We start from the raw sequence: 144,179 nt of genomic DNA, 5'->3' as shown, positions 1-144,179 counted from the left end.
TGATGAAGAGTGTGGGTTGGGTGATATTCCTCCACAAGTTTGACATAGTCTCCTCCGACATTGACAATATCCCCAAGAATGAATCGAAATTCTGGCGCTACATGATGTCGCTCTCCAAGGCCAAATAAATTTTTTTGTAGTTGTTTTTTGATACATTTGTAACATCATTAGTGGCCAATAGGAATAACACTTTGTGTTATGCATGGGTGACTGAGGAAAATGGAAACGACAACTTCTGTTCCTTTTTATGCATGTGTTTCTATGTTTCTGCTGTTGAATTTCTTTTGTTTTGCAAGCAAACTTTGAAATGTCAATGGTTATGTACTTGTCAAAATGAAGCTCTCTATCTCTTCATTTGTGGCTTCCCCATACAGTGGCACATTTTGAATGCACAGCAAGCGATGGTCATGTGATTTTGGAACTCTATGACAAATAAAAAATCTACAACCTTGGTGAGGATAGAGGACCTCACTTGAGTAGACGTTTCATAGCTTGGAACCTATGGATGTAGTACCTTGCCATTGTAATAGGATCAAGGCTACGAGGTCACGAGTGCTGATGCTATTGCTTGGTGTTGGTTCATTGTTTGTGGGTTTAGCAAGTTTGCCCAAACATGAAACCAAGGGTTCCCATGTTTTCTCTATAGCTGAGAATGTGACGAAAAAATTTGGGGGACCAAGCTGGCGTGTATATATATATATATGTATGTATGTATGTATGTATGTATGTACATACATATGCACGTTTGTATGTACATACATACGTATGCATGTATGTATGTATGTATGTATTGATGTATGTATGTATATGTAAAAGTATTATATATATATAGCATTGCAAAAAGGTAGTTCTTGAGCTTGTGCTTGTACTCTGCTGATGTGCGCATGCATATGAAGTCGCGGTAGCCAATTTGTGATTGGAGCAATCTCTCAATGGTGGTATCTTATGCAACATCTCCTATGAGAATGGTTCTACCTTGTAGCTTGCCTTTTCTCATGTGCACCCGTGTTGAAGACAAAATTTGGGCGACCAAGATTTTCATTGTTTTGAAAAAAAGACTCTCTATAGAGTGCATGAATCGACAATCCTTATTAATTAACTCCCATTGCACTATATCTTGGTAAGATGTGCTTTCAAGCAATGCATACTGCCTTGGATAATCGTAAAATATATTGGGAAAGGCAAGCTCTTCACAATGTTTGTCTATGAAAATAAAGCCTTCAGCAGGAGCTATAGCTATTATTTTGTCCTCGTAATCAACAACTTACTGTGCCATGTAGACCCCATGCACGAGTGTGCCAGTTGCAAGGTCATCCACTTTGTCATCGTTAGGAATGCTAGTGGGATTGGGTTGTTCGATGCCACCATGCACAGAGTGGATGTGTTGGGCCCACATTGGATTCAGGCGCACATTGTTTTCACAATAGAGTGGCATCTAAAGTAGTTCGCATAAGGCTTTCATGGTGAGCATTGGACACACGAGCCTGCTCAAGTAGTTGTGCGTGTAAGCTAGCTTGCGTTTGACCACAACCATGATAGTTACACTGTTGCTTAAAAAGTGTGGAAGAGGACGTTGTGCTCTACCCACGTCAGTGAAAATGTTCACTAATGCGCCCATCAAGCCAAATTGGCCAGCATAAGTAGTTTGCGTATCTATGCAAGGGGTATTCGAACTGCAATGAGACGTGCCTCGATCGTGTTGAGCATTTTTTTTGTGTGGTGGGCCACAGAGTCCAAGGACATGTTTTCCAAAGAAAATCTTGGAACCAAGCCTTTGCAGATCTATCCGTTTCACAAGAAACAAATGAGTTCTTTATGTACCAATGAGTTTGTGTTGATAAGCATATGACTCTTTATAAACTGTTGAACTAGCAAAGAAAGACCTTTAAGTTTAGATCTAAAGTACATTGATCCACAACAAATGCAAGGAAAAGATAGTGTTCGTTGATGCTTTTGATGTATCACAATGTCGTGTGGCTGACGTCTTTGTTGCGCGTGCACACGACAGATTTGCATCAGTGTTGTTGTTGCTTGCTAGGGCATTGCATAGGCAGACTAGTGTCCACTTTTGTTGCCAAGGCCTTCCTTGTTCGGTAGATCTTTTTTGAGATGGTTTCCATCCAATAGCTTTGTTCTAGGTGCAAATGCATGTACTGCATAGCAATCTCTTTATAAGTTATAGCAGGTGCATTAGATAACAATGTTGCAAGTGCTTCCTTGTGCTCGGCCGCCCACATTGTATACCATCACTTGAGTTGTTTTGGGAAAAGAGGCAAGATCTCAAAAGGGTCTTTGAGCTCATCAATCAGTATGGTATGCATGGCAAAAGGGGGTGTGGTGCCAATGGAAAAAAATTTGCACAACCCCTTAAGGCAAAGGATGATGAAACCAGATTGCAACACATCATTGAGTTGGGTCAAGCAATCATGGACCAAAGACCGTGAGTTTGAGGTTGTTTTCACAATGCTCATTATTAGGTCTACGATGGATGAATTAGGGGAGGAAACACGAGCATCTAAAAGTAGCTCAACCTAGGGTGATGCAAGTGTATTGGCACCAAATGAGCTAAATAAAATAATTTAAGCTTTAACAAGTGGGTGTGTATTGAACATCATCGCATAGAGACATTGTAATAGAATCAAACTTGCATTGAGAAAGCAGTACGCCAAGTGAAAGTACATTCATGCATTTGGCTCATAAGTGGCCAGATCTCTAGCACTAATAATTATAAAGCTACCATTAGGCCTAATGCCCAAAAGCAAGGAACTCACATGAAGGCCATCCTCATTGTACAAGTCCAAGAAAGGAGAGTTAAACCTAAGTGGGTTGTCAGCTTGAGATCTGTGAATCTGCACTACCACGTCTGAGCCATCGTCCAAAAAACCATAGCCTTTCAATAGAGGAACCTTAGTGGCATGATGAGGTGCCTTACAACTATAATAAAATGGTGCAAATGGATCATGATTGACTTGACTCCACCATAAACACTGCATACGTACTGCACAAGTTGAGCGTTCACATTTGTGAAACACAAAACTCCTGAAACCTACACCTCAAAAAAAAGGGTCATGTTAGGTTCATGAGTGGATGTAGGTCATGGAAAGGAATGAAGCCAATCACCTTTGTCCATAGCCAAGTTTGGACACTCGGCTCATGAACACTTCTTGTAGTTCATCATGCTACTCTCTATCAGGCAACTCCGTGAGTATAGTGAAGTCGTAGAAGCCCAAGGTGTTCTTCTTTGTCATGTACAAATAGTTCTTCATTGTGCACATGACAATGCCATCGTCATTATACTCTTGCACCAAGTGAGTGAGGATAGCCATGCATTCACTCACAAATGAGAGCTGTATGAAAGATCATGCTAGGTAGTTTCAAAGGTCACAAGAGAAGGAATGAGAGTCAATGGAAAGTGTTCTTACAATGGCATGATCTTCATTGCGTGGACCATCAACTATAATTATCTGATCTGATCCTCCGTCAGGGTTGACTTTGATAATGACAAAGTTCATAATGCCTACTACAATGGAGATAGTACAGCTCTATGGTTGAAGGGACAAACAAACTATGAAAGCCTCTCAGACCAAACGAATAGTTTCCTCGAAAGGCTCTCCTTTCAAGATGGAAGTAGTTGTGTCAACATGCGGCAAATATCGACAACTCCCACCTTCGCCTTGCCCCCTTTTACGTGGGACATCTCCTTCAATCCGATAGAAAGGGTCTGAAGCCAAATTGTCCTTATATTGATCCACAAAGATGTGAGGAAAGACTAGGGTGATGGTTTGACAATTGTTCATGTCCATGAAGTCGGCCAGAAGCCTCGTTGCATACGTTGCATTCTTTGCCTTGAAGGACTTTTCCCTCAAAGCAAATTTGTAAGGGATCACGTCGCTTATTAGGTCTATGTCAAGGAATGGCAATTTGTTTCCCCCTCCTGCAAGCCTATCTTGAGCTGAGACCAAGGCCTTGTGCTCTATAGCTTCAGGATCCATGTGAATTCCATGCTCTGTAGCTTCAGGACGATTTCCATGCGAGTTGACCTCATGCTTGCTGAATGAATTGTCATGCCCATCAATTGCACCTTGCCTGTGTAAAGAGGCCTTGCTTGCTATAAAGAAACAGTTTGGACTTTTTAATGTAGAACACTAGTGGAAGATTGAGTAAGCTTAACTTAACTGAAGCCCAAGAGCTCACTAATGGCTATCCCAAAACCCTCTAATGCTTTGCTTGTTTAATTGTGACAAAGCTTCATAATAAGTGTTGTTTCTTTCAAAGAGTGTATCCTTTCCAATTATTTCATTGAGGTAGCTAGCACGGTTTGGGATATGTTGAGTGCACATTGTTTAGCTCATTTGTTGTTTTAGTATGCTCATTGGACAAGTATCTTCTACGATATTAAGGAGTTCTTTGCAAGTAAATTAGATTTTGCAAAAGTATACATTGCTTGGTCTACCATAGCCAATTGCAAGTTTGTTTACAAGGTTTGCACTTGAAGATTACAATTATTAAAAAATGTCCATGTATTCAAAATTGAATGGGAGATTCATTGTGCATGCAAACGTGAAACAAAGCCTCCAAACAAAAGATTACGACCCTGTAAAAGTAAATAGACAAGCCAAAATCTTCTCACATTGCCTACTAATTCAATAGAAAACAAAAGCGTGCCAATTGGGATAAATCCATTAATAGCATGCATATTGTCAACAATATCATCATGGGCCACCTCGGACGACACAAACATAGGTATATCTTTACTTAAACTTCCCAAATTCTAAGCACGTCTGTAGGCTCTAATCATCAAAGGATAATACGTATTCTCTGCATACGCTATACGTGCAACAGTGGGTAGAAAGCCTGCTGTTGCAATAAAAAGCCAATGCAAAGCAATCGAAATGTCAACATATAGACTATCCACTATAGGAAACTGGGTTAATTCACCGAACTGAAGCAAAAGACCGGTCTAGGTACCGTCAGCATAAGCCTCTCATGTGGCAGCTTGGCATAGATCATGCTTAGCAGTCTTGTTAATAGCAGAGGTTTTTAGGAGAGCGGACTACTTTGGTGGACCACCAACAGAACTAAGCAATAGAGGGGAACTCATCACCAAATCACTTTTGCGCTCCAATGTTTCCAGACTGAAGTAGCCAGTCGATTACCCTACATGAGTACCTTAAATGCAATACTCAAGATTTTGAATCAGAGTACAACACGAACACAACCAATCACTAACCCGATACTTCATTTTTTTTTTCCTGAGGAAAAGATAACAAATTATTCCCTCTAATACTTCGTTTCTCATGCATCATAGAAGTGGCTCCTTCTGTAGTCTCCTCCGCTCACTTACCACTGGCTCATTTGAGCATCCAAGCGTCCCATGAAGAATTTCGATCAATAAAACACAATCTAGAATGAAACGGAATCATCGAAATAGAAATGAGAATAAAATGAAAGTGACACGAAAACGAAGGGTTCAAAAGGACAACATGATAGCATTACGCTGGAAACTATTGTCGATTTCCATTGAGATTGGAGACCCCTGACCTTCGCTAACACACTCAGGAGATAGGTCACGCTCAGCCATACTACAGATGTAGACGAAGAGCAGAGAAACTAAGGCATACTTTTCACTGAGTCCACCTCGGCTTGTAATAATGACCTCTCCATGAGCAACCTCCCTTGCATAATCCTTGCTAGTAGTAAGAGGTCTCTGAAACAAGATCTGACGATGAATTTCATTGCAGGCATCCACTAGACGAAATCCTTACCAGTAGTAAGAGCTCTCTCAAACAACGCCTTAATCTCCATCATGGACGTTTGATGAGCACACCCTCTGCACTTTCTGAGACTAAACTGATGCATAGCAGGATGGAAGTGCCTATGAACGGATTATTCAGTTGGCTGACGCACAACAGTGCTTTTCTTGTATTTGGATGCCTTCTAAATAATCGATAAAAAAATACCAATCTGGTGTCTGCAGCAGACAAGGGCAAATCTAGCTCTTGAGTGTTGTGTTTGAAATTATTTTAGGTTTGGTGTGGGAATTTCTAAATGGCTGAAAATTAAGTATTTGCTGGTTATTAACTGTTCATTGCCCTCTGGAGTTTCCAAAGGCCAGTTTCAATGTCCATTGCTGGGATCGATACCATTTTCCTCAAGAGGGTGAGCCCGTGATTCTGTTTTGGTCAGGACAGCAAATACTAGTTGCTGTAATAAATTTGCGGCCTAGAAAATTTTTCAGCCATGGCACATAGCATTGATGGAGAGGAGAAATCAGACTCTTTTGATTATACAGCATGGTGGGAGGAAGATGAGGAATAGCCCGTTCAATCAGAGTATGCTGCTGAGGGTTCTCAACATGAAGAGGAAGAAGTTGAGCCAAATGTTGATGCACAGTTGCAAGGAACCGATCACACTTTTGTGCAGTTGATACAAGACCCACGCTTTACAGAGTTTTTGAATGCCCCTTTGAAACCTCAGAAGAAGAAAAACGAAAATCTGCATGCCCTGACGAACAAAAGCTGGAGCGAAATCTACATGGCTTTGCATACCAAAAGTCATGCATGACACGTGGGAAGGAGGCGGCACACATTGAATAAAGCATAACATAACCAACCGACAAGTGGGAAAATGAGGAATGAAGAACTATATGGACCAATCACCTTGTAGCAAAACAAAATGTGTATTACAAAAATACACATTTTTCCTTTGGGCAGGCCAAACAAGGTGAATGATATTCAATCATTCATAAGGCCTGTCCAAGATCAAAAAAGTAAACAAAAAGGAATCCACAAAATGGTGTGAAAGAAGAGGAGATAAAGGGGAGAGAGAGACAGAGAGAAGGGGGGTGTGGGAGAAAAGGTGGAGATCTAATGTAAGAAGCCTCGAGGAGATAAAGAGGGGAAAAGAGAGAGAGAGAGAGAGAAGGGTGAGAAAGAGAGAGAAAGTCAACCACTTTAAAATCTTCATTCAAGTCCAATGAAGAAGAGCCAATAGGAAAAATGCACTTCCAAAAATTCGAGAGAGAGAGAAGGGTGGGAAGAGAGAGAAGTCAACCAATAGGAAAAATTCACTTCCAAAAATTCAAGAAATGACTAATTTCTGCTTTGCCAAAATCTCATCGTTGGTAGAGGCGAGTCGCAGACCAAAAATGATAACATTGTACAATAACCAAGGACCTAAAAGACTCTCACAGACGCACACACTTTGGGGCTTAGTGTTGCAGTGCAGTGGGCCCAGTGCAGTGGTCCTGCTAATTTTCGAAGAGGAGGAGGAGGAGCACTCAGCAGTGCCGTCGCTGTCGTTGAGCACTCGCCGCCGTCAGAAGCCCACTTTAGTCCCCTTCTTTCTCTCTCTCTCTCTTCTACCCCTCCCCCCATTCAAGACTTGATCAGAGTGGCTGCCGTCCTCTGCTGTGGAAAGGTCGGCTAATCCATGGCCGATCTCAAGGAACTAGATGCCCTCGATGTCCTCCACACCAGCTGCTTGCACGAAGCTTCTCGCCCAACTTTAGACACCTGCAACAGCGCCGAAAGTTCCATCCGCGGACACCGCCAGGAAAGCTCTTCTGTGGGAAAGATCTGTTCAAACTCTGAAGAATGCAGCATGTGTGGAGACGTTGGAATATACGAAGACCTTTTTAGGTGTAGCCGATGTCTCTACCGTTACCAGCACATGTAAGCGTTCTTATATTTGCAATTTTCTGTTGTTTTAAAGCACAGAATACAGGCAGCACAGAAATGAAGGCTTCTAAGAACGAACTCTGTACACTCTGTCTGCAAGTTTGAGAGAGAGAGACCCGTGGAAGAGAGTTTTTTTGATCCGCGGAGTACCGCGTTGTGGTTGCAGATATTGCAGTAGATCTTTTCCCCATTTAGGATCAGAGATGTGGGTATGCAATTGGTGCTTACATGAGGAAGACCAAATCCAGCCAGGCAAAGAGGTAAAGCGGATTGAATTGAAGGGGGAAGCGGAAGACTTTCGCGACAGTAGAAATAGAGCCCTTGAGTATCTGTTGCAAATAGCTCAATCCTTACGGGAAAATGGCGGACTTGAAGAGGAATTGCAAACTTCACCTCTACCTAAAGAATCTGATATGACCAGCAGCACCCACGTTCCTAAACGTCAACGCTGGAATCATGCCGCAGAGAAAAGTAAAGGAGTAGAGTGGGATAGATGTCGACATATTGCGAAGAACAAACTGCAGCTAAATCCGTCTAAGGGGATTGGTCGCCGCTATAAGCTTCTTGCAGATGTGTTATGCTAGTAGCGATGTAGAACAGTTGTCTCAATTGATAATTCTATGGAGGGAGAGAAAGGTGTTCATAGTTTCATGGAAAGGCGTGGTGATTTCACGTCACACGAACTCTCTAAGCAGACGTTTTGCACCTCTCGATTTCCAAATAACCCAGTCACATTCTCGGCCGTACGACCTCTAAAGAAGCAGTAGGAAATACTCCAATATCTGGGCTTGTGGAGTTAACGATTTTGAAGTTGAGTCTTCTACTGTTAGGCAATACCATTAGGATAGTCGTCTACAGGCAGGCGCTGCCTATAAGATATCCATCTTCGCTTCATGTTTTCGCCAAAGACTGTCGCGGCAGTGCACAAATTGTATTGGTCTTGGGCGGCCACGAGAAGTTGCTGAAATTAGGGGTGCGATGATCGATCGCGCGCCCTACCTTGAAGGATCTTCACACAAGCGCGAGGGATATCTTGTAACTTTAACCTCCAGCACTCGTCAATCTTGGAGAGCTTAGACAGCTATGCTGCACAGAGCATTGTTTGTGGACATCGAGACGTGGTTGTTTGGGTATCTGGTCCTCAAGTCAAATATGTTTTCCGTCTCCCTTACAAAATCTAACTAGGAAATCAAGGTGGAACAAGATGAATTTCAATCATAGATGGTGAGTAGAAAAGGGGGAGAATGGCAAGGAGAGAGAGAGAGAGAGAGAGAGGGGGGGGCAAATTGTAAGCTGAGCCACAGCGAGAGTGAGAGAGAGAGAGAGGGAGGAGAAGGAGAAGGAGAAGAAGAGAGAGAAAGTGGAGGATTTCAAGGGATGAAGAAGAAGAAGACGAGAGAGAGAGAGAAAAAGGTGGAGAATTTCATGGGTACTCACATGCTCTTCCAATCAATGAATGAGAAAAAAAAGAACATCAAAATGACTAATTACTTGATTTTTCTCTTTGGAGGCCAAAAGATTACTAAGGCCTACCCATAATGGGTAGGCAAAAAATCCAAAGATTTTCAGAGGACTCTAGTACGCTCCGCTCTAAGATCTTGTCCTGACTATTATATTTTCAGTATACTTTTGCAGATAGCTCGATCACCTCCGTGTCATCTCTTGAAAATGGAGCGGATGTCTGCACAGTGCACACTGCAGATGATCTGCTTGGGCATGGAACACGGTATAGTTTGGCTCAAAATGCGGTTAGAACTGTAGAAACGGTCCACAAACGTTTGGAGAAGATGAAGACGAACTTGGTTCGAATTATCATCATCGTGATTCGTCGCCTTATACATTATGAGAGCTTGTGCACACGAGAGAGCTAAAGCAATCACTTCGATTTCGAAAAGCTCCCGAATGGCACCTTGGATTTTGAGGTTGCCATTTTCAGCACCCATACACTAGTCATGTGAAGGATGGACCTTGGAGAAGGAGGGGTGGAATTATACATCCGGTACTCAAGGACTTCCCACCCTTGTTCAAGAGTCCTTCATAAATCGCGTAAACTTGTTACGCTCACCTCCAACTGTGTGTATGCATTGAGCCTAAACGTATTGTGACTGTGTGAATTATGCTTGCAAGATGTACGATGATCGGCCCAGCGTCTATACTAGGATGCGTCGTAGAGGTAGAAGGCACCCTCATTAGTAATAGTAAAGGGGTAATAACATGGTGGGAAAAGGTTTTCATGGGGAAAACAAATTTCCCACATTGAATGTCATAATGATTAGTAAAAACATGTCATTTTCAGCCCTTCAATGCTTCATAACTCTTTTTCCCATGAAACCATTGAGCTCAAGTGCTCCTTGGTTTTGTCTGAAAAAAGGGGTAGGGGACCACTTTCCCATTTCCCACAAAAGTACCACAATGTCATAAGGCCTTCAGTCTGGTTGGGCATTTGATTGATTGTATGAAGATGATAAAGCAAATACAACAAGCAAACTTTAGATCACTACAACTTAGAGATTAGTGGTCGTCTCCTTTGCTTCGATTCTCAACGAATTAAAGATTTACCTCGTAAAAAATTGATTTGTACAATCACAATGTAATGTTAGATTTTTTTTATAAGATTATGTTGTATGCATGAAGAGCCTTGCCTGTACTATGTTTGCATTTTGGGTTAGGTATGTTGGTGCTGCCCTAGTGGTTGCAGTCAATACCATTGACTTATCATCTTTGAAAAGATAGTTTACATTTTTTTTAAATCGATATCAACAAGTTGAATTTCATTCAATGGGCCTTGCCTAGATAGGTCTATGCAAGAAATGTAAGTATTAGTATTTAGTTTATATTTGGAATCGTATTGTAAATGAGAGGGTGGTCAGACCAGTATATGCAAATCGTACCATTGTTGCTATTATTGTTCCTATTGTTTGTGTCATGGGTTGATGCATGGATTGTTGTTGCTGTTGTTATGAGTTGGTGCATATTGTGTTTAGTCATGAATTTTGCAAGTATAATAGGGTTTGTGTTTTTCTATTGAAGTCTGTTGAAATCTCTGACAATGTATGTAGTGTTTATAGAAGGAATTATTGCAAGCAATTGTTTTAAGGCATCTAGTAGAAATGCGGTTTTGTTGTTGGTGGTTTATAGATATTAATTTATTGTGTGGATGTGGTTTTAAAAATAGTGAGCAAGCATTGAGCACCAAATATGAAGCAGTATTATTGTTGTTAAAGCTTGATTTTTTTCTTTGTAGCATGTGGCAATCCCTAGTCCTTCATCTTTGTGGGTGTCGTTGAATCTTGGAAGGCAATTGGATGTTTGTTGTTTTGGTTTGGCTTTTTGGAAACATATTATTGTTTCAGCAAGGAGGCCCTAAGGAGGCTATGGCATGAGATATGGCTTCATTGTGGAAAAGTAGAAATCGTGTGTTTAGTGATTGTATTGTCATTATGTGTGTGTATTCTTATGAGAAGTCAATTTGGTTAAATGACCAAGCTAAAGACGTAGAAAGGCATCTATATTTCATCTTGTATGTACTTCATGTACTTTGATGTGCTTGTTTTTGATTTTGTTGATGAGGAAAAGATTTGTAGGGTCACGAACTTTGGAGAGTGTTGTGTAGACAAGGCCATGTGTTTTGATATTGGAAGGATCAAAAGCTAGGGAGTCCATTGAGAAGCCTTGGTGTCGATGTATTGTTCGGGCTGCAACTGGGTGTTGTGTGGGACAGATTGTATTGAGATGGTTTTTGCCTACTTGAAATTCATGATCTATTTGTAGTAGTGGTGTCCATATGTGTGGAATATTGTGCTTGTATAGTGATATGTTGTCCTTAGAGAATGTATGTCTTCCTATTTTCTTGTCTTTGAATTCGATCCATATGATGTTCTATTCATGTGTTGCGATAGAGTCCATGAAGATTCCATCTTCTCTGTTTACTAGCCATTCGGGCTTGAGTCTTGGCTCTTTGTGTATGCCTCCTATGCATCTCATAGTATTTGTGATGTTTTACTACAAGTCTTATGTTTTTTGTCTTTGGCCTTTAGCAAACATGGTGCGTCAGTCAAAAGATTGATCATTGTGTTTATCCTTCAAAGTGTTTGTGTAAAAAATATGTGCTATCATTTTTTTTAAAATTAGTTCACTATGGTATAGTTTATTTAGAGTGTGTATATTGGTTTTAGAGTGCTTTCCAACTCGAATTTTGTTTAGGATGGCAAGAAGAGCATTGCTTCTTTGTCCCATTGGTTTTTAAAACTGTTATAGTGCACGTGGTCCCTCCAAACTAGTGGTAGCATAGCTAAATTACTTGGTTTCTCTGAGAATATCCAAGAACCTTTTATGGGGCTCGCTTGGCACAAGTCACTGCACAGGAGCACATCAACACCTCCAAATGGATGTATTTTGCCATATTAAGGACACCTCATCTAGTACAAGTAAGTCCAAGTTCTTGTACAATGTGGATAGGTTGGTGTCTGCACTACAAGGGTTGTGTAGTTTGATGTCATTAAGGGTAGATGTAAAGCTGAAGGTACAGTTGCCTCTCCAATGTTGTATGTTGCCTTTCTAGTGTATGCTAGCAAGCGTGCCCTTGGCAAGTTGATTTCCCTTGTTTCGTGGTGTGACTAGTGTCATAAATAACAGTGCTTGCACCATGAGTAGCAATGTAAATGTCTTTTCGGGATCTTGTATTTCCAAATAAGAATAGATGAATATTTTGAGATGGATTTTCCATTTTCTTTAGCAAGACATTGTCCATGATGAGTCATTGCTCATGGTTCAAACTTCAAAAGAGCGCTCGATATTGTTGCATTGGCATATGTCATGTGTAGTTGCTTTAGTCTGAGTGTGTCAGTTATTCTTGTGGGGCATGGGTATCTCTTGTGCAAGATTAAATTGTACATTGTTTCGTATATGGCGGTTATATGTTGATGATGTTGTCTCAGAAATTGATCTACGAGGAGGTATATTCAAAGGCAATATTATTTTTGTGAATTTGTCTTTATTGTGATTAATCTCGTTTCTGTTCTAATGGTACATTTATGCCATGTATGGGAGGCCATGCCTAATGAGTGCTCGTTGACCACAAAAGGCTAATAGAGAAGGCAAAGCTCTGTATAATGGTTCTCAAGGTCCTTTAATTTGCTATAGTTGTTATAGCATATGATTTTTTTGTCGTCTTCTTCGCTTGCATTTGTGATTTCACTTGTGAATTGCGCTAACCAAATGCCTTCTACATCTGGTCCTTGATTAGCATATTTTGTCACAATGTCATAGAAGAAAATTTTGACACTCTAGGGATCCAATTTCTCTATAATTACATCAATGGCCTCATAAGACTAACATTAATAGTGCATGCTCTTAAGGAATTACTTGCAACCTCTTTATAAGAGATGAATACTGTTCAATTGAACCCCATTCGGACTGAGCATATAACTCGCTTGCAGCGTTTGTAAGAAGAACAGATCCATGAAGAAGACAACTTAACACTATATGCAGAAGAAGATGTATACAAAGACACTCTAGTCCATGGAATATCTACTAGCCAACAAGTTATGGACTTCTTCGAGGATAGAACCATATTAGTAGCACCATCTAAAGGATTCTCTCCTCTAAGTATCTTCAAAGATCAATATTGTGAAGAGTTAGCATTTCCAACACTATTTTATGGGTAAGCATGAAACTATAGCATACCTGCACACACATCCTACCAATAGATAGCACAATGGGAGCTTATAAACAAGGACAGATGCTTCTGTATGTCTATTTAGAACCCCTTCTTTAAGACCACAAAAATTCTAGTCTCACAAGTCATGTCATCCATATGGGATGTATAAAGGGCCAACTGAAAGGGTGGTCAATCCAAGCAAAGGATACTCTCATGGACACAAACATTGAGAGACTTTTTGGAATATAGGGACTTCACATGTCTTTGCACTTTGTTGTCCAAACCACAAACATAAACTTAAAAGAAACCTCTTTGGAATGGTAAGGCAACTAGGTCCACCCTTTCTTCGTCACATTTTCAACTATTGAGAAATGGTGGAAACCATTGGTCATTTGCTTGCAATAATTTTTTTTATAAAAAGCTTGCATCAATCATCGCTACAAATCCCTCCAAACATACATAATTTGATTAGATCAGACCTAATTAGAATGGCACAATACTATGCTATTAAATTCCACACAATGAAGGAGCTACTAAAGAATGACAACACAATTTTAGGAAAAGTTATTGATTTCTTCTTTGTGCCAAAGTTCCAAAACATTATTGAAGATGCATCGGCCCATAGCTCTTTTGACAATTCTGTAATGGAATCTTTCATTAATAAATTCATAAAAACAAATAGCTCGACAGTTGGCAAACAAAGAACTACAATCATACAAGCACAAGAAAACTTATAGGAATAGAAAAAAAGTTTGTAGATTTGGTTTTCCAAGACCACCAATGCAAGAGACATTGTTTTAACTCCTCTACATCAACAATAGGAAGAACTCAAATTCAAAGAAAATTCAAAGTGCATTTCCTATGTTCTTTCTCCACACTTGGTCATGGATATAGACTTTGATACATTCTTGATGGAGCTACAAATGACAGAAGAAGAATCGTCAAAGAGGGCACCAAAGGACATTTACATGAACAACTTTAACCCAACATTAACGAACTATGGGAGCAAAGACTAACATCTAGTCCCCATCTAGTTCGAAACACTCATGGGGCTACTGCATAATGCATAATGCACCTCATACATATCAGTGGTGTTAAACTCTCATGGAGCTTTTGCATTACGACGGACTGCAAATCCTTAAAAACAAGGCAAACACTGTACAAAAATATGCACATACTTTCAAAACTCAAAATAGAAGAGACAAAACAAGCGTGCTAGGTGCAATCTCCCCCCATAACAATAGTGCTCTCCTTCCATCTCCTATGTAGTTGAATTATGACTGATTCAATAGCTTCCAAGAATAATTTCATGCAAGCTTCTTGTATATCTTTTTAATGCAAGCCCCACAAGCCACTTTCAAAATAGCTTGCTTTTACAAAAAATAAAGTTGTCTTTTTCCACTTTAGTTAATATACTTAGGCCAAGCCTCTAATGTTCAAAAATTTAAATATGTACATGAGTAATTGTAATATAAAAAATTAGGCTTAGCCTAGTTCATCCCCGCATCACTGAAGTTGGGCCTATGTGCAATAAATGTGGCAAATCATGCTTGCTAAATGCCCATTGCCCCATCAATTATTCTTCTTGTGAATTCACAAAATTAATATGAACGAAATATTTCAAGCATAGAATAACCTTGGAATTAATCACCACAATTAATCAACCTTTTATTATTTTAGCAGCACAAAATCAATATGGTGCACACATGCGACACATGCCATCAAATGGTGCACCTCATGCCACACATACATAAAATCGCACGAATGATGCACACATGCCACACATACCATCATTGTGTAAGTGGTGTACATAATGTCACACACTCATATAGCCATAGCCATATATCCATCCATGTAGGAGCATACAAGCATCACTACGATAAACGAGTATGCATTAACTGCTTAACAAAAATGTTGGACCTTGCTCAAGTAAATACAGAAGGATTAAATTAATGGGATAATTTCAATTCTCATAACATGCATATTGCACCTCATCTATAGCAAAAACTGACAAGGCCACCACTAAAGTTGGGCCTACGTGCAAAAAATGTGGCAAATCATGCTCGCTAAATGCCATCACCCTATCAATTATTCTTCTCATGAATTCACAAAAATTAATATTAACGAAATATTTCAAGAACAGATTGTACTCTATTTTTCTTTTAATTACCGTTACGACTGTTGCGTTGTCTGTCATAAACCATGGTAGAAGATGTTGTGTCCTTTCGACGTCGACAAAAACATTCACTATACTTCCATGCAAACCAAATTGCCCGTCGAATGACAACTCTCTTATTTGGGCAAAGCAGATCTGGATTGCAATAAGGTGTGCTTCAATGTTAACTAGTAGGATGTGTTGGTTAGTGTAAAGGATTGGTACTTTTTTCTTCCAAATAGAAGTGAAACACAAAGGGAGCAAAGGCTTCTTTTAGTGCAATTAAAACAGAGGGAGCAAAGAATTAAAATAGAGGGAGCAAAGGCTTCTTTCAGTGCAATTGTGCATATGTGGTCTGATGTGCTACTGCTCAAGAAAGGCTTTGATACATTCATTGGCATTTTCTAAATTTCGACTGAATGTTAAAGTGCTATAGCAAATGCAGGGAAAGTTTGGTGTATCCTCTATTCCCCTCATGCATAGTGCTTGTTGTGCAGAGTTGATTTCTCTTTTTCTCTTCTTGGTTGTTGTCTTTGTTGCTGAGAAGAATGAATGTTTGTTTCATCACTATTTGATATAACATTTGTGCCATGTAAGTTTGATTGAAATGTCTCATCGATAGGAGAAATGTCAGTTGCCACCACAATATTTTCCCTTTTCATCTTATAAACCTTCTTCACAATTCCCTACATAGTGTATTTGTTGTCAGCGTATCAAAGATTGTATGCGTATGCAATGTCCTTTGCAGACAAGTAAGGGTTCGCACACAGCAACTCCCGCAGGTGTTGCTTGTCAATAGTAGACTAGAGGATGTAAGCTTGTTTTTTAGTGGCGAGGAACAAAGGAGATAGAACAAGGGGAATGCATTAGATATTAAGTAGCAACACATTACAATATTGGATTTCAGTTATGCATATGTCAAAAAGCTTAACCAATCACTCTTCATCATGATGCAAGACTTTGAATGCAAGCTGTAAGATCACTGGAGAGTCATTGCAAAGAATCCAAGATTATTGCTTGATGCATTTTGGATGAAGATGGCAACATGCTACCGAGTTAAGCCTTTGGACTCTATGTTAGATGTAAGCCTTCCTAGCATATACCAAGGTGTTGTACTCAAGTTTGAGGACATGAAAATTGACTTGCAAAGAACATTAACAAAGTCTTGTAGTTGAAAGTTGGAATGAACCCATTGACATACTTAAGGATATATGTATTATGCAAATTCTTTTCAAGATATGATTTTTCTCTAAATCATAAGCATCCAAATTTTTAGCTTTTTCCATACCAAACTTTAAAATATATTAAAAGATAGTATATGCAATAGGCAGAAGGTGTGATCTCTAGCTTTATTAAGCACAAAAACGTAAATGATAAGTACAATGACAAATTGAGATCCTAGTCAAACCAAATAAAGGGCAATGAATGCCTTTGTGGGAGATCACTCAATGTCAAAAGCCACAACGAATCCCAATCTAAATCATGGAATATATACATGGGCCCTGTAGGGTTAGGGTTTGTCCCATAACCCTTATGGTGCAATTTACACACCTTTCTCAACAGCCCCTCTTAAATTGCATGCATAAGAAGAGGGTGCTTTACAAAACACAAACTTTGGATTTTCTTAATGTTGCATAACATGAACAGAAATAAAGAAAAATGCACAAGAGTGCAAAAAGATTATAGCGGAAAAAGTATGTACAAAGGTGTATAACTTAACCTTCAATTTGCCCTCTTAAGTTGCAATTGGCTAAGACTAAGGTAATGTTGAAAGTGTGCAAACTTATCAAGGGAAAGTGGCTTGGTCAAGATATTTGCGACCTATTCTTGTGTCATACAATATATCAAGTCGATTTCTTCACTAAGAACTTTTCATGGATGAAGTGATAATGCACTTCAATGTGTTTTATTCTGGCATAAAACAGTGGGTTCTTTGCAGTAGGGTCTCGAGAAAGTTTCTCAATCCCTGAAAGAAGTCTTATGAACCAAATTACTTCACATGTTGCATTGGTGGATCCTCTATATTTTGCTTTGGCGGAAGATAATGCCACTATTGGTTGCTTCTTCCTTTGCCTTAACAAAGCTGCGGACCCAAGACTAAAGCAGTATCCACTGGTGGATCTTATGTCATTTAATCTTCTTACCCAATCAGCATTTGTGTATCCATGGAAGTGTAAGTCGGATGACCTGGCATAATGTAGTCCATGATCCCATGTACCATGAATGTATCCGAGTTCTCTCCTTGCTTAGGATTCTACATGAACTGGCTGAGCACACCAACTGCATATGATATGTTTAGCCTGGTGATAGTCAAATAGATCAAGCTGCCAATGAGGTTTTTTATTCTATAGAGGATTTGAAGCTGGAGAAGTGTCAAGTAGTGACAACTTGATATTGTATTCCATAGGAGTAGGGAGTGGCTTGCACTCATGCAGGTGAAACTACTTAAGTACCTTTTGAGTGTACTTTCCCTGAGAAAGTTTAATCTTTGTGTCATTTCTATACCAACAAAATCATGGAGTTCTCCCATATCCTTCATGTCAAACTCCAAGGTGAGTCGACCCTTTGTTTATGAGATGAGATGTCCATGAAAGCCGGTGAAGATCAAGTCATCAACATAAAGCACTACAACTAGGATGTCTTACATAGTATTTCTGATGTAAAGAGATGGATCTAAATTTGATGGCTGAAAACTAAATGTCAAAAAATGACGATGAATCCTTGCATTCCATGCACGAGGAGCTTGTCTCAAACCATAAAATGTTTTTGTAACTTGTTGACCTTCTGTTCCATCCTACTAATAGCATATCCTTGAGGCTATATCATGTAGATTTCCTCATTTGGAAAACCATTGAGGAAGGCATTCTTCATCACAACCATCTGGTGGATGGGCCAATCAAAGTGAGCTGGAAGAGCTATGGTTGTTTTGATGGTAGCCATCTTTGCAACTAGTGCAAAGGTCTTCTCAAAATCTATATCATAATCTTGGGCATATCCCTTAGCTACCAACTTGGCCTTGTATCTATCAACCTCTCCATTTGAGTTGAGTTTGACTTTGTAAACCCATTTGCATCCATTGCGTATTGCCATTGCAAAGGTCTCACTAGTTGAAGAAACTTTCAAATCTGGTAGTTTCTAATTGCATACAACAAAATTGACTTGACAAGCACTTAGAGCTCAGGTAACCTGTTATTTTTCCTTTTTGGAGCATCTAGAAATTCCTTCTGAATTGCAAGTTATGGCTTGTCAAAGTTTTAATTAAGAAGAGGCCTTTAATGATGTGGCACAAGGATTCACGTGCTGCGTGCAAAACTGTGCTTAACAGGGAGCTATGTGTCTAGGTGGCTGGCATGTTGATGTGGCATATTGACACGTGTTAAGATAGGCATGTGTGCTATGTGGCACTCTACTAACCACTGCATGGCTAACCAAACCCCTTGAGAGTGACTACATCCTAACCATTCTATCTACCACATGTAAAAAGTTAAGCCTTTAGCCAAAACTTTGGCCAGATCTCCGCAGAAACAAATCAATCATCATTGCTACTCATCACGGGAAGAAGTTGCCTTTCATGCAGCATTGCTTGCTATTGCTGGAGTATTGTGTCATGAATACTCATGTCTTCTCCAGCCCTCATTGTGTAGGAGGTCGCACTTGCACTTTGAGGAGTCGAGGTTGGCCTGGTCATCACAACCTCTGATTGTTGCCTTGTCAAACCTCTACTAAGCCGCGTTGCTTCTAAGCTACTCTCACTGTGGCTTATTGGAGTTGCATTGTCTTCGTTGGAGTATGCGTGTAAAATCCGTGAGCGGCTCTGTGCTTGTAGTATGCATGCAATCTGTCAGTGGCTATGTGTCGATGCTTGGTCTACTGGCATCCCACATGTATTAAGTCATGTGTTGTTGATGCGCATTGCTCGTGTGCATGCTATTGTTAAGTAGGAGTCTATGGGAGCTTTGCTTCTTTGCTTGCATATAGATGTTGCTTGAAGTTGATGTAGTTAGTCATTTCTGCTACCTATAAGTCGTGTCTTTGCATTGCTAGCTTGTTGCATCAACCGGCTACTGATCACTACTATAGACCAACTACTTGTAGATCTATGTCGCAGGCGCTACTTTTGCTGTTGCTTTGTTGACGGTCTCTTAGAAGCAGAATAAGCTAGATAGATCTCGATAGGATAGGCAGTCTCGCAAAGGTCCTTAGTCTCCTTAGAGCTTCGAAAGCTCTCTTGTCACCTATGACTTAAACAGAAAGAATGAGATCTGTCAAGCAAAGTCGAAGGTTCTCTCTCAAATACTCAAAAGGAATGAAGAACTCTCAATCTAAAAACAGGCTTAGCTAAACCTATGCTCTGATACCATGTCAAGATACGGATCATGCTAAGCCTAGTCTACACAAGATCATTGGAACAAATAAGGAGGCTCAAAGAACACTAAACAAGACATGAGAGGCAGAAGTAGGCACACTCAATCTATTGCAATATGTATGTTGAACAATACAAGATATGCTTCTTATATAGAGAGAGCCTTTAGCATAGTCAAACCATGTGGGATCCTCTGATCCACATATCATCTACCAGTAGTTCTTGCTTCACATCTTCACATCATGTAGTCCACATCCTTGGGTGGCTACTTTAATTCTTTCTACACCATACCTTGGCCTCTAATTTATGTGCACATGGCACCATATCTAAACAAAAGAGCCACATGGGCACTGCTATTTGAGCAGTTTAGAGGTTCCAAACATAAATGGTACAAGATGACCCTGCATTGCAACTAGTAAATATAGAAATGCGTAAGAAAGAAAAGGTCAGACCATACTTAGGAAGAGTGAAAAGATTAATAGCAAAGTGTGTTCCACGCCTAGACAACAAGTACCTCATAGCATGGCTCATCTTTTAACTGAAAAAATCCATTTGCAAGGACATGAAAAAAGTTAGTAGCTATGTGCATTTTAGGGATGCTCAATGAATCTGCAATTGACATTGAGGACGGCATGACTGTTTCTGACAGCAATAGTGATGACTATAAATCAAGTCATTGCGATAAGAAATCTTCAAAGAAGGGAAGCACTTCCACCAAGGATCGCATCACCGAGTGTAGAATGGAAGCCATGGCCCTAAGAGTAAAGGACAAAATGATGCAGGCCATAGAGAAAAAGTTGCGTGTCTCTCAGCCACCACATTACCCCACAAAGAGAGAATGTCTAGTGCCCACACTATATGGCCAACCTGTATGCCCACACTATATGGCCAACCTATATGCCCACACTGTATGGCCAACCACACAGCCAATGAGTGCCCAATCCTAAGGAAGAGACAACCCATCAGAAGAGGCTCAACCCCCATGGTTATGGTGTGCCATTTGTAATGTTGTAGGCCATGATGTAAATACATGTTTCTCCAATATGAGGGTAGCACAACCCCAACCCCAACAATACCAATAGGTGCCAATCCCAGTATATAGGCAACTAGCACTAGCACCTAATGCACAAGTGCCATAGCTCAACCCCATCCCGGTGAGGACACAAGTGCCTCAACTATTGAGGAATCCCAATCCTCCACACTATCCTCAAGCTTCCAATCTTGCTCCAAGTAGTTCCGATACAACAACTCCAACTTGAAGAGTTGGAAGCTCACTATGAGTATGAAATAGAATACCCTATGTACTACATGGATGGTGCCAAAGGACTCATTTCGGTGTATGCTAATCAAGTAAGGCTAACCACATATCGAACACCCATTAAGTGTTTTGGTTGTGGGGAAAACCATTGCATAGAAGAATGCCCACAAAAGGGTAACCTGGTTACATTTCAACCTGTGTGCAGAGAATGTGGAGTTAGGCATGCATGCATAGAATGCCCACTCATAGCAAAGCCTCATCCAACCAATGAAGTAAAAGATGATGTACCCCTGGGGATAATTAGTATGTGTCCCCACTTTTTGTAGAGACCCAAAAGGTCCCCCCACTTTGTGTAGAGACTCAAATATCCCCCCAATTTGTACAGAGACCCAAAAGGTCCTTGCATGATTGCTAAGTCATTATATCAAATACTTGACCTTCCAATGTGGCTTTATCAACTTTTGTTTCCAGGTCCCAATCAAAGTCTACACTATAACCTTTAATTATGGCCTCTTCAGGATCATTGTCCCACTCGACACTTGCCATGAAGACTAGCACTTCCACCTCTTCTTATTTGTCATCCCAAATTGGTGCTTCTAGTAGGATCATTTGGGCATCCACATCTGGTAACATTGGATGTGTTGTCTTATAATTATCTATTGTGGCCAATGCTTGAATCCAATTGTTGATGTCACTTTGCATATCCCCTTCTATGGGTTTTAGTACATTTGTAGGTAAAGGGGATGCATGATTGGTGGCCGTAGTGGAAGAAGTGTCTTTAATATTTATGGGAATAGTGGGTTTGATTTCCCCTGTTCCCAGATTAATCTTGATAGTGGTTTCTCTATTTTGGATTGTGATTTGATTAGTGTCCCAACCATGGAGTATTGAAGCTTCCCAAAGCCATGGTCTTCCAGACAATATTTGGTATGTTGTGGCTTCCTTGGGAAGATCCAAGATAGTAAACTGGAGAGTGAACCTGACTCCAACAATTTTTGTTGACACATTTCAACAATGTCCAATGGCTACATTTAGTGTGGTCGACTAGGCGGATATTGAATGTACCCTTTTGCATTGGAGTTAGGCCCCATTCTTTATAAAGATCTCTTGCTAGAATGTTTGCACCGGCTCTGCCATCCACTATTGCAGGGTATTGACCAAAGGATTTATGCTCGAGCGGGATGGTTACATTTTTATGTCATCCCTAGCATCGAATTTTGCTGAAGTAAACCTTTCCTCTTCTTCAGGTGTGGGGAAGCATTGTGAAGATTCTATCTATCCTTAGAGACTCTCCCACATTGTAGGGCGATTCCTCAATAAGGTTCCAATTAGCATCATGATGAGGCAGCTTATCAAGTTGACTAGTGCAGTACCATCCAATTGAGGCTGGCAACACAGACTCAAAGGCCGCCTGTTGCTTGATTACCCTTTGGAAGGTGTTGGGATCAATCATTATGTCAAAACTGCATGATGAGAGTGCTCTAACCTCTACTACTGCTATCTTGTCTACCTCAAATTTCTCTTGCTCTTGGTGTGCCCATTGCTTCAAGGCTTGATAATAATGAGCTTTTTCAATTTCAACATTGGGGTAGGCTTCCTTCGCTTCTTGGGTGGCACTATTCGTAGATGCACTGGGCATGGTGGCCTCACCGAGTTGTGGGATTGGCAAGGCTTGTTTTGCTAGAGGGCTCTTTGCTTGGAAATGAGGTTTTGCCATGCTGCTTCTTTTTGTTGTCTTGTTATGACTAAGACTCATTGTGATACCACACTTTGTGTAGCCACACTATGATTAAAAGTGTAGGCTTTTAGTATTTCTCTCTCTATATTTAGTATTTTTCTCTCTAGATCGTGATTTTGCAAGCATGATTGGATCTTTTCTAGAGAGGATTTTGGTTATCGTCATTCTTTAAGATTCATCATACCATCTTTTAGGCTCAATATATTACAAGCGGAGCTTTGTCACTACTCTACACAAACAATGATCTCATCATTGTTGCTCTAGACTGCACTTTTTGCCCTTGTTGCCACATGGTTAACAAATTCCTTGGACCGATTTGATTACCCATCCTTGGGTTATAGTTGAGTCTGTAGACAATGTTGTGCTACAGTTGGTTTTACCCAATGATTATGGTAAACATGGTGTCAGTGATAGATGGATTGAGCTTATTCTCAATCTTTTCCTTGTAATTCATGAACACCGTAGATTGTTTGCTCAGTTTTTAAGAAGCCAATGTCAACCATTTCTTCAAACAAACAAACATACATAATGCCCTTAAAGAGATATGCCTCTTACATAGTCTCTCGACATGGGATTGCAACTGACATGGACAAAATAAAGCTCATCATGGAACTTCCCTCCCCACTAAATGCAAGGGGTATCCAAGTTTCCATGGGCCATGTCAGATACTATAGAAGGTTCATTCTTAGGCATGCCATGACTGGAAGACCCATATATAAGTTCCTAGTCAAGCTCATCTAGACAAGAGAATGTGAACAAGCATTCGGAACCCTCAAGTGGAGATTGATCACAACCCTTGCCCTAATGGCACCAAATTGGGACATAGAATTTCATGTACATATTGATGGTTCCAACTATGCAGTAGGGAGTGTGGTATCTCAACCTAGCAAACACAACAAAGACTACCCAATATACTTTACAAGTAGGTAGCTAAATGATACGAACATGAATTACACCACAATCTAAAGAGAAGCTTTGGCAATGGTCTATAGCATGAAAAAATTTCGAAACTACATTGGGTAAGTATAAATAAAAGTGCATAGAGTTACAAAATCAAAAGGCAATAATTTCCAAGTTGGAACTACAACTACTAAGTTAAGCCGATGTTAATGACGTGGAGGGGTTAGCACAAAATCTATTGCTACAGGGCATCACTACATTATACCAAGAGCTTGTTGTAGTCCTCCAGCAAGAGGATCACCTTGAAGGAAGAATATGCATTCAGTGGAAACACTTGCAAATCAAGATGCCACATGCAGTATTTGGTCTTGATTGGACCAAGTTACGATAGAGAAGTTCCTGATAAAGTGTAAAGATTGAAGATATAACCTTAAAGAAACTGATAGGAAGTCTTATGAGGTGGGCTTCTCTGACATAGCATGCACTCTTTTAATTGTTGCAGTGAGTATAGCATCATCCCTCAACAAGCCAACGTCTAACCACTTGGAGCACCCTCTAGATGCAAATGAAGCAGCTTCAACTAGAGCCCATGATGTCCTAATAGAGCCCATTGCGCTAGCACTCACCCCAGGCCGATACATAGGTGGTGGCAACACTCTACCAGTGCTTCCCATCAGTTAGATCACTGATGCGACATGTTTGTGCATTGATTTAACTGATCACTACAATTGTGATGCAGTCACTTTGATTGTGCCACACACATTTGTCCAGCAATACAAAGATGTCTTGTTACCCAATGCCTTCTAGAGGATTAAGGACGCAGTGCCTTGCAAGAAAGGCCTTGGTGGGAGGCAGCTGCCACTTCCCTCTGCATGTTGATGCAAGAACACTGGTGGTGAAAGGCGAGGAGTTTGAAGGTAATATTTTTTTGTTTCAAAGTCATCAATATTCGAGTTTGCACCTCTTGCGTCTTGGACAATCTAGATGAAACGGGGCATAATCTCGACCGCGGTTGCCACAATAAGGATTGTAATAAATGTGGATAGCAATGAAGGCATAATAGACCGGATCGTTGTGGCCGATGGTCCTCGTGATGACAAAGATCGTGCAGCTGTGAGACTCTTCTTTGATCATTGTTTCTATACCCCTGAAAGCTTACGAGGTTATTGACAATTATTATTTTTTGCTTGCAGCTTTCTTTCATGACGGAGCGGTGCAATGTCCTCAATCACCTAGCACAAGAGTACAATGAAGATTGCATTATGATGTACACTCTCAAGAATGTCTCATATATGACCGCCAAAAATGCTTTCATCTTCTATGACTTCAGCATCCTCGTAGATATACCAGATGGATACAAGAAGCCCAGCTCCAACAAGTGTTCATGACTCAATTATCCAAACTAGGCTATGGCCAGAGAGTCAGCACCCATTGCCCTCTGTATTTCTTCACATACTCATTCAGTGTCATAACAATGTTGTCACCTCTCACGCACGCCACAGGTGTGCTTCACTTCACGGGTCTAAACGTGCAATTCATGGAGTTTTAGTGCGGTGATTGCAGTGGCTCCCATGTTAGCCGAGATCCCAAGCACCCCTATTGTTACACGTGTGCATCCATCCAAATTATTTCAAACGTGTCGCTGCTTAAGGGCCATATCCATCTTCGAGATGGCTCAGATGTAATAGTAACAATTTGTGGAGCATAGGTGGACACTTTGCTTGACAATGAAATACATTTCTTGGATCTATACAACATGTTTGCCCACATGTTGTATGACTCTATTTTCATGTGCTCACCTTGTGTTAAGGCACCTTGGAAAGAATTGCTTTCAAAAAAGGTTGAAATGAAACCAAACATTATAGAACTTGAATGCATGGTCCAAATACTTGCAAAAACCTCTAATTCGCATGCACTAATCCATGACTGTCTTCTTTACGCAAGCACAATATTGCAATGCTCCTTCCAGGTCAGTTGGCATATCTCCAAGGTGTTTAGCATGGCAACACACTTTGTTATTTGTGGAGGGGCATGTTTGCACAAGCAAATTTTGGGACCTTGCTTTTTTGAATTTGATTGGAGCACAATGCGCATACAAGACCTTTTACCTCATTCGTCTCACTAGCATGAGTAGATGTTGGACCATGAAGTAGTTGTAGTTGGTGGTGGATCTTAGCCTTGAACCCCAATACACCACAACAAACACACAAAAATGAAGGTGTGTCCTGAATGCGTAAGTATCTTGTGATAGCACTACTTTGGGTTGCACAACCTTCATTTGTAAAGCAAGCGGCTTGCACATTGCTTGGAGACTTTTGTGTTTAATGTGCTTGTGGTGGGGGCTCACAATGCACTTGGCTTTTCAAGGGTAGTTTGTTGAGAACTAGCTCGAATTCTAAGCCATTTCTTTTTCTATAGACCTTCTTGCCAATGGCTTGCAATGAGTGCCTAGACTCGCGGGAGATGTGCAAGTAATAAACAACAATTTCTTTCGCAGCAGTTACGCATGGCATACTTCTCAGACAGCAACCCCAACAAAGTGCCCTCATGCTCTGCATCCTGTTGGACATATGTACGTTTGTTCTTTTGTCTGTGAAGAGGTGCCAACTCTGTGGGATTGACTTGTTCGTCCATAAGCAAAGTATGCACAACCCCAGGATGATTGCCTATGTTGAAGAGTGCATGCATTTCGAGCATGTTCCTTGATAGCAAATAGAATACCCTTCACCCAAATCAGTGAGTTGACACACAAAGGACAATATGGCCTCCACGGTGCAATCGTCAATGTCTTTGCTGATGTGGATAGGGCACAAAAGGTGATGGCCCACTTCTTGGAGGACAGTTCTATAGTCACGGTGGCTCTCAAACAAAAGCTAGAGTTTGTGCATGACTACATGAGTGGTCTAGTATGACCAACACTCCCTCTCAAAGCGCTTGAAGAATTGTTGGACACACCCCTATACAAAGAACGCAACATGAGACTAAACTATTTGTGGGCTGAGCACATCAGAGGAATTGATGGCAACATTGCCACGCAACCAACAAACCAACATTGTCCCCAAGATCATGAAGATGACACCCTAACTGATACTTTGGTCCATGGCATTTACATGATGCAGCAAGTGGTTGACTTCGAGGATAGGACAACCAACGTTGCCCCATCTAAAGGGTTTTCACCACTAAGCCTGTTCAAGGATAAATGCTGCGAAGAACTTGCCTTCCCAAACCTTTTCTTTGGGTGGCCCATAAGTTACAACGTGCCCCGTCCGCACCTCTTACTAAGAAATTTCATGCTGGGAGCTCACAAATAGAGACAGACGATTCGCAACGTCTATAGAGAATTTGTTCTTCAAGACAATGAAAGTGTTGGTGAGGCAAGTGTTGTCCTCATCTTCAGTTGCAACGTCTATAGAGAATTTGTTCTTCAAGACAATGAAAGTGTTGGTGAGGCAAGTGTTGTCCTCATCTTCAGTTGCAACGTCTATAGAGAATTTGTTCTTCAAGACAATGAAAGTGCTGGTGAGGCAAGTGTTTGCATCATGCGCAAAGGCCAGTTGCTGCTGCAAGGCCAAGGGATTCTTGCGAAGGATGTACTACAAAACATGAACATTGAGCACCTGCTACAATCCCATTCCGGCTTTCGAGACTTTGCATGTTTGTGAACTTCAGCTGACTACAGGCACAAGCTAAAGAAAAATCTTTTCACAACAGTTAAACTACAAGTAGGGTTGGCCACCTTTTTCTTGACTTTTCATCTACAGAGAAAAAATGGCAAATGTTGATCTAGTTCCTTCACAAAGTTCGACAAGAAAGCAAGGACATCGCAACAATATCACTGAACGATGACTTGCACAAACTTGTATGCTCAAACATAGTGACAATTGCAAGATACTACGTGCACAAGTTACAGTCGCTGAAGCGACTTCTCAAGCAAGATCCCACAATCCCGGGCAAGGTCCTTGACTTCTTCTTCATGACGAAATTCCAAAATAGAGAAAGCCAACACGAACATGGCTTGCTGTGGGTCGAGAGCGCTCATGCGTAGGGCGAATGCCATGATATAAAGAGGCCTTCGTTGAACAAACACATAAGCACCGACATTTCAAAGCTTGCATTAGCAAATAAAGACATTCAAAGGCATAAACATAAAAAAACATGCATCAAACGAGGCACCTCATGTCGGTTCCATTTCCCATGCCCTCCCATGAGAGCGACAAAAAATTTAAGAGAAAACACACGTAAGCATGCACAAAGCAAACTACAAAAGAGTCACCTCTTTCATGGAGCAAACTTGTATTGAGAGTCTTGACTTCAACGACTTCCTCAGTGCACTTTCACTAATAGAAGAAGAGTATGTGGCAACGTTACCCTACAACATCACATAACCGACATGCCTCCAAAGGACATCTACACAAACAACTTTAATGTCACTATGTATACAATGTGGGGTGCAAACCCTGACATTCGATTCGTGATAAATCCCTTGTAGTAGCTGCATCCTACTACACTTCATACATGACGAAGATTGATCCCGCCACAACAGAAGCACTAAGACTAGCTTTGGAGCTATGTTTGCAATCAAATGCACTAGCAAATGAGCGTATACAGAAAATTGGTAGCACCATCTTGAGCATGCAACACATCAGCTCCCAATAAGTAGTGTACTTATCGATGTCGTTGCCATTTACAAGCACCACATGCAAATTCTGCTATATTAACACAAGCCCCCATGAGGAGCGCACCATGTTGCTCAAAAGATGCTTTCAACTTGAAAAGCTGGATCTATAAAGCGTTAATATTTTCTCTCATGACATCATTTGCAAGTACAAGCATAGGCCAAACGAGCTAGCCAATTTATTTCTAGCTAAGTATGATAGTGCTTATACTACAACTATCCGCATTGCGAAGAAACGCAAATGCACAAAGATTGTGCATGCTTCGACAATTACAGTAAACACAAGGACCCCAAGAATCACTACAGATAGCTATGCTTGCTATTCCTACCATTCGAAGAGGAGGAGCCAAGCACGAACGACATTTTGCCCACCTAGCATGACTTGTACAAACACGAGGAAGACAAAATTCAAAACAATCGGGAAAATTTTACTAGAGAAAATTTGCCCCACAACCATGTGAGCAATAATGGGCCACTCTCATCAACCACAAACATGTTCGGCAACCCAACAAGGACTTTGACCTTAGCGTTGAGCTAGAGGCCCCCTGCAAAACAAATTGACTACACAATCCAAACAACTTCACATGCGTCTTCATGCCTAAATCTTAGTATCACCATGAATTGAGGAAATTGAATGGAATGCAACGGCTACTTCTTGAAGACATTCTCCTGAAGAAATGTTTAAATGCAGCAATAGCCTTCTGCCTATTTCTATCGGGCAATGTTGGGACAAGTAAAACATTTACATTATTGCTTTTAGTGCAAGGCTTGCTCACACGCCTAGTGCAAGCCTCGCTATGCCTCTATGTGCATGAGCAAGCCTTGCTATGCCTCTATGCACGTGAGCAAGTGTCTGGCATTGAGCTGCCAAAGGTTTTGTTATTAGCATACATTGAAAAAACTACTTAAATAATAGGGGGCACAACTATCCACTCTGCTCTTCATTTGCCTTTGGTTGCAACTACCTACAAAAGTCTTGCAGTAGACAAACTACAAACACTCTCCCAACTCTAATAGGGCAAAGCACATTCATTGCCCCACTGACATGCGCATGTGTGAAATCAAACATAATCACTTGCAACCATTCGGTAGAGTAGACATGCTTCTGTGCGGAGACCTGTGCTAGGCATCGTTGCAAAAGATACCATATACAAGACATGCGGCAAAACAATAAGAATTCTAGCCGATGCAAAATCAACCGGCGGTTTGCACAAAGAATTGCAATTGAAAGTTGGCATGATTGTTGAAGTTTGCACTGGAAACCTTGACATTCCAAATGGTCTTGTGCATGGAGCTAACACTATTTTTAGAGGCGCATCAATGGACACAAAACCTCTAGTTATTTGGGTGGAGTTCACAAATCCAAATGTTGGAAAACGTGCTTGCACAACCCACTACTTCCTCTACAATGAAGGAAATTCAAAATCATGGACACCAATCTGCCAAATTGCACACAAATTTCAAATTGGGAGGAATCAACTCAACACTGTTTGCAGATACCAATTTCTGATATAGCCAACCTTAGCAAGAACAATTCACCGTGCCCAAGGGCTTTCAATGGACTTGCTTTCCTTTGACCCCAGTGGAATCAAGGCACACCAGCTTGTTTACACAACTCTCTCTTGCATACGTAACCCTACAAACTTGCAACCTCTACAGCCATCACAAATCAAAGTTGACCAATTAGTCCTCCAAGAGCTTCAACGACTGCAAAGTGCACGCGCATGGCACACACAACAACTTGACTTCAGTTCCTTGGACAACAACACATTGTCCTTGTAATCATTGAATACAAGGTTCTTTAATGCACACAAGGTTGACATTGTCTCTTCCTATAGTATCCTTGCTGCAACTATTTTGTGTTTGCAAGAGCTCTACACGAAACAAACTAGCACAACTTCCATTGCGGGGTATTCGCATGTGCTCGCAACTAAGGGCTTGGGCATTGCCACGTACTGTAGAAACAACATCGCTTTGGTGCGAAAAGAATTCTTTCACGACGAGGGTGTTGAGTGTCTGCTAACAACTTTTGATGGCACACACATCGAAGGTGTCACAGTCATCAACATTTACAAATCACGTGTAACACTTTACTTCGTGGTTTGTAGATGCTTATCTCCTTCGCAAATCAGAGCACACCATGTTACATTGTCAGGGACTTCAACATTTGTTACAATAAGCATGTTGCAGCAATTCATGCAACAACACCACATGCACCATATAATCACAACCAACAACAGTGCACGGGTCAACGCTCGACCAAATTTGGGTAGGCGATAAAATGACACACAACAATAAGTGGGTCAAACTACATTTACTAGTCGGATCGGGAGTGCCTTTTGTAGTAGACGTTGTCACGATTGAGGTATACACCAAAGAGTAATCAACCACGTTCAAATAGGCAGGCCTCATGAATGTAATTCAACTTGTTATCCAGTTGTAATATAGCGCCGTGATTGCAAACGCACGACAAATTGGTTGGGTCATATTACGTACATTGCCTTAAAACATGTAGTTATCAGTCCAATCCACATCCGTGCGCCAAGTCAGCCTTGAGGTATGTTTTTTCTGTAGAGGTTCGGAGCCTGGAGAGCGAAGGTGCGCTGGAGCTGTCCTTCAATCCATTGCCACAGAAACAACGGGGAGAGACGGAGAGGGAGGGGCTACAACGCATTACAATGCAAGTGCTTCGAGCGCCACCCCCCTTGAAGACCTTTGTGGTCCATGCGTCAGGAGACCGGGTAGCTTCGCTTGGCATTCCCCAAAATGGTCCAGTGATCCTTAGGCTGGGAACGCCGCAGGGGTCCATCTTATGCAGATTTAACCAGCCACGGCAAGTAGGCTCCAAGCAGTCGCAAACCCGCGCTGCACAGGACGGCTTTCTTGATGCAAGTACCGAGTTTAGCGGTCGAGACGGTCCATCGATGCAAAGGTTTCGCCTTGAAATCTATCCGTCCATATTTTCTTACCAGTGATTTCTTACCGTCTTGCGGAAAGTTTGGCCCATTACGAATATCATTTCCTCTTGAGATTGTCTTCACTTTGTTCAAACACGTGCCAATCTTTATGTTCAGGCTGTTATTTTAGTCTTACATCTAGTCTTCACGACTAGATAAGGGCACCTTTTAAATGCTTTCCAAAAATTTGCGATTATAAAATTCACTTAATCTACCACCGATGTGCCTTCCGGACAGCTGAAGGGGAGAGAGATTGCTGAGGTTGCAAACAAACATCACATGTATAGGTCAATAAGTGATGTGCTTGGCAGCGTAGCTGATACTCAAAAGCTTCAAACAACCAGCTTGGCTGGAAAAGTGGCAAAGGCATCCTTAAGAGCATGAGAGCTCCAAGATTGAGCTGCTACAAGTTGTCAGATGTAAGAAGTGAACAAGTCAAAGCTTTGGAGAAAATCTGTGTCGAACTGTGAATGGGATGTAAAGAAGAACGAAGCCACCATTTTGCAAACATCTGAATTCACGTGAGAGGAGCGTCTTGACCCTCAACATTACAGATTTTATCAAGAGACTAAAGTAGTACAAAATATGGTTGCAAATAGAGCTTGTGGATACTCGAACAAAAGCATGTAGATAGAGAAGAGCCTTGAAAAGGGCAGGAAAAGAGCATTCAAGCTCTCTAAAGCAAAATCAGACGAGAGAGTATACGCAGATATGCAGCCAAAGTAGATCTCATTCATAGATATAGACATCCATACAAACCTACAGCAAACATCCGCTGAGGTATGGCACCAATACAACCACATGCTATTCCCTCTTGCTCACACATGTACTCTCTGACAGCCTGTAGGCCTTTTGGAGCCCAATGCTAGCTCAGGGCTACTTCTGCATTGAACTAAGGAATGCCTCCTCAATGCGGCCTTTTATAGGCTTTGCAGCCTTAAAGTTTGGCTTGACATCGACACCCTCAGTAATCTGTTCGAGCTTTCTCATCACCATGTGACTTTGCAGCCTTATCTTCAGATAATATTAGAAGAAAGCTATGCATTATAATAATTCGGAGCTGAGTTGCCATGTGCACTCTCCAATTCTTTGGTCATCCAGATGTAGTACTTTTCGGTGTGTACTCATAGGCCCGTGAGGCCTTCTGTAGATGTTAATACATCTTTCTTTTTCTCTTTTCTGTCTCCCACTAACTGCTAACTGAATGTAGATAGAACTAAGAGAAGATACACTTTTAAACACAAGTGGAAGCGGTGAGGTTAGTGATATAGGGGGATTGAGTGATTGTTCCCATCTAGCATCTCCTTCTCTTTGAAATGGGGAGTAGGCATGCATACGGGTAACCATGGATATTTCTGTAGATTCTTCCATTGACTTTGCACTCATTGCAAAGCTCTCTTGATTAATGCAACCTTCTGATTTGAAGTCCCTTTCTTTCTTGGAGCAAAGGTTTCCTCCTTTAGTCGTCTTTGAGGCAGATCCTTGGAGTAAGCTCCTTGAACGCCCTCCGCCCCCCAGCCCCCTGCCCCTGCTGCGCCTGAGAAAAGAACTTTCTATTAATGCTCGAAAAAACAACTATACAAACCAGCAATCCATGTGGCGCTGATCGTGAAAGCATCGAAGGGAGAAAACCTTACTGTCAAATTGCTTGTTTTCAGAGAACCGAGATCATTGCCTAGGGAATCTCTGAAACAAGGGCCAACAACTAAGGTGGGGGACTATACACCCAGTGCTCTGTGAATACATAAAGGACACCTGCTGGCCAAGCCTCGCAAAAACGCGCCACCCTCTCAGCTGTTATTGGAGGTCATAATGTACCGTGCTCCCATATGGTGCACATGCTGTAATAATGTCTTGCCAAAGGGCAACTAGAGTGGCCGCTAGGGGTACCTGTTGGCCTCCCATCATTATGCTGCAGCGGGTGACCTTGATGTTCCAAGCAGTGACGCTGGACAGAAAGAAACAGGATGGGGGGCTATATCTTTCCTTCATCAAATAGGGGCTTCGTCTTCCTGATGGGTTTTTCCTTCATCAATGGGCTTCTTCTTCCTTTCATCAGGGGGTTGTATCTTCCCTTCATCAAATAGGGGCTTCTTCTTTGTCGATGGGTTCTTCCCTTCATCAGTGGGCTTCTTCTTCTTTTCATCATGGGGCTGTATCTTCCCCTCAATCAAACAGGGGCTTCTCTTTCCTTTCATCAACAGGGGGCTGTATCTGTTCGAGGTCAACATCTGCTGATGTCACCCAGAGAGAGAGAGAGAGTTCCTTGCTTGTGGGTGTGCTTGCCCAGTGAGTGAGGCTAGGGTAGATGAGTGAGGGCCTGTGTTGTGGGTGTGCTTGCCTCTGTGAGAGTAGGACTGTGTAGCTGTTAAGTGCCCTTTGTTGGTCCATGCGGTGCCACTATGGCCATGGAGTTCCCGGGAGGGGTGCGGAGTTGTGCGGGCAGGTTTGCTCTGTTGTGCTGCCATGGGTCAGCCCTTATAGGCGCCTATATGAGGGCTGTGGAGCAGGGGCTGCAGGTCGGCCACCTTGGCTGGTTGCAGCCCCCCATAGGCTGAGGGTTGAGCCCCCTTTATAGGGCTGTGTGCAGCCCGAGTGGTGGGTCAGCCCTACATGAGGGGGTCGGCCCGCTTCCATATCAGCCGACTAGGCAGGGGGGGGGGCTGCCTATATATAGGCCGCCCTTTCTCCTTGTTTTGCATCACTTGGAGCAGCATAGCCAGCTCAATTGAGCAGTCTTGGAGCAGCATTGCCAACCCTGTAGAGCAATTCTAGGGCAGGGTGGTGGAGCAGTTCATCCACCCCTTTGTGCTTCCTGTTGGTGAGGTTGTTGAGCTGTCTAGTGGAGCTCTCGAGCAGCCTGTTTGTGTAGAGGTTTTCCCCCCAGTTGTAGCGGGGCTTTTTCTAGAGATCACTTGCAGTTCTCTTGTGCCTTTCTCTTCTTCTCAGTGTGGTGTGTGTGAGGCGTGCTCTCTCTCTCTCTCTCTCTCTCTCTCTCTCTCTCTCTCCTATTGATTCCTGCTGCATTCCTCACAGTATCTTCCCTTATCAAAGGGTCCCACTATTTTTGCGGACCATCACGCGTCATACACTGTATTGCTGTCCAGTAAAGGTGTGTATTCCTATGTTCCTCTCTAGTAAAGGCGTGGAGTGGCGTCTATCGTGCTCTGCACCATGTTCAAAATGCTTGTATGTCCATGGAGTAAAGCCTGCCGTGGAGTAAAGATGTGGAGTGGTGCATATTGAGATCTACATCGTGTTTAGGGTTGTATGACCGTGGAGTAAACGCCTGGAGTGGTATGTATTGGGCTTTGCACGATATTCAGAATGATTATGCCAACAAGTTCTGATAGGTCATGTCTGATCATTATGCTAGTGTGGTAATTAGTATGCCGAGAAAAAGAGCGCTAGCTTGTTCCGAATTTGAAATCTTGCCCACCAACGTGTCGCAGCGTGGGTCAAAAAATGCCCAAAAAATAGTTCCATGATTGGCTACACCTGATCGTGCATCGGCCCGGTTGGATATAGATATATAGTCACATAGAGAAGAGGGTTGGAGAAATAGACAAAAGGGGATGATTTGCTTGTTATGAGAATGGGGGAGTCGCATCCTGTACCTTGATCTAGAAGATCCTCTGTCCCTGGATCTTGTAAGCTGGGGTGACCTTGTCAATGGAGAAGGCGTGACTCTCCTCCGTCAACCAAGCTGCCATGCCCCAGGTAATGTCTTGCTGCATCCTCTACCTCCTAGCCCTACCAAGAGGGCCCCTGGCCAAATCCTCATTGTTGTGGGGCAGCTCCACGAACAGTGCGGGATTGTGTCAAGCTCACTATCAGTGCAATGGTGGCACCTCTCATCAATGTGCATCTACTCCCGCCGAGGGCTGATGGGTATACACCCATGGAAAACCATCTAGAAGAAAGTAATCTTTCATGGCCGGTAACTAGTCCATAAGCGCAACCAAAATCTAGAGATGAGCTTGTGAGGCACCCATTTGGAAGGAGTCAAAGTGGTCGCCTCCCACAACCATTGGTGCCTGTAACATGCGCGGACTAGTAGTGCGGAAATAGATAAATGCACAAAGGAGAACTCAAGCATGACAGACATGAGAGATCTTCCGAAATAGCTGGCATAAATGCCCTGACTAATGTTGTACATAAGTGCCAAATCAGCATACAAAACTGAGCTGAGAAACTCCCTCATTTGCGACTGTTGTGGGAGCACAAGTTATGTTGATGAACCAAACTGCCTATCCCAAGCATGGGTTGCCGTGCCACACCCTGCGATATGCTGCCTTCAAGTGTGATATGTAGGGCTGTTGTATGGCTGCCTCTGGAGCTGGATTGGTGCATCACAGGGTTGGATCTGTGGCTGGAGAAAGGCTGGTACTGAATGTAAAGAGGGGCAGAGCAGCCCCTTAAGTAGGCCTGAAATGGCCGACTGGACTGCCCAATTGTGAAGTCATTCGTTGACCAACCTGACTGGTCCGGTCAACGGACCCGACCTGGTCAGCAACCCATGGCGACCAAGCTGCCCCTTGGTTGGGCTGTCAGAAGTCCTTGAACAGGTGCTGCAATTGCTTCTGCATGCTGCGATTTGCTGATCAGGCAGCCAGTTGTCACTGCAACCTGGGCTTCACCTTGGTGCATGTGACAGTGCCATCGTGAATCATTGTGCCCTGTAGTAACTAATGCTGGTCGATGGTTCAATCCTTCCCCAACCAGCCCACGACTTTATCCTTTGTTGCTCAGGCAAGTTTAGGGCCCCATCCATCTTCGAGTCTCCATCAGACTTTGCCTGGAGAAGCCCCGCAGGCCCCATTCTATAATATTTGAGCAGGAGCGATCCGCAGTTGTTGCACCCCATGCCCATACCAGTGCTGAGGAGCAAACGCTTTGTGAAGTCTGTCCCTCCAAGAGTCAAGGATGGCGCAGTCTATTGCAGCCCTATTCATCCTATAAGACACTCTACATGGGGGAGAAGATCCTTTATTTTCTGTCCATACTCTATAATGAATATACCTACTCTATCTAATTCACACGTCCATACGCCAATGTTGGTTGGCTGAATGATAGCATTTACTCTTGGTTCTATGTTCCCCGCAAATTCTTGGGATGAGGAGATAGAAGCCTCACCCTCTTGCTTGGATGCTTTGTCTTTCCCTTTTATAAAATTTGTCTTGGCAATTTTGGCTAATAGAATAGGACATTTATGCCAGAGAGTTTTCAAATCTTGGCTGTAAATTCAGCGTCACTCTCGTTATCGAATTGTCTAAACCTTTCCCAACTTCTTTTGGCCTCAGAGGCATGAAAGTGGCCTTCAACTGCTCTACAAACTCAGACCATTGAAGAATAGGCTCTTTTCCCATTTGTAGTAAGAACCACCACATCAAAGCATCCTTTTGTAGATGCAGTTTGGCAAGAGCAAGCTTCTCATGATCGGTCTTATCTTGATGGGCAAAATATAGCTCAAAATGGTGAATCCAATCAAGGATTTTATCTGCCTCTCTTGCTCCATCATATTTTGGGAATTCTATTCTCTCTTGGGGTTGGAATTTGGCTCTCTTTGAGGGGGTACTTAAATCTTCATCCCCAAAATTCAGTACTCTCTTAGTCCCAAATTTTGTCATAATGGATTGTTAAATCATATTACTAAGCTGAAAAACCAGCTTATCAACATGAGACTTCTCTCTCCCTGTTGCACTTTGTTAGAAACATGGTGAAGGGAGAGAGAGAGAGAGAAGGTTAGGGTGTGAGGAAATGATGCTCAAATGAAGACATGACAAAGGCTTTCATTCATTCATCAAGTGTTAACAAGACAAGTGAAGGACAAGCCTTATATAGGCTACTCACTCACACACTAGCACCTAGTGCATTCATATGGGATAAGTCCCATGATGACACGTGGCACTCACACCTGACTCACACACATAGACTAGTACTAGATTATCTAGTACTACACACCAACACATCACATCACATCACCACACTCTTTGGCTATGATATCTCCAACACCCCCTTTCAGAGCAAAGAGTGTGAGACCCAACACGCAACGAGTAGACCGATCCCCCCTCCACCGCAAGACTGCAAAGAGCAAGTCCAACTATCCAACACCTCTCGTGTGATAGTGAATTCTCAATCAGCTTGCGACCAGCAAGGGAAAACCATCACTCGTCATCCCTCCTTACTCTGAACTGGGTGGTCAATACCATCAACCAAAGTAAAACACAATACAATCATTTTTGGGGGGCAACCCAGTGCAGAGGACCTCTTATTGACTCTTCAAACATTCATTGTAGAGGGACTACTCAAGGCAGAGAACCTTTAACTCAAATATAGAAATATTTTCATTCATTTTATGCATTGCAAGGGCAGAGAACCCATGATCCCGAAGTAGCTACCGCATGAGTGTGCACATCCTGATGCGAAGAGGTATGTCGGTGAAGAACTAGGTGAGGATGCCCTTGAATGATGTGTCGATGAAGGTCATAGGAGCAGCTACCAAGGGAGATCATGTCATGACTCTCAATGTGCCGATTGGAGAGTCACCGAATGCAAAGAAGAGCCTCGGAGGCTCCAAAATGTAAACCCTGATCAAAACGTAGCAAGAGGGTGTCTGGGGCAAACCCTATTGAAATAGCACCAAGAATACCCTTGAAATGCAGCAAGACAGCTCCGAATGCTGTAGCAGATCACGAGGTGAGGGAGATCTTCACAAGTCGATGCTGTAGGTGCCTTGAACAGATGCTAAATGCCAAAGTCGGCTGAAATATCCTCCAAAAAGCAAGAAAATCTCTGAAGTATTGAGGCGGTTTTGCAGCAGCAACCCTAAAACGACTCGAAAGTGCAATAGGAGCAGCTCCAAAACAGGTTGAAAAAGCCTTCAAAAGCCTCAAAATTCTGCAACCAATGTCCACAGGTGGTCGACTTCTGCTGCAGCAGCCTGGAAACCCTGATTTTTGGCAACAAAATGCTTGGAAATGACCACACGTGTGAAAAAACGCCTTGAAAACTGAGCTGACCAAGTAGATGTGCCGAAAAAACAGCAGGTAAAAGGCTATGGAGGTGCAAAGGCAGTTGAATATGCAGCAGCAGCAAGGCGGCAGGCAGCAGGGGCTAAAAGCAGATGCAAATGGCAGGAAGGAGGCGGCGAAATGAGGCAGAAACCCTAGGAGTCAGCAAAGGAGAGGCTGGAGCAGAGGAAACCTTGGGCGGTGAACTGTGGAGAGGCTATGCAGAGGCTGGAGCAGAACTGAGGCGGCAGCAAGGAGAAGCTTGAGAGCTTGAGCAGAATTAGGGCTAGGGCAAGAGTGACGAATTAGGGTTAGGGCAAGGGTGACGTGGCAGCTATGGAAGGTGGCTCTGATACCATGTTAGAAACATGGTGAAGGGAGAGAGAGAGAGAGAAGGTTAGGGTGTGAGGAAATGATGCTCGAATGAAGACATGACAAAGGCTTTCATCATTCATCAAGTGTTAACAAGACAAGTGAAGTACAAGCCTTATATAGGCTACTCACTCACACACTAGCTAGTGCAAATGGATAAGTCCCATGATGACACGTGGCACTCACACATGACTCACACATAGACTAGTACTAGATCACCTAGTACTACACCGACACATCACATCACCACACTCTTTGGCTACGATATCTCCAACACACTTGGATTTTCATCCATGTGTATGGGACTTTGAGTTAAAGGCGTAAACTCAGCGCCTTGCTCTTGGATGGACTTGTTTCACCCTCCATCTCTCAAGGAGAACTCCCTATCAAGAGGTTCTCAAAGGAGAGACGAAGGGATTATCATACTCAAGATGTGTGTAGCTCTCATCTAAACTATCCTCTTGAGGAGGTGGTGTGTTCTCTCCCTATCCCTTTCTGGTAGTGGAGAAAAAAGGACAAGTTCATTATTAAATCTTCCTTCCCCTTCCATTCTTTCCTTTTAGTATATACAAAAGAGAAAATGACTTGCTGTAATTTCAGAAAAGAGGTTTATTTTACAGAATACCTCTTCACTTGTGTCAGAAAACCACTTGAAATAAGCTCTTCTTCACTCGCCTTTGGGCTTTTCTTCTTGTTTTAATGCTGTAAACTGTTACACTCAGTTTGGGCTACTTGTTTTGAGTGGATTGGAGCTCTAGATACTATTATAGGGGGTACTTGGTGGGTGGATCACCCCCTTAAAATCTTGCTCCAATCCAACTTCCTGTTTGGAAGAATGGGGGGGGGAGGGGTGTCTCTTTTCCTCACATTTAAGGGTTTTAAGGGTCTATTTGCATGGGGGGAGGTACCCTGTTAGGACACCCCGTTCACCATCCAAAGATCAGAATTTTAGAGAAAAACCTTATCTCAGAACCTCCTAAATTCAGTGTTGCTTCTTCAGGACCTCCGAAATCCGTGTTGCTTTCTCTAAACCTATGAGATCCGGGATATTCAGGGCAGCAGAACAGAAATCCCAGCCTTGGAGATGCTTCCAATTCAAACCTCAAAAAATTGGGGTACGCTTTAAGTCAGAGGGATTTTCATGTGTGCCTTTCGTCCGTCGCTGTCGTGCAAGCCTTGGCATCGCACATGCGGCTTCCTACCCCATCGTATAGCTCCCTTGTGTGTCGAGCGGCCTGCTCGTATGCCGGTTGCGCCTTCTTCTACGTCTCTCAGCCCATGTGATGCCAGCCTTGTCTTTTCTCGTCCATCTAGTGGTGGATTGTCGCTGTGTGACTTGTCTGCCCGCTTCTTCTCGTCCCAGTGGTGGATTGTCGCCCCTCTGATACCAAATGTGAAGTTCCAAGCTTTCAAAAATGCAAATGTATGCAATGCACGCATAATTTGAATGCCCCCTCTTCATTACACCATTGAAGGGTGCATGTCCACATGGAAACCTAGGCTGTGAACATATGGGATCTCCTCCTCGGACTAGAACTAGTGGTAGAAGGGCTTGGTCATCCCGAGAAACTCTTGAGGGTCTGAGTGGATTTGGCCATTCTCGTCACATGGCCACTGGAGTTAGGTCCTTGCTGACTATGGGCCAATGTTATGAAAGAACTTTTTGCCACCTGGCCTATCCTGTCTCCTACGAAACGCAATCAAGGTTCGCTTTTTTCGAAAGACCCTTGTTTCCTTTCACCGGACTTTTTATAGGTTGGGGCTTGGATGCTTGTTGTAGGTTGAGATAGGTAGGGATGGTCTAGATGAGGTGGCCCTGGATGATTTGGAGTGCTAGCGGATTAGGGTAGTGGGCCGCTTAGGCAAGGGATGGCACATTGATCCGGACACAGTCCAGTCAACCTCAGAGGGAGTAGTTTGGCATCTGTGGCTCTAGAAGGGCTGGCCCCTTTGTGATATTCAGTGGGACTCGGGGAGTGGTTCTGTCCAGCCAGAGTGAGGCACTTGAGCAAGGTAGAGGAGGTGTCCTTTTTCTCGTACATGACTCGCATCGGCTGTCGTCAGTTGGAGGCAGCTGCTTGGACACCCTCGAGGGAGCGCTATCGGGTCGGGCAGGAGGTTCCTAGTCTCTCAATTCTGGCCTCGTCTCTGGATTAGCATGAGACCACGAAGGATCTCCTATATGTTTTGGTTGTTGGCCCATGGGGGATTGCCTATCGGCCCCTGGCTAGAGTAGATGCATGTGGATGGCAGATGCTTTTGCTGCACAGAGCTAGTTTTGGAGAAGATACCCCATTGCATATGGGGATACCTTGCAGCTTAGAGGATTTGGCTGGTAGCCTTTAGAATTGTGGCCCACACGCAACAGATACAGTGAGACTTCACTTGGGGTATGGTCGTATGGCTCACTGAAGGAGTGCATCGCTTCTTGATTTAACTAGACTTGTTGGCACTTAGGCCCGAGTATGCCCCTGTAGGTTAGTTAGGACATAGTCAACCACTTTGGCTGACTTCCTTGGTCAACAATTTGGTTGACCTAGAGCCTACATAGACCATTCTTGTACATTGCTTCATTATCCATTTGCAGGTACTTCTTGTTCCTTCTCTGTGTTGTTTGCTCCTACTTTTTACTCCCATTCCATAGCGTCCGGCATCCAGCAGTGATTCCCCCCCTGCTCTTGCTTGTCCACCCTCGTCAGCCTCTGTCCCAATCTACAACTTGACGTATGCCTGTTCATACATACGGTACATCTTCCGTACAACCTTTAGAATGGATCCTTTGTACAATCGCACGTCAAACATGCTTGCCATGCAACGCCCATTGCTAGACATTGCAGGACTTAGGATCAGATTTGTATTTTTGCAGTGAAATTTGGGGCATTTTCACATTTCCCTCCCTTTTGGCAATTTAACCCTTTTCAAATTTGGAGCTTTTGCCAAATTGCTGAAATTTGTAGTGATCTTCGCTCAGTGTAATGAAATTTGGGATTTTCTTGCATTTGCCCTTTGATTTGGATATTGTGCCTTTCTGAAATCGGGGCTTTTACCCCCTGTGCGCTCCAATCGGCTATTGTGCTACGGAAGTTGCATTGTAGGGACTTTTTCGCCACCATTGTGGGCTGATTGTACTCAGATTGGACAGATTTGCAGGTATTTGTCCTTCGATTTGGACTGGTCATCTTTGGTTGTAGGACAGATTTTGTAGGACACCTTGTGTATTTGCTCAGTGTTTGAGCAGCCACTATTGGCAGTCACATTTGCAGGATTGCAGGATTACATGAGATTTTACAGATTTGCTCTCTTTTTGGCACATTTGTCCTTGTCAGGATTTGGGGCTTTTGCCGTTATTGCCTTTCTTAGCTCTCGGATTGCTTGGTCCGACATTGTCCTTTTCACTTCATACATTAAGCTTTGTTGGTTCTTTCCCACAGCTTCTGTAGGAGGAGCATGGTATTCTCAGTATGCAGGGTTCTGAGGCTTTTTGTCACCTACAGATATGTCGGTGTGGTTGTTTGTAGTATAAGTGTAGCTTAGGACCTTGCTTAAGTGTGGTAAGCAAACATAGTGCAAGCACGGGTGAAAGGAACGTACATCATCATGATTGGGATAATGAAGGCTTTTGCCTTCATTGGGGGTTGAAGGGTTTAGGAGCAGTTTAAGGGTTAGAGAGAGGTTCAGGGTTTAGAAGGAGGTTCCAGGGTTTAGAAGAGGTTCAGGGTTCAAAAGGAGGATTCAAGGTTCAGGGTAGAGTATATGGCGGAGAACTTGTCTCCCTCGTACATCATGGAGGTCAAGGGTTGAGGAACTAAGGGTCTAGGGGAAGCATAGGAGTAGGAGAGGAAGGTGTAAGAGCAAGGGGTAGGAGGAGAGGATGGAGTGAGAGTAGGAAGGGAGCAGGAGGAGTTGGGAAAAGGGAGGAGGAGAGAGTGGAGAAGGGAGGAGAAGGAGGAGGAGGAGGAGGAGGAGGAGTTGGGAGAAGGAGGAGGGAGGAGGAGGAGGAGTTGGGAGAAGGGAGGAGGAGAGGATAGAGAAGGGAGGAGGAGGAGGGAGGAGAGGGTGGAGAAGGGAGGAGGAGGAGGGGGAGAGGGAGAGGATGGGTTGCAAGGTTGGAGGAGAGGGGAGGAAGGTTAGGATATGCTTTTGGACGTGGAGTGCAAGGAAGCATTGACACTTGGAGACAATTGCTTGGAATACGAAAGTGTTACTCAACACAATGTCCCAAAGAGTGTGGGCTTAATTCCATTATGAGGTATTTATACAAGTTGGAGATCTTCTCTCTCTGCATGTAGGAATTGTAAGACATTCTCTCTCTACATGTAGAACTTGCATCTAGAAGTTACATGTAGGAGTTGCAAGTTCCATGTAGGAGTTGCATATAGAACTCGCATGTAGGAATCGCATGTAGGAGTTGCATGTAGAACATGGATGTAGGAGTTGCATGTAGAAACTGCATGTAGGAATCGTATGTAGAACTTGCATGTAGGAATTGTATGTAGAACTTGCATGTGAACATGTATGTAGGACTCATGTAGGAATCGCATGTAGAACTTGCATGTAGGAATCGCATGTAGAACATGCATTTAGGAATCGCTTGTAGAACTTATATGTAGAACATGCATGTAGGAATCACATGTAGAACTTGCATGTAGAACACACACATTCTGTGCTATCTAAGCCCATGTTGGCACAGAGATAACAAACTTGCAAGAATTTGGGGCTTTTGCTCCTGTCATCTTGTATTGGCTTTTGTGCATCGAGGACACCACTTTCAGGTCCATTGGAGTTAACTTGTGCATACATTGGGGCAGATTTGTGCAGGACTTTTGTAGGACAGCCCTTTGCATGGGGGATCTTTTCCTTTGATAGACATTTGCAGATTTGCACTCTCTCTTTGCAGGACATTCTTTGGGGACAGTCTATTGCATTCTTGCTCAGTGTTTGAGCAACCTTTGTGGCATTTACATTTGCAGAGCATTGCTGAGGTGACATTTGCAGTCTTCTAGTCTACTCTTGAGCAGCCAGCTCATTGCATTGTAGCCTTGAGGCATTCAAATTTGCAGAGCATCTTTATGCTTCGGTTGCTTTGACATTTGCAGCCATTTGTTGAGATATGGTGCCATGAGCACATGAATTAGAGGCTAAGGTATGCTATAGGAAAGAATTAAAGTAGCCACCCTAGGATGTGGACTACATGATGCGAGGATATGGATCGAGGACATCCACAAGGAGAGATGTGGATCAGAGGATCCCTGAAGTGTTGACTATTTTAAGGGCACTCTCTATATAAGAGTCCTATCATGTATTGTTGAATTGAGATATACATTTGCTATCTCCCTCTCATGTCTTATTTAGTGTGCTTTGAGTCTCCTTGATCTCTTGCTTTCACATGGTATCAGAGCTCTCTTGCCTTCCGCTAAGGCATTGAGATCCTCGTGAGACAGTGTGAGAGATTGATTGAGAGTTCTCGAGTGATTGTGAGCACATTTCATTCTCTTCCGTGTTGAGAGAAAAATTCCGTTCATGTGCGGAATTTCCGTCCGTTAAGTGAGAGAGAAAGGTTTCCTCGAGATCTCTTGTTTATTCCGAGAAAGAAAGAAAGAAAGAAAGAAAGAAAGTTTATTAAAGTCTTCGGAAGACCGATGGGTCTATGAGACTGTGAAAATCCTGATACAACGAGCTGTGGTAGTGGAGCTACTAAACGAGCGTCCATACCAATGCAAAATGCAAAATGCCAAAAATGCAGAATGGCAATACTAAGTCCTAAGTACAACATAGTGATGTCGGTGGTCGACTATATATCAATCTCAGCATCATCATCAATATCATCATCATCTCCAGCAACAGCAAGATATCAGGATGGATGAGGCAGTGGAGGCATGAAGTCGGCCATAGAGTGCTGTTGGCCACTCAGAGGTGCGGTCCTACACGTCTCTTGGTTGTAGCTCTACGTCTAACCAGGGCTACTGTGACCCCCGTCGGTCGGGCTCCAACTCTAAACAAGGAGGAGATGTCTCCAAGTGTGATCTGTGTGTCGACCCTCTGTCTGAGCTGTTGGGTCACGGGTTCCGGATCACGGTCATGTCGAGGCCTCGTCTCGTTGGGGTCCATGTGATCTAGCTGAAAGAACTCCGTGATAGAGGAGATAGTGTTAATGGTCCAAGTGTGTGGAAATCCCAAACAAACCGCTTCATTAGAAAGCTTTGCTAAGATCGGGGCTAGGAGGTTAATCCCATATGCAATGAACTCAGTACATAGTCCCTCATGATCCTTTGCTCGGCCATTATGAAGTTTCATTACAACATCCTTTACCCCTCCTCTAGTGAAGAGGGTGCAGGATGTGGGAGGAGGCATGTGTGAGAGGCTAGGGACTGGCTGATTTGGGCTGATTTGGCACGTGTGAGAGAAAGATAGATTTTTGTTGGAGGAAGAAGAGATTTCCGTTCATCATTGTGTTAGAGAGAGATTTTCGTGTGAGAGCTCAGATTTTTCCTTCATTTTCCTTTGAGACCATTGATAGAGTCTCGGATTCCTTCTTTTCTATTCTTGGTATTGCCATGGGTCTTCATTTATCTATGAAATATGAGTGAGTCTCCAAAAGCAAAGCCATCAAAGCGAGTCTACTAAGACCTTTTGCAACATGGGCTGCTAAAGTCGACTAGCAGCTGCGAGAAGCCTTCCTCGCACAAGGCGGTTTACAAGACAGCTCTTGCTACGACTCATTCAGTGCGCGTAGTACCCGCCATGCAACGCAGCTCCATAGTTGAGCCTCTTACGTGAAGCAACACAGCTTCACCTATGATCAGCGAGCCTATATCGACGACTCCAGCGACTCCACAGCCCATCTCAAGCACTTCCCGGGCAGCTCCAAAGCCCACACGCGACTTTGCAACATGCCCTCTTCTTGCTCCGGTTGGCTCGCTTTGCAAGCAAGATGATCGACCAGCTTCTCCCAATCCATTTACCAAAGCAGCCACGCCTCCAAAGAGTGGAAGCAGCGAGCCGCCTTCATCTTTAAAGCTTGTCCCACACCATAACCAGCGCCTCTCTACAGCAACGGCATCTCCTTTCACAGGCCAAATAGAAAGGTATGGCGAATTAGACAGAAGCGATGAACATGGACGGAAGTTGCTAAGGTCCGAGATGGAGTGAAACTGTCAGAAATTTGACACGAAAGAGAGATGCTACGAATATCAACGAAAATGAATGGAATTTCGGCCGGAGGGGATGGACGTATTCGCCACAGCCATAGTTGCATAAGAGTCATCGTCCGGCGACGCCATCACCGTGCAGACCTTGACGTCTATCCAGAAACCTTGATAACCTTAGGCCACGTGGAAATGCCACGTGGCAGATAAGGTTGGTCAAGTAACTGTGGTTAAGATTCACCATGGTTAGATTTTGGTCAAGTAACTGTGGTAAAGATTCACAATGGTTAGGTTTAGGGTTAGGTGAAAATGCCACGTCATCATAAGTGCCAACTAAGCGCACAGAGGCCCTTGTTAAGCACAGTTTGAATTCTGCATGTGAACCCCTATGCCATATCATCAAAAGGCCTCTTCTTCACAAAACTTCGACAAGGCGTAACTTGCAATCCAGGAGGAATTTACACGCACTCCAAAAGTAAAAAGTGATAGTCTTTTCGAGCTCTACGTACCCGTCCGATCAGAATTATTGTTATAGCAATTAGACACTGCCAATATTGAAAGAAATCAATTGGTAAGACCTTTACAACAAATGACAAATCAAAGCATGAATGCACACATCGTTGTCATAAGCATGCCAAAAGCACAAGTGCATGAGATGACCATAGCACAAAACATGGCATCCACACATAAAGCATCAAGACACATGGAAGAACAAAGCATCATGCATCAAGCTACATCAAGCAAAGAAGCAAACGCCATCGACGTCAAGCATTGAGAAGCAAAAGCCTTGTCACCTTCAGCCCATATGTTGGTAAATCAAAACTGACCACCTGAGAGTAGCTATGAAAGCACCCAGCATGTAAAAGCCACACTTGATCACCTTAAGTAGCAATGTATGCACTAAGGAGAGGTGATGGAATGTAAACTCACATCTGACCACCTTGGGGTAGCTAATGGATCATGGCACCAAGGGGAGGTGTTGAGATATGGTGCCATGAGCACATGAATTAGAGGCTAAGGTATGGTATTGGAAATAATCAAAGTAAGCACCCTAGGATGTGGACTACACGATGTGAGGATGTGGATCGAGGACATCCACAAGGAGAGATGTGGATCAGAGGCTCCCACAAGTGTTGACTATTCTAAGGGCACTCTCTATATAAGAGGCCTATCATGTATTGTCGAATTGAGATATACATTTGCTATCTCCCTCTCATGTCTTATTCAATGTGCTTTGAGCCTGCTTGATCTCTTGCTTTCACACCATTGCAGTCATTTTTGCATCATTAGTTACTTGTAGGATCACTATTAGTGGGGACATTTGCCCTTCCTGCAGTCATCTTTGCTGAATTTATTTGGGATATTATGTGCATCTTTGCTCAGAGGTTGAGCAAGTCTATTTGGCATTGACACTTGCCAAGCTTTTGCTGTCATTTTTGGTAGACACTTGCAGATTCTGTGTCAGTTTTGGGGACAGCCTACTCATTGCAGTGGTATCCTTGAGGCTTTGACCTTTGCTGCACATTTTTCTTTTATTTTTGGGAATCTTCATTGCGATGGCAAACCATGAGTCATTTGGAATGCTTGCTCCTGAAGATAAACTTGATGGAACCAACTATCCCATGTGGTCGTACTTGGTACATCACTTGTTGGTTTCCAGAATTATCTAGGGAATTGTATCTGGATCGGAGACTAGACCTATCTCCTCATCACAGGCACCTGTTGCCACTGTAACCACGTCTGCCACTTCTGGTTCATCTACCACTACTCCCTCGATGCCTGCCGTCGATTGTTCAACATATTCGTTGGGATCACGGAGATGCACATGCACATGTAGTGATTGCCATGAATTGCAAGAGAGTTGTTACCTCACATTCGGTCTTGCAAAAATGCCAAGGTTGCATGGGACACTATGGCCAGTCTTTATCAGATATGCAATAAGGCTAGAGTCGCTTATTTGCGCAGGCAACTTGATGGTGTTAAGATGAATGAAGGGGCCAGCATGGATGGCTATTTGACACAGGTCAAGGACTTCAGAGAGCAGCTCTTCAATGTTGATGAGATTGTGCCAAACTCACAGGTTGTGTCTACGACACTTGATGGGTTCCCTGACTCATATCAGGGCTTTGCTATGACGTTGAGGCTAGTGGCCATGGGTAACACCGACCTCTATACCTTTGATCAACTTGTTTCCAGGAGGAGCAGAGTTGTCAAAACCGGGCCGCTTCTACTCATTCAGACCAAGCCTTTGCTACTTACCATAAGAGCAAGGGGAAAGGGGGGGAAATTACAGCAAGCCCAAACCTTCGTCTGGTACCTCATCCTCTTCTCATTCTGATGGGAAGAAGAAGAAGCGCTGTAATTACTGCAAAAAACACCCGGCCATGACATTACTGAATGTTAGAAGCGCATTGCTTCGAAGAAGAGAGAACAGCAGACGGGTCATCCGGTTCTCCATTCCTTTGCTGCCCTAGATCATTCCATGGAGGCAGCCCACCTTGCTCATGGTGATTATGCCTTTGTTGTGGCTTGTCTTTCTTCTCCGATTGAGCGTGATGCATCTTGCCAGTCTCCATTTTAGTCCTTGATTCTCTACATAATCGTAAGTTGCTATATCCCTCCTTGGATGAACATGTGCAACCATGGTTTGTAGTGTATATACTTTCTCTACTTGTATATACTTTAGCCATCCCATGGTCATTCCATGGAGGGGGGTTTGTTGGCAGTTAGGCCCTGGTATGCCCTTGTAGGCTAGTTAGGACACAATCAACTACTTTGGTTGACTTCCTTGGCCAATAATTTTGTTGACATGGAGGCCTACATAAGCCATTCTTGTACATTGCTTCATTATCCATTTGCATTTACTTCGTGTTCCTTCTCCCTGTTGTTTGCTCCTACTTTTCACTCCCATTCCATAGCTTCTGGCATCCAACAAGACTTGCTAGCATACATGGTCCATGGCCAGCAGGCCTTCCGAATAGTGACTGATGACGTATTGCTGCCTTTCCATGTATGCTCGACGCCCTCACCAATGGGTAGTATGTGGGAGACAATATCCAGCATCCTGCATGGAACATATGGGGTGTATGCAGCCAATGGTGAGGAACTTCTGCTGCTGCTGTGAAGAAGGAGAGGGGTGGTTGGGTGGCGGGGAGGGTGGATGGAGGTGGAGAAGGAACGACGGGCGGCGGGGAGGGAGGATCGGGGTGGCGGCTGAAGAGGGGGGGGGTGGATGGAGTAGGGAAAGGGTTAGCAGGGGGAGGCTCTCTTGTGGTCTACCCCTAGAAAGCCGTCTTGGAACTTTGGGGTGTTGTCTCAAGTGGGTTTGCCGAAACGTTAAGGAAGCTCTTTCCCTCAAGTGTTGGGGGATGTCTTCAGGGGCCATATCTGACTGCTTGCCTTGGGAAGGGGAGCTAGTGAAAGGGTTACTATTCACTTGCTGTCAACAGCGGTGGGCGCAACGTCTACCATTCTTCGCGGTTCTCTTACTTGGCTTCTTCCAGTCCACCCCCACCTTGATCCAAGTCCCTGCAGAAGGCTCCACCCTAGGGCTATAGGACTCTTGTTGCTGTCTGATTGGTTGTTGGGGTCTGCCCTCTTGAGTCTCACGCTACTGGCCTAGGCGAGGCCGTAGGTGAGTGAGGCCTTGACCTACCCCCCAAGGACCGGCATCCCATTTGCCTTCAACATAGGCACTGATTGGGAGGCCAGAAACCTTGACCCTCTAACGAAGTTTGCCGCTTCTAGTGTCTCAAGGAAGATCTCCCCCGGCAAGGTCTTTGGGCACTCTACAATCACTTTGAGTCGCGATACCCTGTCATCGCCAGGAACTGTGGCTGCTGTGGTAGGCACGGACTCCAAAATACTCTCCGATGGATGACAAGATGGACGGGTACTCCTTTGGGAGCCCTGAGAAACAAAGTTCCATTGGGAATCGTGGCACGTGGTGTGGTGTGTCCATGTCGTCAACTGTGAATTCGTGATACCATGGTATGAAGCACACCAGGTGCGGGCTGAGGAGACTAGGAGTCTACTCCACCAAGGCTTGGGTGGTGAGACAGGGGAGATCAGCTGGAGAAGAAAGGTTTCCATTCCATTTATAGTGAAACTCTTGGATGTGGTCACTCTGTAAGGGCTAAGCTCGACTAGATCCAGTCACAAACCTGGCTCACTATAGGCGTGAGGCCAACAATACGGCCCAACAGTGTTTTGTCTTGGAGGGATTGGATAGCATTCTGCACCTATTGTTCGTCGTCCGACGAGAATACAATCCGAACGGCTGTGGGAGTCGAGGGAGTTGCCATGTGAGTCCATGCAGTCAGCACCAAGATTACATTCCTTAGAATCAACAAAGCAAACACACTGAGGGAGGAGGGGAGAAGGGGAAAACGGAGGAGGAAGAAACAAGGAAAAAGGGAGGGGCAAGGAAAGGGGTCCTGCTTCAGCTTCAGACTCTCCAAAAGCTGCAGGCTAGCCCTGCTGGTTGGAGACAACAGCGCCCTGGAAAGGACCCGGAGCCCGACAAAACAGCAGCCTCTTTTCGAGGGCTGCTGGCCGGCAGAGGGTGCAGAAAACCCCTCACAAGCTGGCAGTCATGTGATGAGGCGAGTGGGTGCAGCTGCTGCGAGCAGCTGTTCAAAAGACAATGCAAAATAGCTGCAAAGGGGGTCAGTGCAAAGTGTGTGCAGGTAACTCATGTGACTTGGCAATCTGATCTTCAATATTTGTCCTCTACCATTTTATTTTGCTGCATAAACCTTTCTAATGTGTGGATAAGAAGCAGCCCTCAGCCAGTATTGGGCTCCATAGGGTACATACTTACAGGCTGTAAGAGAGTAAATGCTTGTGCAGGAGGAAGTAGCATGCAGAACTCACTCTTAAGCAAGCTACCGAGCCTACAAGAGGCACGTGGTTATCCATGAGGGGTTCTACAGCAGAGGGTTCAGCAAACAGAGCTTGTATTGGTGCCATACCTCTGTGAGAGAATGGAGAGTGAGAGAGAGCAAGAGAGAGAGCTGAAAGCTTACTTGCAATAGAAGAGTGTGTAGAGTACAACTCAAAAGAGAGAAATAAGGTTTTGTCCTAGTGACAAAACCTTAGTAGTCACTAACCATAGTTAGTGAACTAACTGCGGTTAGGGGGAAAAACCTCTTAAAGAGGGAAAAGTGCCCCTAACTAGCTTATTAAATTACATTGGTCACTGCTGAATTATATCTATAATTCTAACACCCCCCTGCAGTGCCAATGTCATGTACAAGGTTGATCAATCACCAAACGGATATAAGTTCAGGGCACTACGAGATGCCTCAAACTTTTCACGTGGTAGTGCTTTGGTGAAAATATCTGCAACGTTGTCATGTGTGGACACAAAGATCATACTGATCTCTCCTGCATAAAACTTCTCTCTGACGTAGTAATAGTGAACCTCAATGTGCTTCGTGTGAGCATGAAACACTGGATTCTTTGCCAATGGCACTCTGACTATCAGTGAGAATTGGAGAAGGACCCTCCAAAGACAGATGAAGATCAGCAAATAGACGTCGCAGCCAGACACATTCAGTTGTTGCTGTGAAAGCTGCCCTGTACTCAGCTTCACATGATGAGGTAGCCACTGTAGATTGTTTCTTGCTCAGCCAGGAAATGCAAGATTTACTCAAAAAGAAACAATTGCCACTAGTGGACTGCCTAGTGTCATAATCACCAGCCCAATCTAAATCACTGTAGGCATGCATCTGCAAGTCACCTCCCCTGGGAAATAGCAAGCCAAAAGACTTCGTGCCTTGCAAATAACGGAAGATGCGCTTAACTGCCTGCCAAATGCATAGTTTTTGGGCTGTGCATGTACCTGCTCACCTGAGATACTGCAAACTGAATATCAGGTCTAGTGTTGCAGAGATATATGAGGCATCCAACAGCCTGACTGTAAAGTGTGGCATCAACTAATTCTCCTGCATCATGCATTGTGAGTTTCAGCCCTGGCTCCATGGGAGTGGCTATGGGCTTACACTCATGCATGTTAAATCTGTCCAAGAGTTTCTGTACATACTTGGACTGAGACATAACAGTGCCACGTCTCTCATGAGAGAACTGGATCCCAAATAAAAGTGAAGCAGCCCCAAATCTGACATGTCAAAGTTGGTCTGCAAATCAGCTTTGAAATCTGCAATTTTGTCTTCATTGGACCTTGTGAGCAGTAAGTCATTGACATAAAGAAGGATGACTAAAATTTCCCCCCCATCCATCTTGATGTAGAGGGTGCTCTCAGTAGGACTATTGTGCAGCCCCTTGCTGGTCAAAAAGGCATGGATTTTGGCATACCATGCACGAGGGGCCTGTTTCAGCCCATATAAAGCTTTGTTGAGCTTGCATACTTGAAGTGCATTTGCTGTAATTTCAAAGCCCGGAGGTTGTTTGACATACACCTCTTCCAGCAAGTCCCCATTTAAGAAGGCTGTTTTTATGTCCAACTGATGAACATTCCACTCAAAATGTGCAGCCATTGCAATAACTGAGCGGATGGTGGTCATCCGGGATGTAGGAGCGAATGTCTCCTCATAATCTATGCCCTTTTTCTGAGCATAGCCTTTAGCAACCAGCCTTGCCTTATATCTGTCAATGGAGCCATTTGGCTTCCGTTTGACCTTGAAAACCCATCGTGTGCCAATGGCATGTTTACCCGGGGGCAAGTCTACAACATCCCAAGTCTGATTTTTTGCAATGGATTGCAACTCATCGTGCATGGCATTCATCGAATGCACATTGTCCTTAGCCTCTTCGAATGTGGCAGGCTCCTCCTCATCAAGAAGACTACTTGCATATGCTGATTCCACTGAATTAGCACCGTCCATGTGCCTTGCTGCACTGCGAGTCCTGCCAAGTAACGGAGCATCAATTTTACTCTCCTTGAGAGTCTGTAACAGCCAGTTTGGGACTGTTTTTGCTGCATGTATGTCTGCAATTTCTTGCTGCACCACCTGTTCCACTGCTTGTGGAGGGGGCAAGACATCTTGTGGTGGAACTAAAGCAACTGGAGGTTGCTGTAAATTCTGATTTGCATCAGAAAAATCCCTCAGCAAAATGGCAAAGCAGAGAGGAAAAATAGAACTCTCATGGAGATGGACAGATGTATGCTGAAAAGCAAACACATGCCTCACAAATTCTGGCTTGAGGGTTCGATGTGTACCAATTATATTCTAAATCGGGCTCCCACCAAGGCTTTAAAAACAAAAACTCCTTATGAGGTCTGGAATGATAGGAAGCCTTCAGTGGATCACTTCCGAGTCTTTGGATGCCTTGCTTATGCTCATGTGCCAGTTGAATTTAGGCACAAATTGTCAGATAAAGCCATTAAGTGCATATTTGTTGGGTACAGTGCAGAAAGCAAGGGGTACCGTCTCTACAATCCTACTACACGCAAGATCATAGTCAGTAGAGATGTGATATTTTCTGAAAATTCAGCTCACACTCACGCTGAATTTCAAATGCCTTCTTCTTCAGAGGATGTCTTTGAGGGGTTGCTACCCATTGCCTTGGGTTCCCCTGCTGGTCAGCCTGACTGTGAGCTGATGCACAATACCCTTGCCTTTCAGAAAAGCATCAAATTCTGCAGACAAGTATTCCCCACCTCTATCTGTGCGCAATGTCTGTATCTTGAGTCCGGTTTCATTTTCAACCATGGCTGAAAAGTGTTTAAACACCGTGAACACTTCTGATTTGCGTTTCAGCCCAAAAACCCAAGTGAAATTGGAGTAATCATCAATAAATGTAACGAAGTAGAGATGACCACCCAACGATGGAGTCCTCATGGGACCACAGACATCACTGTGTATAAGCTGTAATTTGCGGACAGCTTTAACTGAACCATCCTTTTTGAAGGGAAATCGATGCATCTTGCCCAAAATGCACCCTTCATGGGCATGTGGAGGAGGTATCTCAATAGGTGGCAATGCATCAACCATGGAATACTTCTGAAGTGTCATCAAGCTGTTGTAATGCATGTGGCCATATCGGGCATGCCATAATTCTGCATTCTGCATGGCAGCTGAAGGGGTAGAAACTGCAAGAGCATGGGCTGCTCTTTTCTCAAAAAGATCAAGCTGAAAAAGCCCACGCAGCAGAGTACCAGATAACCTTAAGGCATAGTCATCTTCCCTGTCTCGGACAGCACATTTGTCATCTTCAAAAATGACCTGAAATCCAACTCTGTTAAGAGTGGACACTGAAAGAAGATTTTTGGTTATACCAGGCACATATAAGACATCTGAAAGTCTGAAAATTGAGCCATCATGGCAGTGAGCTCAACATCTTCTGTGCCACGTACCGAATATGATGAGTTGTTGGCACAAGTGACTTTCTTACCAACGGGAGGTGGATGCAAGGAAGTAAAAAGACACTTCCTAGAAGTGATGTGCTTGGATGCACCGCTGTCAAAATACCAAGTGTTCAGTGTTTCATTGACACTGAAAGCAGATGCATCCGTAGAAGAGTCATAACTGCAAGTCAAAAATGCATATGTATCATCACTGCAAGTGGCTGTACTATCCTGAGCATCTGGAACAGCCAGCCTAGAATCTGAAATGCAAGATAAAAAGGCATAATCCTGTCCAACAAAGTTGGCTGCAGCATCCCCAGTGTCAGATGCATGAGGAGCTGAATCTGAAACAGCCATACCGGAGCTGTTTTTCTTTTCTTTTGCAAGCCTTTTCCTGCATTTTGCTATGTGATGACCTGGCTTTTTGCAGTAGTGACAAAAACCCTTCTTCTTGGGCTTACTTGCATCATTTTTAGCCTTTTGTGAAGGCTGTCCTGACCCACTGGAAGGCTGATTTACTGATGTCTTTGCATGTCCCTTTATTTTTGATTTAAACTTTGAGAGCATGGCTTGTTCACCTGCACGTGAAGCCAAATTTTTCCTGGTTTGCTCTTCCTGAAGCAGAAGTCCTATCAACTCATGAAAAGTGAAAGGATTTGCACCCCCCTCAATGATAAGTATTGCAAGAAATCAGAATATTGCGTACCATAAAACTCCAGAGGGAGTAGTTGGTACCATCCAACTTGTCTTCCTGTGAAAGACCACCGAACTGGAAGTCATTCTGATTTTGCTGGGACATATCTGAGAAAGGGATTTAAGCAGATACAAAACTGAATTCCCTTACTGGGAATGAAATGCACAGCTCCCAAAAAACACAGCCAAGCACTGGCTGTACATGCAACTCAGATTTCTGTACTTGCACTGTCAGAAATCTGTCCAAGCATCAAAAATTCTCCAGAATTTGCCAATAGTGCTGCAAAACACTCCAAGAAAGGCAGTATGAACTGAAAACTCCAGAAATTGCTCTCCCAACACAAAAACCCCAAAATAGGCCTGAAATTGCAACCGGAAAGGGGCAAATTGATCAAAAGCCCCAAATGTTGCAAGAATTGCGCTCTGTCTGCAAAAGCCCCAAATTTCACTGCAAGATTGCAGTGTAATTACAAAATCCCCAAATTTCTTCAAGAAATTGTACTGTAGAAGTGAAAGCCCCAAATTTCGAGCTTGAAATTGCAACCAGAAAGGGACAGAAGTACTGAAAGCCCCAAATTTTGCAATTTCAGCAGAAAGCCCCAAATTTCAGACCAAATCTGCAATGTTTGCTCCAAGTGTAGCTCCGAAACTACAAAATGATTGCAATGTCTGCAACAAACAAAATGCTGTCTGCAAAATTTGCTTGCCAAAGATCACCTGCTTGTTTTCCTGTACGAAATCAAAGGACTACCTGCTGTACGGAAGCAGGTCCAGTACGGAAGTACTGTACGACTGATAGTATGGAAGTACTGTACGGCTGACAGTACGGAAGGACTGTACGGAGAACGTACGTGCTGTACGGAAGTACCGTACGGAGAATGTACGTGCTGTACGGAAGTACGGAAGACAGCGAGTTGTAGGGTTGCTGGTACGGCACTGTACGGTTGCTGGTACGGCACGGGATGTACGGCGAGCAGATACGGTACACGATGTACGGTGAGCTGGTACGGTACGCGTTGTACGGACGAGTAAGTACGGTACGGTACGGCAGGTACGGGAGTGCAGGGACCAAGTACAGATTCCGTATAGTCGTACGGACTGTACGGACGAGGTGTAACAGCGAAGCGTGGGTTTGCAGCTAGAGCTCAACGGGGAAGTCGTAGGGAGCTGGATCTAATGCTCTGATACCAAATGTGAGAGAATGGAGAGTGAGAGAGAGCAAGAGAGTGAGAGCTGAAAGCTTAGTTGCAATAGAAGAGTGTGTAGAGTACAACTCAAAAGAGAGAGATAAGGTTTTGTCCTAGTGACAAAACCTTAGTAGTCACTAACCATAGTTAGTGAACTAATTGCGGTTAGGGGGAAAAACCTCTTAAAGAGGGAAAAGTGCCCATAACTAGCTTATTAAATTACATTGGTCACTGCTGAATTATATCTATAATTCTAACAACCTCAGCAGATCTTTGCTACAGGTGTTGGTACACTTTTGTATGGATTTCTTTATGAATGAGATCTATTTTGGCTGTATAGATATCTACGTATTCTCAATCTCTCATCTGAAGTGCTCTCTATATATTGTTGTTTCTGCACTAGTCTTGAAGCGAGATACTAGATGTCTTATTTTCTTAGTCGGTAGTGCAAGGACATTAATCTATCGATATAAGTATAAGCTAAGCTATGCTACAAGTAAGTGTAGGTGTGTTTTCAAATAATATCAGAGCCAAGGAGGTCAACTTCCTTGGTAAGTCAAGTAGCTTACTGAGGCTCTCCCTGCCCATCCCCCTCCCCCACCTCCAGCTTTCTCCTCCCCAGCCTCTAATTCTGCTGTCGCCTCTCTCTAGCCCCTCTTCTCTGCCTTATACTCCCCCCCCCCCCGCGCCTTCCCCCCCGTGGCCCTGCTGCTCCGCCTTCCCTCCCCCATCTGCTTTGCAGCCAAAGCAAGCCAATAAGCATAGGGGAGAGGTCTATTGCTGGGAGTGTGATGGGAATTGCTTGAGAATCATCAAGCAAAGGCTCAAATATGTGTAGAGATGGTGCCCCTAGCTCTCATACCAGTGTTCCATTATTCTCAGGTCATCAAATTCATCATAAAGTGTTCATGTATTTTAGACTTTTAATAGTTCGACCATGCATCTTGTTTTCCATGTTGCAGCTTACAATGTGGCAGTGCACTTGATTTAACCTTTATTGAATTTAGCAGCAGGGAATGTCACGTGCACGTGCTTGAGTCTAGCATAGACATGCTATCCACATGCTTGTACATGCTTTAAGAAATTCTTATGGACCATGGTGCCTTGTATTCATTAGAGATAAAAGAGGCCTTAGTTTGGAGCGTGTAGCAGCAAATGTGGTACTATCAACATTGAGACGGCTTTGAAAATTTGCAAGGCTGTCAAGATTCTGTTTGCGTCAAAGCATGACTCTTGCTCATACTATTACCACACTTTTAGAACCAGCACATCATTCATATCAAACCCAGGCAATTCTTAGATGCCCATGCTATTAGCATGGGATGCAGTTTGGATGACTTCAGGTGCCATACATTTTCATTCTAAGGTGTGACTTCAACAAAAACGTTTGTAGGGAGGCAAGGCTCATCTAAGGAGACCTTGCCGATCGATTCAACAAAAACGTTTGTAGGGAGGCAAGGCTCATTTTTTTTGCCGAAAAAACAGTGCTAATTATATTACTTCGAGAGCAAGATACAAAAGGTCAGCTTGTAGCTGACGGGCTGCGTTCACAAATCGGACACAGCCCTAAAAGGTAACAAAAAATAAATCATTCTCTCACGGAGGGATAAGGCGAGTGTGAATGAACAGCCATCGGGGTGGTGAGTAGCGCCACCGAAGGCCCTGCGAAGTCTGCTCGAAGAAGAGGTCCTGTGTGTCCCAAGCCCGGAGGAAGCGTCTCCGCTTCTCCCGACCGGCCCGGGAATCTCCCTGAATCTGGTCCCACTGGCCTCTGAGGGTATGAATAATCTCGCTCCAAATATCAGTCATGATCTGGGCAGTCAATAAGGAGGTGCCACCGAGGATCTACGCGCAACGCGAGGTCCAAATGTGCCACCCTGCGATGCTGCTAATAATCTCCCAGGCTGGCTGCCTCTCCTGAACTCATGTATCAGCCTTTGCTAGGTGCTGCGGGATACCCTCGAGCGGCCCCCACGTCCCCTGTGTGATTATTGATAAGGAAAGTGGGGTCCTGCTGGCATGCCTCGAATAAGTGATGAAGACCAGGTGCGGTGCTGCACCAACAAAACGCGCCCCAAGTGATCAAACCTAGCTCCGGTGCTGCACGAGTAAGAATCCCGAAAGTCCACCTCCACACTTCCTGGGCACGAGTGCAGCTCCACAGGCAGTGTTTTGGTGACTCCTCATCCTCATGGCAGATCTGACAGCGTCCGTCCTGGCCTATCTGCCGCAACCAGCTCCCCACTGGAAGACCTTTGTGGGCAAGAAGCCACATGAAGTAGGAGATCTTCCGCGGCCGCCAGCTCTCCCACAAGGCCTTCCAGAAGGCCTGCAAAAGGAACCTGGAAATACCCTGTGCATACCAGCTGGGCCGCTGGGTGGGGGGGCGGCTCTGCATCCTCCCAAGAACTCGCCTGCCCAAAGTCGTGCTGTAGGCAAAGGAGGAGGTCGGCCCCTGTCCTGCTGTCACAATCTCTGGCCAACTCCACTCTCCTGGGTCCCAATCAAGCTCTGACAAGGCCCGCCCCTCCCAGAGCCAGAGTCGCCAAAGCTGCATCTGATCCTGCTCAATGCTAGGATCGGTACGCCAGACCTTCCCCAAAAGGCCTACGACCCGAACCCTCTGCCATGGGAGTAGGGGGTCGATGAGCGCATCCTCTCTCCTGAGTCGTCCATCCCCCATAACCGCGAAGAAGGAAATAGAGGAGTCGCCCATACGTCCTGCGACCACCAGTGGGATGCCACGGGGGGTGAACTGTCCCAGCCAACGGTCGTCACCAGGCATGAGGATCTGAGGCTCAGGTGGAACCAACCAATCAGCTGGGATCGCGCTGTCGATCTCCGTGCGTCTCGCTTGGGCTCCACGTGCACCTCCAGCTGTGTCTGCGAGATCAGCCATCTCCAAATGTCTGTACGTGTCCCTCCAAACTCGAAGGGACCGGGCTGGCCCCCTCATCCAGCCATCCCACCTGTATAAAAAGGATCTTAGTTTATGAAGATTTATAGGTTGTGTAGTTTCATGTGTATCTACCAACATTTAAAAATCATAATGCATTCTTTAATGAGGAAAATGTTATGGTTTACTATTTTCAAACCTAATGTTTGCACTCATATTTGGAAAGCCTCTTTAAACTAGAAGCTCTATAAAATACATAAAACACTTTTTTAAAGCATGATCCATTGAACCACTTAAAAGGGCACTCAGAGCATTTTGTCAAGTTTGTTTTACATTTCTTAAGAAACAAAGAGAACGTGCCTTATAATCTTTAATCTACGTTTTGTTGTGAATTTCCAAGTTTATAAACAAGATGAACCTTGTTTATAAAATCATATTGCAAGTTGCAACATTAGTACAATATCAATGGTTTGGATCCATGGTAGTCACTCTCCACCTCGGCGCGGGACACAAGAACCGACCCCCTGTTGAAGTAGCATCTTCCACGTCTGCCCCCCCGGGGTCAAACCGCGGATGACTAGCTTGCCTAACAAGGCCTGACTCTGAAGCTCTGGATCGATGACTCCCAGGCCACCCTCAGCCTGCGGAACAATGACTGTCTGCCAAGCAACCCTGGCTCTGGTATCTCTGAGGCCATCCTCCCCGGACCAAAGGAAGTTCCGAACCAGCCTCCTAAGCTGTGCCACGCTGGATCTCGAGAAACACCAACAGGAAGCCACATACCAAGCCGTGGCTAGGAGGACCTGGTTGACTACCAGGGCACGACCTGCAAGGGAAAGCTTAGCAGTGCTTCAGAAAGCCAGCTTCCGTCGGATGGAATCTAGCACCGGGAGAAACTGTTGAGCTGGCGTGATGTCAGGCCGACCTGAAAACCAAGGTATCTAGCTGTCTGTCCCCGTGGGATCCACCTGAAACCCAAAAACCTCCCCCACTGAGAACACGCCCCGGGGTCTGTGAGAAAACCAACTGATTTGTTCCAGTTGATTTTCGCACCAGCAGCCGAACAGAAGACCTCCAGGGCCATTCTCACCCTCTCCAGCATCATCTCATCGTCCTGGACATACAGGGCTGTGTCATCCGCGTACTCCGAGTCCAAGAGCTCCGTGTCCTCCCGGAGTGGAAGGCGAACACCCCTGATCCCTGTAGAGCTCGCCCGAAGGTAGTAAGTCATAGCCTCGGCGAAGAAGAGAAACAGGTAAGGAGCAAGGGGGCAGCCCTGATGCACTGATCTCTCCAAGCTAAAACGCTCACCCATCCTGCCTCCAATGATGACTCTACTAGAAGCTGTCCTGTACAAAGCTGAAATACCCTGAATTCAACCTGCTGGGAAACCTAGCCGCTCCAGAGTCCCCTCCAGAAAGGACCAGTCCACTCGATCGTAGGCCTTCTCAAAGTCGAGAAGTAGGATGGCAAGGTGTGATCCGCTGTGCTGAGCCCACTCCGCCGCCTCTGAAAAGGTGAAGACATTATCCAGGATACTGCGATCCTGGACAAAGCCTGTCTGAGTGTCATGAATGAGGTCTGGGAGTAGAGGCCGAACTTTGGCGCTGATCATCTTGGCGAGGATTTTGTAGGCAGTGGTAAGGAGAGTGATCGGGCGCCACTAACGGATCTCCTGTCTATCTCCTCCCTTTGGGATGAGGCAAATCAGTCCCGAGGAGAGGCTCTTTGGCATATAACCGCTGCTGAAAATCCTCTGAAGAGCTGCTAGGAGGGGCTGATGGATCTGGTTCCAGAAGGAGGTGAAGAATGCCCGGGATAGCCCATCCTCACCTGGGCATTTCTGTCCATCGATGGCCATCAAGGCCTCCAGCATCTCATCCGTGGTGAACGGTGCCAACAACGTCGCCTGCATGCTAGGCTGGACCAGGGATGGAATGTGCCTCCACACCTCCTCACGGGCACGTCGAGTACGAGGGGCAAGCGGCTCGTGCTGGAAAAGGGTCCTGTAGAAGTCGGTGGCCAACCCCAATACCTCTCCCGGATCAGTAACGATGTGTCCCTCCGCTGTCCTGAGACTCCGAAGCTGATCACCTGCAGCTCTCTGGCCATGCGTCCTGAAGAACTCCCTGCACATCCGGTCACCCTTCCGAGCCCAAAAGGAGAGAGAGGCGTGATAGGAAAACTCAGAGCGACGCTGGAGTGTCTCCTCAAGAAGGGCTCTGGCTCGAAGGGCCTGGATCCGAAGCTCCTCCGAGCCCGGGGATGCTTGCTGGAGTCGCTGAATGGAGGCGAGGTCCCTCCGAAGAGCTCTCTCTCTACCCCACCAATCCTGTCGAACCTGTAGGGCTGCGAGCTGGCAGATCTGGCTGGACTCCTGCAAAGCCTGCGCCACCGAATCAACCAGATCCACGCACTCGCCCCAGTCTCTGTCCCAAAGACTGCATATATTGCTGCGCACGTCCTCCCTCGAGAAAATGGAGTCGGGAATCCGGCATGAGCGGGGGGGAAGGGCCTGAGCTGCCGAGTCTAATGATAAGAGCACAGGCGCATGGTCGGAAAGTGTCGTCCCTGGAACTATACCCGCTTGACCGCCTCTGCTGATGGCCCAATCACTAACATAAAATCTATCCAGCCTCTCCAGGAGTCTGCCTCCTTCCCTGCGGAAGCCCCACGAGAAGTCCAAGCTCCCGTGCCAACGCCGGAAGGACGGGTCTCGCCAACTGTCCCTTCCTTCTGTCGCAAAGATAAAAGAGTCCCAAGCGGACTGCTCTGCCTGAGACATACCTGTAAACTCCGGTCCTCTGCCCTGCTGGTCCTCCAAGGTCTCCAGATTGTTGAAGTCACCTCCAACAATCCAGGAATCCATGTCTGGGAGAATCCCTGTAAGTGTCCTCCAGAAGGTGGCTCTACAACGGAGATCTGTGGGAGCATAAATGTTGAGGATTCCAACTCTGGAGCCCTCCAGTTCCAGGCCTACCCAAAGGGCACGGCCTGGTATCAACGTGCCATGACCGAAAACTCCCTGGGCTAGCTGCTCGCCCACGGAAATACAGACACCACCACTCCTCCCCAGTGCACCGATCGAGGGCTCCCAATAAGTGTGAGAGCGTCCAGGGAGAATCTTCCCGCATCTACGGGAGTGAGCCGCAGAAAGCTTGTGCTCCTGGAGCAGAAGTATATCCAAACGACCAATCACTGCTGGCTGAAGTTCCTGTCTCAAAATGAGCTTCCTAGGACCACGGGTGCCAGAAGAGTGAAACCCGTTCACATTCCAAGATACAAGGTGTAGGCTCATGGTGAGGACTGGGAGGCTGTGAACAACTGTCTGCTCGCGGTCGAAGTCGAAGAAGAAGCTGACATTTCGGAGTGGAGGCGCTGACGCTTATGGGAAGGTTTGGAGGGGGAAGCGGGGTCGTCCTTCCCGTCCTTCAACACCTTCAGCAAAGGCGAGAGGCCTTTGGTACCATGAACGAAAGCTTTCTCGAGCCAGCTCGAGATCTCTGAGGTGGACATCCCGTAGAAGGCACGGAGTGTCTGAGGAGTCCAGGCTCTGACATCTTGGGGGAGGGGCCAAGACAGGGGGGGCCTGAGGATCACAATCAGTCTGAAGCGTTTGGCGGCGCAACGCCACTGCAGGCGCACGTCACCCTCAGACCACTGAGTCTCGAGAAGCTGCCCACCGGACGGGCCTATCCAGGAGCAAACCTGAGCATGCGTCTGCTCCCTGAGAGCCTCCCAGACCGAGCCGTCTGTCCAGGTCTCTGTGCCGACGCTAAGGAACGTGAAAGCAAAGCTAGGGCCATCCCTAGGGGCCAAGGCGGCTATCTTCCCATCCGCCCCTTTGCGGAGCAGGAAGATACTGATGTCGAGGCAAGCAGGGAAGGTCCTGAGGTCGACCACATCCAAGTAGTCCCAGGGGCCAGATCTGTAAAAGTCGCGGGGGAGCTCTCTCTCCTGAAGCTGAGGCCCGTCAGAGTCTGCCACTGAGGGGCTAGCGGACAGAGAATCCTGCTCCGGTGGTGGTGTAGACTCAGGGTGTCCTGCCAGCGGAGGGGGAGGGGGAGGAGGCTGGGGAATAGGCAACTCAGACTCCTCAGGGGCGACTAGCGGAGGAGGAGGGGGAGGGGGAGCGGGGGCTGCCCTCGGCTGAGGAACAGTCGGTGCAGCTAGCTCTGCGGGAGAGTTGAAAGAGGCGGGGGGGAGGGATGGGGATGCATCTGGAACTGGGGCTAAGAAGGAGGGTGAGAAGACTGAGGAGGACGAGGAGGGGGCTGAAGCTGCGGGTCGGGAGATATGGGGTGCAGTTGGGGCATGTGCTGGGGCTGAATGGGAAGAGGCTGGGGAGAGGAAGAGAGGGGGACCTGAGGCTGTGGAGGGCGGGCTACCGTCGAAGAAGATGCTCTCCCAGGTCCCTGGGGCGGCTGCCTGTCGGGTCTCTGAGGTGCAGCTGCAGGTTGGGTAACCTCTGCCTCCTTGCCTTTATCAGAAATCTTCTTGTTCTTTCCTCTTTTCCTTCTAACCTCAGTCCAGCCGCCAGCTAACTCTAGTCCGGGCTCCGGCTGCCTCTGCTCCTCCTGGCGTGGCTGCCCGGAGGGGGGGGGGAGGGGGCGGAGAGGGAGGGGGCGGGGGAGGCCGAGAAGAGCTGGCGAAGCGTGGACAAACAGCCGCCAGGTGCCCAAAGCCGTGACACCTCAGACACTGTCCTGGCTGTCCGGTGACTACCAAGCTCTGGGTGATGCTGCCGGCATCTGTCACGATCTCGATCACTGCCGGGAGAGTCGCAGGATCCGCCACAGCCACACGGACTCGGGGGGCTCCTGCCGTAGTCACCGCATCGGCGAAAGTATCGTGCATAACCCAGCCAAAGTGGGAGCCCAGGTCCCTGACAATCGGCCGCAGCTCAGCAGCAAGACCTGGAAAAACTAGCGTCGCTGGATGGCGAGGTATACGGAACCGAGCATCAAAATCTGCTGCGCTGAATCCACGGTACCACGGGAGTATCATGATAATCTTTCCATCCATTGACGTGGGGGAGCCAGCAATCAGGTTGCTCGCAGCTTTCGCATTAAAGAGTTTGAGCCAGAAGATGCCCCTTCCCATAAGGGCCACCTCCTCAATATGGCCGTCCTCTAGCATGAGAGTGGACTGGAGCCAGTCCCTGATCGCTGATCTGGAGGGGGAATGTCCAATGACTCTGCCATAAACAGAGGTAAGGGCAAAGTCATTGGCAACCTCCTGAACCCGAGATGATTGTTGCTCTGTCAGGATGACGCGGTAGGCATCTGGAGAGGGAGGGTCCGTCTGGGCCTCCGGTTCCGAGCAGGGAGCCGCCATACCGCCAAGACAAACTGCGAGGCTTCCGATGAGGAAGAGGCTGCCACCCAAAAAAGGGGGGGGGGGTAGATGCGGGATGGTGGAGCCTGGGTGTGGCGGGAAGGATGGAGGGCGGAGGGTGGAGGAAGCGGGATGGGAGGACAGGAAGCGGAGGTGGCGCGGTGTGGAGGAGTGGGGGCGGAGAGCGGGTGAGGTGGGGAGGCGGGGGCGGGGGAGAGGCGGAGTGGGGCGAGAGGATGGACGGGGGGCGGGGGGAAGGGGTGGGACGGAGGGGCGGGGTGGAGCGAAGGGGCGGGGGGGGCGGGGGCGGAGGGCGGGAGGAGAAGGCGGGGGTGGAGCGGAAGGGCGGAGAGGCGAGAGGGGGCGGGGGCGGAAGGCGAGGGGTGAGGGGGCGAAACGGGAGGCGGGGGTGAGCGGAGTGGTGGCGGGGCGGGGTGGAGCGGAAGGGCAAGGGGAGAGGGGACGGAGCGGCGAGGGGGTGAGCGTAGCGAGGGGGGGCGGAGCGAGGCGGGGGTGAGGCGGGGTGTGAGGGGTGAGGGCGGAGAGGCTGCGGTGAGGGGGGGGGTGAGACGGAGGTGCGAGGGGGTGAGCGGAGGTGCGAGGGGGGGGTGAGGTCGGAGGGCAGGGGTGAGGCGGAGGTGAGGCGGGGGTGGCGAGGGAGGGCGCGGCAGCAGCGGCGGGTGAGGGGAGGTGAGGGCGGAGAGGTAGGGGCGGGAGAGGTCGAGGCGAGGAGGAGGGGCTAGGGGAGGTAGAGGTACGGAGGGGTAGGGGGAAGCTCGCAGGAGCTTGGGGGAGTGATCTCTGGCAAGGGTCATCTAAGGAGACCTTGCCGATCGATCGATCGATCGATCTATCTATCCGTCCGTCTATCTACCTATATATAGGCCCTCTAGCTCATGAGTCAATAGGAATTTCAGGATCGTTCATTTTGCATGCCACGCGTCACTCTAGGATATTCGTTTGGGATTTCTTTCATAATCCTCACTTTCTTTGTTTTTGCCAAAGTGTGCGCAATTCCTTCAGTTTCCTTCAATTGTGTGTCCCCTCCTCTCCATTCTCTTCTATATAAACTAATGTTATATTTTGCTCTGTTACAGGACAGAGGATGGTTCATCTGGAAGTACAGGTGCTTTCTGCATCATAGAAGGGCCGGAGACAGTGCAAAACTTTGCAAAAATGCAATTGCAGGAAATTCTCGACAATATCAAAAGCCGTCGAAATAAAATCTTTCTCCTTATGGAAGAGGTTGGCAGCTCGCTTTATTGCTAAGATTGATAAAAGCATGGCTTCATTCTTGTGCATCTACACATGTCCATGATGGGATGAAATCAATATCCAGCTTTCAAAAAATGGCTCCAAAAAATTACGACACGTTTCTACTTTCTGGTTTCTGCTGCTGGAACTTTTGGGATGACTTATTTAATGGCTTAAGAGCAAAATGTTCTGACAAACATGTTTTTGGCTGAGAGGTAGTTTATTCAGATCAGGTTCAGGAAAGCTTACTCGTCCCTGATTTGTTAGTAGAGTAACTACTTACATGTTCTTTTGGTTAGGTGAGGCGCCTGCGAATTCAGCAGCGAATCAAGTCAGCAGAACATGAAATAAAAACTGATGATGAAAATGAGATGCCGAATTTCCCTTCTTTCATCCCTTTCCTTCCGCCGTTGGTAAAAATTGAGACTCATGCTGCTTTCCCTTTAAAAGGGTGTCATTTCAGGAATATAAAATAAACAAAATATGGTGATTGTGCTGCATTCATATTGTTAGGCTAAACTCAACACATCTGTGCTTATCCACAGAAAGAACAGAAACTCAATGCGTCAGTCTATATACAGACATGTAGTTGTAAAGTGGCTTTGTGTGCAGATGATGTACACCAGAGATGGAAACGTGTAAATGCATTATATATATGCTTGTTTGCAGTGAATGGGCTTGCGCAAACTGCATGCATTGTGCATAATCTCCTTTTGAGCCAGCTGGGATTGCATGAGATGGTGCTCATTCACATGACAGATTGGGGATTGAGAAGCGTGAAAGGGTTGGACTACTTTTTGATTAGCCTTCTCCTTTAGTGCGAGCCTTCATCATTGGCTGAGTCTGCCCTTCACTTCCGGAGTGCCGACAGAAACTCAGCACAAAGACTTTGTATAAATGGATGCTCAAGTATGTGTGGGTGTGGATTTGTATGTGTGAGAGCATATTTTTATACTATGGTCTACACCCACTGTTGGGCGCTGATGACGTCAGTGGGGATGTCATAGGAGCTAGTCCCTGGTATGCGTGATGGAGTTTACGGTTTTCAATCTTATGAATGACTATCGTGAGATTGAAACTGCACTATGTTGTGTTTTTAGAGGATGAGTTTGGGAATGTTCTTGGATTCATCTTCAGGCCGAGCTTGTAGATTGAGATTGGTTGACCACCGTATTGCTATGTTGTTTCATCCATGGAGTGGTACTCTTATTGCTGATGAGGCGCAGTAGTAGGATGTACATTTAGACATGTACTCTATATTTGCAGATGCTTCAATGGGTGCTAGAAGTGCTTGGGCACTGAAACGTGAAGGGAAATGAAGGCTATGTTGTTCATATGGTGGAAAGCAGTAGCTTTGATCAATACAAGGACCTTGCAGACATGGACCTGCTGCCACTAGATTGACCAAAAGTTGAGAGTTGGGCCTGCCAATGGACAGCTCTCAGCAAATTGTGTTTTGAAGGTGCACACACTTGAATGTGACACCATTGCTCACTTTGTGAGAGACTTACTTCCCATGTACGTGGAACTAGTTGATTTGGCTCCTTGAATTGACTGGATGAGATATTTAAGGGAGCCATGTATGAATCTGAATGTCAGGATTCCCTATCATGCCATATAAAGGCAAACTAATGCTTGATTGATTACTATCAAACACGATTTATTGGTTACTATCACACGTGTGATTAGGAAACACGTGGATATTCTGATGGAAAACCAAGAGCACATGTTTTTAGCTTTTTCCACAAAAAAAGTGATTGTATGAGCACATGTTTGCAACGATGTTGTGCAGTCTTAACATTGAGCGATGCTTTTGTGAATACTTTGACACATTTGTATTGTGATGCTGCTTTTCTAGAAAGCCCCCACCTTGAGCCCCCAAATGAGGAGGACATGGGGGAGGATGACCTGTAGCAGAGAAGGGGGTCAGAGAGATGCCAGCTGGGCAGACAAGAATGTTGCCATGGAGGAAGATCTGAGAGAGGAGGTCTGCCAATGGGCAGCATGCAGGCTGACATCGCAGCAAGAGCAAATAAGAGTGGCTGTTGTTAGAGGGCAGCACGAGGCTAAGAGCTGTGCCCTACATGGTGGGCAGAAGAGCTTGCAGATGTTTCAGGTACAAGGCCAGCAAGAGCCCTGTACTCGGTAGGGCAGATGGCCATTTTTAGATGCCTGCAGGTGGTCTGCAGAAGCACTGCCAGTCTGGAGCAGCAGACTGCCCAAAAGAGCAGGTTGGCAAAAAGGATTGCCATTTTTGCAGTCTGCAGACAGGTACTGTTCAGCAGAGGCCTGATACAGGTGGCGTGACAATCGGCTTGACCAGGGACGGTGGTGCAGTTGCCAATGGTCGTGTTGATTATGTTGCCAAAGAGCTTTAGATCCTTTGTGATCAGTATTATGACTTTGGAAAAGGCAAGGCCGCTCAGTTTTGAGGAGCTGGGGGCCATGTTGGTACTAGAAGAGGGCAGGGCAAAGATCTATGATGGAAAGGATGACAAGGACAAGGTCTTCATTGCACAGAGCAAGGGTTAAGGGATTGGGAAAGGGAAAGCCTGGCAAAGGCAAGGCCAATACAAGGACTCTTTTGGTAGTGTGGGCAAGAGAAGAATAAATAGTTCTAGTGTGACAGCATGTAGAAGAAGGCATTTAAAAAAAAGAAGAAGAAGAAGTCCAAGCAAGATTCAAGGGAGTCAAAACCATTAGCAAGTGCAATAATAGGTGTGGAAAAGCATAACTTTTCTTGGTGAGGACTTTGATTTTTTACTGAGATCAGGTGTGCATTCAGATCCAAGTCAAAGTGTCTTGATGTCTGAAATTGAGAGATAGTCCAATGGACGAGAGGTATCACATACCTTTGTTAAGGTGGAGGACAGCGTTGGTTGTTCACAGTGGTGTGTTGAGAACGAGGATGACACCACTTGCATGGAGGAATTGTCTTAGCTGGGATTTCAAAATCAGGGTCAAATGAGTGCAAGGACGAAGGTTGCAAGGTAGTCTTACACGTGGATGCTACACTAGATGTTGTAGTTGCCTTCGGGAGGTACCTGGCTTGTTTCAAGGCAAGCAACCAACTGGGTGGATCCAATTGTATGTATATTCTTTGTGCATTCATTCAGGTTCCAGTATCTTGCTTTGGGCACAATGTTTGCCTTGTTTCTTTCAGGTATTCAGAGATTGGAGGTGAAAGCCTTCCTCGTAGACAAAGGGGAGTCTTGTTGTGGAGGCTATTAGTGCACGCAACATAGTTTCTATAAGAGTTGGTGATGATGGCTTGGAGGAGCTTGACTTGCTAGGCTCAGTTGCAGGATGCTGGAAGCAAAACGGGTGAACTTATTGAAGCCTTTATCGCATCATAGGAACATCATCAGATTAGGAGGGCCTATTGCTACTGGAGGATTACTTCGGTGGGAGCTCACTTGGAGCTTATGTCTGGAGCTTGTTAAAGAGTGGTCCAAGCTTTTTAGGATTGCACTTGATGATGGGGATCCATATGGGGCAGCCGCAGTGATCTCATTACTTAGGTGTAGATGATCCCCACAGCTCCTGCGACCCCTCCCTCCCTCCCTCGCCATAGCCTACCTCCCTACTCCCCTCTCCCGCCTCGCCTGCAAGCTCGCCTCGCCGCCTCGCCCGCCCTCGCTGCGCCTACGCCCTCCCCTCGCCTTGCCTTGCGCTTCCCCCACCTCGCCTTCGCCCTCGCTTCGGCCGCCTCACCCGCCTTGCCCGCCCTCGCTGCGCCTACGCCCTCCCCTCGCCTCGCCTTGCGCTTCCCCCACCTCGCCTTCGCCCTCACTTCAGCCACCTCACCCGCCTTGCCTGCCCTCGCCTCGCCTCGCCCGCCTCGCCGTGCCCGCCTCACCCCGCCCGCCCCTCTGCCCCACCTTGCCCGCCTCACCGCGCCCGCCTCGTTGCCTCAGCTCTCCCGCCTCGCCTCGCCGCCTCGCCGCACCCGCCTCGCCCCGCCCTCATCTCGCCCACCTCACCGTGCCCGCCCCACCCCCCCAACCTCGCCGCCGCCCCTTCCTTCACCCCGCCACACCCCCACTCTCGCCTCGGCCCTCTGCCCCCGCCTCGGCCCTCCGCCCCCCGCCCGCCCTCGCTCTCGCCACGCTCTCGCTTGGCTTGCCGGCCCCTCATCCAAACCCAGGCTCCACCTTCGTCTATCTCCTCCCCCCTTTTTTGGTGGCAGCCTCTTCCTCATCGGAGTTCTCGCAGTTTGTCTTGGCGGTATGGCGGCTCCCTGCCCGGAATCGGAGGCCTAGCCGGACCCCCCCTCTCCAGAAGCCTACCGCGTGATCTTGACAGAGCAACAATCATCTCGGGTACAACAGGTTGCCAATGACTTTGCCCATACCTCAGTCTATGGCAGAGTCATCGGTCATTCCCCCTCCAGACCAGCCATCAGGGATTGGCTGCAATCCACGCTTGTGCTAGAGGATGGTCACATTGAGGAGGTGGCCCTTATGGGAAGGGGCATCTTCTGGCTTAAACTATCCCCACTGCGAAAGCTGCGAGCAACCTGATTGCTGGCTCCCCCACAATCGTGGATGGCAAGATCATCATGATAGTCCCTTGGTACCGAGGGTTTAGTGCAACGGACTTTGATGCTCGTTTTCGCATACCTCGCCATCCAGTGACGCTAGTATTTCCAGGCCTTACTGCTGAGTTGCGGCCGATAGTCAGGGACCTGGGTTTCCACTTTGGCTGGGTGATGCATGACACTTTCATCGACGCGGTTACTGCGGCAGGAGCTCCCAGAGTTCGAGTGGCTGTGGCTGACCCTGCATCCCTCCCTGCAGTGATTGAGATCGTGACAGACGCTGGCAGCATTACTTAGAGCATGGTAGTTACAGGACAGCCAGGCCAGTGCTTGAGGTGTCACGGCTTTGGGCACTTGGTTGCTGCTTGTCCACGCTTCTCCAGTTCCTCTCGACCCCCCGCGTCCCCCCTCTCAGCCCCCTCCCCCTCCCTCCGGGCAGCCACGTCAGGAAGAGCAGAGGCAGTCGGAGCCCGTTCCAGAGGCGGCTGGCGGCTGGACCGAGGTCAGAAGGAAAAGAGGAAAGAATAAGAAGACTTCGGACAAACGCAAGGAGGCAGAGGTTACCTTACCTGGAGTAGCGCCTCAGAGACCTGACAGACAGTCGCCCCAGGGTCCTGGGAGAGCTTCTTCTCCGTCTGTAGCCCGTCCTTCGCAGCCTCAGGTCCCCCTCTCTTCCGATCCCCAGCTCCCTTCCACTTTGCCCCAGCCCCTACCCCAGCCGCAGCCTTCTCTTCCCGACACGCAGCATCAGCCCCCGCCTCTTCCTCTTCAGCCCCCTTCTCTTCCTCTTCAGCCCCAATCCCAGCTCCAGCCCCATCCCCCCTCCTCCCCCGTCCCTCTCAGTTCTCCTGCAGTGTCAGCTGTACCGATGGTTCCTCAACCGCGGGCAGCCCCTACCCCCCCTCCTCTGCCCCCCCCGCTAGCCGCTTCCGTGGAGTCTGAGTTGCCTACCCCTCAGCCTCCTCTCCCCTCCCCACCCCAGCCAGGCCATCCCGAGTCTGCACCACCCTTGGAGCAGTCTTCCCTGCCTGCTAGCCCGACCCCCTCAGTTGCAGACTTTGGCGGGCCTCAGCTCCAGGAGAGAGAGCTTCCTCGCGACTTCTACAGATCTGGTCCCTGGGATTACTTGGATGTGGCCGACCTCGGGACCTTCCCTGCTTACCTCGACATCAGTATCTTCATGCTCCGTAAAGGGGCGGATGGGAAGATCGCAGCCTTGGCCTCGAGGGATGGCCCAAGCTTTGCTTTCACCTTTCTTTGCGACGGCACCGAGACCTGGACAGACGACTCGGTTTGGGAGGCTCTCAGAGAGCAGACGCACGCTCAGATTTGCTCTTGGATAGGCCCGTTGGGTGGACAGCTTCTCGAGACTCAGTGGTCCGAGGGTGACGTGCGCCTGCGGTGGCGATGCGCTGCCAAGCATTTCAGATTGATCGTGATCCTTAGACCCCCTCTGTCGTGGCCCCTACCCCAAGATGTCAGAGCCTGGACTCCCCAGAAGCTTCGCGCCTTCTATGGGATGACTACTTCAGAGATTTCGAGTTGGCTCGAGAAAGCGTTTGTCCACGGCACCAAAGGCCTCACGCCTTTGCTAAAAGTTCTGAAGAACGGGTAGGATGACCCCGCCTCCCCCTCCAAACCCTCACAAAATCGTCAGCGCCTTCATTTCGAAACTTCAACCTCTTCATCGACCTCAGTCGCGAGCAAACAGTTGTTCGCAGTCTACCAGTCCTCATCATGAGCTTACACCTTGTCTCCTGGAATGTGAACGGGTTTCATTCTTCTGGCACCCGTGGTTTTAGGAAGCTCATCTTGAGACAGGAACTTCAGCCAGCAGTGATTGGTCGCTTGAATATACTCTTGCTCCAGGAGCATAAGCTTTTAGTGGCTCACTCCCGTAGTTGTGGGAAGATCCTCCCTGGACGCTCTCACACTTATTGGGAGCCTTCGATCGGAGCACAGGGGAGGAGTGGCGGTGTTTGTACTTCCGTTTGCGAGCCGTTTGCCCACGTTGATCCCAGGCCGTGCACTTTGGGTTGGCCTAGAGTTGGAGGGCTCCAAAATAGGAGTCCTCAACATCTATGCACCCATAGACCTCCGATGCATTTCTGGAGGACTCTCACAAATTCTCCCAGACATGGATTCCTGGATTGTTGGAGGTGACTTCAACAAGGCTTTGGAGGACCAGCAGGGACGAGGACCAGAGTTTACAGGTATAGCTCAGGCAGAGCAGTCCGCTTGGGACTCCTTTATCTTCGCGACAGGAGGTAGGGACAGCTGGAGAGACCCGTCCTTCCGACGATGGCATGGGAGCTTGGACTTCTCGTGGGGCTTCCGTAGGGAAGGAGGCAGACTTCAGGAGCGACTGGACAGATTTTATGTCAGTGATTGGGCCATCAGCAGAGGTGGTCAGGTGGGTATAGTGCCAGGGACGACACTCTCCGACCACGCGCCAGTGCTCCTATCACTAGACTCGGCAGCACAGTTCCTTCCTCCCCGTTCGTGCAGGATTCCTGATTCCATCTTCTTTAGGGAGGAGGTGCGCAGCAGTATTGGTAGCCTTTGGGACAGAGATTGGGGCGAGTGCGTGGATCTGGTAGAGTCGGTGGCACAGGCTTTGCAGGAGTCCAGCCAGATTTGCCAGCTCGTAGCCCTTCAGGTTCGCCTGGAGTGGTGGGGCAGAGAGAGAGCTCTTCGTAGGGATCTCGCCTCCATTCAACGACTCCAGCAGGCAGCTCCGGGTTCGGAGGAGCTTTGGATCCAGGCCCTTTGAGCTAGAGCCCTTCTTGAGGAGACTTTTCGGCGTCGCTCAGAGTTTTCTTATCACGCCTCCCTCTCCTACTGGGCTCGGAAGGGCGATCGGATGAGCAAGGAGTTCTTCAGGACGCATGGCCAGAGGGCAGCAGGTGATCAGCTTCGGAGTCTTAGGACAGTGGAGGGACACATCGTTACTGACCCGGGAGAGGTCTTGGGGTTGGCTACCGACTTCTACAGAACTCTTTTCCAGCAGGAGCAGCTTGCCTCCCGTACTAGACGCTCCCGCGAGGAAGTGTGGAGGCACATTCCAGCCCTTGTTCAGCCCAGCATGCAGACGAAGCTGATGGCTCCGTTCACCACTGCCGAGATGCAGGAGGCCTTGTTGGCCATCGATGGGCAGAAATGCCCCGGCGAGGATGGGCTCTCTCGCGCTTTCTTCACCTCTTTCGGGGATCAGATCCATCAGCCCCTCCTAGCAGCCCTCCAGAGGATTTTCAGCAGCGGACACATGCCAGAGAGCCTCTCTTATGGATTGATTTGCCTCATCCCGAAGGGAGGAGACTGACAGGAGATCCGTCAGTGGCGCCCGATCACTCTTCTCACCACTGCCTACAAAATCCTTGCCAAGATGATCAGCGCCAGAGTTCGGCCACTTCTTTTTGACCTCATTCATGACACTCAGACAGGCTTTGTCCAGGATCGCAGTATCATGGATAATGTCTTTACCTTCTCAGAGGCGACGGAGTGGGCTCAGCACAGCGGGTCGCACTTAGCCATTTTACTTCTCCACTTTGAGAAGGCCTACGATCGAGTGGACTGGTCCTTCCTGGAGGGTACTTTGGAGAGACTGGGATTCCCAGCAGGATGGATTAAGGGTATCTCAGCGTTATACAGGACAGCTACCAGCAGGGTCATCATCGGTGGCAAGATGGGAGAGCGTTTTCGATTGGAGAGATCAGTGCGTCAGGGTTGCCCCCTTGCTCCTTACCTGTTTCTATTCTTCGCCGAGGCGATGACATACTACCTCCGGGCGAGGTCGATCGGGATCCGGGGTGTTCGCCTTCCCATTAGGGAGGACACGGACCTCCTGGACTCGGAGTATGCAGATGACACAGCGCTATATGTTCAGGATGATGAGATGATGCTGGAGAGGGTGAGGCTGGCCTTAGAGATATTCTGCTCGGCAGTCGGTGCGAAAATCAACTGGAACAAATCAGTTGGTTTTCTCACAAACCCTGAGGCATGCTCACAGTGGGGGAGGTTTTTGGGTTTCAGATGGATCCCGAGGGGGCAGACAGCTAGATATCTCGGCTTTCAGGTCGGCCTGGACATCACGCCAGCTCAGCAGTTTCTCCCGGTGCTAGATTCCATTCGACGGAAGCTGGCTTTCTGGAGCACTGCTAAGCTCTCTCTTGCAGGCCGTGCTCTTGTAGTCAACTAGGTTCTCCTGGCCACGGCCTCGTATGTGGCCTCTTGTTGGTGCTTCTCGAGATCTAGCGTGGCACAGCTCAGGAGGATGGTCCGGAATTTCCTATGGTCTGGGGGGGATGGTCTCAGAGATACCAGAGCCAGGGTAGCATGGCAGACAGTCATTCTTCTGCAGGCTGAGGGTGGCTTGGGGGTCATTGATCCTGAGCTTCAGAGTCACGTCCTGCTGGGCAAGTTAGTTATCCGCGGTTTGACTTCGGGGGGGGCAAACGTGGAAGATGTTACTTCAGCAGGGGATCAGTTCTTGCGTCCCGCGTCGAGGTGGAGAGTGGCTACCATCCCTCCGGTGGATCTTCACCTCTGCACCGCTTACTCACCCCCGCTCCCCACTCATTCGTAGTCTTCTCATGGTTTGGAGGCGACTCCGTCTCAGTCTCCTTCAGTCCCCTCCTAGCAGTCAGGAGGAGATCGACCGCCAGCCGCTCATCTGGAACGATCAAGTCAGAGATGCCTTGGGCCTTCAGCTGGGGGAGAGGTCACATATTCTGTGGGACGGTTGGATGCGGGGGCCAGCCCGGTCCCTTCGAGTTTGGAGGGACACGTACAGACACTTGGAGACCGTTGCTCTAGCAGCCGTAGCTGGAGGTGTCCGTGGAGCTCAAGCGAGACGCACAGAGATAGACGGAGCGATTCCTGCCGGTTGGCTGGTTCCACCCGAGTTTCGGATCCTCATGCCGGGTGATGACCGTTGGCTTGGACAGTTCACCCCCGGTGGTATCCCACTGGTGGTTGCAGGCCGGATGGACGACACCTCTGTTTCCTTCTTCGCAGTTTCAGGGGACGGCCGACTCAGGAGAGAGGGTGTGCTCATCGACCCCCTTCTCCCGTGGCAGAGGGTTCGGGTCGTAGGCCTCGTGGGGAAGGTTTGGCGGATCGATCCTAGTATAGAGCAGGATCAGCTGCAGTTATGGCGACTCTGGCTTTGGGAGGGACGGGCCCTGTCAGAGCTTGATTGGGACCCAGGTGAGTGGAGATGGCCAGAGGTTGTGGCAGGCCAGGGGCCGATCCCTTTCTTCGCTTACAGTACGACATTGGGCAGGAGAGTTCTCGGGAGGATGCAGAGCCGCTCGCCCACCCAGCGGCCCAGTTGGTATGCTCAGGGTATCTCCAGGCTATTTTTGCAGGCCTTCTGGAAGGCCTTGTGGGAGAGCTGGCGGCCGCGGAAGATCTCCTACTTCCTTTGGCTACTCGCCCACAAGGGTCTTCCAGTGGGGAGCTGGTTGCGGCAGATTGGTCAGGATGGACTTTGTCAGATCTGTCTTGAGGACGAGGAGTCAACAAAACACTGTGGAGCTGCACTCGCGCCCAAGAAGTGTGGAGGTGGACCTTCGGGATCCTTACACGTGCAGCACCGGAGCTAGGTTTGATCACCTGGGGAGCGTTCTGCTGGTGCAACACCACACCTGGCTTTCATCAGTTGTTCGAGGCAGGTCCGCAGGACCCCATATTCCTTATCACACAGGGGACTCGGTGGCCGCTGGAAGACATCCCGCCGCACCTGGCAGAGGCGGACACAGGTTCTCAGGAGAGGCAGCCAGTTTGGGAGATTATTAGCAGCATCGCTGGTTGGCACATTTGGACCTCGCGCTGCGCGCAGATCCTCGGTACCTCTCTTTCGACTGCCCAGATCATGGCCGACATCTGGAGTGAGATCATCCACACACTCAGAGGCCAGTGGGACCAGATTCAGGGAGACTCCCGGGCTGGCCGGGAGAAGCGGAGACGTTTCCTCCGAGATTGGGATACGCGGGGCCTCTTCTTTGAGCATACTTCTCAGGGCCTTCAGTGGCGCTATTCACCACCGCTCTGGCTGTTTACTCACACCCGCCTGATCCCTCCGTGAGAGAGAGCTTACTGTTTCCATGTAGGGTTGCGTCCGATTTGTGAACGCAGCCCGTCAGTTGCAAAACTGACCTCATGTATCTTGTTTTTTCGAAGTAATATAATCAGCACTGTTTTTTCGGCAAAAAAAAAGGTGTAGATGATCCCATAATGACGATGGCTCAAAATCGTAGTTAGGGCAAATGGGAAATGGAAACAGAAACGTTTCGGAGTTTTTAGAAGGGCTGAAACAGGAAACACCACGTCATCAAGGGGGGGGGGAATGGTTTTGAGCTGAGCACACACAGATTTAGAATGCTGCATCTTACAACCTACCTGTAACTTAAAACATAGTCCATAACACATACCACAAACTACACATACACATAGTTCAGGAGCTTGCAGGAGGGAAAGGACTCCAAGAGAGTGAATGAGGCTCAAGGAGGGCTTAGAAAACCCTCAAAAGTCCAAGAGTGTGAGGATGAAGGCCGCTGCCCTGGTAGGCTGGCAGCCCTACCACTGGGCTGCCACGGCTTCCTCAGGTATTTTGAGAGATTGGAGGGTGAAAGCCTTCTTGGAAGATAGAGGGGGAACTCGTTGGGGAGGCTATCAGTGCTTGCTATATGACTTCTGTTAGAGTTGGTGATGATGGATTAGAGGAGCTCGAGTTACTGACATAGAATGTCGTTAGGAAGGCTTCAAAGCCAGTTGCAGGATGGTTGAAGCAGAAATGGGTGAACTCGTTGAATCTTTTATCGTGGAGGTGGTAACCTCATCAGATTAGGAGGTCTACTGTTATTGAGGAGGGTTACTGGTGGAGCTCACTTGGAGTTTGTGTTTGGAGATTGTTGGAGAGTGATCCAGGATCTACTGTTATTGAGGAGGGTTACCCAGGTGGAGCTCACTTGGAGTGTGTGTTTGGAGATTGTTAAAGAGTGATCCATAATTTTTGACTTGTAATGGGGATCCATATGGAGCAGCCAAAGGGCTCTCATTATTGAGGTTTGATACTTGGTTGTGCATGGTCCCCTAAGGACGATGAGTTGAAATAGATCCTGGAAGCATAAGGCTTGGGTGGAGCCAGGCGGTCCTTGGATGAACATGATGGAGGTACCTATATTGTTCAAGGTTGTTGGTGTGTTTGTGATGGAGGAAAGTGTTGAAATATAGGGCCTTGTGTGGTCCTAACACCTCCCATGGTACCTTGGCACTATGTGAACTAGTGGAGAAATGGAGGCTTGAAGGCCGTGGATTCGCGCGTCTACACGTGGCAATTGGGCTTGGGGATCTGAGTATCTAAGTGACCATGGATATAAGTACATGTTGAAGATCCTTCCTCATATCATCCCACCCGGGGCTTTGGGTGTGAGGAGGCACTACGTGGCTATGTGGTGGGGTTTGGGACCCCCGCACCCGGCGCATTCCCTAGGTGACACGTGGCAGTTGCTGTCACATTTTCTAAGAGAAAGTGATGTCATGGATGGTTGGTATTTCTCAGATGGTACGTGTGTTTCAGGATGGCATGCTTTGTGGAGCTAGACCTAGAGGAATGGGAGCCGTGGGTTCGAATGCTGAGCCCAGCTAGTATATGACCAGCACGGCCGAGGAGAAAACCACAATTGGAGGATCAGCAACCTCGAACTAAACTGTTGATAGAAAGAGGGGGGGGGGACCCTTTGAACGAGGCTGTGCAGAGCCAGGCTAGTGGAGGCTGCAAAGGCAGAGCAGCCAATAGAGGCTGCTGTAGAGCAGCACATTACAGCCAGGAACAGGCGCAGGAGCACGCTGGGGGCAGAAGGACAGAAGGGGGGTTGGAGAAACAGGCTGGTGGGTGAGGCAAAACAGAAAAGGGGGGAGGGGTGCACAAGAAGAGGTGGAGGGGGGAAGAAGGAAGGCGAGGGAGGCTGGAGCAGAGGCGACGGGAGGGCTGAGTGCAGGGGGGAGGAAGATCACAATAAAAGAGTTTTGTTTCAAGCAGGTTGTTGCTATGGTTGAGAATAAGTTTGGGTGCAAAGTGCAGACCTTGAGGGTGGACGGAGGGGGGGAATATATGTCAGATGCCGTCAAGGGATTCTTGAAGGAAAGACGGATTATGCAGCCCCATATACAGCTTAACAAAAAGGTGTTGCTGAGAGGAAGAATAGGTCTCTGATGGAAAGGGATAGAGGCATGATCCAAAGAGAAGAGGCTGCCACACAGATTTTTGGATGGAGTCAGAGCAGCCAGTAGTAGATCCGAATCTATTCAGCCTGTACATGCTAATGCATAGCAGCCTTGGGTGCTCCAAACCGGTCCAAGTTCAGCCTATCACACATGAGGATGTGCAAGAGTTTGTCAGAGAGGAGAAGGCTGCTTCACAAGAAGCTAGAAAAGTTATGGCTGTTAGACAGCATATTTTCAGCTGTCTCTCCAGTACGACAAGGGTTGGTTCAAGAGAGGGAAGTGTGGAGCACAATTTGCTAATTCAGCTTGGATGAGTTCACTGTATGATACAATGAACCAAGCAGTTGGGGATGCTCAAGACATTGAGCATTGGGTGAGGGCCATGAAGCTAGAATTGGATTCTATCTTGAAGAACAACACATGGGTGGATTTGCCCATAGGAAAGAAAGCTATTGAGACAAAGTGGGTGTACAAGATCATAAGGAAATCTGATGGTACCATTGATAGGTACATAGTAAGGTTATTTGCGAAGGGCTGTTCTCAGCAAAAGGGGATAGACTATGATGAAAATTTTGCCCCCATTGCCAGGATGACCATCATCAGATGTGTTGTTTCATTGGCTGCTCATTTTGGATGGAAATTACATCAGTTGATATAAAAACAGCCTTTCTCAAGGGGGACTTGCAGGAAGAAGTGTAAGTGTATGTGAGTCAGGCCATTGGTTTTCAGACGCCTGGTCAGGAACACTAAGTATGCAAACTCCATAAGGCACTTTATGGACTGAAGTGAACCCCGGTCCCCATGGGCTTGTTATGAGAAATTTCATACATTTTTGACCAATCAGGATCTACATAATAGTCCAACTGAGAGTACCCTTTATGTCAAGAAGGACAAGAAGGATTTGTTGATCGTCATCTTGTATGTATATGATATGCTGCTTACACGCACAATCGAAGAGAAAATTTCAGAATTCAAGAAATGATCTAGAAGCTTCATTTGACTTGTCTGATCTAGGGCCTTGACACTATTATTTGGGCATTTAGTTTATGCACAAAGATAAAGGCATTGTGCTCAAACAGTCAAAATACATAGAGGGACTGTTACAAAGTTTCGATTTTCAGGACTCCAAGCCTGTGTCAACGCCCATGGAATCAGAGTTGAGGCTATGCATGCATTATGCAGGTGAACCTTTTGATGCTGTTGTACATGTCAAGGTGTTCGAGCTCAGTGTATTCCAGTTGAGCAGGTATATGGACAGCCCAAAGACATAACATTGGTGTGCTCTAAAGCGTGTTTTTCTGATGCTTGCAGGGTACTCAGTCTCTTGGTCTGTGACTCCAATTTGCATGCGTTTAGTAATTCAGATTGGGATGGGGATTACGATACCAGCAGTCCACCAGTGGAAATTGTTTCTTTATTGGCAGTTAATGCGTTTCTTGGTTAGGGAAGAAACATTCCACTATGGCAAAATCATCCTGTGAAGCTAAGTACATGGCAGCCTTCACAACCACAGTTGAATGTGTATGGATCAGGAGATTTATGGCAGATCTTTGTGATTCATGGTGGTTTACAACCATCTACTCCCATGCTTACTCATAGTCAGATTGCTATGGAACGAAATCTTGTGTTTCATGCATGCAAAGAAACACATCGAGATTCATTATGATTATGTGTTTAACATGCGGGGACTTACTGCCATGCCATGCACGGGGATATGATGTGGCATGCGAGACTATCTATTGCACCGTGCAGAAGTGTGGTGAATGTATGTACATGAATGGAAGCAAACAGAGAACTCAAGCATGAAGTACACCATGAATCTTCCTAACTACTGTACACTGCTTTATTTACGACGTATAAATGTGTGCAACTATGTCTGTGCACGAGTGCTAAGTGGCATACAAAACTGAGCTGAAAACTCCCCTATTTGAAGCGTCAAGTGCGACTTAAGAGAACAGGCTATGCTTCTGAAATAGGATTGGAAACACCTCGAATTGTTGTCAACCAGGTTGTGCCCTTCCTGCGTGGATAATCTGCCTTGGTTGCAGGGTGTTGGAGCTGACTGTGTAGGTTGCAGGGTTGGATTTGTGCGACTGGAGGCTGGAACTGCAGGTGACAAATGCTTGACTCAATGGCCAGAGACGAGCTGAGTGCCCCCTTATATAGAGCTGAAAAACAGCCGACTAGTCAGGCTAGCTTGATTGACTAGACCAAGCGGTTTGACTGACCAATCCAATAGGTTGATTGACCTGCTTGGTCAGGACTTTTGACCCGACTTAGTCAGCCTGTTGGGATGGCCTTAGCGATCCAGCTGGCATGTAAACAGGTTGCTTGGATAGCCCCAAATGGTGTGTGAATTGCTGAATGGGCAGCCAGGAGTCATTGCCACCTGTGCCTTGCACTAGTGCATGTGACATTCTCCTTTACTAAACTCGTTGTTAGGTGGTTACCTTGCAGCAAAAAGTGTACAAAGTTATTCTATTGCAGTGAACTTGTTGGGCTGCTCCCGCTACCCTGGCTGCTCCCACTGCCCGCCCAGCCCGCCCTCGCCATCCTGCCTCAGCCTTCTCTCCGCCCTCGCCTCCTCCCCGCCTCCCCTCCGCCTCCGCTGCCTCTCCGCTCCCGGCCTCCTCTCCGCCTTCCCCCCGCCGCCCTTCCGCCAGCCTTGCCATCCCTCTGCCTCCTCCCGCCTTCCGCTCTGCCTCCGCCCCCTCCTCGTCCTTCTACCAGCCGCTCCGCCCTCGCCCCCTCTCCGCGCTCACCCCGTCCTCCTCCCTGACTCCGACTCCGACTCCGCCTCCTTCTCCCTCCCCGCCTTCACTTCACCGCCTCCCCGCCTCCTTTCCGCCTTCACCCACGCCTTCATCTCTGCCCTTTCTACCTCCTCCGCCTCCTCCCCGCTCCCCTCGGTGCTTCCTCCCCCTCCGCCTCCCTCCCGTCCTCTTGCGCTTCCCTTTCCCGATCCCCCCTGCTGTTTTTCCACCTCGTCTCTCGACGTTGCCCCTCGCCTCCTCCCGCCTCCTTTTCCACTCCCTTTCCTCACCTCCTCCCTCCCACCCTTTTTCATTCACCTCCTCCTCTTCTTTTCCTTCCTACTTCACTCGTAGCAGGAGCATTTGTGTGTGTCAGGAGGAAGATCTTGGTGGTGACCTTTGGTTTGGCCAGAGGGGCTCTATGGCAGCGTTCTCAAATTCCACAACCGTTGAGGTCCTTCTTTCTCCAGTCGACAAACAAGAGGTATAGCAAGCAGTTCAGTCCCTCCAGGAACCTCACACCCACAAGGCGACAGGTGCAAATCCAGTTGAGCTTCCCCAATAGTGCCTTGATACTTGTGGAGCAGAGCCCCATCCTCCTTGGCCCGCATCTGATGTACCTCTTTCTTTGGTACCATGGCTTTACAGTGGAGGACATGGACACGACACACCATGTTCCCTACTTCCCGGTTACACTCCGCTTCCCAGGGCTCCCAAAGAAGTATAGAGCCATCCTCTCCTCCATTGGTCGGGCATTTGGCACCGTGCTCGAGTCTCCTCCAGATTTGGCCGCAGCAGTGGTAGTAGATGATGGGGTCCCTAGGATCAGACTGGTGGTTGAGAGCCCAGAGTCTCTCCTAGAGTTGATTCTCCTAGAGACTCTTGAAGGGGGTACACTTCGCCAGCGAGTGGAGATTTTTGGGTTACCAGGCCAGTGTCTTCGGTGCAGACAGATGGGTCACCTAACCAGAGGTTGTCCCCATGGCCATGGCCGAGCGCCTCCTCCCCAATCCCCACGGAGTAGATAGAGTCAACAGACCAGAGTCGAGCATCCCCTCAGACAGGAGTAGCAGGAGTCTCAGACGACATTCCCTTCTGCTTCCTCATTGCAGCATCAGTCCATTTAGGGAGGGAGCTAGAGGGACGGGGCTTGTCCTCCCGGTCAGCAGCTCCCAACCTTCAACCTGGGCGTCCCTTGCCGCGGGACTTTTGGAGGTTTGGACCCTAGAATTATATGGAGATTCCGGACTCTTATCCTTTATCGTTGGAGGTAACGCTTATGGTCTTGCAGCCTCGCTTATGGTCTTGCAGCCTCGGAAGGGGGGTTTGATTAGCGTAGTGGGCTCTCAGACACACCCCGTTTGGAGATTCTAGTTTGCCTCCACAGGATTGGAGAAGTGGTCTCCAGAGGTGTTTGATGCTATTATGAGAGATCAGATTTCATGCATGATGGACGAGTGGATGGGACCACAGGGACTGGACCTTTGGCATGCCCCTGGTGTGGAGGTGAATTTTCAATTGAGCTTCACGTGAGAGGAGGCTAGAGCCGATGTGTGGTTTGGCGGTAGGAGTTATCAGATTGCTGCCTGAGGCAAAGGTGGATCATGCATACTACTGGCCCCTCTAGAAATGAGCGGAGTTTTTCGGTGTGGAAGTCTCCTTCATGATGAAGTGGGCACGGAAGATCGGCATTGAGCCGGTATGCACTCTAGTACGTCAACGCACAGAGACGGACTATTCGCAATCCTCTGGCAAAGTCACATAAGGCAGTCTTTCTTGAATAGGCACCCACTCACAGGAGAGCCTTGTTTTCTACATCCCCGTCCTCATGAGTTGGACCATAGTGAGTTGGAACTTGCACGAGCTCCAGGACTGTGCTCGTAGTCAACCGCAGTATCTAATACTCCGGCAAGAGTTACAGAGGGCAGTGGTAGGACGGACAGTGGACATTTTTTTGATTCATGAGCATATGTTCTTAGCATCAGACATTAGACGGCGACACCACCTTCTCCTAGGGAGAGGTCCCCTGTAGTAGGACGGAGTGGAGGGGTCTGCATCTCGGTCTCACAGACTTTGGCTCCAGAGGTCTACGATCAAGGTGAGCTTATCCAAGGATAGGCAGTTTGGATGGGAGAGATCAGGATTGGGATTCTGAACGTGTATGTCCCAGCGTGTAGACAACACCGCCTGGCCTTTTGGAGGAGACTGTCAGAGTGTCTTTCGGATGTGGACTCCTGAATTGTTGGAGGGGACTTCAACAACCTGGAGTTTGGGGAAGACAAGCTGGGCGACGCCTCCTTTTCTGAGATGCCAACAACAGAGCGTAGCACCTGGGAGCAGTTCATTTTCATGATCAGTGGTAGAGACGCGTGGCGAGAGGCAAATTTCAGCAGGACACCTGGCAGTCTCCTCTTCTCCTTTGGGTAGAGGAGACACGATGGACTACTTGAGAGACTAGACGGTTTCTACGTCGGGGACTGGTCACTGCACAGAGGCGGCTTTACCGGGAATTTGGCAGGTACCACGATATGGGACCACTCTCTAGTAGTACTTCACTTAGATCAGCCCCGTCGAGGTCTTCCCAAAAGGGGGTCCGCATTCCAGAGGACCTCCTATAGGACGAGAGATTCGGTAGGTCATGGCAGGGATTTGGGAGTAGTCAGAGACGACATTGAGCCAAGGTTGGGCTTCATGGGTGGCTGATGCGATCTAGAGGAGCAATAAGGAGTTGCAAGCTTATGCCCTTAGGTGGAGGAGGACTCTTTAGGAGCGCAAGCGGGCTTTGAGGAGAGACCTCGCCTCCACAGAGCGGCTCATGGAGCAAGACCCAAGTTCTCAATGGCTTAGCGACAGGTTTGAGAGTGCTCGCCTTGAGCTTCAGGACACGGAGATTCGACGGATTGAGTTCTCCTATCACTCTTCCTGGGCCCGGTGGGTACAACAGGGAAGCATGATGACGAAGCAAATTTTTTAGACCACTGGGTCCCGCTCGGCAGGCACACAGTTGCAGGGTATCCAAGATCCCCATGGCATCATACACACTGACCCGCAGGAGATTTTAGACTTGACCACAGGTTTTTACAGCCAGCTCTTTCAAACGGAGAGGATGACTCCAGTTGGTCTTGTGGCCCGAGAGGTAGTTTGGGATCAGGTTCCGACAGTAGTCTCGCAGGATTTATGCAGTAGACTGTAGGAGCCTTTCACGGATGAGGAGCTCTGGGAAGCCCTCAAGGTTCTCCCGACTTAGAAGTATCCTGGTGAGAATGGCTTTACTCCGGCCTTTTTCTGAAACTTTTGGGAGATTATCTCCACCTCTTTCCGACTAGCTTGCCAGGAGATACTTGATATAGGCTTCCTCCCTCAGTCCCTAAGCAGGGGTGGATTTGTTTGATTTCGAAAGGGTGAGATAGGTTAGACATCCGGCAGTGGAGACAGATCACTCTGCTTGATACTGCTTACAAGATCCTCGCCAAGGTCTTGAGTTTGCGGTTACGGCCGCATCTTAGTTACATCATTCACGACACACAAACCGGATTCGTCCAGGAGCGCAGCATCCTCGACTACATCTTCACATTTTGGGAGGCAGTGGGTTGGTCTAGGGAGGAGTCATACCCGCTGGCCGTTCTTCTCTTGAATTTTGAGAAGGCCTACGACATGGTGGAGTGGTCCTTGCTGAAGGGTACTATGTGGAGATTGGGTTTCTCAGACAGATGGGTTAGAGGAGTTTCTGCGCTTTATGCGGGGAGCTCTAGCCAGATGCTTATTGGAGGACACATGGGTGAGGCCTTTCCTCTCTCTCTCTCGATCCGTCAGTGCTGTCCACTCGCTCCCTTCCTCTTCTTGTTCGTGGCGGATGCGCTTTATGCGGGGAGCTCTAGCCAGATGCTTATCGGAGGACACATGGGCGAGGCCTTTCCTCTCTCTCGCTCGGTCCGCCAGTGCTGTCCACTCGCTCCCTTTCTCTTCTTGTTCATGGCGGAGGCTTTGGGCTATTACTTGAGATCACAGGTGGCGGGCCTCACAAGGTTGAGGCTCCCAATCAGACAGCAGGAGAAGCTGCTTGACTTTGAGTTTGTAGATGACACGGCCTTGTATGTTGAGGGCACCACAGTGAGTTTGGAGAGAGTCAGGGGAGCCCTGGCTATTTACTGTGAGGCCTCGGGTGCGCGGATCAACTGGACAAAGTCCATAGGTTTCTTCATAGGCTATGAGAAGACACAGGAGATTCGTGAGTGGGGGAGTGACTTTGGCTTCAAATGGATACCGAGGGGCCAGACAGCGAGATACTTCGGATGCTAGGTTGGTATTGACATTACAACAAAGCAGTAGATCGCCCCGGTCCTTGAGAGTGTTCGGCGCAAGCTTCTCTATTGGAGCTCGTCAAACTCTCCCTAGCAAGTCATGCCTTAGTGGCAAACCAAGTCGTTCTTGCCACAGCGTGGTATATCGTCTCTTGTTGGTGTTTTCACATAGAATGCATTGGGCAAGTTCGATGGTTGGTTCGGAACTTCCTTTGGGCAGGTTCAGACGGCACGAGGGATACTAGAACCCGCGTCGCTTGGTAGACGGTGATCATGCCGTAGACACTGGGAGGCTTGGGTATCATTGATCTTAAGATGCAGAGCAGAGTCCTCCTAGGCAAGTTGGTTGTTCGCGGACTCACCCCAGGTGCAGAGCCTTGGAATCTCCTCTTACAGTGAGGGCTTCTCAAGAACACCCCATGCACTGGGAAGCCGTGGCAGCTTCCACACATATGGATTTTCTCAGAGGTTCCCTTACGAGAAAGGGCTGCCCCTTGATGAGGAGCCTTCATAGGGTCTGGCAGAGATTAGCAGGGGGTCTCATTCGTGCTCTGCCCTGATGCAGAGAGGAGTTTGAGCGTTAGCCCCTTATGTGGCACCCAGAGATCCGAGATCAGGAGGGGCGTATGCTCGGACAACGGAGTCACATTGGTTTTGCACAGTGGGACAGTGGTCCGCCCGAATCTTTTGGCAGATGGAGCAGATTAACCATGGAGGCAGAGGCGAGGCTTGGCGCCATAGCGCATCTGCGAGGGGCAGGGCAGCGGATGAGAGAGATTGACCTAGCCATCCCTGAGTCTTGGTGGGAGGGACTTCGCGTATGGAGGGACATCAGATGGTTTGGGCAGTTTGCTCGGATTGGTTTCCCTTTGAGGATGATGATGCAGCGAGGTAGCACGCACCTTGGTTTCTTCCATGTAGGACCTGGAGGCCTACTTTAGCCACTCATTGAGAGAGACCTTGAGATGGATGGGAGTGTTGATGGGATTCATTGGCAGATGATCAGAGTGGTGGGACGTTTGGGGAAGGAGTGGCACATTGACCCTCTCAGTATCTTAAAGTAGGATTCCCCCAGATGGTGCCTGTGGGTGTGGGAGGGCAGATCCTTGAGGGAGGTACAGTGGGATCCGGGAGAGTGGTTCTGGCCCTCCAAGGGCGGCCTTGCCGAGCAGGTGGACAAGGTGTCTTTCTTTTCCTACATCACACGGATTGGCAGGAGGCTTCAGATGGACTCTTCGATGTGGACCCCCTCGAGAGAGAGGCATTGGGTGGCCCAAAGAGTGCCGTGGGATGTCCGTTCCAGGTTTTGGACGTGGTTATGGTCCAGTTTGTGGCCGAGGAAGATATCCTACTTCTTCTGGCTGGCCGCCTACAGAGGCTTGACCATCGGACCGTGGTTGGAGCAGATGCTAGTGGAGGGGCAGTGCCATTGTTGCTCTACTGGTTTCTTGGAGACGATTCTCCACTACCTTTGGAGCTGTCGTAGTGCAGTGAGGATCTGGATGGGGGCCCTCAGGATCATGACCCGTATGCAGAGTCTTCAGAGGGAGTACCCCGAGGGAATGGTGGCCTGGTTGACTGAGGGAGGACACGCATTCTAGATTGATGAGATCTCCTTAGCTTACCGGATACAGGGTCAGAGCATTCAGAGGATAGCTCCCCATGAGGCAATCCCTCCTGATAGCCTAGCTCCTCCTCCTCCGGAGGACAGCGTTTGGGAGGTGGTAGCTAGTATCATTGTGTGGAACATTTGGGTGGCTTGCTGCAGTCTCGTGATGGGTGAGCATTCGGTTCCACCCTCGGCTACCTTGGTTGCCATCTGGCAGGATATCATTTACACCCTACGCTCCACCTGGGAGCGAGGGACCCCAGGCTCTAGAGCGACTATTGAGAGACGTGCTCGATTCTGCAAGGCTTGGCCTGCAAGAGTTTTCTACATCTTCACTCTGCGAGGGATTCGCTGGTTGTATAGTCCCCCCACCTGGCTGTTAGCCCCAGTACCAGAGATCCCCTAGGCAGTGAGCTGGGTTTCTGTGGAACATGCCGGTCTTTTCTTTCAGCCTTTTCCAGTTTTTTTCCATACTCGGCACCTTTGGGGCTGCTGTTTTGTATGAAGTATTTCAAGCATTAATAGAAGGTTCCTTTCTTTGCAGGAAAAAAAAAAAAAGGTTGTTACCTTGTAACCCTTTGCTCTAGCGATCTGAATCGCTTCAGTGTGGCTTGTGACCTTGGAGCTTGGGAATGGTCGTGCCTGACTCATCCTTGGACTAGGGTTCACAATGGGGGAATGACATACGATAAAATATCTTGGGAATGGTTGTGCTGAGGGACTGAGTGAATCTGCCAAGGAAATGTGATCAAAGAATTGGGGAACGACTGTTTGGCACTGGAGTTGAGCTGACACTGCTTCAAAGTGCTGAGGAACAAATGCTCTGCTATGATAACACAGTGGCTCAAAATCCATGGAGAACTCAATCTCGTCCTCAGGAATGAAGAGCGGCCTTAGCACATCTGCAAAGCAAATCAAAACTCTTGAGAACTGGTATTGTCGTGAAGATTGTAAGCCAAATTGCTGCATCCAATAATCTCACCATGCTACCACTGCGTACTTTTGATCAATAGGTGATATGGCACTCTGATAGGCTCCTGGGAATATGAACTGCATGTTGTCCTCGTGGACTGCTAACTACTGAGTGGACTGCTGATGCAGAGTCCTTGAGGTCTGCAAGGCTAACTGCAAGACATTGGCTACCGACTGCTGGCATGTATCCTGCTACTGCGGAAGAATCACCCACATAGAATTGCTGTTGATACTCCATGAGCTGTTGGGTGATGACGAAGCCATTGAGGCCAGGCAACCAAAACTAAATGCTTGAAAACTCTAGAATGCTCAAATGCACTTGTGGGAATTGAGGTACTGCTGTCTGCAGGACGGGGGTGAGAGGAAGCCGGAATACACCTGCCTCCTCTGCTGGAGTGATAACTGTTGAGAGGAAAAAACTTTGACCCCTTCTAGAATCTGGAACTGTGAATCTCCTTGAGAAATTGAGAGAGAGCTGGAACTGCGGATACATCCGAAAGGAGCTGAGAGGTGACTGGCACTGCGGAGTATACCTCTAAGGGATAGACTGTACACAATGCTGCCCGATGGAACGCAAGACTGCTGAGGACCCCTCTAATGAATCCACTGCATGGGGTGTTGCATGAAAGGACTGCGAGATGTCTGGAACTGCTGAGAACACCTCAAATGACGTAGTTTATCTTGAAAGGACTGAGGGAACTATGGTTACATGATAATAGACCACCCACCATTGCTCCGAGTGCAATGGGGAGGTTGGTATACTTGGAACGTATTACGCACAAGTGGATGCAATCTCCATCGAATTGTTATGAGTGAGCTTTGGATTGATATATTATACCTTGTCTGCAAGTGAAGGACGTAGTTAATGTAGCAACTAGCGCCGAAGCTTCATGAGTATTGCATATCCAACAGTGTTTTCGAATGGGAGTTTTGATTGGCATGGTTGACGATCCTTAACAAGATGGCATATAGCCCTCCTTACCACCTTTTATCTTTTGCATCTTACTTCGGTGCACTCTTCATTTTTGATAGAGAATGCTTGTATGTTTCTCTTCCGAGTATGGTTGCCCAGGCTATTGTCCACGCGCAGGATTTAAACTTCCATTCTTAGAGATGGAGGGAAGACATGCTCCTCTGAAGAATGAAGAACTAACTCGAACTGAGTATGCTTCTCCGATGGATTGATGAACTGCTGCCAACACTAAGGGAATTGATGGTGTGGACACTGGTCATTGCTTTAGCTGGTGGCTCGAGATCTGATGAAGAGGACACTACATGACTAACCTCATTGAGTGAAGGACACAATAATGGTGAGGCGTCATCAAACTCTCTACTGAAAGATACTGCAACTGTTGCTTCCCTAAAGAACTGAGGAAGGGGATGCTTCCCTAAAGAACTGAGGAAGGGGAAACTGTGGAGGATACTAGCTGACTATCTGCATTGATTGTCGAGGAATGATTAGCTTCCGTTTTGTTGACTGCTACACCCGTTTCATCTTTATGAGGGTAATACCTCTGCTAGGCCTGAAACTGGTTTGCTAGACTCATGCAATGCCCCCTCCTGTGGAGCTTCAAGCCCATTGGCAATGGAAGCTGAGGCCCACTATGAGAAGGTGAAATGTGAGTCATGCTGACTAAAACTGATGTGGTCAACTGAGCTCCATGGGTGGAAGACCCTTAGGAATTGAATGTAGCTAGCGGTGAGGCCTGGAAGAGCCATTGCAAGTGTGTTACGAAACTAGGGTGTCCCCTTGGGCGGAATCGCCTAGAGAATTAATTCTGGGAATTCGACAACCGCCTCCACGAGGCTCATTCACTGCAAAACTGCTAATGGGACGATGATGTATCCAAAGATGGAAGACTTATCAAGAATGCATGTGAAAGTTGTATGACTCCCTGAGGAAATTGATTGACTGAGCTCCTTGGGTGGAAGACAGAACTAGCTAGAAGAGCCAGGACGACTGGAAGACCCAACTGAACTAACTGTAATGACTTGATGATCCCCTCGGGTGGGAGCCTCTAGAGAATGAAGTGTTGAACCTGGATGATCCCCATGGGTGGTAGACCCAAGAGGTGCATCATCTATGAATGGTGGCTGAGCGGAGATGTCCCTAAGGATGGAAGACCCCGGAGAGCTAAGTGGAGAAACTGCAAGACCACCTTGGGTGGGAGACCCAAGAGATGCCAATGATTGAACTGTGATAGGCTAGTCCACTGAACTGTGTTTTGAGATGGAAGTTGCCCGGGCAGATGGACTGATTCTGACGGTGACTGCCGAAGGATAGTGCCTTGGAACTGTGCTGTAGGGTCGAAGACCGCTGAGTAGATGATGAACTTTGACAGCACTAGATCTGGATAAGAAAGGAACGGATTGTGCTCAAGGAGGCGATTGTGCTCCCTGAACGTTCACTGCACATTAGAGCTGCAATGCTGGATGGGTCCATCATGAAGACTGCTAGACCCATCAATTGTTGCAACAATGATTGCCAAAGAAAAAAATTCTCCCCTTTGCTGCAAGGTTAAATGCACACGGGTGAAGATGAGAGCTGACTTGATGTGCGATGAAGGAAGGGAGGGAGAGGCTAATGGAGTATAGTAGTACCACTAGTTTGGGGTAGAATCAAAATACAAAATTCCTAAATATTCCAACCATGTTCCCTCCTTTGCCGACTACATCCCTATAGTTCTGATTGCTGCAGATTTCGACATCCATGAAGAATGCTCAATGCTCAAGTCTCCCTGTATTTGCTAGGACTGCCTCAAACCTTATTCTGATCTGAAGGAACCATGATGCTTTGATACTAATGTAGCATGTGGGGACTTACTGCCATGCCATGCGCTCGATCTGGCATGTGAGACTATCTACAGTGCTGTCGTGAAAGCATGCTGAATGTGTGTGTACATGAATGGAAGGAAATAGAGAACTTAAGCATGAAGTACACCAGAGATCTTCTTGCCGAAAAAACAGTGCTAATTATATTACTTCGAGAACAAGATACAAAGGTCAGCTTGTAGCTGACGGGCTGCGTTCACAGATCGGACACAGCCCTAAAAGGTAATACAATAAATCACTCTCTCACGTCGGGATAAGGCGAGTGTGAATGAACAGCCATCGGGGTGGTGAGTAGCACCACCGAAGGCCCTGCGAGGTCTGCTCGAAGAAGAGGCCCTGAGTGTTCCAAGTCCGAAGGAAGCGTCTCCGCTTCTCTTGACCGGACCGGGAATCTCCCTGAATCTGGTCCCACTGGCCTCTGAGGGTATGAATAATCTCGCACCAAATATCAGTCATGACCTGGGCAGTCGATAAGGAGGTGCCACCGAGGATCTGCGCGCAACGCGAGGTCCAAATGTGCCACCCTGCTATGCTGCTGATAATCTCCCAGACTGGTTGCCTCTCCTGAACTCCTGTATCCGCCTCTGCTAGGTGCTGCGGGATACCCTCGAGCAGCCCCCATGTACCCTGCGTGATAAGGAAAGTGGGGTCCTGCTGGCATGCCTCGAATAAGTGATGTAGACCAGGTGCGGTGCTGCACCAACAGAACGCGCCCCACGTGATCAAGCCTAGCTCTGGTGCTGCGCGAGTGAGAATCCCGAAAGTCCACCTCCACACTTCTTGGGCGCGAGTGCAGCTCCACAGGCAGTGCTTTGGTGACTCCTCAACCACATGGCAACAGCGTCCGTCCTGGCCTATCTGTCTCAACCAGCTCCCCGTCGGAAGACCTTTGTGGGCGAGAAACCACAGGAAGTAGGAGATCTTCCGCGGCCGCCAGCTCTCCCACAAGGCCTTCCAGAAGGCCTGCAAAAAGAATCTGGAAATACCTTGTGCATACCAGCTGGGCCGCTGGGTGGGGGGGCGGCTCTGCATCCTCCCAAGAACTCGCCTGCCCAAAGTCGTGCTGTAGGCGAAGGAGGTCGGCCCCTGTCCTGTCACAACCTCTGGCCAGCTCCACTCTCCTGGGTCCCACTCAAGCTCTGACAAGGCCCGCCGCCCCTCCCAGAGCCAGAGTCTCCAAAGCTGCAGCTGATCTTGCTCAATGCTAGGGTCGGTACGCCAGACCTTCCCCAAAAGGCCTACGATCCGAACCCTCTGCCATGGGAGTAGGGGGTCGATGAGTGCATCCTCTCTCCTGAGTCGTCCATCTCCCATAACCGCGAAGAAAGAAATAGAGGAGTCGACCAAACGTCCTGCGACCACCAGTGGGATGCCACGGGGGGTGAACTGTCCCAGCCAACGGTCGTCACCAGGCATGAGGATCTGAGGCTCCGGTGGAACCAACCAATCAGCTGGAATCGCGCCGTCGATCTCCGTGCGTCTTGCCTGGGCTCCACGTGCACCTCCAGCGGCGTCTGCGAGATCAGCCGTCTCCAAATATCTGTACGTGTCCCTCCAAACTCGAAGGGACCGGGCTGGCCCCCTCATCCAACCATCCCACCTGATGTGTGATCTCTCCCCCAACTGAAGGCCCTCGGCATCTCTGACCTGATCGTTCCAGATAAGCGGCTGGCGATCAATCTCCTCCCGACAGCGGGGAGGGGACTGAATGAGACTGAGGCGGAGCTGCCTCCAAACCATGAGGAGGCTACGAACGAGTGGGGAACGGGGCTGAGTAAGTGGGGCGGAAGTGAAGATCCACCTGAGGGACGGGAGCCACTCTCCACCTCGTCGCGGGACACAAGAACCGACCCCCTGCTGAAGTAGCATCTTCCACGTCTGCCCCCCCGGGGTCAAACCGCGGATGACTAGCTTGCCTAGCAAGGCCTGACTCTGCAGCTCTGGATCGATGACTCCCAGGCCTCCCTCAGCTTGCGGAAGAATAACTGTCTGCCAAGCAACCCTGGCTCTGGTATCTCTGAGGCCATCCTCCCCGGACCAAAGGAAGTTCCGAACCAGCCTCCTAAGCTGTGCCACACTGGATCTCGAGAAACACCAACAGGAAGCCACATACCAAGCCGTGGCAAGGAGGACTTGGTTGAGTACCAAGGCACGACCTGCAAGGGAAAGCTTAGCAGTGCTCCAGAAAGCCAGCTTCCGTCGGATGGAATCTAGCACCGGGAGAAACTGCTGAGCTGGCGTGATGTCCAGGCCGACCTGAAAACCCAAGTATCTAGCTGTCTGTCCCCGCGGGATCCACCTGAAACCCAAAAACCTCCCCCACTGAGAACGCGCCCCGGGGTCTGTGAGGAAACCAACTGATTTGTTCCAGTTGATTTTCGCACCAGCAGCCGAACAGAAGACCTCCAGGGCCAACCTCACCCTCTCCAGCATCAACTCATCGTCCTGGACATACAGGGCTGTGTCATCCGCGTACTCCGAGTCCAAGAGCTCCGTGTCCTCCCGGAGGGGAAGGCGAACACCCCTGATCCCTGTAGACCTCGCTCGGAGATAGTAAGTCATAGCCTCTGCGAAGAAGAGAGACAGGTAAGGGGCAAGGGGGCAGCCCTGACGCACTGATCTCTCCAAGCTAAAACGCTCTCCCATCCTGCCTCCAATGATGACTCTGCTAGAGGCTGTCCTGTACAAAGTTGAAATACCCTGAATCCAACCTGCTGGGAAACCTAGCCGCTCCAGAGTCCCCTCCAGAAAGAACCAGTCCACCCGATCGTAGGCCTTCTCAAAGTCGAGAAGTAGGATGGCAAGTTGTGATCCGCTGTGCTGAGCCCACTCTGCCGCCTCTGAAAATGTGAAGACATTGTCCAGGATACTGCGATCCTGAACAAAGCCTCTCTGAGTGTCGTGAATGAGGTCTGGAAGTAGAGGCCGAACTCTGGCGCTGATCATCTTGGCTAGGATTTTGTAGGCAGTGGTAAGGAGAGTGATCGGGCGCCACTGACGGATCTCCTGTCTATCTCCTCCCTTCGGGATGAGGCAAATCAAACCCGAGGAGAGGCTCTCTGGCATATAACCGCTGCTGAAAATCCTCTGAAGAGCTGCTAAGAGGGGCTGATGGATCTAGTCCCAGAAGGAGGTGAAGAATGCCCGGGATAGCCCATCCTCACCTGGGCATTTCTATCCAGCGATGGCCATCAAGGCCTCCAGCATCTCATCCGTGGTAAACGGTGCCAACAGCGTCGCCTGCATGCTAGGCTGGACCAAGGAAGGAGTGTGTCTCCACACCTCCTCGCGGGCACGACGAGTGCGAGGAGCAAGTGGCTCCTGCTGAAAAAGGGTCCTGTAGAAGTCGGTGGCCAATCCCAAGACCTCTCCTGGATCCGTGACGATGTGTCCCGTCGCTGTCCTGAGACTCCGAAGCTGATCACCTGCAGCTCTATGGCCATGTGTCCTGAAGAACTCCCTGCACATCCGGTCACCCTTCCAAGCCCAGAAGGAGAGAGAGGCGTGATAGGAAAACTCCGAGCGACGCTGGAGTGTCTCCTCCAGAAGGGCTCTGGCTCGAAGGGCCTGGATCCGAAGCTCCTCCGAGCCCGGGGATGCCTGCTGGAGCCGCTGAATGGAGGCGAGGTCTCTCCGAAGGGCTCTCTCTCTACCCCACCACTCCTGTCGAACCTGTAGGGCTGCGAGCTGGCAGATTTGGCTGGACTCCTGCAACGCCTGCGCCACCGAATCAACCAAGTCCTCGCACTCGCCCCAGTCTCTATCCCAAAGATCGCAAATACTGCTGCGCACGTCCTCCCTCGAGAAAATGGAATCGGGAATCCGGCATGAGCAGGGGGGAAGGGTCTGAGCTGCCGAATCTAATGATAAGAGCACCGGCGCATGGTCAGAGTGTCGTCCCTGGAACTATTCCGGCCTGACCGCCTCTGCTGATGGCCCAATCACTAACATAGAATCTATCCAGCCTCTCCAGGAGTCTGCCTCCTTCCCTGCGGAAACCCCACGAGAAGTCCAAGCTCCCGTGCCAACGCCGGAAGGACGGGTCTCGCCAACAGTCCCTTCCTCTTGTCGCAAAGATAAAAGAGTCCCAAGCGGACTGCTCTGCCTGAGCCATACCTGTAAACTCCGGTCCTCTGCCCTGCTGGTCCTCCAAGGTCTCCAAATTGTTGAAGTCACCTCCAACAATCCAGGAATCCATGTCTGGGAGAATCCCTGTAAGTGTCCTCCAGAAGGTGGCTCTACAACGGAGATATGTGGGGGCATAAATGTTGAGGATTCCAACTCTGGAGCCCTCTAATTCCAGGCCTACTCAAAGGGCACGACCTGGAATCAACGTGCCATGATCGAAAACTCCCTGGGCTAGCTGCTCTCCCACGGAAGTACAAACACCACCACTCCTCCCCAGTGCGTCGATCGAGGGCTCCCAATAAGTGTTAGAGCGACCAGTGAGGAATTTCCCACATCTACGGGAGTGAGCCGCCGAAAGCTTGTGTTCCTGTAGCAGAAGTACATCCACACGTCCTATCACTGCTGGCTGAAGTTCCTGTCTCAAAATGAGCTTCCTGGGACCACGGGTGCCAGAAGAGTGAAACCCGTTCACATTCCAGGATACGAGGTGTAGGCTCATGGTGAGGACTGGGAGGCAGCGAACAACTGTCTGCTCGCGGTCGAGGTCGAAGAAGAAGCTGACATTTCGGAGGAGAGGCGCTGGCGCTTATGGGAAGGTTTGGAGGGGGAGGCGGGGTCGTCCTGCCCGTCCTTCAACACCTTCAGCAAAGGCGAGAGGCCTTTGGTACCATGAACGAAGGCTTTCTCGAGCCAGCTCGAGATCTCTGAGGTGGACATCCCGTAGAAGGCACGGAGTTTCTGAGGCGTCCAGGCTCTGACATCTTGGGGGAGGGGCCAAGACAGGGGGGGCCTGAGGATCACAATCAGTCTGAATCGTTTGGCGGCGCAACGCCACCGCAGGCGCACGTCACCCTCGGACCACTGAGTCTCGAGAAGCTGCCCACCGGACGGGCCTATCTAGGAACAAATCTGAGCATGCGTCTGCTCCCTGAGAGCCTCCCAAACCGAGTCGTCTGTCCAGGTCTCGGTGCCGTCACTGAGGAACGTGAAAGCAAAGCTAGGGCCATCCCTAGGGGCCAAGGCGGCTATCTTCCCATCCGCCCCTTTGCGGAGCGGGAAGATACTGATGTCGAGGCAAGCAGGGAAGGTCCCGAGGTCGGCCACATCCAAGTAGTCCCAGGGGCCAGATCTGTAAAAGTCGCGGGGGAGCTCTCTCTCCTGAGGCTGAGGCCCATCAGAGTCTGCCACTGAGGGGCTAGCGGACGGAGAAGCCTGCTCCGGTGGTGGTGGAGACTCCGGGTGTCCTATCAGCGGAGGGGGAGGGGGAGGGGGAGGAGGCTGGGGAATAGGCAGCTCAGACTCCTCAGGGGCGGCTGGCGGAGGAGGAGGAGGAGGAGGGGGAGCGGGAACTGCCCTCGGTTGGGGGACCGACGGAGCAGCTAGCTCTGCGGGAGAACTGAAAGAGGCGGGGGGGGAGGGATGGGGCTGCAACTGGAACTGGGGCTGAAAAGGAGGGGAAGAAGACTGACGAGGACGCGGGGGCTGAAGCTGCGGGTCGGGAGACAAGGGGTGCCGTTGGGGGATGGGCTGGGGCTGGAAGGGGGGAGGCAGGGGAGAGGGAGAGAGGGGGACCTGAGGCTGTGGAGGGTGCGCTATCGTCGAGGAAGATGCTCTCCCAAGTCCCTGGGGCGGCTGCCTATCGGGTCTCTGGGGTGCAGCTACAGGCGGGGTAACCTCTGCCTCCTTGCCTTTATTAGAAATCTTCTTGTTCTTTCCCTTTTTTCTTCTAACCTCAGTCCAGCCGCCAGCTAACTCTGGTCCAGGCTCCGGCTGCCTTTGCTCCTCCTGGCGTGGCTGTCCGGAGGGGGGAGGAGGGGGCGGAGCGGGGGGAGGCGGGGAGGGCCGAGAAGAGCTGGCGAAGCGTGGGCAGGCAGCCGCCAGGTGTCCAAAGCCGTGACACCTCAGACACTGTCCTGGCTGTCCGGTGACTACCATGCTCTGGGTGATGCTGCCGGCACCTGTCACGATCTCGATCACTGTCGGGAGAGTCGCAGGATCCGCCACAGCCACACGGACTCGGGGGGCTCCTGCCGTAGTCACCGCATCGGCGAAGGTATCGTGCATAACCCAGCCCAAGTGGGAACCAAGGTCCCTAACAATCGGCCGCAGCTCAGCAGCAAGACCAGGAAAAACCAACGTCACTGGATGGCGAGGTATACGGAACCGAGCATCAAAATCTGCTGCGCTGAATCCACGGTACCACGGGACTATCATGATAATCTTTCCGTCCACTGACGTGGGGGAGCCAGCAATCAGGTTGCTCGCAGCTTTCGCACTGGAGAGTTTGAGCCAGAAGATGCCCCTTCCCATAAGGGCCGCCTCCACAATATGGCCGTCCTCTAACATGAGAGTGGACTGGAGCCAGTCCCTGATGGCTAATCTGGAGGGGGAATGTCCAATAACTCTGCCGTAGACTGATGTAAGAGCAAAGTCATTGGCCACCTCCTGAACCCGAGATGATTGCTGCTCAGTCAAATGACGCGGTAGGAAATTGCTTGAAACTTGAGATTTCTTAGAAAGGATCCTTTTAATGCAGCTTGTGAGTTTCAAATCTATGGCCAGCCAATTCGAAAACCAAATTGTACAAATTTAGAAATTTTGTTGTTCACAAATCGGACGACATTGGTGATTTCTCTGGTTAGCCTGATAATTTACACGATTCCCCAGCATTTCTTTATGAAAGAGGGACTGGTTCAATCTCATACATGGTTCAAATTCTTAGTTTGTTTTATGTAGCAAAGAAGTCATTGCTTGTAGTACATCTAAGCTGGAAAGTGCTGGTATCTACATGCTCTCTCTAAAAGTTTTTTTTCTTTGTTGATGTCCTGTTTTTAAACAAAAGGCAACCGTTGATGTGAGCAAAAGATAGATTCAAGAAAACTTAAATATGATTATTTCCCTAAGACACAGCTGTATACAATAAAGGAATTTGATATATTGATTATTTTCTCTATATAGACATCAACAACTCTTAAGCAATACTATCTCTTCTGCTGTGGGCTTGTAGCTGGAATAATCCTCTTTGGTGGCCTCTTGGCACCTATGGTATGCCCCTTTGCTTTCTCAGAATCGTCAGCTTTGTGGTAATAGAATAGCTGCTGGAGTGAAGAAAAGTACCTTGTTTGCATTCCAAAATTTTCATAATTTGCCTCTTGCATATGTGCATGTGACATATGAATACTATCAGTAGTAATATGTTTTGCTATGCTGTCTTTAATCTGCTGGACCAGATGTTCATGGGGCTTAGGTAAGGTAGCATTCTCAACAGAGTATTTGGTGTGAGTCCGGACTTTGTTCTGGCCTAATGTGTCATTAAAATATCTATTTGATACGATGTAAAATCCTTGCTTTTTTCTGGCCTAGTGTGTCATTAAAGTACCTGCTTGATACAATGGAAAAAGCTTCAGGACTTGCCTGAGCTCACGTTTTTCCCTCATTTATAGCTGCGTTCAAGTCCACTCAAGCAAGATTTGGCATAGCAGTTTCAGCTAGGCACTGATTGGCATTTGTAGAATCATCCATCATGCTTTTGATTTTCAGACAGTCAGGTGAAACCTGGCATGTGTGTGTTTTTGATGTTGACACTGTTAAGTCCATTTGCGGGTGTATTAAGTAGTGCAGGTTGGACTTTAAATGGGGAAAGGAGAATGGGAGAATGACAAAGAAAAGGATAAGGGGAGAAACAAGAAAGAGGACAAGATTCCAAAGCAACTGCCTCTAGAGGACGTCAACATACGTGTCAACAGGAGTGGTCTAGGTGTGGACAGCAAAGCAATAACTGAGAATGCTACAGTATCCATCTCCGTGGTGCCATCATCCTAATCATCATCATCATCATCATCGACATCTACTTCGGGGTCCTTAACATCGACTTCGACAGCCACAACGGGGTCTTCTACTTGAAATATGACATCCACATCGCCTACAGTTATTACACCAGTTTCACCACCTACAGTACTCTTTGTCTTCCCTCTCACCCCTCCCCCTTAGCCAACCCTCTTTCCAGTATTCTACTAGAGTACCCTCATCACTAGTATCCCCTCTTTTTGCTCACTTCTCTCGATCACCACCCACCATCCAGCCCCACCCCCCCTACCTTTGTACCAGCTCTCTTCTGGTCCAAGCTTCTGACAGGCCCGGGCTACCCATTGGAGGACCCACCAGATCTCCGGGATTCTCTTCTCGTAGAGGTGTACAACATTCGTGCAGGTGCTTGTTATTTAGCAGCAGGCCAGCCACATCCAGGAGCTCAGACATGACATCCTAGAGCTCAAGAAGGAGGTTTCTTCTTTGAGCATGGCCTCAAGGGGCACACCTACAGCAGCAGTGGAGGCCCCTATAGCCTCCATGCAGTCAGCCATAGCAAAGACTTCCAAATGGGTGGATGTAGTGAAGCGAAACTTGCGTAGGCAACCGCTTCGGCTACCCTTTTGGAGCAACAATAGAGGGCCACGAAGGTTCTCAACATCAGAGTCCAAGGGATTCCTCGGACAGAGATCTCACCGATGGACGACACGACCACCTTTGTGGTGACCACACTAGGGGCTCCTGATCATGCTATTGTGGGAGCATGGCGAGTGGGGAGAGACCCCAACAGAGAGCAGCCTCTTGTTATATGCTTCAAAGACACTCAGGCACGTTTGGAAGCCCTGCGTCGTAGATCGGCCCAACGGGATCACCCCACTATATCTATGGATGAGGACATGACTCCTTTGCAGATAGAGGAGAGACATGCTCTCTTGCAGCTGCGGAATGCGGCTCGCAAGGAGGGGAAGTGGGCAGTAGTGCAGGATGGACGTCTCATTATCGGACCCCACCTATCACTTGACCGTCCTCCCATATAAGGGGCGGGATACTGAGACCCTCGCTTGCCCCATTTGGAACTGTAATGGTACCCTTTGGTCAGTGCCTCGGAATTGCTTGTAGTCCTACACAGGACAAGACATAGTCTTCTACACAAAGGCACATTAGAGCCCAAAGCGCCCTCTACCGGTGGTCAGTGGATACAGTCAAGAGTCAGCATATAGGGAGGAGACGAGGGAGATAGGTGGAGTACGTGGCTCAAGAGGATTGGCAATTCTTTATACATTGTCTCTCATTGGGGAGATCTCAGTGGAGAGGAGAGACCCACTCTAGGTTCCGTTGGATCTAATTATGACTCACGACTAGCCGAGATCTCGTCATAGTGATCTGCTACTTTCCACCAAAGACATCACATTTCGCCAGAGCAGTGCGGGAGGAGGCTGAGACATCACCGTACACTTCTCTCCACCAGGATATCATGAATTTTTTGAGCCGTGGAGATGTTCTCCTAGTTGGGGACTTCAATGCGAGGACGGGAGCACGTTAGGTGCCAGTACTATATTTTTGAAGGATTTTGTTTTACTTCCCGACATGATTAATGGAGTTACAAATTCTACTTGTGGGTAAGATTGATATTTTCCAAGTCGTTGCAGATATCAAATAGAAGTTGAAAGCCAAGCAAATTGCTAAGTAAAAAGAGCTCTTTGAGTCTTTTTGAGTAACTTCATTGAAGACATTGAAGGGGAATAAGAGCTAGCTGAGATGCCGGTGACTATTACTAGACTCAGTACTGAGCAGTTAGTACCAGAGCCAACACAAAGACTAAATAAAAGACAACCTTGCTATGGTAGTGGTGAGTGCCAATCTTTCTAACTGTCCACCACCTCTAGGATCCATGCCATGTAATAGCTGGTACGATGACGAGTGTAAGGCTCTTCACTGACAACTCTTATTTGAGTCCAAACATGGCCTATCGAGCGAACCGGACAGGTTATGCCAGTATCGCCATAAGAATCGAAACTTCATTTGCCGAAATGAGGATGAATTACTGAACATCCTGTTTAGTAAAAACTCCAAAGACTTTTGGCAACGGTTTCGTGAATGGCGGTCCCCCTCACCACTCACAGATACTCAGGTATGGCACGACTATGCATGCACATTATATGACATCCCCAACCAGCCAACTCCTGATCTTTCACACACACTACGACCGACTTCTTGCAATCTATTCACTAAGAGGGTGCCAAAGACGCGATCATCAAGCTTCACAATTGCTGAACGAAGGATCATGAGAGTTTATACTTGGAGTCTGTTGCATACGGCATTGATATCCTAGCCCTTATCCTAGCAAAGCTATTCAATGAAGCAGTTTGTCTTGGTTTCCACGCACATGGACCCTCAACACTATATGATCTTCAACACCTCCAGGGCAGTTGTACACAAAGAGCAATTCATGTTGACGGGGCACCAGTCGAGATTGTCTCATCATACACTTACTTGGGGATCCTATTCGCTAGACCTATCTTCACGATGAGGTCGACGATGCAAGCCGTCTGAGTAGAGGATATGCCTTACAAGCATGTACGGTAGCAGTTGCTGGGGGCCAGATCTATCCGATACAGAGTGGAGTCCAGTGGAGAGCTTGCAAGTTCTCTTGTTGTCACCGATGATCCGCGGCAAGCCATCTGTTCTTCATCAGATCATTCAGGTTGAGTTCGGGGCTTCTCCATTGTATCTAGATGTGGCATTTCAAACTATCACTTATCTATACCGCAAGCGAGCATATGGCTCCGGTACTATAGGGCGACGCAGGCTACCTTGGTTGGCATTAGCATCTTCTATGGCATTGGTAGCTCAGGGTGATCAGAGATGCTAGTATGCATACACATATGTTTTGAGAGACTGGGTTTCCACATAGACAGGTTGCCACCCTTTCAGTAACATTGATGCCTTGTTTGTCCCGTTTCGAGGCAATGAGTTCAACCCGATCATCTGGGAGAATCTCTTATAGCTACACACATTCAAGATTTGTTGGCACAGAAAGTGCCTCATCGACATCACCGTACATAGATCCACACACCTCTCTTTTTTTGGGTGAAATCCATGTATTTTTTATTACAAGAGGCTGTCCCCAAAATTTAGACCAGCAAATACAAGATCAGAAAATTTCATTGTAAGACAATAGAGAGTGTAATCTAACTGATAAACAGACAAGAAATCATAAAAGGATTGCCTGAGTGACATCCGGAAATAGTAGTACATGGAAGAAGTAGGCTCTCTAAAGACTCGATGATTCATGTCTTTCCACAGAGTCCATAGAGCCTAAGATCGAACTCATGTGAAAAAATAATCAAACTCCTCCTTGTTTGGTTTATATGTAGACGTGGCCCTGCTTTCTACACCAAGGTGCGTGTGAAGCTCACTTTCTATTGGGACCATTGCTTGCACATTTCTGAGGAGGGTCTTAGTATCCCACCAGGGTACACCCGGATTCACCTACCACACTCACTCAAGATTGCCATTGGACAGTTGGAATCAAAGGATCACTTCCTCTTTCGTTGCCGAGTCTACTATGAGATCCATGGATGATACCACTGCCTATTCGAGATGCATTCGAGGGCCTCTCCAAAATCCTTTCATACCCATACCAGAGATGCTTGGTCGCTTTCATTCACGAGGCGGTCCTACATAGGGAGCGTCTCATCAGATCACGGAGACAGGAGCGGGGGGCCTTACTTGGTCCATCCCAGAGTATGATCACAGAGTTCTTCCAGTCGGAGCATGTTGCCCCCCGGCCACAGATAGCAAGAGAGCCAGGGACCCCGAGATCGAGATGCGGCACACTCAGATCACGCTCACTTATATTTCTTCCATTTTTCAGACCTAAGGTACGGCCGATGGGGGCGCTCGTCATGCATCGGATAGGTACCAAGAGGGGATGATGGATCACTCACCCAGATAGGAGATAATGATCTATCACGGGCTTCTTGCCTACACTACCTAGTCCATCATTGGGTGTATCTTGACGTTTGGGTTAGTAGTTCAGTTAGTGTCTGTTTATGGGTCAATAACCCCTAGTTAGGGTTACATTCTAGGTTTTAGGTTTTATACCTGTGTACTTCATTTTTTCTTCTCATTCTCAATGCAGCAGTTCAACGAGTTGTTTCTCCTCCACCGTTGTGCACCTCGTTTCCATTTCTCACAGTTTTATGTCCCTAAAGAAAGAGGGAAGAAGGAGAGAGCAGATAATTGGAAGGAGTAGGAGGGACATGAAGGAAAGAAGAGTTTAAAAGGGGATAAAGGAAAAGAAAGGAAAGGAAAGGAAGAAGGGAGGGAAGGAAAGGGGGTTGGGGGAAAAAAGGGTGGTTATCAGGGCAAAAGCGATAGTATATGACATTGGAATCTTGTTTGCATTGCTTAGGGTAGTTGAACTTGACAACATACATGTTGGCATCCTTTTTCTCGTTTGCAAATTGTATGCAAATTGTATGATACATACTTTTTATTGCAAGCAACAGCACGTAACAGTAGGAAATTATCCATAGTAGATGTAACAGTCTCTTGTTACTCGTCGTTCCTCAAAGGTAACTCTCTTATTATGATGCTGGTAATGATCACGGGCATGGCTTTTATTTTTCCTCCCAGCCAACTCAGGGACCTGATACGTCATATCGTTCCATCCATCGTTGTTTTTCTTTTTTTTTTAATCCCTGAGACCCACATTCTCCCTAGATAGTTCCTGGCCACATGTCTTCATTTTAGGCCCCTTCTTAGATGCATCCTTTTCTACCCCTCTCTTGGAGTTCATTCAAAACCAATTGCCCCTTGGCAATTTGCACATTTTGATGCACCTAGGCCCTAGCCCTATTAGAACTACCTAGTCAATGCCATTACGCCCTCACCTAGGACCTTGGCAGTTACTTCTCTTGACCATTTAATTACACACATTAACTATTACAAAAGTTGGTCATCTAAGAGAAAATGCCCACCGATCTATCCGAGGTCATGCTATCTCAACTAGAGCATAACATTCCTTCCCTCTTCAAGCATCAGCGTCCTCGATGATGAAATCTGGGAACGCTCTCCGCAACTGGTATACGGATTCCCAGGTAGCTTCCGATAGAGGCTGACCATGCCATGCAACCAACACCGTGGGTATCTTCCGATTTCGTATCTGCATTGTTCCTCGGTCCAGGATCCTTGTTGGTTTGCGTCTTGCAATATCCTCTATCTCCTGAAACAAAACCACACCTTCGATTAGTGAGTCACCTGTATGCAAAAATTTCTTTAAGCGCGAAACATGAAAAACCGGGTGCACCTTACACCCCTGTGGCAATTCTAATTTATAGGCTACACTGCCTATTCTCTTTAGAATTAACCACGGCCCACAGTATCGAGGTGATAACTTAGCACACTCTCCTGAAGTCAACGACTTCGAGTGCGAAGGAATTCTGAGAAAAACTTTTTCTCCTTCTTCAAATACTCTTATAGACCGATTTTCATCCGCATACACCTTGGCTCTATCCATAGCCTAGCGGATATTAGCTCTCGCAAGTGCTAGCATCTCCCGCATCTGAACTACAAAGTTCGCGGCACTAGGCACTTTCTGAGGTACTCCAACTATAGTCGGATTGGGTGGTCTATAACCATAGTTCAGTTCAAACGGACTGAACCCAGTAGATGAATGTTTCCTATCATTGTAGGCAAACTCCAACAATGGCAACCACTTGTCCCATGTATGTTGCCTCAATGACACATATGCTCTCAGCATATCCTCTAAAGTCTGGTTGACTCTCTCCGTCTGACCATCCGTCTCAGGATGATCCCCACTACTCATTCCCAACTCAGTCCTTAGTGTCTCAAATACCGCTGTCCAAAAGTGACCGGTAAACCTGACATCTCTGTCTGACACTATGGATCTAGGCAATCCATGCAGACGAAATATATGTCTAATAAACAAATCCGCTACTTGCGGGGTACTAATAGACTCTCTAGTCGGAATGAAGTGAGCCATCTTGGTCAGACGATCAACCACCACAAGGATAGAATTATACCCTCCTTGTGTTGCAGGTAGTCCTACAATAAAATCCATGGAAATGCTCTCCCACTTACTTAGTGGTATTTCCAAGGGCTGTAAAAGTCCGGGTGGCTTCACCCGCTCGGCCTTACTTACCTGACACGAGAAACACCGTGTCACATATTCATGAATATGCTTTTTCATCTTTGGCCAAAAGAAATCTCGCCTCACGAGATCATATGTCTTCTCGACTCCTGGATGTCCCGCACACGGGCTATCATGGCATTGTCGAATGACTCTCTGCCTGAGATCATTCTGACCAGGTACTACAACCTTGCCATTTCTAACTAGCATACCATCCCTTATGGTATATCTTGCATAAGTTTGGCCTTTTCTGGATGCCAGGTCATCCTTTTCATTTTCCCCGGGTTTTAACACATGAGCTTTAGGCCACAAGCTCTGGACAAACTCGTCCACTTTCTGAGTTTCTCTTATCTCGGTCATTAGAGCACTCTCTAATACCGTGAAACTCAGGTTGTGCATAATGCGAGACAACGCATCAGCTACCTTATTGTCTTTTCCTCTTCAGTACCGAATCGTTAGATTAAACTCCTGCATGAGCTCTGCCCACCTAGCTTGGCGGCCCCTCAAGTCAGGTTGTTTACAAAAATGTTTCAGAGTATCATGATCTACATCCACATAAAACTCTGAACCATACAGATAATGCCTCCATGTTTTCAAAGCATGGATAACAGCATACAACTCCAATTCATGAGTTGGCCAATTCCTTTGAGAGGGAGAAAGCTTCTTGCTTTCAAAGGCTACTGGCCTTCCCTCTTGAAGGAGAACTGCTCCTACCGCAATGCCACTTGCATCGGTTTCTAGGAACAACGGTTTTTGGGGATCAACTATTTTTAACACCGGTCCTGTGACCACAGCTTGTTTTATGGTATTAAAACTTTCTTGTTGATTCTGTCCCCAAACAAAAGGTACTTTATCTGAGGTTAGATCAGTCAATGGCGATACTATTCCGGAATATCCTTTGATATGCCTTCTATAAAACTGGAGAAATCCCAAGAATGATCGCAACACGCGGTTAGACTCTGAGGGATTGGCCAAGTTAGTATCGCAGCCACTTTCTTCGGATCCATTTCTACCCCCTGTGGAGTAATTATGAACCCCAAATACTCAAGCCTAACCATACAGCCTAACCATACACAGTATAGTTTTCTTTTTATTCACGTAAAGACTGGCTTTCCTCAAAGTACTGAACACTATTCTTAAGTGTTCGCGATGCTCAGTAATACTTTTACTGAATATCAGGATATCGTCATTAAAATGTACTACGAACTTTCCGATATACGGACGTAGTAAATCGTTCATAAGCATGACGAAGGTCGCTGGAGCATTGGTAAGTCCGAAGGGCATTACCAAAAACTCATAATGACCAAACCTGCTTCTAAAAGCGGTTTTATGCACATCCTCGGCTCTAATCCGGATCTGATGATAGCTGCACTTAAGATCTATCTTGCTGAAAATCACGGCTCCATTTAATGCATCTAGCAAATCATCAATCCGAGCCATCGGATACCTGTGCTTAACAGTGATATTATTCAATGCTCTGTAATCTATACAGAGGCGAAACGTATCATCTTTTTTTCTCTTTAATATCACTGGCGAAGCAAAAGGTGAGAAACTTGGTTGAATCTGCCCCAACTTGAGGTATTCTTCCAGTTGTCTACGCACCTCCGCTTCTTCAGCAAAACTCATTCTATAGGGAGGTCTATTTACAGGTTCTGCCCCCGGGATCAGTTCAATCTTATGCTGAACTTTCCGCTTTGGAGGTAACCCATAAGGTAGTTCATCCCTAAAACATTCAGAGAACTCCTCTGTTATAAGATTAGCCAGCTTGGCCATCTCACCACTTTGCGTAACATCAGTGCTAGTCGAAGACTCATCCACCGACTCTACCGATGCTGTGCAAAGGTACAAAAACTCGACTTGAGCCTTTCTGATTTACATCACGGAAACCAACGGTCCCTGAGGTATATCTCTTTCACCTCGCAAGACATAAAGCACATCATTCATCTTGAATTGATATACGTGCTTTTTCCAATCAATGGCTGGATTCTTCCTAGAATGCCACGCCATTCCCAGGGCTATATCTGCATGAGCAAGCTTGGTCATTTCAAAATCAAGCTTCTCAGCATAGTCCTGAATCCGAAGCTCCAACTGGGTGACCCTTTGGTCCCATACTTCAGTTGAACTTCCATCTGCCATTCTGACTGTATACGCATAGTCAGATGGACTTGTCTTTAGTTTCAGCCTCTTCACGAGCTTGGAGTTAATCACATTGTGAGTCGACGCTGAGTCAAACAACACAATGACATCATGACTGGCCACTTGCCCTTTCATTTTAATTAACTCCGTATCATTGAAGGCTGTATACCCCGTTGCTGCGGGCTTAGATAGGATGTTATCAGGTGCACTCGTCACTAACTTAGCAACAGATACACATAACAAACAAGGTACTAACCTCTGAGAAGGTCCCGCCAGTTGCATCTGCATATGTTCCGCACTGGGACTCTCCTGCATTTCTACGTCGCATTCAGATATTATCATATTAGCCGTGCGACGATCTTTATTCAGTGGACAATCCTTCCACTGATGTCGCTGAAGGCAGCCGAAGCACAATCCTTCTTTCCTAGCTTTCTCTTTTTGTTCAGGGGTCAACGAGGACTTTGACCAAGCCCGGGCTGCCATTGGAGTTATTTTCCTTTTCACCCCAACGGTGGTACTTGTCTTTACTGGTCCCTCAACCGGCTTCACCTGCTTGGTTTGGCCACTTGGCTGCGAGACACTTGTCTTTGAAACCCATTTCCTCGGAAATCCCCCTTTTCTCGGGTGCTCATACTGAGTCCCTGCCTGCACAAATCCACCAGATCTACCTCTGGCATCCTCATAGTTCAGGGCTACTGCTATAGATTCATCTAATGTAGTCACATATTTAGCCCGAACTTCCATTTTGATCTTGTCGTTCAGTCCATAGATATAGTCTTTTAACTGAACCGACATAGGGAGAGGGTCTGTTATCTTCATGACACATTCTCTGAATTTGTCAGTGTACTCTGCCACTGACAAGCTCCTCTGACGAAGATTTCTATAAGCATCCCAAGCTCGGGATTCTTCATCAGGTGGGAGAAAGTGTTTCTTGAATTCAGTTTTGAACCCTTCCCAGGTGGTTGGAGCAACTTGATCCTTCTGTTGCTTTATCCACCATCTGTCCGCTGCCTCAATAAACAGGTGTGTGGCCTCGCGGATTTTCTTTAGATCGGATTTAATCTCACAAATGGCGAAGGCTTCTTCCCACTTGTGCAACCAAACCTCGATCACATCAGAGCTGCGCTCGGTCATCCGACCAGCGTACTTCTCCGGTCTATAATTAGCAATATTGGGCACTTTGACCCTTGCGCGCTCTAAGGAATGTACACTGGGCTCTGGCTCAGCTAGAGCTTTGCCCTTATCAATCCTAGACGGTCTAGCCGACAAAGCTTGCACCATCTCCCTGATCTCATTTTGACCAGCATTCACTTGAAGTTGCTGGTTCATAATCTGCTGTAAAGCATCCTCTAATATTGAAATCCTACCAATCAATGTAGGTGCTGCGTGATGTGACATCTGTTGTGCAGACTGTACTCTAGACTCGCTAGGATTCACCCTTGAATTCTGTCCTTTTGCTTCCATTTGTTGAAAGGGAGTTTTTTTTTTTTTTTTTTTTCTCTCTTATGCGAAAACTCCAAAAGTACAGCACTTCAAAATCCCTTCCTGTACAGGAACAAAGTACTGCAAACTGAAAACTTGAAATATATATCCTAAAGGGAAAGAGATGCCCCCTGATAACTATTACAAAAGTTGGTCATCTAAGAGAAAATGCCCACCGATCTATCCGAGGTCATGCTATCTCGACTAGAGCATAACAGTAGAATATCATTGTGAATGCACGAACAGATCTTGACTCTACAGATGTAGAATCAAACCATTGCCCCAAGTCTTAGTTGTTGTGTATCAAGAAGACTTTGAGCTGCACCTCTCTCTTATGTCATGCATGCCATGCGATTGGCTACATTGGGCGTGCCATGTTGGAGATATCATAGCCAAAGAGTGTGTTGGTGTGATGTGTTGGTGTGTAGTACTAGGAGATCTAGTACTAGTAATTGTGTGAGTCATGTGTGAGTGCCACGTGTCACAATGGGACTTATCCCATATGCACTTGGTGCAAGTGTGTGAATGAGTAGCCTATATAAGGCTTGTACTTCACTTATGTCGATATACTTGATGAATGAATGAAAGCCTTCATTATGTCTTCATTTGAGTATCACTTCTTCACTCCCTAGACTATCTGTCTCTGTCTCTCTCTCCCCCTCACACCATGTTTCTAACATGCCACAAGGTTTCCGTAGGTTGTAGATGAAACAGATACATGCCATCCAAATGAGTAAAAAGATGTGTACTGCTGGGAAAATTTGCCACTGCAATGAGATGTTTTCCTGTTGGTTTGGATGGATGCCATGTACAGGATTGATAATTCTATACATTCATGGCTTCCACTATGTAAAGTCATGGCTTTTCTTAGGGTAATTAGTGTCGCTATGAGTGTTCCCTGCATTAGCCGCTTGAGTTTATAATTGCGAGTTATCACATTCTGCATATTTAAAGCAAATGTGTGATCAAGACAAGAAAAGGACAAAGATATTTGCTATGATGAAATTTTCTATTTGTCTAACTGCATCCATGCATGGAATCTGCAGCTGGAATTGAAGCTGGGAGTAGGAGGCACTTCCTATAAAGACTTTATAAGAAGCATGCATTTGCCTCCTCAGCTCAGGTATGGTCCGAGCTTGTTGAAGCTGATGTACTCGTGAGTCTTCAGTGGTAATATTAATCAGACCTTTAAGTCCAACAGGATGACACAACATGTGTAAGATTTCCAGTACAGGTAAATGTAACTGGTGCCCTGAACAGTTTCAGTGTTTGAAATCTTTTTCGCTTAAGAACATGTCATGCTGTATTGTATGTTTTACTACTGTTTTATCTTACATATGGTCACAGAGAAACCTTCTCATCTTTGTAAAAAAATGTGTATTACATCCACAATTGCATTCTAGAAAACTGAACATTTCATTTTTTAAATCACAAATGATGTTCTTTATTATGTGTGGCAGTTGCATGATCTGATTCTGTTTCTCCATTTACTTAAATGGAAACCTGACTTCTCATGTGGTGCACAGTGAAGTAGATCCCATTGTAGCCTCATTTTCAGGTGGTGCAGTTGGTGTCATTTCCTCATTGATGGTAGTTGAAGTAAATAACGTCAAGCAACAGGAGCACAAAAGATGCAAATACTGCCATGGTACAGGTATGAGGCAGGTTGTTACAGCTATATTTCATGGTTCGAATTCAGAATGCTTCTGTAGATTTGTGTATATTACAGGCTGGAAATTAAATGATATGATGCTTGCTAAGAAAATACCAGAAATGGCTGTAAAAATCTATAAAAAATGCATCTTAAAGTTACAGGTGGGTGTGGACTTCTCTATTCTGGTATCTCTCTCTCTCTCTCTCTATCTTCTTGACCACACCTTTCCACATACCTTTCCATGAAAGACTATGCATATGTTGTGATGCCCATATGCCCCTTCTTTGGAGAAGAATGGAAGCCTCAACACCAACGTTCTTTATTGTGACTCTGGAACCAAGTAACTTCAGATGAACGAGGTGCCCAAAACCGGACTCATGGCACACCATAAGGGCTTTGTGACATGATTCCCTTTGGCCACCTGATCACTGAGCCATAGACTGGCTGAATACCTTGGGCAAGCTGGTTGTTGCATTGTTACAGACTCCAACTCGCTGCCTGAAATGTAGTCCATCCCATCTCCAGGGGGATGGAGTTTATACTCCTGGTTTCCACGGTCCACCAAACCTCTGATGGAGGCTTGTCCTCTGAAAGCCATGGTCCTAAAGAAGTGTCTGGAATTCTCATGCTTGTTGTGGGGTCAATCTTCCAGCTCAATGGACAACTCAAAGTTCAAACCTAACAACTGAGGACATCCAAAGGGAAGCGGCTATGGGTCATAGCTAGCATCTATACGGATAGAATATTCACCAGTGAGCAATATGAAAACAGATAAAGGGGAATTTCGACATGAGGCTCAATGCCAAAAGTTGTATGTCACAAGAGAAAAGTATCTGTATCGCTAACACAAAGGACTGGCACAAGGTCTTCACAGGATATTGGCGAGGGCGACCTTGTCAGTGCCAATCCGAATTGGGTTACTAAACCTAGTAATCCAATTGAAACTACATAAACATAAACTTCCAACACCACCCTGATGCTCACATAGATACGACACCTGCTAATTCCAGCTTCAGGAGTCTCCAATCAATTTTGAAGCTAAGTTGATAATTGCTGCAGTAGAAATGTGGAATAAATATTTCCTTTTCCTTTTCTGCTGACAGTAGTGCACAGTGATATCTTTCAATAAGTCATTGGCAACCTTCTTTTCCCTCGTTGACAGTACACATTTTCAGACCCAGGATTTTCATGATACGTCTCCTTTTTTCTAACTAACTTTTTGGTAACCATGGTATACGCAAGCATTACATACCTTGGCATTGCTATCCGTCTTCCATCGCCACATGCATTTGATATTGTTATCCTTAGTAGTAGTACAATAAATTGACTGCTACCAGGTAACACTTGACAATGCCATTCTATGAATCTAGAAAGTTAAAAGACGCTCATCAGCTGGCAATCCTGAGAAGTATATCTTCATAAGACTAGAATATATCCTATCTTACAAACAAAGTTCTTTTTAAAACAAGCGAAAGACCAAAGGAAAGGAGGGTGTTTGTAAGCGACTTTAAACAAAATTTCTAACTAACTTTTTGGTAACCATGGTATACGCAAGCTTTACATACCTAGGCATTCCTATCCATCTTCCATAGCCAGGTGCTTTTGATGTTGTTATCCTAAGTAGTAGTACAATAAATTGACATTACTCTCAAACACATCTGACATACCCTGTGCTTGTTTGAGTCGGCATAATACCTTTTCATAGATACGAGAGATGCCTACTCTCAGGGCCAATGAGACTCCTATTGCTTGCATTCTCTTCCATAGTCCTCCTCTTGGAACTAGTCAAATGCTTTCTTGAAATCCACAAAGCAACAAAATAAAGTGCGTCCTCTCAATCTGCACTCATCCATGAGGACTCTCAAGGTAATAAGGTGGTCGGCTGTCGTGTGCTCCTTGCAAAAGCCTGCTTGTCCAGTGGTCCTTTTCTGGGCCTCTTCTGCCCATGAGCTGATTTTCATTTCAAGCACCGTACTGAAGAGCTTGGCCAATGTAGAGCTGACCATTATAGTTCTGTAATTTGTGACTGAATTTTTGTCTCCACCCTTGTGTAAAGGCTGGACCCAATTTTCTTGCCATTCGTGAGGAAAACCATGGTGTAGAGCATGTGTTAGGATGTGTGAGAGCCATGTTCTTGCTCGGTCTCCTGTCCATTTCACAAATTCAGCTTGTATCTTCATGTGATCTGAGGCTTTGCCATTAGCCATCTTCTTTAGTCCAGCTTCAATGTCTTCAAAGGTAAAAGGACTAGTACATGTGACTGACAGATCCTCCTTCCCCATTTCAGTGGCATGTGCATGATTGTACAACTTGGTAACATAATCAAGCATGGTTGCATCTGATATATCCCCTGTTACCTGTTTCCGTCTGCCTTTCACTTGTTTCCAGCCTTTTCTTGGATTTTTTATGAAAGTAATCAAATCAGATTTCTCTCTTTCTAGAATATATTTTCTTTTCTTTTTCCTTGTGAGGGCATTGTATGTCTTCTCCAATTGTTTATGCCTGTCTGCATCCAGTATGTATTTCAGCTCTTTGCGCAGTTGTTTACATTCCTCGTCATACCATTTCTTGTGTGGTAACCCTTTGACCATTTCTTGTGTGGTAACCCTTTGACCTGTTTCTTTTTTCTTGTAGATGCTGGTCCAAATGTTTGTGTGGCTGAGGCAAGTATTGCTTCCTGCAGGGCTGTCCATCTAGGGGTGGTCATTGTTCTCAGCTTTGCATCCAAAGTGTCTGCATAATCTTGGTGTTTGTCTGGGTCTACTTTGAAACCTCCTGAATGTGCTGAAAATTTCTGCTCCCTATGTTCCATGTGTATGTCAAGATCCAACCATATTGGGAGATGGTCCGATTCCGGATATTTCATCCCTATGTTGAAGCTTTTGATAACAGGTATAGTGTCCACATGTACCAAGGCATAATCTAGCACACTCTGTCCTCCGTTAGCTGAGATACATGTCATCTTGTGGGTGTTGGGGAATAATTGCATTCCATTCAAGACTGGCATGTGCAGCCCATTAATCATGCTTCTGAGTGCTTTGCCTTGTGTGTTGATGGTGTCATCCTCGGATGTTCTCTGCCACATGGTGTCCACTTCTATGACCGATTCTTTATCCATTTCATCATGTGTGATGGGCTGAAACTGTAGGTGACCAATTCTTGCATTAAGGTCTCCCATCACTATGACTTGACCCTTTTCTCTGAGTTCAGCCACATCAAGAGAGAGAGAGAAGTAGTAGAAGTAGAATTTTATTATCGTCCTCGAGGGGCAAAAAATGACCCATGGGACCTAATCCTCAGTACAAAAATCTCCTCCGTTGTGGAGGGGTCAAGAATTTTCAAGTTCTTGATGGTACAAAAAAAGACAAGTGACAAAAGATCCCAACGCTGCCGGAGAGGCAGTGGAGAGAACTGACGAGATCTGAGTGGTGCCTGCCAGTATCTGTTGATAGTCGTCTCTGGTGTGTGCATATTTCGGGGGCAGTGTAGGGCTATATGTGCCTCTGTCTCTACTGTCTGCGAATCACAGAATCTGCAAACTCTGACATGTCGTGGCAGATTTAGCCAAGCTCCTTTCTCTATTGCCAAGGTATGTGACCGTGTGCGGAATCTGGCAATATTCCTATGATAGAGAAGAGGTATGGGAGTACTGATGTATGGCTGAGCAGGGGCATCTAGTGTCATGAAATATGACCAACATAAAGGATTTATTTGATCTTGATAGTATTCTAGCTTGGTCCTCTTTTCTGCTGTCAACCATTGGGTTTGTAGAGTGCATAGTAGGGACAACTGGAATTCTTGCATCTTGACCTTTTCAGGGGGCATAGTCAGGTATGATTCCACTTTCCATCTGCTGAACCATTTCCTTATATCTGTTCCCCATTGTGTGCAGATGATCTTACTTTTATGATTCTTCTGAAGTTTCATACTAGCAGTCCATGCTCTGTGTGTCAATCTTTCTTTTGGCATTTGTTGTACTTCCACTAGGACCTAGGTATTGCATCACTCTGATTAGTGCATGGAATTCAATTGGCCGCCTGTCCGTTTCCAATAAGAGGACTGAATAAGGGGTAGTTGCCTTGACTCCTACATGTCTTCGTAGGAAAGCTTTCTGCATTTTTTCAATCTCATTCCATGTGGAGAGAGAGATGCTGCCCCCCCATACTTCTACTCCATATAACACTGTTTGAACCACATATGCATCAAACAACATATTCTGAATCTTCCAGCTCCAGGTGTCAGTGTGCCTACAGTCGTTTTCAAATTGATAGTACTTCCCCCAACCTGTATCCAGCCTTCTTTGTGCACATTGCCACCATCTGTGATCGGCTTATGTCAATTCCCAAATATTTAAAGGTATCGACATATTCAATGGGCTGCCCCTCATTCAATGGGCTGCCCCTCAAAGCTGATAACCGGGGGATGTTCAGGTCAGGTGGTGCATACTGCCATCATTTTGCTTTTGGCAGTGTTAACTTGCAGCCCACTTTTCGTGCAAAAGGCCTGTAGTACTTGTAATAGTTGATGCATGGAGTCAGGGTCATTAGCGAAAAGAACCACGTCATTTGCATATAGGAGCAATAGTGTTGTCCATAGCCCAAGCTTGGGCTCTTGTATCCCTTCTTCTGCTGCAAATTCATTAATCAGTTCTTTTGGCTTGTCAATGCATATTTCAAACAGTGTGGGTGAACGAGGACAACCTTGTTTCACCCCCATATTACTTTGGAAGGCGGTTGACAGTCCATGTTCTTGCCCGAGTTTGCATGATACCTTCTCGTATATGGGAGAGATGTCTACCCTTAGTGCCAAAGGGACTCCGAGGTCTTGCATTCTTTTCCATAGGCCACCTCTCGGGACTGTTGAAATCTACAAAGCAACATAGAAGAGTTTCTCCTTTGAGCCTGCTCTCATCCGTGACCAGGTGGTCTGTAGTTCTATGTTCTTTACGGAAGCCTGCTTGGCCAATGGCCCTCTTCAGCCCAATTGCTGATTTTCGCCTCAAGCACTGTGCTAAAAAGTTTAGCTAGTGTGGAACTGACCATTAAAACTGCGAGTACAAGATCCGCGGAAGGCCTCGGGGGCCTATGGGACAAGGTACAGAGTACACCAAATGGATGATTTCATACAAGCCTCAGTGGGCTAGAGCAAAGGGCACACTAAGGATCTTGCTGAGTGCTAAGACTGCTAAACTGATAAACTGAAAAAACTGTAAAACTGATAAGCTGAAAAGCTGATATACTGATAACTCTACAAAACTCAATAGCTCGAGCAAAATCAGATATAACCCGGAGACTGGCAACTATCTGAGAGCTGTAGCATGCTGAGATATGAGACTCAGGCTCATAAGCCAAAGCCTGGCACCGTGGTGGCTCGTCTGGGAGCAGCGAAAATGTCTCGGATCTGCATCTATCGGACTGTGTCATGCTGTAGTGGTGGAGGGGGACGTGGTCTCATCGATCTTTGAACCCGCTGGGTTTTGTTCAGAGTAACCCCTCGCCTTGGGTGGTCTCGCCTGAGGAAAGATGTGATAGGATGGACCTCAATAAAGTGTGCTCTGGTCACTCTCTGTGCTGCAGGTGGTCTCTGCATCCCTCTCTTAGTAATCCAGGCTGCCCACATGTCTGCTATCTCCTCCACCTCCATCTCGATGTGCCTTGGGGCTGACTCAAATGCATAGAAGTCTGTGACGTGATGTTGTGCTCTCTCAGCCTCTCCGACTTGTGGCGTGATCGCCTCTTGCTGCTCTCTAATCTGTCGCAGTAGGGTCTCCCGGTGTCAGCGCATCTCAAGTAGATATAGCCCAATGCAAGCTTGGTCTTGAACGTGGATCAATCGCGAGAGTGGACCGAAGACGCTCCCCTCCTGGTAGAGGTAATGGTATCATCCCCTGATCTCTTAATAGGCTGGGCAGACACATAGGAAATGCTCCTTTGTCTCAGTCACTCCTAGTGTGCAAAGCATACACATCCACTCCTCCCTGGGTATGCTTGCTACTCTCCCCATCTTGATCGTCCACTGATGAGATGAAACACGCATCTATCCAATGGCAATCCTCAATGAATGCAAGACTCTTGTGTCCTTGAGATATTGGGGTCTGATGATGCATCATGAATCCTTCCTCCGATCTCTGAGGAAGTGGTCGCGGTAGAACTGGGACTTGGTGGGGAGCTCCTACCCCCCCTCCAAGCCGTATGGAGCTGAAGGAGAGAACTGTATGATATGGTTGATCTCATCTCGTGGGATCGACTCAGGGGGTGCGTCCATACTGTACTGAAAAGGGGGAAGCCTATCCATTTGGATATCGTGCCTGGTAATCCATGTGGATATCAGTGCATACCATGTGTCTGCACCACTCTCTGGTAGTCGTCTGGATGACTCCAAGGCTAGTCTTTGTAATCTCCATTGAGGCAAGTCCCAAACTTTGTGGATGAAAGTCATTGTTTGAAAGATGGCATCAGTCTGTAGGGGAGTCATGGCGAACTGTGCATGTACTCTATCTCATGTGGAACTAAGGGCTTACTCTGAATCATCCTAGACCCCCATAGTCACCTGTAGCCGCTCAAATTTCCGTCACATTTTGAAATTTGTGCCATCTGTGGTTGTAAGTACAATCTCATCAATGCCACAAACGGAATAAGAAGAATCATTTGCACAAGATACCCTTTTTCCAACGGGTGATGAATGCAGAGAATCAAACAAACACTTCCGGGAAGTGATATGTTTGGTGGCACCACTATCAAAGTACCAATTATTCAATGTCTCATTGACATTGAAAGCACATGAATCTTTAGAAGGATCATAACTGCAAGTCAGAAAAGCATAAGATTCATCCTCAAAGGTGGTTGTAATATTTGGAGCAACCACTTGAAAATCAGGGCTGCAAGTCAGAAAGTCATACTCTTCTTCCACCAAGTTGGCTGAAGCATCACCAACATCATGTGCATGAGGAGCTGAATCTATGACAGCCATACCGGAATCCTTTTTCTTTTCCTTGGCAATTGTCTTGCATTCCCCTATGTAGTGACCCTGCTTCTTGCAATAATGATAAAAACCCTTTCTCTTGTTGGGCTTCTCTGCATCATTCTTAGCCTTGTGAGAAGGCTGTCCAGAATCATCTTAATGCTGATGTGAAGACTGATTTGCATGCTGCTTATGCTGCCCCTTTCCTTTGGATTTGAATTTCGAAAGCATCAAATGTTCACCAACTCGTGAAGCCATGTTCTTTCTGGATTGTTCTTCCTGCTACACAAGTCCTATCAATTGCCCCCCCTCAATGACAAATTCAATGAGGTGTGAAAGCCAAGATAAGACCCAGGAAGAGAATTCAGAGTGGTAGTTACCATCTCTGAATCTAGAAGAGCATTCACAGTGGTAGTGACCATCTTTGAATCTGGAATAATCTCATTAATATTCAACAATTGCTCTCTTAAATCATGAAGTTTGGTGAGGTGCTCAGACATAGAGTCACCCTCATCCATATGCGTATGAGTCAACTCTCTCTTTACGAAAGAGACCCTAGCATCATTGCAGGCTGAACAAAATATCCCAAGCTGCCTTCGAGGTCTTTCATGACCGAATGTGCGGAATGATAAACCTCTTGACAGAAAGGGAGATAGCAGAAAGTGCTAGTGCATCACGTGAATCCCACCTTTTCTGTTCTTGTGTAGGAGCCACGGCTGCAGCAGTTGCTGCACCTCACTTATCCTACACCTTGAGCTTGTCCTCTACCCCTTCCTCCACCGTGTTGAGGAGGAGTGGCAGGGGCAACACATTCTCTGGCCGTGGCTCATCCCCATGGACATAGTCCCATAAGTGTTTGCCAACTAGGATATTGCAAACCATAAAACCCCATAGGGAGTAGTTGATACCATCCAACTTATCCTCCTGTGTGAGGACTCCAAACACTTCATTGGGATTGTTCTGGGCCATAACTGCCAAAGAAAATGCAGCAAATACCAACAAAAAAAATCTCTTGTTCGGAATTAAGGTGCACAACACAAATCCCTTCCGGGATATAGAAGCAAACTGGTGAGGACTCCAAACATTCATTGGGATTGTTCTGGGCCATAACTGCCAAAGAAAATGCAGCAAATACCAACAAAAAAAATCTCTTCTTAGAAATTAAGGTGCACAACACAAATCCCTTTCGGGATATTGAAGCAAACCCATGCCATGTGGGAAATAGGTGAGTCCTCTAGACAAGGCCATCTCTGAATACCATTATAGATGATCAAGTCATGGACTACCCCCAAACATAGTCACAAGAAACGTTTCGTCCGTTTTGTTGTTTCAAGGTTTTGACATGTTTTGTTTCGTTTCGTTTCGAATCTTCGGACGAAACGGATAGGTTTCGAAATGATACTTGATAAATACAAGGATAGGGGCAGATAAGACATGTTATATTCAAGTTTAGAGTGAACAAAGAGAAATACAAGTGTCAAGTGACAAGTCCTTAGTCAAGACACCCAGTGTCTAGCCTCTAGGTAATCCAAAACAGAAACACATTCAGAATTTTAGTCTCCTTTCTCAAGTTTCAAATTTAGACCAATTAATATTTATGGAGTCAAAACTTAAAAGCATATTGACATTGGACATTGGATTCTAGCATCTAGACTCTAGAGATATGAACATCATTGATTCATTGAAATTTGAATCTAGATATATGAGTCATTACTTTCCAAAATGTCAAGTAAATATAAGTTCCCAAAATAGACATATGAAATAATAAGTTCCCAAAGTGACGAGTTGTAAGCTCAAACTTCAAAGTTCCAAAAATGAGTAGCATGAGTGATAACAAATCATAATTTGAAACTACTCAGTGCTCACTACTCTCTCTACCAAGTTCACTATCACTATCTGCATCTTCATCTACGGATTCTGTGCCATCGGAACTCTCTTCCTCCTCTACCCTTGCTACCATCTCCTCAAAGGAATCACTACTATGACCACTAGTAGCAAGGGTACGACCACGATCTCGTCGGCGTCTATAACAGTGTGGTGAAGATGAAGTGCCAATGCTTGCAATCAAGGGTGGTGCACTAGTAGATGCTTGTGCAATAACCCTTGATTGCGAACGTGTGACGCGTCGAAAGCGTGCCTTATCCTCTCGAAGGAAATCATATGCTATATCCTCATCGCTGCGCGTTTGGATGAATGATATATCAATATTCTCCCCTCGAGCCAAGCCTTGCTCAAGCTTTCTTAGAACTTCAGGATCAACCTCTTTCACCTTCCAATGTAGCACTTCAGCCCCTTCAGCCCCACTGGTACTTTCTTTGTCTTTGAACCGCTCCAAGAGACGAAGGTTGGCATTTACATAGACCAACCTATCAAGCTGTGATGTGCTCAATCTGTAACATGATACATCACATAAAACGTAAATACTTTGAACTAAAACAAGATTGAAAATGCATCTAGAATCTAGATTCTAATTAGTCATGATTCGTAAAATTGGAGAAGACTCAAGAGTAAAGAAATGCATCCAACCATTCATAACTTATAAGTTGGATTACCTATTTCTTTTCTTAGTATGGATGTCCGCACATATGCTCCATATGCACTCAGCTAATCCACTAGTACAATCCTGTGATAAAACTCGAAGAGCTAATCTTTGCAAAGTGGGAGTAAGTCGCCCATTTATCTCCCACCATGATACAACAAATTTCCTTTGCTCTAGACTCATAGCCACATCTCGCCTGAATTGGCTACGGTCATGAACATAGAGGACAGACTCTCTTTCAATCCTATAAGATGAGTCATGGACATTGCTTTAGTGTTAGACAGGAATTAGGATAATGATTCATGAAGTAGACTTTAAAGGCATGCATGCCAGAGTCAAAAGAGGTTGCAAGTAAAAGCTAATTGATCGTACAATATACTAGAGTCTAGAATCAAGAATCAAGATACTTAGAAGTTAGTACTCACATTCCTTGCTCTTCAGAGGGGATAACTGTATCCACATAGGATGTCCATCCATTCATAAGAACAATATCGGACCAATGACTTTCCTGCTTGTACAATGGATGCACCATGTAGGAAACAATATGGATTGGTTTATGAAACCAGTTCCATCTTTTTGTCCATATGGCACGAAGATCATCCACCCTGTAAATTGCAATATATTAAATTTCAATACTATGTATCAATAAACATTCTCTAAATTCTATGTAGCAGCTCATGAGTCATGATAGAATCACTAAAGAGTTTGCATACCTATGACTTGAGAGAGATCTACAATTGAGCATACTCTCTTTAAGCTTTTGCATGTAGTGATAAAGATGACTCATTGTACTTCCCTCATGGTCAAATAATCTTAAAATGAAGTACAAAGGTGCAGCCTTTATGGCTGCAGCTTCTTCCCAAAACATACTGTCCAAGATGTAGAAGTGATTGTACATGCCTCCGCTTTGCGGCTTCCTCTCCAAGCTTCCCACTCTTCACTACAAACGAGACGCCTAATAGCATCTTTCGTTTGTGTCATCCTACAAGTTTAGGACATGTTAAGAATCAAAATTTGAATACATAAGTATTAAGAATTGAAAATTGAAATTAACTCTCAATTGGCTAGCTAAAAAAGGATGTTGACTTACCTTTGAAGAACAAGAAAGAGATAGCCAAATCTTGTCTTAGATGGCTTCACAAGATCATACTTGCATACTGCTCTGAAAAGAGCTAATGCAATGCTCTTTCTTGTTATGAACTTGATGATTTGGCTTGCTTTATTAAGAGTAGATTGCACCTAATCCAACTTGGCAATGTCCTCCATCATCAAGTCCATCGAGTGAGAAGCACATGGAGTCCAAACAATGCTTTTATAATCTCTCTCAACCAATTCTCCCATCTTGGCACAATTGGAGCCATTGTCAGTAATAATTTGGACCACATTTTGTGGCCCAACCTCCTCAATGGCATTTTTAATGTGTCCATAAATCCATTCCCCAGTGATACTCAAGCCAGGGGTGGAGGCATCAACTACACGAAGTAATGTAGTGCCAGCACAAGATGAGACCAAGATATTTATCATGTGGCGCCGCCTCTGGCCACATATGGCAAGTCACAAGAATCAAGATCCATAAGTAAATCATACACTTGTTGTTAATACTAAAATCAGCCACCACAAATCTTACCAAAGACTCAAGAGTCAAGAGTGAAGGGTTGTACTTATAACTTACAGTGTCACTCCATCCATCTGACACGATGCTACAACCATATCGCTCCCAACAAGCTCTCAAACCCACAAGCTCCTCTTGAATCTGCCTCACTTGGTTTGTCAAGTGGGTAGTTCTCAAGGACTCACAATTTGCTGGTTGTAGACCTGTAGCTCCTGGTGCGGCTGCTGCCACAAGTGCACGATGGAACTTTTGGTATGCTGGACATCGAGCTATGTTGAAAGCAAGGTTGCAGTGATAGAAGAAATGATGCTCAGCTATTCGAGCCTCTTGCTTCAACTTTGGAGCAAAGCTAGCATCAAGGGTGATTTCGCGCCTTGGCAGGTCTCTTCCCCTCTTTCTTGTTGTTGCAGCCTTGAGATGAATATGGGAGGATGTTGGGATCCTCTCATGACCCACAGCAACACTAACAAAGCTTGATGAATGTGGAGAAGCCACAACATGCGAGGGAGCTTCATCTGCATTGACATTGGGTAAAGACTCACCAATGTTAGAAGACTCCGGGGTGATATGAACTTGGGAAGAAGCCCCAATATTACTTTGAACTGAGGTTCTTGTTGAAGTAGAGGCCCCTCTTTTCAGCGCTTCACTTTCCTTGGCTTCTTGCACCTTCCCATCAATTATCTCCGAAGGCAAAGGTAGAAGGAGCAATGACCGGACCTCTTCAAACTTTGATGGCAATCCACCATGGGCCAAAAAAATACCTTCTGGAACATGAGTGCAGCCATGTGTTCCTTGTGCTCTCTCCCAAATGTAATGTGCCTTCACCTGGTTTGATGCTCCTCGAATTGTTTCCCCACAATACTTGCAAACCACACATTTTGTGCCAGAAGTACCATATTTGCTAATGAGAACTGATTCTTGCCAAACATCACGCTGAGTGGGAGACTTGCGAGGAGGCATGATGGAGGCGGCCTTGAAATTTGGGAAGAAACAGAGAATTGGGGCAAATTGGGCTGTTGCTCCTTGATCCAGGTGCTGCTCCTTGAGCAGAACCAAAAAACAGCAGCAACAAAGGGGATGGTGGGCAGGACTGTCGATGGCAGCAGGCTGCAGGCCCTAGGCGTGGACGGTCACCGGTGGGAGTCAAATCTCGATTGTAGCCTGCAAGTCGTTGATGGCGTCAAAGCGTGGGAGTCGATTGCAGGCCTTGTGTTAGTGGTGGCTAGCAGCAGCTAGCTTGAGCCTTGCAAGCAGCCTGCAGGTCAAAGGAGCAGCGGCAGTGCTAGGCTGCAGGTCAACGGAGCAGCGTCATGAGCCACAAGCTCACGTGAGTGCTCAGCGTAGGAAGCATAGGGAGCAGAAGCGGGCTGCGGACTAGCAACGAAATCAGGCGGGAGGATTGCAATCGATTCACGAAGGGTAGAAACAAAAAAACAGAAAAATGCCCTTTTGAGATTTGGGCGAAACATGTGTTTTGTTGGGAGCGTTTCGTATTGTTTCGAAACGTTTCGGCACGAAACGTTTCGTCCTGTTTCGACAGGACGAAACGCGTTTTCATGTGACTATGCCCCCAAATCAAGTAGATGTTGCGCATATCCTGTCACGTGTGGAGCATCTGCAGAGTGTCTCAGTATCCCTAGCTCAGCTGCATCTAGCTCCGGGACTATGTGGGAATCTCTGTCATCTGTGAAGTCAAGCAGACCCACCTGTATGTCTCCTGTCCGTGCATTGAAGTCTCCTAGCAGGAGGATGTTTCCTTGTCTAGAGAACTCCGTGATGTCATCATGGATCGTCTCATATGGACTGCATCCCTCTGCGGTGACCTCTCAAGCATAGGAAGATGTGTCTGGAGGAAAGTAGCATACCGCCATAAAGATAGGCTGGGCATCTAGGAGCTGAACTTGTATACGCATGTGTCGTGCATGCTCCTCTCGCCGAACCACACCTCAGGTGTGATTTGAAGAGGACAGCTATCCCACAAAGCCTCGCACTTCGCTATCTCTCCTCAACTCCCTCCTATGAGCTGACTCCCATGTATATCCTGTCACTGTGGGCAGCCCTCTCTCTGGGCTCTCGTGCGTCTCAGTGTAAAAGATCATGTCCCTATCACTGTATGTTTCTAGGAAGCCTCCAGGATCGGACCATAGTGTGCCATTACAATTCCATACTGCTATTTTCAATCCAATGTGTGTACTCATTCCATGGGCTCGACACCGTTATAATCTCTCTCTTCCTTCTCTTCCTTATCTTCCTTGTCTCCTCTATCTCGGATGATCACTCTACCATCTCTGTATGCTGCCCATTTCCCTGCTTCTCTTGCTGCCATTACTCGTACCATTCCTTCCCTTCGCTGCTCTTGTTGTAGGAGGGTGAGATCAGCATCTAGATAGATTTTGGTCCTTTTCAGAGTTGCTTTTGTGCTCATGAGAGTATTCCTGTCCATGGCTGTATTGAACTTCAGCACTAGTGGCCTTGTAGGTGCTTCAGGTTTGCCTACCCTCCAGGCTGTCTCGCATGTGAGATTGATCCCCAATTTGGTGAACAATACTTGGGCATCTGCCATCGGTGTGTCACCCATTGTTAAACCGCTCACAAGGACATTTAATGCCTTGCTGGCCCTTCTCTTTTCCTCCTCAAGTGCCTCTGATATAAATTCTTTCTTTGGGGTTGTTGTGCCCTTTTTGACCAATCCTTCCATTCCAGCATCCTGGCTTCCCCTTTGCTGATTTGTTGCTTCAGTTCAGCGTGCGTGTTTTGCATTTTTTCTTGCATGGCTGCATCTCCTTCCTGAGAGTGGCATTCTCTGTTTTCAGGTCTTCCATTGCTTTGTAGGTGCCTTCTTGGGTCACTTTCATATCCCTCATTTGCTGTACTTCAAACTCCAATGCATGGGTCACTTTCATATCCCTCATTTACTGTACTTCAAACTCCAATGCAGTTACTTTGTCTTGGAGCTTGTTTTTTTCAGATATCCATTTAGCCTTTTTCTTTTCCCATTCTTCTTTTTTGGTCTTTTCTTTTCTCCACTCTTGCATTTTCCCTCCATGTTTTTTCACCTCAGCTAGTGTCTTGTCCACATGTGTCTTCTCCTCAAGGAGGGCTACATTTGTGGACTCAATCAGTGCAAGACATATCTTTTGGAGGCTGGTGAGGACACTAGATGTAGTATTGGAGAGAGAGAGAGAGAGAGAGAGAGAGAGAGAGAGAGAGAGTATGGAAAGTTCACATTTTAAAGAAAAACCTTTCTCATCCTCATGGCTTTGCCACATATTTACAAACTAGTGCAGTATTGTGGATCTTGGTCTTCATCAGAGGCTTCTCTATGTAGTTTATACTGGTGTAAGTAGCATTTTATACCACACAATGAGCATTTGAAGAAAAGTGTAGTATGTGCCACATGTCGAGTGACAGAGGGGATCTGTAACATCCCAACTCTTGAATCCCGATACTCCTTTGTGTCTCTCCAATACTGATTGAGGGGTGTAATCTGAACTCTAAGCAAGAACAGCTATAGCATGTTGGGATCTGTATTGGATAATAATAAAATTGAATGCAGCTTTTTTCTCATACACAATGATCGCTCGTATTCATTTTCTTTTCCTAGCAAATAACGGCAAGTGGTTTCTCTTTATTTCAATATAATATCCATGGCAGAACATAAGACTCCATAACAAGTTCAACCAACTGGGTTCAGCCTTGAATAAATATGGTTGGGGACAACTACCTGATGTAACCTCTGGGCCTTTTTTTTCTGTTTTAAAAAAAGATCACTTCATTAAGTATGAATGAAAGCCGCAAGAGCAAGCTCAAATGCGGGAGTACATCATGACATGCATGTAAGAAAAAACAGCTAAAAGAGAGCTAACAAAAATCCAAGGTGGAGGCTGAAAATGCCACCTCAACCCTGAAATAGTCTCATGGAGGAATGGAGATCTTGTCCAAACTCTGAAAAAGGTCTCTCTCCTGGCTGTAGTTACGTGAGGATGTAGGGAGGAGGGGAGGGGAGAGGCAGGCCGAAGGAGGGGGAGGAGAAGTGAGGGAGGTGGGGGGGGGGGGGGGGGGGGGCGGAGGAGAGGGACGGGGGTAGAGAGCGGAGGAGGGGTGGCTGAGGAGAGGGGGTAGAGGATGGGGAGAGGGTCTGAGAAGTGGGGGAGGGGGCCGGGGGTAGAGGGCTGGAAGGCAGGGGTAGGGGGCGGGGGAGAGAGGGCTGAGCAGTGGGTAGGGGGAGGGGGAGAGGGGATGAGGGAGGACGGAGAGGAGAGGTGGGGAGTGGGCTGAGAGGAGGGAGGAGAGAGGGACGGGGAGGGAGGCAGGAGGAGGCTGAGAGGGGGGCAGCAAGGTAGTCGGGGAGGAGCAGCAGCTCGTGCAGAAAAGAACCTAACCTCTGGGCCTTGATTTCCATTACTCCTGCAAAAGCGTCTCTAAAACATTCGATACAAGAACTTGCCTACGAAATGCCTTAATTTGGTTTTAATATATATATATGGTCCCCTTGCCATTGTTACAAAGATCTGTGAGAGGATATATATTTACTTTTTGCACTTTGGTTTCTTTTGCAACACCTCGAGTACTTGTATAGAATGTATTTCTTGGGATGAATTGATTGTATCAAGTGGTTTACCTACAATTCCTGCTATGCACCATAGGTTACTTGGCATGCGCCCGATGTTCAGGCACTGGAGCATTTGTTGCAGTTGAGCCTGTATCGACATTCGGCAGCTCTGACAGCCCATTGCTTGCCCCCACAACACAAAGATGCCCGAATTGTTCTGGAGCTGCAAGGGTAACCATCATCACTCAGCAGTGCGATATACTTATCAATACATGTTTTACATTTGCTTGAAAGAGATCATTGGGTGTAGTTGATCAGCGTCACAACCTGAGAATTTGAACTGAAGAATTAGCTCAACAGAGATCAAAGGTAGCTGTCATGTATTAACGAGTCCCTACTGTCTGATTTTGGCAGGTTATGTGCCCGACATGCCTTTGCACAGGAATGGCCATGGCAAGTGAACATGATCCTCGCATTGATCCATTTGATTGAACCCCAACTCAGTATCAATCTATGAGGACCCTTGTGCAAATATATTGGACCAAAGTGTTTCCAGGTGTGTGAAATATTGATGTGAAGATGAGTACTACTTGTACTAATAAAGTAATTAATTATTGTATACTTGTGTATTCACCAGAGAACTAGTTTGATTTTGTACTCAAAATAGGGTAGTAACAGCCCTTGTTATGCTGATTTTTAAGATAAATGTAACGCACTTATAATGGAGCCTCCTATCATGAGAAGGTTGACAAGGGGCTCACCGGTGCAGGAGTAAAGACATCTTGATTTGCTAAAAGTGCATATTAGGAATTTGAACACATTTATTTCTCCCTCATAAAGTGATCCTTATTTTTTTTTAATGAGTAAACTTCGTTGATGAATTTACTCTGATGGGAAATTTTCACATTTCGTCTCTCAAAATTTCATCGAAGTCGCAGCTTTGTAGCAATGAATATGTAGACTACTTTTTACTGGGCCCCTTCTCCAGTTCCAATCTTAATCATAGCTGAGTGTGCCTTGAAGAGCTTTGCATAAATGGATGTTCATGTGTTTGTGGGCATGTGGATATCTGTGCATGTATTACTCACAATGATCCATGCACACCATTGTTGGGTGTTGATGATATTGCCAGGTATGTCATGGTAGTTGGTCCCAGCTTGTGCATGGAGTTTTAACTGTGGGTAACTACTGTGAGGTCCAAAGTTGCTTGAATTTGGGCATGTTGGATTCATAGATATACCAATTGCCGTTCAGTACTTGATACAATGCCTTAGCATGAATTTGTACGTCTGTCCAGTGGTACTAAATCTATCAACGTCCTCCGAGGATATTGGTGTGACGTCACCACTAAAGTAATAAGCTGCCAGCACGAGACCGCTGACCTTAATGAAGATGAATCTTGTCAGAGACAAAAAGTCTTGGATTAATGAAAGGCCATTAAGTATCGTTAAGAATATTCTGCCTGATTGCTTTGAGTAAGCTTGCTACTATCTAGGATACTGGAGCAGCCTTCAAGCCTTCTAACTTCAAATTTTCATCAAGCATTTTGACTTTGTAGGAAAGTTTTAATGATGTTGGTTTCCCTGACGATGCCTCATGCAAGACAAAAGACATTTACAATAGTACAATGATGATAACATATTGGCCTGATTGCGATCAATAATTGTTGCGTGTATGTGTTGTGGAACTGATGTTTTACCGCCCACATGTTTTCCTAGCATAAATCCTTCAAGGCCTTCTATTGATTTAACTATTTTGTCTCCATATCTGTGTGTCTTAGGTCCAAAGTTTCCATTCAAGCCGCTTCAAACATCCTTTCTGTGTGTGCTCGCGCGCGTGAGAGAGAGAGAGAGAGAGAGAGAGAGAGAGACGTCGGCGGGAGCCCTCACAGGCCCGTGGGACAAAGTACAACAAATGAAAGAACCTAATATTGGATTGAGGGGCTCATCCTTTAGTCCACCTAAGATAAGGATACTCATGTCTATTTTGAAGGTTAAATTTATGTCAATGCAGATAAATCTCTATGGTTTCAACCAGAGCAAAACTCTTGCGTAAGAAAAATTCCAAGAATATATAAGATCCTTGTCTTAGACCTTACCGTAAGTTCTTTTCATACCTCGGGCATAGGAGTTGATTCTGATGTGGCCATTATCATTCAAACCGGTTCCTCCACTCAAATCCTTTGAATAAGTTTTACTGGTGGTGGTATCATCAATTGCAATACTTGGAATCATATCAACTCAGTCTATAAAATATTCATAAATTCGATTCTCTCAAGTGGTTTTGTCTGATAGTCGTCATTATTTCCAGAATACTTTAGTACACTTTGACTTCTATGCAATTCCAACACCAAAAGCTCTTAAATAATAAACATAGCCTATAAATCAAATAGCTAAAATAGGTGATTCCTAGAATCTTAGTGTCAAAGTGAATATTTCTTAATTCAATCCAAATTGAATAATATTTACATTAAATAATTGACCTTTGTCAAAGTGTAGAAAGCTTGAACTCTACTAGAAAAGTGGTACTTTCCTAGATTTTAAAAAGATATAAAGAAAATTTGAAAAAGTATCCAAAAGTCCCATGTTTACTTTTCAATGACCATGAGGTGAGAATGACATACCTTGTTTCTTTGCATCATGTGGATTCCTTGTAGATGTTACCTTTTCTTTTTCATTGATCTTGATTTGTAAAAACCTTTATGGGTTATATTATAGGTCACCTAACCAGCACCAATCAAATTTACAACCTAGCTACGTACCTAAGCCTCAATATGACTTCTATTTTCAACGCACAATTAGTGCAACATAGAATCTGATATATGCCAAACAACAACTTGCTTCATAGTTGAATCCTTGAACTTGAAGGTTTAGTTGACGTATTCGTGTAGTTCATAATATTTGGATTTGATGATTCTCTAAACCTACTTGCAAAAGAAAAAAAATCGTATTTGATAAGGCAAGTGACATGATTACGTTGAAAAGAAAACATAGGTCAATAAAGTACAAGAAAATTGCATTTTTGGGCAAGATCTTTGCATGATTGAGGCTATTGCATGTTATGGGGAAGCTTTGGAGATTAGAGTAGGTTTCAAGCGACACCAAGGCGAGGCGACCAGTCCTCGAGGCTTTATCAATGAGTAATGGGATGGCCTAGGAGGGTGGGGATGCGCGTAATATCACCTCAAACAACTAATACTTCAAGAAGGTCGATCTGCCTCCTCTATTCACACAATGGCCAAGAAGCTTCTTGAGGGGTTCTCTTCACTGGCCGATGACGATGTTTAAAAGTTGCTCCATACTGATGTCTCTCGATGGGCTATAGAGGCTAAACGATAGGCTGGTGGAAAAATGGATGGTGTCACTCGGTTGCATGTGAGGTTCTATTGACATCAATTAAGCTGAAGCTAGAGAAACTAGCTAAGGGAGGTGTCTACATGTTTTTCATAGGTTAGGTTCAATCCATGGATGGGCTCAAGCAATCAATCTTGAGTTACGATTGCAGCCCATTTCTTGGACAAAGGTTTTTTCCTTCTCGCGTGTGCATGGGAATTCTTCAGGAATGATTTGGTGTGCATAGGAATTCCTCTCAAAGTGTGCATAATTCCTTTGGAACGATTTCGTGGGTCAATACTTCATTTTCTTAGTTGGTACAACTAGTGTAGGCTATCCCTTGGAGTCCTTTTCTCAGTGTCCATGAGCTTCTTTTTCACGATTGACCTGTAAGGATTGATTTTTTAAACCGGAACCAATCCACGGTGGGCTAGAGACTCCAACTTATTTCCTCTTTATGATGAGTAGGGAATCAATCTCAAGGGTAAATCGGGGCCAGCAGTGACTAGTTGAGGTCGGGATCCACTCGCCCTTGTTTTCTCAGTCGGGATTGGTGACTGGTGCCAATTCATGACTGTCGATGGTTGGAGAGGCAACCCTAGACATGTGTCGATTGTTGCTGATGCATGGGTGGTGCATGTTAGTTTGTGTCAATAGTTCAAGGGGTGATTTTTTACCATGTGCACAATGCGTATATGTGAGGCATTAGATCTAAGGAAGATCTAATAGCTTAGAAAAGGCACGCTTCGTGCGCCTTTAGATCTTACTTAGATCTAAGGGTTAACAAAAGGCACAAATCGTGAGTCTCATGTGACATTTAAAGTGGTTAGACTTGATTGAAGGGTTCTCATTAGGCGTGGTAAACCGTTGATCTGGATTGCAAGTTCATTGCCACAAGCTAGTTGGTCTCTGTTTTGTTGGTTCATTGATTGTCATGGCAATATGTAGCTTGTCATGGCTTGCAAGAGAACCAAACAAAAGATGTGAGATAAGACAACTGAAAAGCTTGGTCAAGGCATAAGGCATAGATTGAGGGGTGAGAAAAGAAATGGCACAATATTAGAACGACAACAGAGACATGTTTGCAACGTTTGCAGAGGGAGAACCAACTTGAAGCAAAAAGGCTCCTTGTAGAGTAACAATAGGTAGCAATGGTAGATGCATGCATTCAAGTTGCCTGCTAAGTCTTCTAGTTGGTTGATTTTGACCGAAGTCATGATATTCTTGGAATGTAGTCGGTTACTATTTAAGGGACACATTCTTATTATTGAAGGATTGTGATCAGATAGTTGAGATCAAGATTTCGTCGACCCTAGTCATTGTCGAGCTAGGAAAGCCTAGATCTTGTAGGACAAGATGTAAGAAATTCCAAAATTTGTGGATATTAAACTGTCTCTAACAATTTGGTACACCCCTAGCAATTCATTTTGGAATGCTCCTAGATTCATGTCTCATATGTAAGAGAGAGAACACTTTGCTCGACATTGTCCTTGAAAGACTCAAACGTGCCACTCACTAACAATCATAAGATGCATTATGGAATGAAGCCATATTGCGAAGGATGCAGCCCATCATGCAAATAACATTTAATACGATCAACAACCATTTTGGCTATGATCTTGTAAATGACTGGCATGAGCGTGATTGGTCACCAATCAGTGAGCGAATCACATAGTTGTTTTTTGGGAAGGAGCTTGACAAGTCCTTTTTTCCATGACATAGGCATTTGCTGATTTTCCCAGGCTGAATTAACCATTTGTAGCAAAGTGTGCTTGAGAGTATCCCAGAAGGCAAGAAAAAATTCCATAGTGAGACCATCCCATCCTAGAGATTTCCATCTACCACAGGATTTAACAGCATCTGACAATTCTCTTTCAGTGAAAGGAATTTCCAATTCCAAAGCTTGAGTATCAAAGAGGATGGGATGTACATGCTGCAAAAGAAGTTGACGGGCAGACATAACCTGAGGAGAAAGTATGTTCATATGCCCAAAATGAGATGAAAAGTGCTGCACACAAAAAGCAACAAGCTCTAAGTAGAATGATGACCAAGAACCATGAGGCATCTGGATCCGACAAATATTGGCAGCTTATCTTTTATAATGCAAACTTTTAAAGAATTGCTTGGAAGAGCAACCTTTATCCAAAAAAGACCTTTGCTGAGATCGGGTCTCCCATTTAGCAAGCTTTCTTTGATCATTGGATTGGAGACAGAATTGAGCCTGACATAATAGCATGCTTTCTTTTGAAGACAAAGACCGAAGATGACTAAGATCGATCAAACTTTGGCAAGTGTATTTAGTATGCTTTACTGTCTCCCGTGTGGCATGCATGTAAGATTTACCACATAATCTCGAATAACAGCTTGCATTCTTGCAATGAAAGCCTGCCAAGCATAATCCAGATCAATGTGCATCTAGTGAAGAAGAGGTTGAATGGCATCAGAAACCATGGCTTTAAAATCAGCATGGTCAAGGTAACCATTATTTATCAGCAAAAGGCATCTGCAAGCCAATCTATCATCTGGAAAGTCATGCAAAGAAAGCCTTAGCCAAAGAGGAGCATGATCAGGGTATGTGAAAGCATGGTCTATCCAAAGCTAACAAGTGAAGCCATCAAAATGCTACGGATCAACCTGATACCATTTGTCCAAGTGTGCTTGATATGAAGGTTGAGAATTATGCTGAAAGGTGTAGCCCAGAAGCATGGGCTGCAATTCCTTCCCGAGATCAACTAGAGACAATTGAAGCAAAAAATCAGACCATGCCTACTTTTTAGAAGCCACCATGTCAATGTGGCTTGAGGTATTATCTCCCGGTTGTGGGGCATTATTGAAATCACCACAGATAAAAGTATAATGCCGCCAGGGATATTTATGCATGGTATCCCAGATTAAAGCTCGATTCCTAGAAGATTGAGAAGCATATACTGATGCAAATTCAAAGATGTCACCTTGAACAAGGCATCATTGAAGGCCACAATAGGTTGAAGATCATGCTTAACCAAAAAAGCTACTCCATAGAAAGAGTGTTCTCTAGCATAAAAAATGTCATAACCATTTTCCAGCATACATATGCTGATTATGCTCTTGTAGAACCACTATATTAGGCTGCAATTGGTGTATATACACAGACCAGTTGCCATTTTCGAGCATCACACAAACCCTGTACATTCAAAGTGAGACATTTGAGATGATCAAGCATATTTACAGGTATAGGATAGGTATGTACAACAATAAAAATGCTTTCTATGTCTACATTTCCACCTCAGTATCTGGGCCTCGGCCTTGAGAAGAAAACTCAGCCTGAGGAGAAGACAATAATGCACCAAATTCCTCTTCTGGAAAGAGGGTATGATTAGCAGTCACCTCAGCCCAAGTCAAACCAATACCAAATTTTCAGCTGATGTTTTGCCCTGAGAGGAAGCACCACCATTCCAAGTTCGGGAGGGCAAAGGTCTCCTCGGTGAGAAGACTTTTCTTGGGGTTTGCCAAGCATCATTCAAAGATTTTTCCTTTGCTTGACGATGAGAGGCCGAAGGCACAAAAGGAGGAACTTCAACATTTAAAGTAACCGGTGCTTTCCCTTTGTCCTGGACAATAAAAAACTATTTCACCCCCTTAGTCTTCATCAAAGAGGGGGTAGTAGAAGTCTTGCTTGGAGGTAGTGACAAATCAGCCTGCACTGGCATTTTTGGAGTATGTGAAGGGCATTGCGAAGCCATATGCCCAAACTTCTTGCATTCAAAGCAAGCACCTGCAAAGAGACCCCATTTTAATCTATAGAAGGCACTACCCATCAAAACATTATTCACTGTAACCAAATAAGAGTCTGCGGTTGTATTATCTGTGTCCCACAAAATACAAAATTTGTTTGAATTGCCATTAGGCCGTGGTGGACGAAGAAGAGATGCTGCAATTTTTGGCAAAAGAGAAGCCAGACATTGAGGGAAGTCCCTGCTACCCATAGAAAAGAGGAGAGTGCTCCAATAAAATCTACATGTGCTCTTCATCTGCCATGATCACTTCAAAAAGGCCTCATGCTGCATAGTGAACTTTTTTGACATAGCAACCACCCAGGGTTCTAGTCAACTTGTTACCAACATCTGTAGCAATAGGCATATGTCCTAGAAAAGATAATGATGGCATGCTTGGCATATTCTTTGACTGGATCAAAAATATTATCCATTTCCACCATGATGCTTGTGGTGGGAACTGGATCTTTCCAACTTTTTTGAGTATCTTCAAACCCCTCGTGCATCACCTCATATACTAGTTGAGCCTCTACAGAGACACGCGCAATAGGATGTTTTGCTCTTATAGGTGGATATTGTAAAAGCCTTTGATACAGCTCAATGGGAATTCATCTTGCAAACAATGCGATCTTTGGGGTTTGGAACAAAAATGCAGTAGATTATTTATTGGCTTTACAGGGACACCAATGTAGCTTGCATTCTTTCTAGAGATCTCTCTGATGAGTGGACTCTTTGTCGTTTGGTCCGTCAAGGATGTTCCCTTAGTGGTTTATTGTATGCCATTGCTACTCATCCTATGCTGCAATATATTGATCATCTCATGTAGGTATGGTTTGGCAGCTAGTCTTCATGTAAATTTTCAAAAGTCCAAGCTGCTCCCATTGCATTCTAAAGACTGGCATAGTCTTTTGTGGCCCAGGGAAATCATTCCACCCACTCAGACTGTTCGTCACCTTGGTTACCCTTTGGGATGGGGTCTCACTTGTCGTTAACAAACTGATTGGGTGATGGTTAAGCATTGGAAAAAGCTAGAATATTGGAAGTTGGCAATCTGGCCTTTGCATGTTCGGCTTCGGATAGTGCAGTCCATCCTTGTGGCATATATTCAAATTTTATTTGCCTTTGATAGTATTCACCAAGGCCGATATTGCTTCTTTCATGTCTGCCATCATGCAAACCTTGTAGAAAAGTACACTATCTCACTTGTCACCATCCACCACAAACAACATAAGTTAGTTTGCCAGCTTGAAGATAGGCTTTAATACTGGTGTGTACTTGTTATCCATGTCCATCTGCAAATTCTGGAAGACACAACCTTAAAGGCTTGTTGTTGGATCATATGTCTAGAAATTGTTTCCTAACATAATGTTAATTTAGTAACAATCAAGTATCGTGAGAAGAGGGTGCCCAAAAATACTTTGCATAACTCATATAAACTTCTCTCTTTACTTCCCCTGTAATCAAGCAAATAGGGGTCTACTTTCAGTAATTTATAGATGCTAGTTATGTAACTCAACCTCAATTTTTGCAACCAACGGTGTACAATGCTCCATAATCCAAAATTGCTTTCAAAAGATCTTATAAACTCAATTATGTTGGTTTGACCAAGCTCTAGCAATAATTATTGTAGATGATTTAACAAAAAATGCTGACTACACATGTAATAAATCGAATTGAGGCACTCCCAAGGGTATGATGCTAGCTATAATATAATGTTTAGACAGCTTCTTTCCATGAGGCATTTCTGCTTCTTTTTTTGCACCTCCTTTATACAAAAAGACAAAGACTAAAAGCAACAAATCCTATATGCCAGTCATGCTATTCCACCTAGACTTCTTCAATAGTCTCATAACTCGAATTCCTTACTTATTAGTGTGTCACTCCCAAACTAGTCTATCAATTGACGTATTGAATTGGATCTTCTTCCTCTCTCAAAACAAAATGTGGCTTCTTCCATGTAGCATGGCACACTTAAGTTAATATCCAAGGGTTAGCAGGTTTATCTTATTTACTAGTACTAATAGATCCCCACTTGCTAGGTGTTTTGCTAAGCAACTATATTAAAAAACATGAATATGAAAAGATAAAAACAAAGGGAGACCCTAGCCACTACATTTCAATAGCACTTGTGCTTGCTTGTGCTGCTCGGGAGATCCTATCCATGACTTACACAGATCCGTCCTTTTTTCATTCTATAATAAGCAAGGCTATTGCTAGCGTCTCAGCCTCCATTACTTGACAGCAAATTGATGTAGCTTAACAACTATCATTTGAGTGCTATGTGTATGGACTTAAACAAATTGTAAGCATGAGGCGGGCACCAACCCTTGCTTGCGTACCATAACATACACCAAGTGTGGAGCTAGACGAGGGCTTTTCTTATGGTAAGTCTAGCTTTCCATAGCTCCCCTGGATCTATTCAACTCACTAGTTTTCCCTGACGTGGTATTTTATGAACATGGTTCCATACCTGACCACTGTAGTGACGACTAGAAAAGGAACGATGGGCATAGAGATACTGAATGTTATCACATACGAACTACGTATGGAATGGAGGCCGCATGAAAACTACATGTCCATGATGTTGCTCGTCATGTAGTTCCATGGGGTTGTGCTCCCCCAAGAAGACCATACATGATGGAAGGTTAAATAGTATGCTCTTGTATCTAAAATCCAACTAAAAAATGTTAAGTTCAAGAATTGTTGTAGTCAAACTTCCTTGTGTCTATTCAAGACACTTAGCCGAAGGCTCTGCCCTAACTAGTGATCACGTTACTAACAAGACGCATGGGTGCTTGCATGCACTACCCTTGAATATCCATTTATGAATCAAACACATAACAATTGATTGCTTTTGGAAAACGTACCATGAGAAAATGTCTCCCCTTTGTTTGCATCAAAGTGGGTCATTGGAAAGATTTTAATTCAAGGACTCCACTGAAACCGTTCCATGTTTGTCACGTATCCATGCATCTTTCATAGGACTAAAGATGCAACCAATTCCATGGCTACCATGTGGCCAGTAGCCAGAATTCAGAGGTGCAACTAAACTGTTGGTATAGCCTGCCCCTTTCAAGGGCAGTGCTAACAAATTTATTATAGTTTGCTTGCATAGGGCGGATCGTCTTTACTCATGCACAGTATTTCTAATTGGATGGAGACCTATCTAAACCGGCTGTGGTATTCAAAATTGATGAGGAAGGAGCTGCTCCTTCCCTCCCAAACATAGCGCATTGTCAGTAATGTGTAGGGGGCATGTAAATGCGGAGATGGTCTCTCATGTAAGATGAGGTGGCAATAGAGCGAGGTGGTGTCTTCTAAAGCATATATGCTACGTTGCCACTACAAAGATGGCTAGTAAACCAAAGGTAGAGAGTGAAGAATGTCGATTTGTCTCCATGAGCAACTTAGAGGAAGCAAGTTGGATGGCCATGACTCATCTACACCTCAGGAATTGAGAGATGGGAAGACGTACGGCTCCGACAAAATACACATAGTGAGAGGGAGGGTACGTGCCCCGGGAGGTCTATCATAGCAAGCACATTAATAAACCAATAATTACCCCATAAAATTTTTTCTAAAAGGTCTTGGACCTAGGGATGACTTGTCCCTTATTTCTTACATATGTTGGAGTAGCATGGTGATAAGATAGAAGCAATAAGATGAACAATGAAACTTGTCTTTCATTGAGAGAGTGTCATTATATAGACACTGGGTACATCCATAGATTACATCATATGTGAGCTCAATAGTGAGCATCTAGATCCACAATCATCTCCATGAATCTCCAATCACACACCACACTCCTAGGTTCACTCATTCACACCTACTAACTGATACATCATTAGTCACACCTAACTCAGGTGGACCTACACACACACACACACACACACACACACACACACACACACACACACACACACACACACACACATGCACACACACATGTTCACACACTCAATCACATGATCACTCACAAAACCATAGACCTTGGTATGACCCATTACATGAATTTGTCCATACCCCCCCACAAATTGATGACCTCAACCCTAGCAATAGTCAATGGGAAACTTCATGGCTTGCCCACCTCTAGTGACAACACTCATGATCCCAACGTGGCACTCACTCTAGTTGCATCAGCAGTACACTCATTTGGGCATCCTCACCCCAACATGATCTCACTCTGACTTTGGTTTCTTGGTTTACAATTGGAAGACTAGACAATGACTATGCATGGGAAGTCCCCATAGGTCTGACAAGAAACTCACACATAAAACTAACAATCATTTAAGGGGACATCCCAAGGCAGAGAACCTTATTGACCACACACAAAAATTCTAAGTTGAAGATTTGGGTAAATTACCTCCCTTGATGGCAATCTTTTTCTAGCATCATTTCCAAGCCACCATTGTATCAGACTCATAAACTTGCTTGTCCATTGCATTGTACTTGGTGTCGATGAAGCAAAGCTTTCCTTCTTTGTGTATCTTCTTGGGATGTTCAATCTTCATCATGGAGAAGAGGGTCTTACCACTTGTCACTGCAACAAGGGCAGTGTCTACTCTTGTACAAAGGTAGTAAATACCATGAGGAACATACCATTTCAAAAGGTCATATTTGCAATTCAAGAACTTCATAGTGATAGTCAAACAAGGGCTAGCAAATAGATTCAACCAAGACATATCCTCTGAAAGCATAAGCATAGTCATCAGATCATCCCCATATAAATGCATGTTCATAGAAAGAAATTCAGAAAATCCAAGACTCTTGGCATAGTGATAACCAATAGGCTTTGGCTTCTTCAGTTGGTAATCCCAAAGTCTCTTCATTGGGGTCTTCTTCACTTGATATTTGGCTCTCCTCTTTGTCTTTGTTGTCTCCAAATAGTCTTCATTGGAGGATCCACATGAGATTGGCATCTCCACAAAAAAAACACCTCAAGTGAAAGTTTAGCAATCTGAAACTGAGTGGTAACTGATAGTTTGATTGAGTTTGGTCAGCTGAAAGTCAAACTTTGACTATCTCTTCCAAAAGACAACCAAGAGCATGAGAAGAAACTTGCAACTCAGCTTTCACCATATATACAGTAGCAAAACAAAATTTGAAAGCATCATTTGGAAGCCTAAACCAAGGACTATCAACACCAGGAAGCAACAGCGTAGCCCTTACACACGTCGCCCATCATTGGAGCTTGGATCTGGACTACTTTTTCAATCACTACAGCTCAATGTCAACACCAATGGCCACCAAACTTCATGGAGTGCTTAGTAGTAAGGTCACCCAACTCCTTGTGAAAGCATTTTGCAAAAGGTTGAGGCAGAGGCTAGAACAAAGCCCGAGCTTCATTTTAGATGGGAGAGCTTGCCATGGCAAAATGGTAGCTTCTTTTCCACATCCCACCAATCAATAGAATCGCCCTAGGCTGAAGATCATGGGGCTGAAATATCTAGGCAAACTACTGAGTGAAATGGAAGATCAAACTATTGCAAACTTAGGCTTGAAGTGGGTGAGCATGGTAAGCTTGTGGAAGATGAAGAAGAAGATTGCCACATGGCACCACACCCCTAGGTAGCTATGCAGGAGACTCTAGCTCTGATACTACATGTTGGAGTAGCATGGTGACAAGATAGAAGCAATAAGGTGAACAATGAAGCTTGTTTATTCATTGAGAGAGTGTCACTATATAGACACTGGGTACATCCATAGATTACATCATATGTGAGCTCAATAGTGAGCATTTATATTTTCAATCATCTCCATGAATCTCTCAATCACACACCACACTCCTAGATTCACTCATTCACACCTACTAATTGACACATCATCAGTCACACCTAACTCACACCTACACACACACACACACACGTGTTCACACACTCAATCACCACTCACAACCATAGACCTTGGTATGATCCATTACATCAATTTGTCCTTCAACATAAGGCTCTTATACCTTCCACATGGCCCATGAGCCTTAGCAGTTAGTCCCTCCATATTAAATCAAATCATCTCCCAAGTAAATAATTGATCCAATGATCCCAGGTATGTAGCATCATCCTTATTATAACTGAGTTCACCTTAACTTTCTACAAGACCTTTAACCTCTATATCAGAAAGGTGTGCCTTTATTAGTGATATCCATAATTTTTTCCAAAACAAAGTAAGGGGCCCCTATGTAAGGGGATGTGTGTGTGTGTGTGTGTTCGTTCCCTCTGACCGCAATCTTGCAGGTCCAAGACACACTCCTAGTGAGGGTTCTAGTCCACCCCTCACCTAGGAGTGGGTTGAACTACTGCTTCAAATTAAATACCAATCAAACCAATGTGGAAACATAGTCCTTAATCATAAAGAAATGGAAGTACTTACCAATCCACTTTCGAATCCTCTTCAAGTCAAGGGTACATCTAGGGAATTGTTGACCCAAGAATTCTTCACCAATAGCCAACTTCTCCACTTATTAAATCCATCATGTTCAAAATGTTTGATGAGATTCTTGATCTGCAAAAAGGCATTTTAAGTCTTCCCTCTCTGTGTAAAAAATGGCCATTACTTGTGACAAATTCACCTTTTTTGAGAAAGACTTTGCTCTATTACTTCCGTAGGTATTTGCAAACTGAACATGTAAAGGAATCCATCTTATCAAATCTATTGGTGACTACCACTTCATTCTGTATTTGTGTGATATAATTAAAATATTCAAAAAGTTTACTTTTGTCCTTGTTCTAAACACTGTAATGTCCATAATTTTTAGAAATTGGAGGGGGTAAACCACCATGGATCTTGTTCATCAACATGTTGAGTGTTGAGAAAGGCTAATGGCTGTCAACATTTATCATAAGGATACCATCCATATATCTGAATACACTCTTGAGATTTTGTAGTAGCTCCTATTGGTCTAGTTTCCAAATTCTCAGCACCGCTTTGAATTCAAACCCAAAAAGGTATAGATTACACCACAGAGGGAGAATGAAAACTCCATTGGGATCCCAAAAACCTATTTAAAGACTTGCTGCCCCAAGATGTGCATGTTTCCTAAAGCCAACATTTAATTTCAATGCACTTCTCCTTTGTAAGGGATAATCCATGGTTGTTCTTTGTATTCCCCTAGTTAATCAGTCTTTTGTTCAAATCAACACATAAGTAGTCACAATCCTAATTCTCAAAGGCCCAAGAAATCACTTCTCACATTATGTTTTTCACACCAAGTTCTCCCTCCAAAGGGATGTTCTCATAACATTTCACAATGTTTGGAGTAAACACTGAATGTATTTTCTTAGGTAGGTTCAATTTTACATTAAAAAATGAGTTGACAATCCAAAAAACATACCTAAGACATTTGGGTGAAAGTTTTTTGGATTGGTGACCAATTGAAGTCTGTGCTACCTAGTCTATCTTTTGTAACATCTTGTATCAATTTTCTGCAAACAAATGCGGGTGTACTAGTTGATTTATATGTAGAAGTAATTAAGAACTAAGAAGTAAGGTGGTCAATCTCTTGCTATACTTCTACTATTTCCAAAAGTGATGGGAACTTTTCAAGGTTCTTGATCTTCTTCCAAGCCACTTGTAGCAGTCTTTCTTCACAAAATTTTGTGTAATCCATGGAAACAAGTTTGCAATTTTGAACCCAACATCCACTAGAGAATCGAATGTTCCATTGATATCATAATGTTTGATCCAATCCCTTCTGTAGTTCCAAGCGTAAAGGCTTACAAGAAAACACATGAATGTCTAAGGTTACGACATGTCTCCATTTTTCATTTACAAAGCTTGAAAACTCCTTCTTATGAAAAAGGCACTCATTCCCCATTCCATCTCTAAAGGTCCATTTAGGTCTACATAAAAAAATAGCTAAACTCTTAGTGAAGGTCCACTTAAAGCCGATTGATTCCAAGAGTCATGTATATCATAAAGTCCATGAAAGTAGAAAAATTCAACAAGCACTTCTTTCAAGGATAAGAGTTCCAACAATGGATTATCAAATAATACATGAATAAATAATCTAGAAGCCTTTCTATTGCAAATAGCAGTGGATCTCCCATGCGGTAATGTGCTAATCTCTCTATGGACATCGATACATACCTACCAAATATCATTCCTTATCATCATACAAAAGCTATCATATTGGGATTGGTATATGAAATGGATTTCCCTCCCCTTGAAACTTTAGTATGTCATACTTGTGAGTATAGGCTGTCTAGATAGAGTGAGCTCTCTAATGAAGGCTACTAATCAATCAATTTGCTAGTACTATGGCCTTCAAGGGGTACGGGGTACCACATGCACATCCATGAGTCATCCCAATGCATTCAGCAAACCTTTCTCTCTTTGTTGGACCAAATTCCTTCACCCGCTACATTTCTATTGACCTCAGCATGATTCACCATAAGAGATCACCCCCGAGGAAGGCTATGGAAGTAACAGAGCTTGAGGATTATTCTTGAGGTTTCTTATAGCTATATGAGGACCTCCTCATGTAGTGAAAATTAAATGAGGCTTTACAAAATTGCACCATGTCATGGGACTTCATAAAAAGGAGAAAAGAGTTGAAAGCTGCATTGAGAGGATGGTTTAGAAAGAAAGCTGGTAGATTATTTGCAATTTACCAAATGGGTTAACATTAGCTTGGGTGTAGCCAATCGCGAAACTATTTTCAGGGCCATTTTGGGGCCTTGATGTGATGCTCTTTGGGTGACTATTTGAATTTTGTGCATATTCAAACTCTCATCAGAAATTTTCCCGATGTCATGAAGGTGCACGAGCACTTCTTATGTATGATCAGAATTTGCTAGTTAGGATCTCTATAGTTTTATTAAGGAAATGAGTTCCTCAATCATTGACTAATTTTAAGGGGCACCCAAATTGTAAGATGACTTGTTCGTATAAAGACTTAGCTATGGACTATGCATCGGCTTTTCTCGTGGCTCACCCCTCCACCCATTTGGTGAAATAATATGTGGCAAGGATAATATATTTGGCCCTTGTTCCTTTAGATGCTGTTGGGCTTATTGAGCCAATAAAATCTATGCCCCATTTCTCAAAGGGTTGATCGGTTAATATTACCGTTAGGGACATCATGCCTGTTTTATGTGGGATTTGTACTCTTTGGTAGGGATCACATCGCTTGATAAACTTGGCTGCATCTCCAAAGAGAGTGGGCCACCAGAGGCCTATCTGCAACACTTTACGTGCTATAATGTCAGTGTGGCAAAGTGACCGCCTACTATCTCGGAATGGGCTTCTTTGAGCACATCAATATATTCATGTGCACACACACCTTTGCATGATGCCATCCTTGCCCATGCGGTATAGTTGGCCTACAATTATCTGATATGGCACTGCATCCTTAATGAATTTGCAGGCTTTGTCGGGAGGCAACCTGTTTGCTAGGTAGTGGCCGATTTCGACTGCCCAATCTGAAATTATGTCAATGAGAAAAAGGGGAGCATATGGGAGGTCATCCTTGACTCTCGTTGGAGCTTCCCCATTGGGAATCCTTGAGAGGTGGTCAGCTAGGACATGGGTCTTTCCTTTACACATTGCGACTGTGAAGTCAAACTCCAAAAGGACTAGCATCCACCTTGTGATGTGTCCCGTCATGTAGGGCTCATTAACCAAACACAATAATGCTTGATGATCAACAAAAAAGACATCTTATTGGCTAACAAATAATGCCTAAACTTCTTAACTATGTAGACCCTGGCCAAGGCCTTTCCTCTCTGTTGTCGTGTAATTAACCTGGGCATCATTTGGCTGGCTAGCAAGTACACTGAATAGTCCAAGTTGTACTCCCATGGTTGGGCTAACACACATTCGATGGAAAAGTTTGAGGCATCTATGTGGACGTGGAATATTAGATTCCAGTTTGGGGCCCACAATATCAATGTTGTGGCTAGAGCTAGCTTGAGGTTTCAAAGGATTTATGACATTCCTCTGTCCACTCAAAGACTACTAATAGCTTATACAATGGCCAAGCTATGTCTGCGTAAAACAGGATGAATCTTCGATAGTATCCCATATGGCTCATAAAATGTTGTAATCCCTTGGCATTTGTGGGAGGAGGTAACTCTAGAATGAGCTTGATCTTGTTGTGATCTGTAGAGATGCCATTCTTGGACACTATGTGACCGAGAATCATGCCATGTTTGATCCCCATAATTGACACTTGAGGGGATTCAGGGATATCCGGTACAACTTGCACCTCTCAAGGACTAGTTTCAGATGTCTAAGGTGATCAACCCATGTCGAGTTCACGCACACGTCATCCAAGAAGACTTCTATGAAGTCCCTTAGGTACTCCTTGAAGACGGTGATCATCAACCACTAAAATGTGGTGGGCGCACATTGGTAAGTCCAAGGCCACCCCACTTAGTTGCAAAGGCAATGGATATCGGATTGTATCCTGAGAATCCATCTAGGTTGATGTCAGCTTCCTTCCCAGCTACTCTTTCTAATACAGGTTTCATGAAAGGCAAGGGGTAATGGTCGTGCCTTGTAGCAGCATTGGCTTTTTTCAGATCCATGCAACTCGAATCTTCCCATTCTTCTTTAGGACTATCACAATGGGTGACACCCAGTGTGTATGATCTATCTCATATATGAATTCCACATCTATGAGTTTTTGGATCTCCTCCCTCACTATGAGCACATATTTGGGATTCATAGGATAGGGATGCTAGCACACTGGACAGACATCATCTAGCATGGGTATGGTGTGCTGCACGACTTCAGTGGGCACACCCTTCATGTCTATGTACTTCTAGGCCATGCAATCCTTGTACTCTTGAAGGAGGGCAATGAAAGCATGCTCCTTGTTGGGGGTGGGCCATTGTATCCTTGGAAGCACCCTTCTCCCTAAGTTCTCTTGGCGTGCTGGTATAAGATTTTGTGATCCTCAATCATGTAGGCCTTGTAATGGGAAGGTCTCTATCATAGGTCCTCCTTTCCTTCATTCTCCTCCTCCACTCCCCTTGGGGTGGTGTCGCTATTGGCCCTGGTGGGAGCCTTTGGGCTTTTGGAACTTGGGAGCTTCGGACCTGAGGGGGGCTCCTTCATGCCACTTATGGAGCTGAGACTTGAGAGGTAACTTTACTCAACCAAGATCCCCAATTGGAGGAGAACTCATGGTGAGCAGTAGTGGCACCCACATATGTTAGCTAGTGGAGGTCTAATTTGACTCTTACTATCCCTCTACTCACCTCACGAGGTTTGAGCATGTTAAAGATTCTAAGGGGCACTAG

General features: G+C 46.1%; 2 protein-coding genes across 3 annotated transcripts; both read left to right on the top strand.

Moving 5' to 3' along the window:
• The first annotated feature begins 7,375 nt into the window (after positions 1-7,375).
• Positions 7,376-8,719, top strand: LOC147880913 (uncharacterized). Its single transcript, XM_087370238.1, has 2 exons — positions 7,376-7,673; positions 7,846-8,719. The coding sequence occupies exons 1-2, from the start codon at positions 7,432-7,434 to the stop codon at positions 8,261-8,263; spliced, it is 660 nt and encodes a 219-aa protein (XP_087226364.1). The 5' UTR covers positions 7,376-7,431; the 3' UTR covers positions 8,264-8,719.
• A 22,235-nt stretch (positions 8,720-30,954) lies between these two features.
• LOC147880912 (protein ORANGE, chloroplastic-like) lies at positions 30,955-126,717 on the top strand. 2 transcript variants are annotated; one of them, XM_087370074.1, is made up of 8 exons: positions 30,955-31,359; positions 65,436-65,583; positions 65,892-66,005; positions 97,915-98,001; positions 109,585-109,661; positions 110,065-110,192; positions 125,950-126,086; positions 126,270-126,717. In XM_087370074.1, exons 1-8 carry the CDS (start codon positions 31,106-31,108, stop codon positions 126,345-126,347), a joined length of 1,023 nt encoding a protein of 340 aa, XP_087226200.1. In that variant the 5' UTR covers positions 30,955-31,105; the 3' UTR covers positions 126,348-126,717. The 2 variants fall into 2 exon arrangements, with proteins under 2 accessions (XP_087226200.1, XP_087226202.1); XM_087370076.1 differs by lacking the exon at positions 65,892-66,005.
• Positions 126,718-144,179: the final 17,462 nt, after the last annotated feature.

This window comes from Dipteris shenzhenensis, chromosome 31, assembly GCF_047967505.1.
Source record: "Dipteris shenzhenensis isolate YYH24624 ecotype China chromosome 31, Dip_SZ_1.0, whole genome shotgun sequence".
NCBI classification, from domain to species: domain Eukaryota; kingdom Viridiplantae; phylum Streptophyta; class Polypodiopsida; order Gleicheniales; family Dipteridaceae; genus Dipteris; species Dipteris shenzhenensis.
This window is presented reverse-complemented; position numbering and strand designations above follow the sequence as displayed.

Excerpts from the sequence above, each read along its gene's own strand:
- LOC147880913 (XM_087370238.1), top strand. The coding sequence starts at position 7,432 with ATGGCCGATCTCAAGGAACTAGATGCCCTCGATGTCCTCCACACCAGC. Across the intron at positions 7,674-7,845 it reads CTCTACCGTTACCAGCACAT|ATATTGCAGTAGATCTTTTC; the intron begins GTAAGCGTTCTT and ends TTGTGGTTGCAG.
- LOC147880912 (XM_087370074.1), top strand. The coding sequence starts at position 31,106 with ATGCAAGTGCTTCGAGCGCCACCCCCCTTGAAGACCTTTGTGGTCCAT. Across the intron at positions 31,360-65,435 it reads GACGGTCCATCGATGCAAAG|GACAGAGGATGGTTCATCTG; the intron begins GTTTCGCCTTGA and ends GCTCTGTTACAG. Across the intron at positions 126,087-126,269 it reads ATTGTTCTGGAGCTGCAAGG|GTTATGTGCCCGACATGCCT; the intron begins GTAACCATCATC and ends TGATTTTGGCAG.